This window comes from Callorhinus ursinus, unplaced genomic scaffold (assembly GCF_003265705.2).
Source record: "Callorhinus ursinus isolate GAN/ISIS: 27379988/994484 unplaced genomic scaffold, GSC_fseal_2.0 scaffold27, whole genome shotgun sequence".
Taxonomy (NCBI): Eukaryota; Metazoa; Chordata; class Mammalia; order Carnivora; family Otariidae; genus Callorhinus; species Callorhinus ursinus.
The window spans coordinates 9,365,490-9,504,689 of NW_027397089.1; the positions used below are offsets into that span (position 1 = coordinate 9,365,490).

The window sequence follows — 139,200 nt, forward strand, 5'->3', positions numbered from 1 at the left end:
ACACACACACACACACACACACACACACACACACACACACACACACACACACTGCTAATCATCATCATCATCATCTCTTAACAGAGGGGGACTAATACATAAACAAGACCCTTGAAGAAACATGGAATGGGATCCATAGTCTACGAGTTACTCCTCAATAATTATAAATTCATACCAGTGACAATGAACCTTCTCTTTAGGGAAAGGAACTTAACTTTTTCTATAAACATTTAAATAATGTTTTATAGCAGTGTTCCAGGTACCTGGATAGCATTTGATACCATTCACAAGGTACCTCCTCCATGACACTTGTCTGGCCTCTTAACCCAAACATTTTTCTTTTATATCCCTAACCACACTGAGTAATTATATATTACTGAGTAACTGTATGTTTCTTCCCTTAATTAGAACATGTTCTCTTAATTAGAACATATCTTTAAGGTAAATATTACTGTTTTATTTAACCTTATTTATTAATACATTTGTTTACTTAAAAGTCCTCTATTGATAGATATTGAGCTTGTTTCCAGTAGATCTTTGATGAATATGAATGAATAAAAAAACAATGTGGAGTCAGGAGGTCCTAGCTCTGACTCTATTGTGTGACTTTGAACAAGTCACAAGGACTCTTTGGCACCTACTTCCTCATCTATAAGACACTGGAGTAATTAAATTCTATTAACTTCATAATATTTTGAGAGGATGAGACAGTGCTTTTGAGTATTTTGCAAACCTAAAGGGACAGTTATACCATTGTAATATATCATTACCTTTACTGTTAACATATGTATATTTCCTTACCAAATTTAACATGGTTTTGTCCTCACTCATAGAGCCTTGGAGTGCAATATTCTCAGGAGCTGGACTTTGGCCTATGAGAAAAAGAGAACACACTAAATAGTTGCCTGAGCAGTAACAAGTAAGAAAGGAAGAAATAGTGAGGGTGGCAATATGAGCAGACTAGTAAGTGTCAAAGACCTTAACACGTGAGTCAAATTATATGTCAAAAAACTTTAAATGTGCCCATTGATTAAAAATCAGGACTAGAGCAGCTAAGTCTCCCAAGGAAGCTAGCCATATAAGATTTCTTAATAGAAATGAGTATCTGTATAAATGGCCTCCAAGTAATAGTTTTAAAATCTTTTCTAAGGCTGCTGCTTTTTTTTAAATCAAACACATTACTACTAAACTTACAGAAACAGGATGAAGGAAGAATGAACAATCAGCTTGACAAAGAGGTTTTTTTTAATTACAGTTGTAAGACTGATAACCAAGTTTGATGTCCTTTCAAAACATGGTATCTTTCTAAAAAAAAGTCATCAAACTAAGAAACAAAGGTACTTTTAATTTATGCCATTCCTCTTGGTAATTTCCCTTTATTTTTGTGTACTTTATTTGTACCGTAATGTACTTGATAATGATTTTCCTCTTTACATGGTCCATTGTCTTGAATTTAGTTCAGTGCAGGCATAAAGGTCAGCAGCTATAAATAGGTTTTGTTTCTTTTTAAGAAAAAATAATGTATTATGTTTTTAAAATTTATATGGAAATAAGAACAAAATGGTAACCACTTTCTTCAGAGATAAAATGTCTTTTCCCAATGAAAATTTTAATTTTTTTGTTAACTTTTAAGATAGATAATAGATTCATATGGCCCATAAATTTTAAAGTGTAAAATATTTTTTGGTAAAAATTTTCTCTCCCATACATGCCTATAAGAAATTTACTTTTCCTCCCCACAATGTTATTTAATTTTTGTCTAGCCTTCCAGAGATACATTATGCATACATAAAAACTTCTTCCTATCCTTTTTATTTTCCCACAAAATTTTATATGCAATACATAATGTTTTTATTTGGGGTTTTTTAAGAGACAATAATTCTTTGATATCTTTCTAAGAAAGTTTCCTTATATACATTTTATGGATGTATATTAGTATTCCATTACATGGAGATGCCAATATATATTATCTAGGCTTCTTTTGATAATTAACTTGTCTTCAATATTTTGTTATTATAGAAAATACTGTAGTAAAGAAACTTCTACAAGTCATGTGAGTACTTAGATCTATAGGATAAATTCCCAGAAACTAAATTGTTTTATCACAGGATATGTATATTTAACATTTTGGTGAATATTGGCAAATTTCCCTCTATATTAATTATAATAATTTACATTCCCTACAGAAATGTATGAGATTTCTTTTTTTCTCCTACAAGCTAACCAACAGAGTGTAATCAAAGTTTTGCATCTTTGTCTACACGACTGGTGAAAAATGATATCTTGGTGTAGTTCTAATTAAAATTTCTCTTACTCAGTCTGAGGTAAAGTATGAAGATATTCTTCCGTTAAAATAAAGAAAGGATTCCATTTCTACAATTTTACAACTCCTTTAGTTTAGCATCTATATCTCAACTTAACTGTCCAGTTTAAACAATAGAATGAATTTTCCTTGTTTTTTGGTGTTTTTTTTTTGTTTTTTTTTTTTGGTGGGAATGGGAGCCTATGCGCTTCCCATGAGTGTCAGCTGTAGTGATGTCTCACTGGGAATGGTTGAGAATAACTACCTTGTTTTCAGACTCAAGTAGCAAAAAAAGATGTAACGTATTATCTGTTAATTCTTTTGCCTCCTGAGTGGACCATCACGAATTGGTCCATCCTTTTAACCAAACAGATTCTAATTAGGATTCTGAGAATTATTTTTTTAAGAGAAAGCATGCACATGGGCACAAGCAGAAGGGCAGAATGGTGGAGGGAGTGGGGGAAAGGAGTGAGAGAATCTTAAGCAGGCTCCATGCTCAGGGCAGAACCTGATGGAGGGCTTGATCTCACAACCCTGAGATCATTTCCTGAGACAAAATCAAGAGCCAGATACTTAACCCACTGAGCCATTCAGGCACCCCAAGATTCTGAGAATTTCCTAAGCAGGTGATTCTACATCTATGCCACAGTTGAGACCCAGTTGTATCCAGTCAATCTTTGCCATTAGGAAATATTTAAGCCCTATTAAAATATATTGTAATTTTTGTTCTTTCTATAGAACTGGGGAAAAAATGGCAACATTATCATATATGAAGGCCATGATTACCTCTTGGACATTTTTTCCCCAGACTATATCTTCAAGCTTTTTTTAATAAAATAATATTACTGAACCATGAGGATAGTTGCTCCAGTAGCTTACAGGTTTGCTTACTGCTTTGGAATGGGAACTATATTTGAATACTTCAATAGCTTACCTGTGATCTTTATCATAGCAGAAGCTGAAATTGTATCTCCCTCTTTCTCACAGAGTGATTTACAGTCCAGGTCACCAGAAGCCATATTCAAAATTTCTGACCCAGAATCTATCAACAGGAAGAAACTAACAGCATGAACACTATGCAAAAAAAATTATTTGCCTATGTTCTTTTCATTTGCACTCACCTCAGCAGGCCACAGAAACCAAGCTTATAGTTATAATACTAATCCTCTATTTTTATATATTTTCCAAGTTCACTCACCACTTGAAGTTACAGTACTCTCTGTGGACAAAGTGTGTCCAGGAGATGACAGTGTGGAACATTCCCTGTCAAGAGAGTAGAGGAAATATTTTGGAGTGTCAGGTCCAAAGAGTTCCTTAAAAATTAACCAAATATACATTCAAATTCATATACACAAACAAGCAAGCAAACCTGGACTGTGGCAGGCTCTCAGAATACAAGCGGTCAACACCATTCTCCTAAAGAAAAAAAAAAAAGGAAAAACAAGTTCAACAATTTGACATTTTCCATTCCAGAGAGGTTGTTTTAAGCAAACATTTTCATACAATTTTAAATGAACCCATATTTACTTTGCTCTTTTAGAAAAGAGGATACGGGACTGGGATGCTGTAGGGTAGATTGATAAACATACTTTCTCCAAGTTGTACTTGCAAAAAAATCCAATTTTAAATATACTTACAAGTCCAATATTTGAGGAATACCTAATAAATTCTTGGGCAAAACAAATTCTAAACTTAAAGGGCAGATAGAGTTTCTTTCATGAACTTAAGTCAAGTTGCCTTTAAACAGAACATTCTATGTGGGCATAACACATTTCTATTTATGGAAATATTATTCAACCTAAAACTTTTGACCTGGTGATTTAAAAATGGTTTTCAATTGTCTAGCTAGACAAATAATACCTTTTAAACTTAATCCCATTCTCAAAGATCTGAGGGATTATATCTACATCAGCACCTATTGCTTGGTGCTCAAACAGACCTTAACAAAATTGTGGTCCTAGCCTGCCAGGGCAAGTGTTTGAAAGTTTTATTTGAACTTCTTAATCTTGATCAGAAGTTCCTAATTTAGGGGGAACTTTAGGACATTAGGGTTGATTAGCTCACTTACTCTCAAATAATGCAGTGGGAACATGGGTTACTCTTTAATGTTTTTCTAATACATATATTTTCATTAGTGTTTGGTTTACGTAGAAATTAAATTTAATATTGAAAACTGAAACCAATTGAACATATCAAGAACCTGCACAAACAATGAAAAGATGAAGACATTTACGTGTTCTATAATCAAGGAGAGAACTTATTAACAGCCACAGCCCAACAAAAGGTTTCAATGGAGGGACATTGTATATCGCACACAGTATTTAGAATCTACCCCAGACAATATTGACTATCGTCACAGAAAGGTATGGGTTTAGTAACAGTTTGCAGAATACATAGTTATACAATATAATGACAGCACTTAAAATGTACAGAAGCCCTTTTATATATCATCCCATTTAATTCTCTCAACAACTTTAGGAAGTGGATTTTAGCAAGAAAATATTTACTTATTTCAGGTAAAGAAAGTAAAGCCAGTGAATAAACTAATATCCCGGGAGTATTCTGAATAGTGGTGTCAGCCTTCAAACCCAGTTCGAACTAAATACAGTGTCCTCTCCACTGTAAACAGAACTGTCTCTGAGATACCCTAACCCAGGCTGTTGGTAAGGTACAGACTTCCCAATTATTGTCTTACAATAATTTAATAGATAATTTAAACATAAACGTTTAAAATGTTCATCTCAAATGTTTAGAAGAATTCACAAACTTGCAAAGCAAGAATTTATACCTAATCTTCCTACATATCAATGTCAGGCAATCTTCTCTGTTTTATTTTGCCTCTGCTTTAAATGCCTTTGGGTCAGACCATGTGTGCTTGAAGCCCGTCATGACATCAGCTTGATTTAATTCAACAACTTTCATCAAAGGCCCACTTTGTCCCAGGAGCAGTGACAGAAGCTGGAGACACACAAAACTACAGTCCTTGTCCCAGAGGAGTTTGTAGGCCAATCAGGAAGACGAATATATAAAACAAATAAAAAATTATAGGCAGCATTCCACAGAGGAAAGAAATATGCACAAAACAGAGTGGGGTAATATTTGAATTACATTTTGAAGAGAAATTGTAACATAACTTTCAGGTAAATGATGATAGCCCTATCATTAAAAGATTTAATAGAATGCATTAGTAATTATATGCTTATTTAACTATATTCCAATATATATGTAAGAAATGAAGCTATAAAAAAGGAAAATATTAAATATCCTTCAGTTTCATCAAGTATCATACTTCATAAAAGTCAACAAGGATTCATTCCTTAATAGGAATTTAAAAATCAGGCCCACTTAAGACTCCATAACATAAAATTTTGATTATATATGGCTTGAAATGACACTTATTACTGTATAACTAATACATATATAATAATAATATTGCACTAACTAAAAAGCTAATTTTGTCTGAAAAAGACTTTTTTTTAAAAAAGTCTCATTTAAAGTCAAAATAATACAGCAGAAATACAGTTTACCTCCATTATATTACAAATTAGTCTCATTTGCTGTAATGTTCTGTATAAACCCTTCTGTTCAATACCTTATATATGAAACATTTTAGTGAGAAGCTTTCTGATAAATATAAAATATTTATGGATTAAATAAGTAATAATTCTGTAATTTTGGAGAAATGTCATATTTTTAGTAGTCATACATTACTATATTGTTCTGGAACAGTTGCAAGGTAAGCAACTGGATATTACTTCCAATTCATTAGTCTTTATAAATCCCACTGATCAGAAAACACCCCAATATACAACATATCTCAATCCCAGATTTTCACAAATCTGACCTAACAGCATATTTCCCTTGTTACAAGTATAGCTAGACAAAAGAAGTTTTCTTTTTTCAAATTTAGAACTATAGTTAATGAAATTTTAAATATAACTCCTCAGGGTGTCTGTACATATGGAGTGGGGGTGGGAGATAACTCAGCAAAAATTTTCCACAATTGTGTTCTTTTTTTTCCCAGCATCAAAAGCCCAACTATTCAAACCAGAATCCTAGACCGGTAAAAAAGCCTAACCCCCACAGAGTTATAAAGACCTGGGCAGATCATGAAAAAGATAACCTGCTGGTTATATTTTAAAACCAAGCAAAGTTAAGAAATTGACTAAAAGCAAGAAAAAGAGAGTTCAGATGACAGACTTACTTACCTGTAGAAGATTGGCTCAAGTCAATGAGTCTAACACATGTTGATAGCACAGAGCAGGAAGAATATTCTTCCTGTCCAAGCCATTCAAATATCAACCTGCATAACATTGACATGAAAATCTGTGGTCCAGCCCATTTGTTTTTGATAGCGTCTACCGTAGGGTGGGGTTGCCAAGGTACTCATGGAACAAAATGAGACATATTCTCCCCTCAGCTGGGTTAGCAAACACGCCACACATGCACATGTGCATGCACACGCGCACATACACACATGCACACCACTGTTATTTCAACATTTAGGTAGAAAAAGTTAAAGAATAATAAGGTATAGCTTTTAAGATATTAGTAAGGGTAATTATTGGCTTAGATAATTTCCCAGGGTCACTTTATTTTTGCTCTATTAGATGAAATGTTTCTTCATCTGTAGATTTTATGAGCAGAAACCCTTCCACTATGCTACATTCACATTACCAATATAATTTTTGCTACCAGACCTATTGTAGATGATTGGTGCTACTGAAATAAATTAATAGGATTTTCTGAGAAAAAAAAACTGAAAAAAGTCCATATGGTCTTATTTCATTCTAACTTAAAAAAAAAAAATGCCCTTGACTCAGTGCCGGTTTCCATGTTCTAAAAAGAGAAAGAATGTAAAATTGAATGCCAAAAGATCACAACTACTGTAACCTAAACAAAAGTAAATTTCCTCACAAGTTTTTTTTCTTAATTTGTAACTAAAAGGACACCACACCCTCAGATCTACAGGACATACCCACCACTCTGAGGTTCATCTATAGTGCAGTTATCAGTCAACTTCTACATGTCCCAATTTTGCAAGTGTCAATGTTATTTATTCTCCAAGGTTATTAATGCTGCACCACACACAGCCTGAGAGAACAGGACAGACAATGGCCAGAAAATCTGAGATATTTCAAAATTGATTCTGTCCTTTGTCTCATAAATCACCTCCTCTTAGTGATAGTGTATCTTAGACAAAAACATGTAATAACATGAAGGACAGCTCAAAGGGATGGCAATACACTTAATTTTTTTTTCAACAGCCAGAGTAAAAACAGAGAAATTCATTTTCATATCTTCTGACTGTAACAAGGTATCTTTCTTCTTTTTTAAGTAGGCACCATGCCCAGTGTGGAGCCCAACATGGGGCTTGAACTCACCACCCTGAGATTAAGACCCTAGCTGAGGTCAAGAGTTGGACACCCAACCAATTGAGCCACCCAGGCACCCCCCCTTTTTTTTTTTAATTGATGTGTAGTTGACATGCAATATAGGTTTCAGGTATAAAAGACAGTGATTTGACAAGTCTACACACTACATAATGCTCATAACAAGGTATCCTCTGAGCTTCACACTGCTGATCATTCTGATTCTGGGGGACAGTCACAGCTGCTATTTTCAGAGTGTTTACTAGGAATCAGGAACTTTGCATATACTTTATAAAGTGTCTTGGTGGGGTCTGATCTGAGACTGAAAGGTAGAGAGAAGAATCAGTTTCATGGTCATAGAATTTTCACGAAGCTCCTTAATTCTTGGAGTATTTGGGGACACACCCAGGCACCTAAGCACATGTCCAGTTTGGCCCTTGGGCTGCTGTTCAGACTCCATGGTGGGAGCAGTGATTAAGGAGAAGAAGACAGATTGTCAGGAGAGACAGCTGGGCCCTGGAGAGGAACTGCCAAGAGTGAGGAAGAGTTGAGGAAGTCGGGCTAAACGGACCGCCAGGCCTAGCTCCTGAAGGAAGCCTCAGTGGTGGAGGCAGTGGGAGGCGGCTACTTAGGGACTACTGTGCCTCCCAGCCTGCTGGATTATTTATGTGCCTTGAAACTAACTGAGAGGGTAATTTTAACAATCCCATCACAAGCAGTCCACCCAACCACAGTAGGACCTCACACTGAAGTCCTGAGACAAGAAGGGACAGTCATCTCTTTACCACCCAGGGAGAGAAGATCACTAGGTGATCAGACACAGAGCTCCAAGGAGGTCAGCATGGAGGGCCTGTGGGCAGCAGGGATCATGAACAAAGACGACTGCAAAGACATGAGTGGTGAAACCAGCTTCTTTTCCCCCACAATCTCTGGGGAGGTTAGGTGTCCTTTCCTGGGACCCACTAGTTGGTGGGGCCTGAAGGACATTAGGAGATAGCAGTATATGCCCCTAGAGATTCTTGGAAATGTTGAGAAGGGACCCCATGGAGATGAAAGGTCTTCTTATTCAGCAGCAAGTGGTGAAACAGAATTAAGATTTGTCTTTTCTCTAAATATGACCAACTTGGTTTGTCTTCATGGATTGATTAGGCTAGAACTTAGCCATTGCAGATATGTAGATATGTATGTGCATACATGTATGTATTGTGTATTTGAAACTTCAAAAGAACCCTGAAAAGTTGTATCTGTTTCACGGGGGGACACAGGCAAAGTCAGAGAGGTTAGGCTTGTCCAAGTTTATACCACTAGCAAGTCACAGAGCCAGTCTTAAATTCAGGATTGCTTGATCCCAAAGTCTATGCTATGTGGCTAAAAATTCTAAGTCATTACTGGAAAGATTTTTAAATAAATACAAAAGTAACAGAACAGAATAAGTAACCTTTGTGTACCCATTCTGCAGATTCAGCTATTACCAACCTGTGGCCAATCTATTCCGTCACCCACTAAAAACACCCCTGCATTGTTTTGATGTAAATCCCAGATATCATAAACATTTCTTCCATAAATATCTCAGTCTGAATCTCTAAAAGACAAGGTTTGGAAATAATTAATATTCTTCTTTTCTCTCTACACTACAATATTCCAAATAAATAAATTTTCCGGGTCAATAAAGGAACTGTTTTCCCCAAGAATGTCCCAAACTGGGCCCCAAATTATTTTATTATGAGATGTTCTTCTTGAGACAATAATCTTATTAGAGTCCTTTGCTCACTCAGAAAGATCCTAAGAATACAGATGTTCACTTTTACCTCACCCTGTGCTTTCTGAAAAGGATGCTAGAATGCAGCTTCTTCTATGAATATGGGAGATGAATAAAAAAATAAATCCCAAGTTCTCAGGAATACCAGTCCAAAGAAAAGAGGCAGAAAGCAATAGAGCAAGGTTGTCAACTCAACAATTTCACTGAGTGCTCAGTCTTGATGTTTTAAATAGGCCCTGTAGGGAGTACAAGAATAAGTAAATAGGCATTTAATGAGTATTAATGGGCAGCTACCATACACCAAATTTGTGCAGAGTGCTAGATGCATGTTGGTTAATGGTCAAAGGCACTCTCTACCAAGCTTCTGATCTACTACAGAAATAAATATAAGACAACAAAGAATTACAATGCAACCAGAGCATACAGATGACAACAAGGAAGACAAAGAGTTACTGGGGTCTAAAAGAAGGGAGTGAACTCATTTTTTCCTGAGTGGGACAGTTGAGAAATGAGGAAACAGGCCTGAAAGACATGACTTTTCCATAGTTACACAGAGGTAGAAACAGGGAAAAACCTCACCTCTCAACTTCTAATTATTCTGATTTCTACCTCTAGTCTAGAAGGACAGGAAATGTTGACTGTAAACATTTCTTGCTACCACAAGAAAGGTTTTATGGAAGAGCTGGTTTTGAAATGGGCCTCAACAAATAGAATGTGAGAAATGGGGAAGTGCATGGTGTTCTGGGCAGAGAGAACAGTATAAGCAGGCTTTGGGGATATATTCCAATGATAAATGCTACTCGGTTTCACTGACATGCAGGGACAACCATAAGGCAGTGGGAAATGATGGAAAGGTAGGTTGTGACCAGATTAGAGAGGGGCTTGAAGACCAAATCAAGTTGCTTGTTATAAAGGCTCTCAAGGGTGACAAAAACCCTACAGTTTGAAGCCAAAGACTTAAAACACTATAATTTATGGGTCACTGGGGTAAATACAGATTAGGTTTTTTGTAATTTTTATCTCATATTTTATTCCAATTCCCTGCGCTTACTAATGAGAATGCTTAGAAAATGGTTTTCTAAGGAGAATTTCCTTTTTTTTTTTTTAAGATTTTATTTATTTATTTGACAGAGAGAGACAGCGAGAGAGGGAACACAAGCAGGGGGCGTGGGAGAGGGAGAAGCAGGCCTCCCGCTGAGCAGGGAGCCCGATGCGGGGCTCGATCCCAGGACCCTGGGAACATGACCTGAGCCGAAGGCAGATGCTTAACGACTGAGCCACCCAGGCGCCCCTAAGGAGAATTTTCTATTTGTTTAGAGATGGGTGTAGGGAGTCTGAGGGGTAGGAAGTGGGGATCTACTCAAGGAATAAGCATGAGAGAGTGAATCATTCAGTGAACAGGCTGAAGAGATTCTTCAGTGGAGCAGAAACCTGGAAAGGGAATGGTGAGAAGTGGTGATATCAGCCACCAAGTGCAGCCGACAGACTTGTTCCTGGGGACTCTAGAAGAAACGGTGCGGAAGACAGCATGATAAACTTCAGGGAGTGTGTCCATTTCCCCAGGGATGTTTGATAGGACTTTCTCTTATGGTCTGTTAGCTCCTGTTTCTCAGTGGTGTCAAGACCACAGACAAAATCTATCACATACCCTAATGATAGTGGATTAGGAGATCCTTTTAGATAGCACATTTCTTAGCCAAAAAACTACTTTCAAGGCAATTATGAGTAATTATTATGATTGAAAGGTCTACAATCAGTGTTCTAAGAGGGTCTGTGAGAAAAGCTTCTCCTTTGAAGTTAGACAAACCTGAATTTGAATCCCAGGTTTGCTAGTTACCAGTTGAGTGGTCTTGGATAAGTTATTTAACCTTGCTGAACTTCAGTTGTCTCATCTGCAAAAGCTGAGAATACCTACCACTCAGAGTTGTAGAGAAGATTAATAACACGGCACGTGGTAACGCTTTCCTACAAAGTACCTGGTACACAACTGATATTTGTTTCTTCCCCCTTGTTGGTGAAATCAGTGTCAGATAAAAGGGAAATTACTAATAACCAAACATTCTGTAAGCTTCCAAGTCCAACTTCCTTTATTAAATTTACAAGAACTGCTAAGTAATAGCAAAATAGATTCATTTCCTTTTTCTTTCCTTTTCTTAGCTACTCAATAGGATGGGTATTAAGGAACAGAAAAATGTCAGATACACACACTTAAAAGGAATAATAAGAATAATTCATATAACTCAGTGGTAAAAAGAACCACATTTTTTAAAATGGGTAAAGAGCTGGGTAGATACAGCTCCAGGGAAGATGTGCAAGTGGCCAATAAGTACACAAAAAGATGTTCAACATCATTTGTCACTAGAGAAATACATACCCAAACCATCAAAATTACTTCACATCTGCTAAGATGGCTATAATAGTAATAATAAAAAAAAAAACCAGACAAATGTTGACAAGGATGTAGAGAAATTGGAATCCTCATACATTACTTGTGGGAATGTAAAATGGAGTAATCACTTTGAAAATCTGTTTTGCAGGTTCTCAAAATGTTAGAGTTACCATATGATGTAGCAATTCCACTCCTAGGTGTATACCCCAAAGAATACTCATATGTGTATACAAAAACTTATACGCTAACATTCATAGTTACATCATTCACATAGCCAAAAAATGGAAATGACCCAAGTGCCCATCAACTGATGAGTGGATACACAGAATGTGATATATTCATACACTGGAATATTATTCAGTCATAAAAAGGAATGAAGTATGGGGATAACATGCTACAACATGGGTGAACCATGAAAACACTATACTAAGTGAAAGAAGCCAGTCACAAGAGGTTACATATTGTATTATTCCACTTATATGAGATATCCAGACTAGGCAAATGTATAAGAGACAGAAAGTAGATTAGTGATTGCCTAGGACTGAGGGTTTGGGGGTGGGAGGAATAGGGACAGACTGTTGATGGGCATGAGGTTTCTTTTTAGGATGGTCAAAATGTTTTAAGATCAATTTTGGTGATGGTTGTACAATTCTGTGAATTTATTTAAAAGCACTTAATTGAATCAATTGTTTAATATATGAACTATATCTCAATTAAGCAATGAAAGAAAAAGGAAGAATGATGGATTATTATATCCTAAAACAGAACTGTCTGCTTCATTTGATTGAGAAAATTATGGAGCTCAGGCTCTGGTTGTAGACTGAGGGAGGCACTTCATACAAACCTCCATAACCTGGGGAGTTCGTCTAAATGACATGTTATTCAGTGTTACTCTTTTTTGTTGTTGTTGTTCGGTAGAGAAGTCTCATTAGCACCTAACTGTAGCAAAGAACACTCTCTGGGCATTGTCCTACTTTGTGACTTTTTACAAAGTACCAGCACGTCAAAGGTTATCTAGGCTTGGCTTCAATTCTTAGAGAGACAATGAGACCTGAGACTTCTTAGAGTCATTGGTGAATTTTAAGTCCCAAACCAGCCTGCCTCTTTAACAAAATGTTCAGTATACTTCACCAAAATCTCCTTTTGGCTATATACCCTTGAGCTTATACTACAGAAGGGGTAGAAAGCCCCCAAATGACTGAATTTTAATTTCCTGCCATCAAAGGCTGACAGTTCTCACGCATCTGTGTTTTGTGGTGTAAGATTCATACTTGCTGTAAGAGCGCTCATAATACTTCAAAATATGTATACACCCAGAGAAGAGGACCAGGATACAGTAGTACTAAAATAAAGTTGAAATATAGTCAAATGCTCACTTCCATCCTTAGGTCATCATTCATCCTGATGCAACCTGAAAGATCTGTTCCTGGGTGGGGGCCAACTTTAGGGCCTGGGCACCTGACAATAGAAAGCAAAGTTCCTTACTACAGAGAGAAAGACCGAGAATTTCAGCAGATACCAAAATGTTTCCCTTCTCTATCCCAGCTTAACCAAATTTCTAATTAAGTTCATGGTTTTAGTAAGACATGAGGAAAAAGAGCTCCAACCTCCACCAGAGAGAGGTTGCAAACCATAGAGAATCTAGCCAAAAATGAAAATAAAGAATTTGCCATTCAAAATCTTGCTTCCTCACCCTTGATACAGAAAGGGAATTTCACTGGGGTGGATAGTGCTCACAAACTCCACTGACATTTTGAAACTTTTCCTAAGGAAGGTCAGTCTGTGTACTCAGAAAGGTGAGCACAGATGTGGGGACAGGGATTTGCAGAGGCTCATTAATCTTGAGGAAGAAGGAATAGAATATGATCAAAACCTCTCTGAGTAAGCTAACTTAGCAGTATATAGTATATTCCTAAAAGTTGGGAAACATTCAGGTAGCCTGATTTGTCTTTTACGTTTTAGAATGGACATTAGAGAATTCAAAGAACAAGAAAAGTCACTTCAGGAAAACTATAGAGGTATCTTTGTTTTAAAATTGCCAATTTTCAGAAAGTCAGAAGTTCTATCCTAAAGACGTTATGGTCTCAGGATACAAAAGTCTAACTGATTAGAAGTTCAGGCACTAAGAATAGGCCACCCATGAAGAACAGGGTAAGTATATTTTGCTCTTTTAACTTACTTGCGTCTTCTAGTCACATCCAAATCACCATCCTCTACTTTTCCATAGTTGGGCCTTTCACATGAAACCTGGATTCGTTTGGCTACACCTGAGGAAAGTGTGAGTTCCAGGCTTGGAATTGCTGTGAGACTCTCTAGATGCAAGGCATCTGCAGAACAGAAAAGAATAAAACCAGAAATTTGTTCCTGGTTTAAACTATATAATAAATATTTATTTATATTTATTCATATATATAATATATAAAAATTCTTATATATTTTTCTCATGTATATTATATAGTATTTATTATATATAAAAATAGATATCATACATATATAAATTTTTTCCCTTTTGAGAGGTTGGACCATTTCTGAAAAAGCAGAAGTCAGTTCAATTCTATTAACCCTGCGAAAGTGAAAATGCCATTTTTTTTTTTTAAGCAGAGTGGGGAGGGGGGCAGAAAATCCTTGCCTAAAAACAACTAGAGGGGTCAACAATCTGCAGCCAGAGGGTAAAATACATCCAGCTGCTTGTTTTTGTAAATAAAGTTTTACAGTAACAAAGACATACCCATTCATTCATTACTTGGCCACTTGTGTGATACTGAGTAATTGCTGCAGAAACCATACAGCCTGCAGAGGCTGAAGGACTTAACTGTCTGGCCCTTGACAGAAACAGCTTTACCAAACCCTGAAGGGAAGAGGGTTAGACATTGTGATGGGGACCCGTTAAAGAGACAAAGGAAATAGGGTAACGGATCATGTGTTTTGGAGGAAGCCATCTTGCTATGTGTTTTTCTGAGTATAGGAAGCAGCAGAGTTTAATAGAAGAAAACACAGGCATTGGAGTCAATCAGAAATTTTTAGTTCAAATCCTGGCTCTGCCACATACTAGTTGTGTGCTCTTGGACACATAACTAAACCACTCCGAGCCTTAGCTTACTTACATATGAAGTGACACACGACCTTAGGGAAATTACTAACTCCATATTTCTCTGTTTCCTTCTCTTCCTTATCTTGAAAATGCAAATTACATTAGCATCTACCTGGCAGGGATGTGGTGAGGATTAAATGAGGTAGTAGTGATGCTAAGAGCAGAGAACTGTGCCTGGTATATAGCAGGCATCTGCAGGCACTGTCGGGTTGTGGTTGTGTTATTATTACTGGGTTAGTGTGAGTAAAATCATCTCTATAAAGCTCTAAGCTATTGTTTGATACAAAATGGCCATTCAATTAGTAGTGGTAGTAGTTTTCCCTTCTCTAGTTGAAATGATCCACAGATCATTTTACTTGCTATTTATTTCTTCTTAACTTTATTTTGATAACCATCCCATGTCTTTTGTCATTTCAGAATCAGCCATTAACTTTTGCTTTCAACCACATCTCGGTTGTGATGAGAGATGTCACTACCATGAGCATTTCTTCTTAAAATAAAGCTCATTCTCCTTAGCCTGGCACTGAGTAATAGCCCACCATTTGACCCACAACCTGCTCCAAACTTACATTCTACTGTATCACAACCAAACTCCTCTTGTTTCCAAAATGACTTGTCCAGTTTTGATTCCTCTTCAAACACTTGAGGCTTTTGCATTCTTCTGTTTTTTTTTGGTTTTTGTTTTTATGTTTTTTTTTTTTTTTTGTCCTCCTCAGTTAAAATACTTTTTCCATGCTTTTTGCTACTCCAAATGCAACCCATCTTTCAAGGCCTGGTTCAACTCTCATTTCTTCTATAGAGCTTTCTTGGACTTCTCTGAGCCCATTCTAACCTCCCTGATAATCTGTGAGCTATTTTAGGATTTATTCTCTATTATACATAATATGGTGCTTTGTACAGAGTAGGTGCTCAAACATCAGTTGACTGACAGAATTCAGGGATAAATATCCAAACATTCAACAACTTTTCCTGTATAAATATAATTGTGATTAATTATTTTCCCTTTCAAAAAGAACCTTACCCTCAGCCATGCCTGATAGGGTGTAAGAGGGGGGCTATCCATGCTTACCCAGCAGAGGTGTATACCAGCATGTATGTTTGAAGGTCAGGAGCGTCTGATATATTCTTGCTTCTTGACCACTATATTGTTTACGGCAACACTGCTTCTGAACAGAAAATAAAATAGTATTAGCTACCTAAAGGGGTGTAACATAACATATTTCATCATCTATTCTCTTCATTTCCAAAGGTAGAAAGAATATCACTGGCATCAAGAAGAGTCAAGAAGAAAATAAATGATTCCATAATAAAGTAATAAAGCTTTCAACCTTTTGATCAAAAGCTATACCCTATGGGTAAAGTGTAATTCTCATTAAAAATCACAGTTCAATAATTTAACAGAATTATATCAATTCCCAATAATCGACACTGTCATATAAACAAAAGCCTTGAGGAAAAAGGTATGGATGAGAGGCAAGCTTAGTTAGACAATACTTCTTCATGATACCACAGTCAAATAATTTAACATATTGCCATATCGTAGGGTCTACCGGCATTGTATGCATGTGTGTGACAAAGAAAAAGACTAGGTAGGGATGCCTGGGTGGCTCAATTGGTTAAGCATCCAACTCTTGATTTCAGCTCAGGTCATGATCTCAGGGTCATGAAATCGAGCCCTGTGTTGGGCATAGAGTCTGCTTAGGATTCTCTCTCTCACTCTGCCCACCCTCCCCTCCCCCCGTCCCCTGCTTGCACACTCTCTCTCTCAAAAGAAAAAAAAAGTTAAAAAAAGAAAGTAGATATCCATTGTTTCATCTAATAATCTCTCAAAAGTGATCTGCTTAAAGTACTAAGACTACTAATACATACTGGACTTCACTTTCTCTTTTGACACAGTGGTGATTCACAACTGGCACTTAAATTGTTTCAAAAAGCTTAAACTTACCAGTTGATCTTGAAATGGTTGTTGAATTCCATCTGTGCCGGACGAGGGATCACAGTGAGGAAATTCCTCATCTAAACAGCTCTGTCATGAAAAAATGATGGAGCATGTTCAAAGGCAGAATGACGACAGAGTCAAGGATACAAAACATATTCCATTTAAGAGAAGATATTGTGCTACCTGAGGAGGGTAGTATTGGCCAATTCTGTCAAGTATTCTACTTAAGGGAACAGGTTTGTAATTGTAAAACTTTCATTGCATTTTTCCCCTTACTTGTTCTAGGAATGAAATTCAAAGATCAGGGACAGGAAATACAATGGCTTCGTCTTTGTAATCTTTAGGCAGAGGCCAAAGGAGGTTGCTGGAGACATGTCAGTGTAGTGAAAATGTTGCCTGTGAAAATTTCATAGCAATCAGATTGTGGCGTTAGTCCAAGAGGTAGATACATACCTATCACAGTTATAATAGAAAATTGTATTGGTGTTCCTGATAAGATTAAAGCATATTTAGATGTGGAGGTTTTTCCACTTCAATTTGTTGTAGGGGGCTTTTTAGGTACTCTGCCTGGCTTAATCTCCCACATGAAAATTTCTTTTTCTACTTAAACAGATGTGCCTGCATTATGCTCTGGAAACAGATACATGCAGACATCACCCTTCTTTCTTCCCTTCTCCAGTCCCTTCCCCCATGCCAACCTTACTGTTCCTTATGTTCCTCATTTATGAACAAAAAGGAAAAACTCACCAAGTATCAAAAGGGAAAGAAATACATTGAACTCTACCATGGATATATTGAGATATCCAGACAGGAAGGAGTTAAAAGTTTAATTCAAATAGGAGGGGCACCTGGGTGGCTCAGTTGGTTAAGTGTCTGTCTTCAGCTCAAGGATCAATCCCTGAGTCAGGCTCCCTGCTCCGTGGGGAGCCTGCTTCTCCCTCTCACTCTGCTGCTCCCCCTGCTTGTGCACGTGCTCTCTCTCTCCCTCTCTCAAATAAATAAAATCTTAAAAAAAATAGGAGAAAAAAGAGAGAGGAACCATCCCAGCCCATCCAACAGTACGCATTCAAGAGTTATCAGAAAACAGGTACCTAAGACTAAAACACTGGCCCTTTGCTAACAGATACAGTAAATTCTAAAATGCTTCCTCTTTAAAAGATGTTATTAGCCATTCACTAATGTGAGTTCCCCCTTCTTGTTTGGCTAAATGCTTTCGGTGCAGAAGAGAACAAAGTCCACCAGAGCATTTTCTTCTAAGTTGGTTAATTTTGTGATAAAAGTCATTATCTATTATAAATTAGCTTCAAATCCATATACAGATTGGACCTCTTCCCCACAGTAAACACATATCACAGGGTTTTTTGTTTTTGTTTTTGTTTTACCTGAAACGGCAAGCCATGGAGGCGTCCTTTAATTAACTTCTTTCTCAGTGACTCAGTTGGTGCTATAAAGAGAATTCATAACCAGCTTAATAGGACGATTTGTAACCCCCTTTTCCCTCAGTTCCTTTCATAAACTTTTAACAGCTTTAAATTTGGGGTCTGAGGAAAGGAGAGAGAAAGCAGTGACTTCTGAGAATGGCGTTCTCAACTCATGTCTTGTGGGAATAGAAGAGCAAAACAAAGGCTAGAGCAGCTAACCCATGATCACCCCTGGGCATTCAAAATTCCCCTTGACAGATGCAAGTGATGTCCTCTAGAAGTGAGTCACAGAATGATTCCACCTTAACTTAGGAATACACCTCAGAGGTCATTCAGTCCAACTGCCTAGGATGTGGAAATCCTCTCTCCCAGAAACCTCTGCGTGAGCTGTGAGTGATGGCAGCCCCTAGAATTGGAGCCCCGTGATCCCAGAATCCTATGGGTAGGTCTGAGATGATGAGAACACTTTGTCCAGAGGATTTCAATGATAACTGGTTAGTCATGCAGCTGGGATCAGACTCACAGGATAATGTTCAATTCAGTATACTTTTTCATGAAATTAAAAATGTTTGTCTTTCTACTTCACTGAAATCTGCCTCCCAGTAACTTCCAACTTCTCATCTCTGGAGTAACAGAAATGATGAAAAAAATACCTTTTTAACTCTTTGAGTTACACAGGTACACACTACTTATCTGACAATCCATACTCTTTAAAATATAGACAAGAACCAGAAAATAGGCCCAAATCTTTTGAACCAAAATAGATGTTGATATTCATGACCTTTATTCCTGTGGCAATCCCTCACACTTCCACTCGTCCAGTAGGCTCTGAATTTATACATAATTCTCACAAGCTCTGACTGCTTTCTCAGCCCACAGATGATTAAAAACAAAAGTTACATGAGGGTAGGAAGCTCTGCTAGATGGAGACATTGACATATTAATAGCTGCCACTTTTTTTTTTTTAATCACAACAGCAAGGAAAATTCACAGCAAATACTCCGTTGTCCAAAACACATATGAATCTGGAGCAACAGTTTTATATCTCAATAGCCTGAAGAAATTCTGAACCATTAAAATAATACTAATATATGTGAAAAGTACATAATCTAACAAAAAAATTTTTTCTAAGAAAAAAGTCTTGAAAATCTTCAATTACATCAAAAATTACTCATGTAAAATGCTATTTTGTAAGAATTTTTTGGAAAAATTCCTTATTTCACAACTAAGCTTGACATAGTGTTACTAGGCCCACTAGGAGGCAAATACTTTTTAAAAATTTCTAACATATTTAAGTAATTAATTTTTAATACTTAAAACTCTAGTAAAGATTCAATTTTAGAAAATTCTCTCTTTTAACGGTATTAAATAAATCCTTCTCCCGACCTACATCTAAGCAACAGCAACCAAACCTTTCAGAAGTGGCCAATATTATGTTTGTGAAGGCCGTGTATCTCCAAAACACTGTCTTTGGATTTCTGAATAGGCTTGTGTTTCAGAAGAAATAATGAGTTAGTATAAGACTATTTAAATTGCCCATCTGCTTTCCCACCAGGCAATCTTGAGTTTTAGGAATAGTCCATCTCAAAATATTTAAATTGTACACCTTATTTCAACAGATGTTTTGTGCAATGTGTAGCAACTATTTCCATATGTTCCATGAGGCAAAACACATTGCCTTATGACCCTAATTTGCATTCACCTTTGTATGCTTTTTTATGTGTTTGGAGTTGGACCTGCCATGTCTCTAGGACATTTAGATTTTACATGGAAGCAAATGAAACAATGGCCACTGTATCCCCTGCTGTTGCCATCTGTGATATAGGATGGGACCGGGTGTCTTGGATACATTGCCTTTGAAGGAAGCTGGGATAAAACAACATTCCAAATGACTATGCAATGAGACTCTCAGGCAAAGGCCCTGCCAATTAATTGGCTGTTGATAATTAAAACTATAGTATTAGAATGATAATGATGGTTGACATTTATGGAGGATGGATTTTTATAACACAATATATGTGTTATCTCATGTTCTATAAAACTGTGTATTAAAAAAAATCAAGTTTCATTGAAAACCACAGACCAGGAGAAAATAATTCACAACACATATATCTACCAAAGGACTGGTATCCAAAATATGTAAAGAAATCCTACAACCCAATAACAAAAGGACAAATGTCCTAATTTGAAAATGGGCAAAAGATATTTCACAAAGAAGGTATATAATAGCCAATCAGTACAACAAATGAAAATCACAAGATACCCAGAAGAGTGACAAAAGTGGAAAAGGTTGACACCACCAAGCATTGATGCTGTAGAGAAACTGGAACTCCCACACACTGCTGGTGGGAGTGTGAAATGTTACTGGCAGTTTCTTAAATGGTTACAGCTACACTATGACCTAACAACTCTGCTCGTAGATCTTTATCCTAGGTTAAGGAAAGACATATGTCTATACACAGACCTATACACAGATGTTCATAGCAGCTTGCTCCATAACAATCCCAAACATCTAAATAATTGAGATGTCCAATAATAGGAGAAAAGATAACCAAATTGTGGAACCATTCATACAAAGAAATATGACTCCATCATGAAAAAGGCATACCATGAATAAACACAACATATTAAGATAAATATTATGTTGAGGGAAAGAAGACAAAAACACCAAAGTACATATTTTATATCTCAATTCTAGGAGCTAAACTAACCCATTAGTGATAAAAATCAGATCAGAGGTTGATCCTTATAGTGGTGGAGGTGGGGGAGGGGCAGTGACTGGAAAGTAGCACAAGGGAACTTTCTGGGGTTACAGTTTTGTGTTTTGATGTGCATTTGGCAAACTGGTTAAACAAGACACTTAAGGAGGTGCCTGGGTGGCTCAGTCAGTTAAACGACTGCCTTCAGCCCAGGTCATGATCCCGGGGTCCTGGGAAAAAGCTCTGTGTCAGGCTCCCTACTCAGTGGGGAGCCTGCTTCTCCCTGTCCCCCTTCCCCGCTTTTGCTCTCTCTCTCTCTGTCAAATAAATAAATAATATCTTAAAAAAAAACTAATACACTTAAGATCTGAACATTTCATGATGTTAATTATGCATTAATAAAAAAACGTAAAAGTTACAAGAACAAAAATAACAGAGTTTATGAGATTAACATTAGGAAGAGACCACTAAAAATGTAAATGCAACATTATAACCAGAGCACTAACAAACACAATTATAAATAATTATAGTGCCTGGGAAGATAACTTGGATCACCGAGACGTCGTGCCTCTTAAAATGACCAAAGGCTGCCCCACAGGATAATAGGAAGAGATAACAAAAGCGTAGAGATGCTGGTGACATTTAAATGGTGCAGTGCTGGTGGGATGCTAAGAAAATGCAGATGAGAGCAGAACTCAGGCAGTGGGACTGCTGCAGTGAATGCAGGAGGGAGCACAGCCGGCCTCCAGCCAGAGCCCTGCAAGGCTGGGCCGCACTTCTCTGGGGGAGGTGGCCCAAGTGCAGACACTTGCAAAATAAAGCTAAAAGGGCTCCTGCTGTTTGTCAGCAGCCAAGCCAAACACTTTCTCCTTCCCCGCTGAAGGTTATGGTTCTATCCCTACCCACCCAGATCCCCTACCTAGGAAAATCACGAATGAAACGACACAACTTCCATCTGACATTCGCGTCATTACCCGTTGGCTAATGGTGAACAAGGTAACGCACACGGCAGAAACGTGCTCTAGCAGAACAGACTCTCCCAAGTATGACCAAGCACTAGCTATTGTTTTGCATTTGTTATTTATAAATTACATACTGCATTTTCTGGAAGGGGATACTGAGTACCCAGAGAGGTAAAGAGATTTGCCTAACTTTATCCAGTTTCGCTTTTGACTTAGAACATAGGTTTGTTTAAGGCCAAATATCATGCTCTTAGTCATTACGCTATATGGCCTCCTAGATTATTTCATCCATTTCTGCATACATTTGGGAAAACTTAGGCGCCCATCCCCATCGGAGCTGCTGAGCAAGCTCTATCTGATTTGGGGTTTTTCCCTTGGTCCTCAACCTAACACCTATCTTTAAGTGTCTCAATCATCTCAAGCCCCCTTTCGTGTCTCATTTCCCTCTTAGGTACTGACTGCTCGAGACACGTGGCTCTCATCTTGCATCCATCCTCAAAGCCATAAGGCTCTTATCTGTCCCCTACCCCATGCCCTCCGTGCTAAGGACAGCAAATCAGAAGACAGTTTCCAGTGGGTTCATCTAGGTGAAAGCCTTCTCTAAAGTTTATACAGCTACTATGTTCAAATAAGGAATTCTGATATACAGGAGCCGCTCAGGCTCTCTTGCCAAGGAAATATTTATAGTTTCTAAAGGTAATCAATTCCCTTATTATTGATTAAATCAGGGACTCAATGAAGATTTCATGTTAGAAGGGGCAAGAGGAGGATGAACAGCAAAGAGGTAATCGAGTCTCTATTAGATCAAGTGGTCTATGTCTCATTAGAGTCACTCTCATACGTTGGGTAAACACCCTAGATCTAAGAAGCCTTTTGTTTCCTTTTCAAAACAAACATCCATTTATACCTAGTATTGCCTTTGTTAACAAGATACTTGGATACATACATAAGTAAGAAGCAGAAGAAAGAAAATATGTAAGTAACCATTCAAGAACTTAGCAGTTCTAATGGCACATGTCACAGAAGCTGGCCATGTATACTTAGAACCTCATTCAGCAGTCCAGTCCTGGTGGCCATTGAAAACACGAACAATATTACTTCTTCAATATGAAGTTCAGGTTTTCTAATCAAATGTCATAAACAACTTCCTAGTTCCAGTTTAAGAACCCTGTCATTGACCTGAACAATTGGACACAATCACTGAATCCCCACCCAATTTGCAAAAGAACCATTCTCAGACATGACAAAAAGCCATTGCCTTAAGCACTTAATAAATGTATTAAGCTAACCAGAAAGTTTCAGAAGAACTAAATGGATTTGAATATTTTTGTTTTCTGACTCAGAATTCAAACGTCTGACTCAGAATTCAAACAGCATGTGGTGACAGTGGTAATGGTGGAATGTGCCAGGATGTGTTTATGTGATAACTGTCCTACCTCACTGACATTTATTCACAGTCTATCTGGAAAATCTGCTCCACAGAACATTTCAAAAATATGTGCCACCTAAATTTCCCTCTTGTTGCAAAGGTCGATTTTTAAGGGCATTGTTAGAAAAATCCTCATAAGCAAATGGTCTTCAGAGCAAAATCTTGATATGTATGCCTTCTACGGGCAGCAAAAGATACAAACAAGTAAAAGAACTCAAAAAGCTAGGCAGGTTGTGAGCAACTATATGCAGCCAAGAAAAAAAAAAATACACGCTTGCAACCCAGGGTGGCTTTCATCTTCTATTTTTAAGAATATTTGGACTAATGAAGTGAGAAGACAATAGCGAGTTCATTATATCAGGAATGTATATTTTGGGATAAGTTACAAAATTTGACTCTTCCAAGAAGGTACTAAAAGGAAATCAAAGGGGCAGGGGGGAGAGTTGTGGGAGGAGATAAATTCTTAGTTTTATAAAACTATGATGTATAATGTTGACTTAATCGAAGATAAATATAACTGAACCAAAAGATTAGTCCTCTAAGTACAGTGTCTAAAGCAAACATACCATAAACCAAATTTGGAACACCTTATTATTCATGTCTCAACATGAACACTTTTAATCACAATGGAACCTTTTCCAATGCTCTCTGAGCAATCATAAAACAACATATAGATTATGTAATTTAAAGACTTACACTGTCATACTTAAAATTATTGAAAATTAGCAAGTCCTACAAGGTTTAAAAAAATAATAATAAAATATTGAATAATTACTGTTACGTTAGAACTAGCCAAGTCCTTTAAACTTTTAAACAGCGTTCTCAGATAGCAGTAGAAAGGGTACAATAAATCCAAAACAAACCCAGGTCTGAAAATCTCCTTCTCTAGCTTAGCTTAAGTTGATAATTCATTTGTTACCCGAATCAATAATTTTGTCTAAAAAGAGCATCTAGGACAGCTAGAACAAGAAGCTGGCCAAACAAAAGCAATTCCTGATAAATGGTCAAATAAGCTTTATTTTTACCAAATTATGTTTCTAGAATAAAATTCGCTTCTGAATAATCTGACATCTGTCATTTGACAATTGCCTTTTCACCTAAATCCTTAGTAAACAGTTACTTTCAGGTAATACAGAAAAATGACAAATATTCTAATTTTTTAAAGCAAAATATATTTGTAAAGAGCACATTAAAATTTAAAAAGGATTTTCACATATTTAATATTTTGATGCACTGAATTCATAAGTATTTTGCCCACCCCTAAAATTACTATGTAAAAGAAAATAGAGAGGCAGGTCCTTTTCTACAATATAATGGGTACAAGCTAGCTAATAAAATCAGGGTAGAATAGGTAAGCCATTTGCAAGTTCAAATACCCCATGCATACAAGATTTTTTCCCCCTTCTTTACTTTTACAGATATTGAGAACTTTAATTTTTAAAGAAATAACAGTCATGGACAAATCCAGCTCATAACAACAACAACAACAACAAAAAAAAACACTGAAAGGGAAAGTTAGTCATTAAATCAGCCTACTTGGACACCAGGCAAGCCTCTCTGGAAGCCCACGATACTGCCTTCTGGAACCATTTTATTGTAATAAATGTGGGTATTAACACAGCAGCTGTCTCATCTACAAAAATGGGTGTAGTCCTTTTGCCCCACCTCCGAGTGGACTGAATTGGGACATAACACATATTTGCTACTCACTTTTCAATTTCCTCGTCTTCTGCTCAAGTGTCTGGCAAGTGTTCACCAACACGGTATTTACAGTCTGGAGATTCGGTTGTTCCGAGATTGCTTCCTCTAATTCATGCAGCAAAGACTTCTCTTTGTCGCCAGCTGAGTGGGCTGCCGGATCTCGATCCTCAACCTGGACACGTATGGTTAATACTGGATTTTAGCAGGGTGGCCAGGAAAGAAAGCAATTGAGCACTCACCAGTATTATGCACACGAAACTGAAAATGTGCTTTTCTTCTCAGGGAAGTGATAAGCCTCTAGTGAACTTCTGCAATTCTGTATTTGCATGGGCTTTGCATGGGCTTTACATGGGCTCCTGAGCTATTTCTACAGTGGTAAAAGTCCTGATATGTCAAGTTGCCTCTTTCTGCAAAGATGCCTCTTTCATCAGGAGGCTGTTGACACCACCTCCTTTACAACTCCCCTGTACTTCCTCCGCTCACTGCTGGTCGCCAGGGACTGAACTTCGCAGTTCCTCTTTGTTTTTTGTTTTTTTTTTCTTTTCTGTTCCTCCTCCGTTTTATACTTCATGGTTTCAAGGACATCTGAGGAAACTTCCCCTTGAATATAAAGTAGTCACAGGCTACCCTACCTGCTCCTCCCTGTCCTCCAGCCATTGGCTGGTTCTTTGGACCTTCTTCCTAACGACAGCTTCCTGGTTGACAGCATCTTCTTGCACTTGTTCAAGGGCTTCTCGTTGTTTCTGCCTGGAGTTAAAAAAAAAAAAAGTCCAAACCACAGGCTGTCAGTGATATTTCAGCTGAGAGTCACCCCTGGGAAGTTGTGACAAATTCAAACTTAATGCACTTCCTCAGAGATCAGAGGAAAAAGTGAAAGTATTTACATACATATAAATGCTTAACAAATAGAGAATTTTAATCAAAGCACTCATATTGATCAGTTGGTCTGATACGCTCACTTTAGAGATAAGGGCATTTGGTCTCCTATTTTACACTGGGATATTCAGTTTCCCACAAGCTACATTCATCGTAGTAATTAGCATCAGGCACCAATTGCTTAGAGGATGGCACAGTAATGAGGTCACTGTGACAGGTGCGGTATTTACACATCATAGCTTGCTGTTTCAGAAAAAGAAAGGAAAGGGAAGGATAAAAGAAAAAAAAAAGCAATAAGAGCTTTGGGTCATGACCATGGCCTTTTCTCTTTAAGAGTTGTCAATCATGCTAAATGGTGAGCACAAGAAGGGCTGCCCCCAAGCATGGACGGAACACTCCATGTTAGTATTTCTACCACAGCCTTGTCTTTCCTGAAAACTTGACCCCCCCCTTTCTTCCTCATTCCAAATCTCTTAGTGTTGTTATGTTACCTCTCTTTTGGATCCATTTCTAATCCTCCAAAATGTATTAAAATGCACCTGCTCTCAGCTGATGAGATTATTTAAACAATGCTAGGTATCAATATATCAGTGACTATCTGGAAACAGCTTGAAATGAATATTGATGATATCCTTAGCTCAAACGGATGATAAACTTTGGGAGCTTCAAAGCAAAGAGGAAGACATTGTCAGGTTTAGGCCTTTTGCATGCCTCTCAAACATTAACACAGTCAGAATCACATCGTATATTGGCATAAATCCAGCCCTAAGTACAAGAAGAACCGCACCAGAGACAAGGATCGTCGCACAGAATGCTTACCATCATGGTAAACTAGCAAACAAAACTCTGAACAAAAATAAAAACTACCTAAACAATCTACTGAGACTTGTTCAATACCTTATAGTCAGTTTCTTCTTGTTTTAAATTTTGGTAAGAACATTTAACATGAGGTCTATCCCCTTACACATTTTAAAGTGTATAATGTTGTTATCCGTAGGCACCATGTGGTACAGAAGATCCCTAGAACTTACTCGTCTTGCATAACTGAAACTTTATACCTATTAAATTGCAGCTCTCCATTTCCTCCTCCTCTAGTCCCTGGAAACCACCGTTCCTCTCTCTGCTTCTCTGAGTTTGACTATTCTAGATACCTCATAGAAGTGCTATCATGCCATAGTTGTCCTTCTGTAACTGGTTAATTTCACTTAGCATAATATCCTCAAGATTTTTCCGTGTTATCACATGCGACAAAATTTCCTTTTTAAGGCTGAATAATATTCCATTGCATATATATACACGATATTTTCTCTGTTCATTTACCACTGATCAAATGTAGGCTGTGCTATGTCTTGGCTATTGTGAATAATGCTGTAATAAACTTGGGTGTGTAAATATCTCTTCAAGATTTTGCTTTGAATTCTTTTGCACATATATCCAGAAGTGGAATTGCTGGATCATATGGTTGTTCCATTTTTAACTTTTTGAGGAAATTCCATACTGTTTCCCATAGCAGTTGCACTGTATTAAATTCCCATCAACAGTGTACAGAGTTTTAATTATTTCTCTACATCTTTGCCAACACTTGGTATCTTTTTTTTTTTTAAAGATTTTATTTGACAGAGAGAGACAGACAGCGAGAGAGGGAATACAAGCAGGGGGAGTGAGAGAGGGAGAAGCAGGCTTCCCGCAGAGCAGGAGGCCCCATGCGGGGCTCGATCCCAGGACCCCGGGATCATGACCTGAGCTGAAGGCAGACGCTTAACAACTGAGCCACCCAGGCGCCCCAACACTTGGTATCTTTTGGTGGTTATTTTTTCCCTTTGGTTTTTAATAATAGCCTTCCCTAACGGGTGTGATTCATTCATCATTGTGAATGACTCATTGTGGGTTTTATTTGCATTTCCCTGACGATGAGTGATGTTGAGCATCTTTTCATATACCTGTTGGTCAACTGTATGTCTTCTTTGGAAAAATATCTATTCAAGTCCTTTGCTATTTTTAAATTGGGTTATTTGGTTGTTACTCAGTTGTTGTAGTTCCTCATGTATTTTGAATATTAACCCCTTATTGGATATATGGTTTGCAAATATTTTCTTTCATTCCATTCTTTCATGTACCTGTTCTCTCTGTTAATTCCTTTGCTGTTCAAAAACTCTTAAGTCTGGTGTAGATGCACTTACCTAACTTTTCTTTCATTGTTTGTACTTTTGTGTCATAGCCAAGTCCACAGCCATGAAGAATTTCCCCCAAGTTTTCTTCTAGAGTTTCACAGTTTTAGGTCTTATATTTAAGTCTTTGATCCATTTTGAGTTGATTTTTGTATATGGTATATAACAAGGGTTCAACTTCATTCTTTTGCATGGGACTATCCAGCTTTTCCAACACCATTTGTTGAAAAGACTATCCTTTCTCCATTGTGTATTTTTGGCATTCTAGTCAAAGATCAGTTGGCCATTTATGCATGGGTTTATTTCTGGACACTCTATTCTGTTCCACTGTCCTTAGACCACTACCATACTGTTTTAATTAATATAGCTTTGTAATATATTTTGAAATAAGGAAGTGTGCTACCTCCAGCTTTGTGTTTCTTTCTCAAGATTGTTTTGGCTATTCAGGATTCTTTGTGGTTCCCCGTGAATATTAGAATTATTTCTTTTTCTATTACTATAAAAAAATGCCAGTAGGGTTTTGATCAGTATTGCACTGAATCTGTAGATGATTTTGGGTATCATGGACATTTTAACAATACTAAGTCTTCTAACCTATGAACACAGATGTCTTCACTTATTTGTATCTTCTTTAATTTCTTTCAGCAATGTTTTATAGTCTTCACCTCCTTAATTAAGTTCATTCCTATTTTACTCTTTTGAATGTTATTTTAAATCAGATTGTTTTTCCAACTTTCTTTTTGGATAGTTGTTAGTGTACAGAAATGCATCTGATTTTTGTATGTTAATTACATATCTGCAATTTTGCTGAATTTGTTTATTGGTTCTAACAACTTTTTGTGGAGTCTTTAGAGTTTTCTGTATATAAGATCACGTCATCTACAAATACAGATGATTTTACTTCTTCCTTTCCTTGCTTAATTGCTCTGGCTAGGACTTCTAGTACTATGTTGCTTAGAAGTGGTGAGAGTGGGCATGCTTGTCTTGGTTTTGATTTTAGAGGAAACACATTCAGTCTTTCATCACTGAGTATGATGTTAGCTGTGTGTTTTTCATAATGGCCTTTATTATGTTGAGGTAGTTTCTATTTCTAGTATTTTGAATATTTTTATCATGAAAAAGTGTTAAAGCTTGTCAAATGCTTTTCTTCATCAAGTCAGGTGATCATGTGATATTTATCTTTCATTCTGTTAATGCAGTATATCACATTAATTTGTGTATGCTGAACCATCCTTGCCTTGCAGGGATAAATCTCACATGGTATGATTTTTTCAATGCATGATTAAAGTTGGTTGCTAGTATTTTGTTGAGGATTTTTGCACCTATACTCATCAGGGATATTGACCTGTAGTTTTCTTTGCTTGTAGTATCTTTGGTTTCAGTGTCAGGATAGTACCGACCTCATAAAATGAATTTGGAAGTGGTCCCTCCTTTATGATTTTTTGAAAGTTTCAAAAGTCTTCAATAATCTCCTACTATTAATCTTCCTTAGATGTTTGGCAGAATTCATCAGTGAAACCACCTGGTCCTGATCTTTTCTTTGTTGGATTTTTGAATACTGCTTCAATCTCCTTACTATTTTTTGTTCTGTTCAGATTTTCTTTTTCTCACTAATTCAGTCTTGGTAGGTTGTATGTTCCTAAATATTTATCTATTTCTTCAAGATTACCCAATTGTTGGTGTATGACTGCTCACAGTGGTCTTTTATGACCCTCACCCCCAACCCTCTCACTGTAGCATCAGTTATAGTATTTCTTCTTTTGTTTCTTATCTTATCTGAATCTACTCTTTTTCTTAGCCTAGCTAAATGTTTGTCAATTATATCTTTAAAAAAATTCAGACTTTCAGGGAAGATGGCAGAAGAGGAGGATCCTAGGCTCACCTTGTCCCACAGGTACACTAGATAACACCCACATCAGTGTAAATAACCCAGAATAATGACCCAAAGACTGGCAGAATAGACTCTCCACAACTAAATGTAAAAGAAGAGACCACAATGAAGAGGGTAGCAAGGGTGGAGACATGGTCAGGAACCAGACTGACTCACAGTACTGTCTATGGGAAGGAGGGATGCCACTGACACAGAGAGCGGAAAGGAGCACACCCCACACCAGGCACCCCAGGCATCAAGGAGCCACACTGGGAAGATGAATCCCCATAACACTGGGCTTTGAAAACCACAGGGGCCTAATTTCACAAGTTTATAATCAGTGTAGCTTAACACCTTGAACTTTAAAAATGAGCAAGCTGAGCTCTGGGAGAGCTGGAGGGCAATAGGAAATTGAGTCCCCCACACTTAGAGAGACAGCACAACAAAGAGTCCCACTAAGATACAGAATAGAAATGGCAGTTTGAAAAAAAAAAAACCTGGGGCATAAGAGAAGGAGAGTTATTTACTCATCTCAGAGCAGGTGCTGGAGGGGCAGGGATCTTTGTAAGATTCTCCAAGAACAAAAGAGCTGGTGGGCACCATTTTCCTCTCCTACCCCTTACCCTAGTCTAGACACACAGGCACCTGCAGGAACAGCACAGAGCAAACACCCTCTGCCTAGTTTGATAACAGTGCACCCCAACCTGCATTCTCCTGCAGATGCTCTCCCTCCATCCTGGACTAGGCAGGAGTTTTCACACACCCTCCCACAGCAGACCAGCACAGAACTTGCTGGCAGTGCACCCCACCCCTCCATTCTCCCACAGACCTGTCCCCCAAAAATGTGCTTGGCAGGAGCCTATTCAAAGCAGTGCCACAAGCCTGGCTGTGTGCAAGCAGACCTGACAGGGGCCAACACTCTCCAAACTGACTCCTTCCCTGGGGAGAGGGAAAGATAACCACACACACCAGTCTGACTGTAGCCCTAGCAATGGACTGGGGGTAGATATCTGGTCTGACTGCAGTCCCTGCCCACCAACGAAAGCTTCTCATGTGACAACATAGGGAGAACACCCTGAAGTTTGGTGCTACTGCAGCTCTGGCAAAAGCATGGTCTGACAGAAATAAAGCCCAGGGTGTCCTCAGACTGGCCCATTAACAACACAGGAATCAAACTGTGCCCACAACAGGCAAGGGGAGCCACTGCAGATGACTGGACTGAAAGCAAATGTGGCTCAGCCACAACAGCAGTGTACACACAACACACATAGGAGACACCCCTGAAGGACCAGGTTTTGGTGAACAGGGAATATGGCACAAAAGAGCTCCATAGGACCTCTTCTTCATAAGGCCATTAATTTGAAGAGCAGGTGACATAGCTGACTTTCCTAACATATAGAAACAGACCACAGAGAGTTAGACAAAATGAGGAGAGAGAGGAATATGTCCCAAATGAAAGAACAAGTCAAAAATCACAGCAACGGGGCGCCTGAGTGGCTCAGTTGGTTGGGCGTCTGCCTTTGGCTCAGGTTGTGATCTCAGGGTCCTGGGATCGAGCCCTCCATGCTTCTCCCTCTGCCTCTGCTTCTCCCCCCACTAGTGCTCATGTGCATGCACACACACACTTTCTCTAATAAATAAAAAATTTTTAAAAATCACAGCAAGAGAGCTAAACAAAACAGAGATAAGTAATATGCCTATTAGAAAGCTTAAAGTAATGGTAATAAAGATATTAAATGGGCTGGAGAAAAGACGAGGATCTCAGTGAGACCCTCAACAAAGAGAGAGAAAACATAAAAAAGAACCAATCAGAGATGCACAACTCATAACTAAAATTTAAAATACAGTAGTGGAAGGAGCATGGATCAGTGACCTGGAGGACAGAGTAGTGGAAAGCAATCTAGCTGAACAGGAGAAACAAAATAAATAGCAATAAATTAAAACAGACTAAGGGAAATCAATGACATGATCAAGCATAACAACATTCATAGTATAGGGATCCCAGAAGGAAAAGAGAGAGCAAAGGGGGAAGAAATATGTATTTGAAGAAATAATAGCTGAAAACTTCCTGAATCTGGGGAAGAAAACACAAATCTAGATCCACAAGGCAAAGGAATTCCCAAACAAAATCAACCCAAGGAGATCCACACCAAGACACATAGTAATTAATGTGGCAAAAAGTAGTGATAAATAGAGAATTTTCAAAACAACAAAAGAAAACAGTTGCATACAAGGGAAACCCTATAAGGCTATCAGCTGATGTTTGAGCAGAAATTGTGTAGGCCAGAGGGTTTAGAATGATATTCAAAGTGCTGAAAGAAAAAAACTGCAACCAAGAATGCTCTATCCAGCAAAGCTATCACTCAGAGTAGAAGGAGAGATAAAGAGTTTCCCAGAAAAAAAAAAAAAAGTTAAAGGAATTTATCACCACTAAACCAGCCTTACAAGAAATGTTAAAGGGGACCCTTTGAGTGGAAAAGAATGACCATAAGCCGGGGTAAGAAAAGTAGGATGCACTAAAGTACTAAAATTAGGTATATCCATAAAAATCAGTCAAGGATTCACACACACACACACACACACACACACACACACACACACACACACGGTGTAAAGTATGACACCGTATACCTAAATTCTGGGGGGAGAGGAATAAAAATTTAGTACTTTTAGAATGGGTTCAAACTTAAGCAGCCATCAAGTTACTTTAGAATGCTATATGCAAAACACTATATAGATAAACCTGATGGGAACCACAAATCAAAAGCTGGTAATAGATATGCAAAAAAATAAAGTGAAAGGAATCCAAGTATATCACTAAAGAAAGCCAGCAAACCATGATAAAAGAGAGCAAGAGAAGAAAGGAACAGAGAAGAACTGTAAAAACAACCATAAAACAAGTAACAAAATGGCAATAAATATATAACTATCAATAATTACTTTGAATGTAAATGGAATAAGGCTCCAATCAAAAGATGTAGGGAGACAGAATGGATAGAAAATAGACCCATCTATATGTTGCCTATAGGGGACTCATTTCAGACCTAAAGACACATGCAGACTGAAAGTGAATGGATGGAAAAGCATTTATCATGCAAATGGAAGTAAAAGAAAACCAGAGGAGCAATACTTAGATCAGATAAAATGGACTTTATTTTTTTAAAGATTTTATTTATTTAAAAGAGAAAGAGAGAGCATGAACAGGGGGAAGGGCAGAGGGAGAGGGAGAAGCAGACTCCTGACTGAGCAGGGAGCCTGACACAGGACTCCCAGAACCCCTGGGATCATGACCTGAGCCAAAGGCAGTCACTTAACCAACTGAGCCACCCAGGCACCCCAGACAAAATGGACTTTAAAACAAAGACTGTAACACTATGTAATCATAAATGGAACAATTCAACAAGAAGATATAACAATTGTAAATATTTATGCACCCAACTTGGGAGCACCCAAATACATAAAGCAACTATTAACAAACATAAAGAAAATAATGGAAAACAATACAATAATAGTAAGAGACTTTAACATTTCACTTACATGAAAGGATAGGTCATCCAAACAGAAAACCAATAAGGAAAAATGGCTTTGAGTGACAATGGACCAGATGGATCTAACAGATATATTCAGAACATTCCAACCTAAAACAGTGGAATACACATTCAAGTGCACATAGAACATTCTCCAGAATAGGTCACATATTAGGCCACAAAACAAGTCTCAATAAATTTAAAAAAAACTGAAATCATACCAAGCATCTTTTCCGACCAAGCATTATGAAACTAGAAATCAACGATAAGAAAAAATCTGGAAAGAACACAAATACATGGAAGTTAAATAACATGAAATAAACAATGAGTGGGTCAACAAAGAGGATATAAAAAATATATGGAGACAAATGACAATGTAAACTAATGGTCCAAAATCTTTGGGATACAGCAAAAGCTGTTCTAAGAGAGAAGTGTATAGAATACAGACCTACCTCAAGGAGCAAGAAAAATCACAACTTCGCCATACACCTAAAGGAGCTAGAAAAAGAAAAACAAATCCCAAAACCAGTAGAATAAAGCAATAATAATGATTACAGCAAAAATAAATGAAATAGGAACTGAAAAAAAACAAAACAAAACAGAACAGATGGATGAAGCCAGGAGCTGGTTCCTTAGAAAGATCAACAAAATTGATAAGCCTTTAGCCAGACTCATCAAAAAGAGAGAAAGATGACTCAAACACATAACACAGAAATATAAAGGATTGTAAGAGAACATTATGAAAAATTATATGCTAACGAATTGGACAAACTGAAAGAAATGGGTAAATTCCTAGAAACATAAAACCTCCCAAAACTGAATCAGAAAGAAATAGAAAATTTTTTTAAATTTTATTTATTTATTTGACAGAGAGAGACACAGCAAGAGAGGGAACACAAGCAGGGGGAGTGGGAGAGGGAGAAACAGGCTTCCTGAAGAGCAGAGAGCCCTATGTGGGGCTCAATCCCAGGACCCTGGGATCATGACCTGAGCCAAAGGCAGACACTTAATGACTGAGCCACCCAGGCACCCCGAAATAGAAAATTTGAACATACCAGTTACCAGCAATGCAATGGCATCAATAATAATAATAATAATAATAATAATAATAATAATAAAACCTCCCAAGAAACAAAAGTTTCTCAGGATCAGATGGCTTCACAGGTGAATTTTACCAAACATTTAAAGAAGAGTTCATACTAGGTATTTATCTAAAGGATACAAAAATGCTGATTTGAAGGGGCACATGCACCCCAACGTTTATAGCATCACTATGAGCAATAGCCAAATTATGGAAAGAGGCCAAATGTCCATCAACTGATGAATGGATAAAGAAGATGTCGTATATATTTAAATGGAATATTACTCAGTGATCAAAAAGAATGAAATCTTGCCATTTGTAACAACATGGATGGAACTAGAGTGTATTTTGCTAAGTGAAATAAGTCAGTCAGAGAAAGACATATAAATGATTTCACCATATGTGGAATTTAAGAAACAAAACAGATGAACATAGGGGAAGGGAAGGAAAAATAAAATAAAAACAAAGAGAGAGGCAAAGCATAAGAGACTTAAATATAGAGAACAAACTGAGGGTTGCTGGAGGGGTGATAGGTTGGGGGGTTGGGCTAAGTGGGTGATGGGCATTCAGAAGGGCACTTGGGATGAGCACTGGGTGTTACATGTAAGTGATGAATCACTAAATTCTACTCCTGAAACCAACACTACACTATATGTTAACCAACTTAAATTTAAATTAAAAAAATAATAATAAAGTTGATACTTATCCTTCTCAAACTATTCCCAAAAAAATAAAGAGAAAGGAAAGCTTCTAAATTCATTCTATGTGGCCAGGATTACTCTGATACAAAAAAAAAAAAAAAAAAAGAAAGAAAGAAAGAAAGAAAGAAAGAAAGAAAGAAAGAAAAAGAAAGAAAGGACAAAACAAAAACAAAACAAAACCAGATAAAGGCACCACAAAAAACAAACAACAACAACAAAATAAAACTATAAGCCAATATCTCTGATGACCATAGATGCAAAAATCCTCAATAAAATACTCTCAAACCAAATGCCAACAATACATTCAAAAAGTCTTTCACCACTATCGAGTGAGATTTATTTCTGGGATGAAAGAATGATTCAGTATTCACCAATCAATCAACATGACACATGACATCAACAAGAGAAAGGATAAAAACTATGATCATTTCAATAGATGCAAAAAAAGCATTTGACAAAGTACAACATCTATTCATGACACAAACCCTCAACAAAGTCGATTTAGAGGGAACATATCTCAACATAATAAAGGCCATATATGAAAAACCCACAGCTAACATCATACTCAATTGGTGAAAAATAGATCTTTCCCCCTAAGATCAGGAATAAGTGAAGGATGTCCACTCTCACCACTTCTATTCAGCATAGTACTGGAAGTCCTAGCCATAGCAATCAAACAAGAAAAAGAAAGAAAGGGCATCCAAATTGATAAGGAAGAAAACTGTCACCATTTGCAGATGATATACTATATATATATTATAAAAAAACCTAGAGACTCCACCAAAAAACCATTAGAATAAACGAATTCAGTGAAGTTGCAGAATATAAAATCAACACACATAAATTGTGTTTCTATACACTAATAATGAAGTAGCAGAAAGAGAAATTAAGAAAACAATCTCATAATTGCACCAAATAATAATAAAATACCTAGGAATAAACATAACCAAGGAGGTGAAAGAACTGTACACTGAGAACTATAAAACGCTGTTGAAAGAAACTGAAGATAGCACAAACAAATGGAAAGATAGCCCATGCTCATGGACTGGGAGAACAAACACTGTTAAAATGCCCATACTACCCAAAGCAATCTACAGATTTAATGCAATCTCTATCAAAATACCAACAGCATTTTTCATAGAACTAGAACAAATAACCCTAAAATATGTTAAGAAACCACAAAAAACCCTGAACAAAGTAATCCTGAAAAAAAAACAACAACACCAAAATTGTGGTATCATAATCCCAGATTTTAACATATACCACAAAGCTGTAGTAATCAAAACAGTATGGTACCAGCACAAAAATAGACACATCAATAGAACAGAGAGCCCAGAAATAAACCCATGCTTATATGGTCAATTAATCTATGACAAAGGAGGCAAGAATATGCAATGGGGAAAACATTGTCTCTTCATCAAATGATGTTGGGGAATACTAGTGTTAGACAGCTATATGCAAAAGAATGAAACAATGGAGCCCCTGGGTGGCTCAGTCGGTCGTGACTGACTCTTGATTTCAGCTCAGGTCATGATCTCGGGGTTGTGGGAACGAGCCCCCCATCGGGTTCTGTGCTCAGCATGGAGTCTGCTTGTCCCTCTACCTCTGCTCTCCCTCCACTTGTACTCTATCTCATAAATAAATGAATTAGTTAATTAATTATAAAACCAGACCACTTTCTTACACTGCACAAAAATAAACTCAAAATGGATTAAAGACCTAAGTGTAAGACCTGAAACCATAAACATCCCAGAAAACAGCACAGGCAGTAATTTCTCTGGCATCAGCCACAGCAACATTTTTCTAGATCTGTCTCCTGAGGCAAGGGAAATAAAAGCAAAAATAAACTATTGGGAGTATAACAAAATAAAAACGTTCTGTACAGCAAAGGAAAAAAAATCAACAAAACTAAGACAAATTATGGAATAAAAGAGATCTGCAAATGACATATCCAATAAAGGGTTAGTATCCAAAATATATAAAGAACTTATACAACATCCCAAAACAAATAATCCAATTAAAAAATGGGCAGAAGACATGGACATCTCTCCAAAGACATACAGATGGCCAACAGATGCTGAAAAGATGCTCAACATCACTCATCATCAGAAAGATGCAAATCAAAACCACAATGAGATACCACTTCACACCTGTCAGAATGGTTAAAATAAAAAACACAAGAAACAAGAAGTGTTGGCAAGAATGTATAGAAAAAGGAACCCTTGTGCACAGAAAGCAGCCACTGTGGAAAACAGTATGGAGGTTCCTCAAAATGTTAAAAATACAATTACCATATGATCCAATAATTCCACTACTGGGTATTTACCCAAAGAATACAAGAATGCTAATTTGAAAAGATATATGCACCTGTGTTTATTGTAGCATTATTAACAATAGCCAAATTATGGAAGAACCCAAATGTCCACTGATTGATGAATGGATAAAGATGATGTGGTGTAGTGTGTGTGTGTGTGTGTGTGTGTGTGTGTGTGTGTGTGTGTGTGATGGAATATTACTCAGCCATAAAAAAGAATAAAATCTTGCCATTTGCAATTACATGGATGGATCTAGAGGTTGTAATGCTACATGACCTAAGTCCATCAGAGAAAGACAAACACCATATGATTTCACTTATATGTAGAATTTATGAAACAAAACAAATGAACAAAGGAAAAAGAGAAAAACACCCCCCCAAAAATGGCTCTTAAATATGGAGAACTGATGGTTCCCAGAGGTGGGTGGGGATGGGTGAAATAGGTAAAGGGGATAAGAATACATGTATCATGGTGAGTACTGAGTAATGGATAGAATTGTTGAATCACTATAGTGTACACCTAAAACTAACATTGTATGTTAATTATACCAGAATTAAAATTATAGTTAAGTTTTATAATGGTTAAATAACATAATAGTTAAATATAAATTACATTTTTTAATTTAAAAAACCAACTCCATTTTATTTTATTTTTTAAAGAGTTTTTCTATTCTCTATTTCTCCTAATCTTTATTATTTCCTTCCTTGTGCTAATTTTGAACTTAGTTTGTTCTTCTTTTTCCGGTTTCTTGAGCTATAACATTAAGTTGTTAATTAGAGATCTTCCTTCTTTAAATGTAGGCATTTGTCACTGTTAACTTCTCCCTCAGTATTGCTTTTGCTGCATGCCATAGGTTTTGATATGTTGTTCTTACTTTTGTCTCAAGATATTTTCTAATTTCCCTGTTAATTTCTTCTTTGTGGTTTTCAGCAGTGTATTAATTTCTAAATGTGAATTTTCCAGTTGTCCTTCTGCTATTGATTTCTAGTTCTATTCCATTGTGGTTTGAAAAGATACTTAGTATAATTTCCATCTTCTTAAATTTGTTTATACTTGTTTTGTGACCTAATGTGATCTATCCTGGAGAATGTTCCATGTGCACTTGAGAAGAATGTATATTCTGTAGCTAGAGGGTAGAATGTTTTGTATATGTCTGTTAGGTCCACCTGGTCAACAGTGTTGTTCCAGTGTATTATTTCCTTATTGATCTTATATCTCAATGTTCTATTATTGAAAGTGGTGTATTGAAGTCTCCTACTATTATTATATTGCTCTCTATTTCTTCCTTCTATTCTGTCAATTTATGCTTTATATATTTAAGTGCTCTGATATATATATATATAATTGTGATATCTTCCTAGTGAACTGATCCTTTTATTGCTGTATAGTGTCCTTCCTTTGTCTCTTGTGACAATTTTTGACTTGAAGTCTATTTTCTCTGATATAGGTATAGCCACCCTGGCTCTCTTTTGGTTAGTATTTGACTGGAACATCTTTCTTCATGCCTTCACTTTCAGCCTATGTGTGTCCTTAAATCTGAAGTGAGTCTCTTGTAGACAGCATATAGGTGGATCTTGTTTTTTAATCCATTGAGCCACTCTATGTCTTTTGATTAGAAAGTTTAATCTATTTACATTTAAAGTAATTGATACAGAGGGATTTACTATGGCCATTTTTTTATTGTTTTCTGTCTTGCTGTTCCTCTTTCCTCCCTTGTCTCCCTTTGTGTTTCCTTTTTCTTAATTTTTTGGACTCATTTTTCTTTTGTGTATCTTCTATAGGTATTTTCTTCATGTTTATCATGGGGCTTACATAAAACACAAGTCTATTTTAAGCTGATAATTTAACTTCAATCACATACAATAACTACACTTTCACTTCTCTCCTCCCACTACTTTTTTATTGAGGTCACAATTTACAACTTTGTATATTGTGTACCTTAACACGTTTTTGTCACTTTATATACTTACAATTTGCAAACTTTTATCCTAGAATTAAAATTGACCTATCACTGCTATAGTATAACAGTATTCTGTATTCGTCTATATAATATTTACCTTTACTAGCAAATTTTATACTTTAATATGTTTTCATACTGTTGTTTATGATCCTTTTGTTTCAACTTGAACTTCCTTTAGCAATTCTACTAAGGAGGTCTAGTGGTAGTGAACTCTTTCAGCTTTTGCTTATATGGGAAAGTCTATATCACCTTGATTTTTGAGGGACAGTTTGCTGAAAATTGTGCTCTTGGTTGGTATCTTTGAATGTATCATCCCACTTTCTCCTGACTTACAAGGTTTCCGCTGAGAAATCCACTGATAATCTCATGGTGCTTCCCTTGTACATCATAAAACTTCTCTTGCTGTTTTCAAAATTCTCTATTTTTGACTTCTGACAATTTAATTATTATGTGTCTCAATGTGGATTTCTTGGGTTCATTTTATTTGAGATCCATTGGATTTCCTGGATCTAGATGTCCTTCCCCAGCTTTTGGAAGTTTTGGGCCATATTTTTCTTTGCCTTTCTGCCCCTTTCTTTCTCTCTTCTCCTTCTGGGACTCTAATAATACATATAGTGGTCTACCTTATGATATCCCATACAGCCCTTAAGATTTCCTCACTCTCTGTCATTCCTTTTTCTTTTCACTTCTTTGACATCATTTCCAGAGACCTGTCTTCAAGTTCATTAATCTTTTCTTCTCCTTGATCTGGTCTGCTGTTAAACCTCTCTAATCAAATTTTTCAGTCCACTTATATTTTTCTGTTCTAAGATTTCTGTTGGGTATTCTTTTAATACTTTTGTCTTTTGTTGATATTCTCACTTTGGTTTTTTTTTTTTTTAAGATTTTATTGATTTATTTGAGAGAGAGAGTGCATGAGTGGGGAGGGGTAGACAGAGAGGGAGAAAGAATCTGAATCAGACTCCTTACTGAGCACAGAGCACGACACGGGGCTCAATCCCATGACCACGAGATCATGACCTGAGCCCAAATCAAGAATTGGATACTTAACTAAGCCACCAGGCACCCTGATAGTCTCCCTTTGTTTATTCATTGTTCTCCTAACCTCATTGAGCATCTTTAAGACGGTTATTTTGCATCCTCTTTGAGCTAAATAATTTATCTCTGATTCATTAGGGTCAGTTTTTAGAGATTTTGTTCCTTTGGATGGAACATATTTCTCCATTTTTCCTGACGCTTTTTGTTGGTATCAGCACATTCGAAAAAACAACCACTTCTCACAGTCTCCACAGCCTGGACTTATATAGGAGAAAACTTATACCAATCAGTCTGGGCAATGTTCTGGGGGCTCTCAAATCTTTGTGCTAGTTCAAATCACCATTTTTGTCCTGAGTAGGCCCTAAGTGTCTAGAGTATCATAGCAACATCATTGCTCTAAGATGGGTGTGACAGAAGACAGTCTTTTAGACAACCCCCAGAAAAGCTGGAATATTGAATGTGTGATCCTATTCTTTCCTTCCAGGGAAAAGCTAAGATCTGGGGTTTTTCATCTGCTTACTTTGTTCTGAGCCAAGGAGAAGGACTATGATGAGTTACTTGTATGCTGGTTCCACCTGCCATCATTGTTCTTAGTGTCCTCTTGATGTCTATAGTATGCCCAGTTCCATCTGCACTCTGAGACAGGCAAGACAAAGCCAGTATCTTGGGAAGTCCTCAGAAAAGTTGGAATGTGGACACATAGTCTGACTCTTTCATCCCCAGGGAAAATCTGGGAGATGGGGGATTCCCTCTGATCACAAGATCCTATGCCAGGGCAGGAATTACACTGACAGGGTATCTAGAACTTTCCTACCAGCACTGATGTGGCTGGTTTCACATCTACCCAGGGTGCAGGAGCCTTTCAACTAGTTTCTGGATTTCTCACAAAAGGAATATGTTTGTATATTGCTGAAGGAAGGCCCAGGGCTTCCTATTCCTTCTTGCTGACATCACCTCTTCTTTTTTTTAAGATATGAGTTTTATCAACTTTTCTCTTTTGTAGGAATAGTCTAAGCTCTCAAGACTGTCCCTTATCTTCCAAGGGAAAGCAAAAGGACTGTAAGGGACCAACAGAAATCCACATTTAATAATATTACAACTTTTAATCATATATATCACATATATATATTATTTGTACCTATAAGATAATAATGCACATTATGAATCATAACAGTCTTAATAACTTTTTTAAAATTATATAGTACCATTATTAAAAAGAAGAAGAAGATAGCAGGAGGGGAAGAATGAAGGGGAATAAGTCGGAGGGGGAGACGAACCATGAGAGACGATGGACTCTGAAAAACAAACTGAGGGTTCTAGAGGGGAGGGGGTGAGGGGATAGGTTAGCCTGGTGATGGGTATTAAAGAGGGCACATTCTGCGTGGAGCACTGGGTGTTATGCACAAACAATGAATCATGGAACACTACATCAAAAACTAATGATGTAATGTATGGTGATTAACATAACAATAAAAATTTTTAAAAAAATTATATAGTACCATTATTAAAGATATTCAACAGATTTTAAACCTTTGAAGAGTTTTCTTCCATAGAGACTTGCACTATCATGTTAAGAAATATAGTATTAGCTTTGAGTGTGTTTTTGAATTCAGTAACTATCCTTGCTAACATGTCCTCATGCTAGCTATCTTGATTTCTACATCTGCCTAGTCTGATTCTCCCTGAAACTTTGCCATCTAAATAGAACCCCATTTACCTAGTTTTGAGACCCAAAACCTGTAAGTCAAGGATGATTCTTTCTTGCATTTCCACATCCAATTCACTAGCATGTCAGATCTGACCCATCCTCAAAATACAGTTTGAATCCAACCATTTCATACCAACTGGCTCACATTGAGTCATGTCCTACCCCGTCACCTAGATTATTGAAATAGTTTTGGGGCACCTGGTTGGCTCAGTTGGTTAAGCATTTGCCTTTGGCTCAGATTGTGATCCCCTGGTCCTGGGATTGAGCCCTGCATCGAACAGGGCTCCCTGCTCAGTGGAGAGCCCGCTTCTCCCTCTGCCTACTGCTCCTCCCCTGCTTGTGCTCTTCTCTCTCTCTGACAAATAAATAAAATCTTAAAAAAAAATAGTTTCTAACTCAGTGGCTTTTTTTGACCATGACACAGCAAATATTTTATATTTCAACCAGGTACACACATACACATAGCTGAATTAATATTTTTATGAAATATTACTATATGAAATACACTGATATTTTATATTTATTTTTTAAAATGACTTATAATCTGATAAATTGGTTTCAAGATCTCTCATTGGTGATCGGTTATTGAAGAAACTCTTCTCACTGGTGTCACTGTTTTCACTTTCTCCCTCTATAGACAATGCTCTACCAGCAGCTAGAATAATCTTTCAAAATATGTCATATTACTTCCCTGTTTATAACCCTCTGATTGCTTCTCATCTACTTAGAATAAAATGCCAATCCCTAAGCATGAACTGCAACGCTGTGAACCTAACTCCTGCCTATATCTCTAACTTCATCTCCTACCATTGCCTAGCACTCACTCCATCCCAGCCATGCCACCCTCTTGCTGCTGCTCAAATATACCAAGCTGATTAAAACCTCACGGCCTTTGCACTAGCTAATTCCTCTGGCTAGAACCCTTCCCAGATCATCTTTTAGCTTACTCTCTCACTTCAGCAATTCCTTAAATTTATCAATCACAGACAGGCCTTTCCTGGCCATTCTTCCTAAAATTAGGGCTTCCTGCCCCATCATTCTTGGTCTTCTTATCCTCCTTTAATTTTTATATCACTTACCACTCCCTGTCATTATCTTATATAGTTATATGTTTATTTGTTTACTGTCTGTGTCTAACTAATAGATATTAGTTTCATGGACGCAGAGGTTTTGGTCTTATTTAATTTTTTAGCACCTAGAAAAAAAAACTGGCAAAAGCTAGCACTTGGGTGTTGCATAAATGATATTTTTTTTCTCACTGAGACCTTCAAGAGCAGTTTTTTCTTTCACTGCCTCTCCTTGACTCACTCAGTTCTTTCCATTCCTTAGCACTGGAGCCTATTTATCTTGCAACAGAATGAAAGCCTTCTCTTTCTCAGTAAACAGGCCCTAAAAGTTTACCTTTAATAAATATTTCCTACTTCATCTAAACATAGAATTCTTATTCTCATCCCCCCAAAATATATATATATTTTAAGTAGGCTCCACACCCAGCATGGAGTCCAACACAGGGCTTGAACTTATGACCCTGAGGTCAAGACCTGAAGTAAGATCAGGAGTGATCAAGAGTTGGACACTTAACCAACTGAGCCACCCAGGCACCCCACTCCATTTATATTCTTATTCATAGTTAAAACTGATAGCCAAATCATTTTGTCTGTAGCCACTAAATGGTTTTGTCTGTTTTAAATTATATCCAGAAGGCAGGGGCTTAACCATCCTTACAGTGATTAGTATCTTGCCCAATGCCAGGTTCCCAGAATATTTTTAATGAATATTTTATTCAGTTTTAACAAGCAGATGGTGGGGGATTATGAGTTGAAAGAACATAGGTTTTGAAGTTGCACACATCTAGGTCTGCTCCCAGCTATCACTTAATCCCTCTTGGGTAACCTTGGGTAAGTCACTGAACCTCTCTGGAGATAAAAGTATGTCAAATTTTTAGCACTACCTCCAACACAGTAAGCTCTCAACAAATTGCACCTACTGTTACTTAATTGGACTGCTTGTGTGTCTTGTAGAATAATACAGAAGATTCACTTACTCAGAAATGACTCTAATGCAGGCTTCTCTCCAAATAGTTCTTTGTTGCTAACTAGAAGAATTTCAGTGCTCCCTTTTGTGGAGATGGTATCCATGTAAGGAAGCTGCATATCCACTTAACCCACACCTTTACCACTATGGGGAAGTCTGGGTTCCCTGCTTCTTAGAGAAAGCAGATCATTTTCTTGAAATTTCCTTTTGGTATTAACCTCTCTTTGGTATCTAGTTTTCTTAGGGGAATAAAATAGTTTCTTCTGGCTACTTTCTTTAAGCAACTTTTGTCTCTACATTTTTTTAATGGTTTTTTTTTTATTTAATTTTTTACTTGAGAGAGAGGGTGAGCGAGAATAAGAGAACACAAGGAGGAGGAAGGGCAGAGGGAGAAGCAGACTCCCAGCTGAGCAGGGAGCCCAATGTGGGACTTGATCCTCGAACTCGATCCTGAGACTCCGGGATCATGACCTGAGCTGAAGGCAGATGCTTAATTGACTGAGCCACCCAGGTGCCCTGATTTTTTTGGTTTTTGTTTGTTTGTTTGTTTTTGTTTTTTACTTTACTCAAATTCAGTATACACCCATGTTCATTCACTCACTGAAAAAGCATTTCTTAAGGGAATGCTTAGTATGGTACTAGCAGCTATATAAATAGTGGTCAATAAAAGATAAAATAGCTGTCCTTGTTTAGTATGTGGTTTACAGAGTATACAGATTTCAAGAATTTCCCCACAGTCACAAGAATTAAGGTAGAGGAACAGTAAGATAGTATTATTTTACATTTAGAGTCCTCTATTCCCCGACTTCTTTTCCTTGAAATTTAATTGACTAGTCCTAGTGCCCAATGCAATACATTGTGTACTGAGGCAGGAAATGAAGCCCAATGGGATAGGAGTCAATAGACTCAGCAAATTCTTCCATTAATAAATCACTTCATACTTTCCGTTAATAACTCTTGGGTTTTGATCAATTCACTTTATATCCTTATGCCTCAGTTCTCTATAAAATTATAAGATTTTACTAAATGTTCTCTAAAGTCCTTTCTGGTTAAAAGAATTCTATACTCTGTAATTCCAACTGCCTTCTTTAGGGAAAATAACTCATTATACAGGGTTTCCACAAATTTTAAAGTTCACTATTTGCAATTTTGAACATATAAGTCAATTTCACACTATTTCAGAATTCAAAATTATCAGACAAAATGCCTTCTTTGAAAAAGTATCATCTGAAATCAATGTATACAACTTGAAAAAAGTAAACTGGATGCTATGGTACAATCACAAATGTGTCATGTATATAAAGCATGGGTTTCTTAAATATAAATGACCATCACCTGGAGAGAAATTCTTTTCTGAAATAAAAATATTCCAGCCTGAATCTCTTCAAAATCTCTATTAGTTTGACAAATTCTTTATCAAGAGATTCTTTGTGGTTTCCCAAGCCGTTTGGCATTAATATGCAAAGACTTAGTTTCTCTTCCATTATATATTTGAATTCCTACAAGAAAAGTCACAAAACAAACTCTACTATTCCAGTGTTAAATATAAATAAATGGTAGGCAATACAAAATGTTATGGTCATCCTATCTCAATAGTATTCATCGTTATTAAACCCGAAAATTCTAATTGAACAGATACCAATTCTCCATTGCCCAAAGATTGATTATTCTTTGAAATGATTATCTCAATTTAACAAGTACATATTGTATGCCTGTTATGTGCCTAAAATTGCGTTTTTTTTTAATATAAGTGGTCCCTGACCATTTATTTCATCAAACATCACAACTGCTTTAGAATAGGATGAGACAAGGAAATGCAATAAAAATCAATATTTGTTGATTAACATATGCAAAAGCAGTTTTTAAAAAAGTGCTTGTCAAAGGAGTTGAAATTAATATTCCAGAGTCTTCAGAGTTTGCTTCTTGCTTTAGCTTAACTTAGGAAGCTAATGGATATCAGAAAGTTGTTTGGCAGTCAAGAACTAGAGATAAGTAATTGATAAATTAAAGAAATTTCATCTTATATGCCTCCTTTATAACAAAACTGGAAATAGCTACCTAAGTTGTCATGTTCTGCCAATTTCTGGGATAATAAAATTGTCAGAATTTCAGGAATAACATTCCTTTGCACAATAATCATTCTATCAAATTTAGAGAATTTTAATAGGTCAAGGAAAAATCCAAGATTAGACTAGCAATTGTCACAGGATTCAAATAAAATACTTTTTTATTAAATCATTTTCTTTATTGTCTCTTTAACACATCACATGCCCTCACTCTCACTTTCCTCCTGACGTGCACATACACTTACCCTCACAGTCACACACTTATCCTCACCGTCACGCACAGTTGCTCTCACCCTCAAGTTCACGCACACTTATTCTCACCCTCACAGTCCCACACACTTACCTTCACCCTCACCTTCACATTCTTACTCTCACCCACATGCACACACTCACACACATCCGCAGACATACACTCCATACACATCAACAGACCGAGATAGCAGAAGACTATAATAAAGTCTTAGAAATGGTACTGCACATAATAAGTATTACCTGGGTTAAGAAAGCAGAAGAAAAACCAGGAAAATCACAAAATATAAAACACTTACAGTAAGCTTGTTCTCCCACTTTTCTTTCACAGTAATTTCTGGATCAGTTACCCACTGTAGCGAGCTATCCATGATGGTTTCATCTTCAGAAACTTCTTCATGCTGAAAAAGTTCCACATGTTCAACTAGGAATTCAGGTGAAAGGCATAGGCTATTATATAAGAAGTAATTTAGACCAAAGGTCTACTATATAGATAATTAAGACACCATACAGAATTCCTTCTCATTTAACGCCACCCCATGACTTTCCTTTATCCCAGGGTGTCGCCATGCCTAATGCCAACTCTTGTCAGGTGCTCCATATATGCTGAATATATACAGATAGAATTGTTTCTCAAAACAAAATGTACCCATTTTTATGCCCCTCTAAAATAGGAAACAAGCATTTTCATGGATTTTTTTTACTCATTAAACTAAATACTACCTATCATATGCTAGGCACTGTGAAAGGGACTGGAAATACCAACATGAATATGTTCTCTGCTTTCTCTAATCATCTTGTTTCCAGTCAAAAATCAAAATAGAGTAAGAGGTACTAGCTACTAGCCAGAAAGAAACTGTTTAATAGATACCATGTCTTTAGTCCTCTGATACTACAGATTAACCTATAGGAAAAATAAGCCCAAACAATTCATATCTAATGATCATGAGGTTGAACTGACTGAGCCAGAACTAGAAAATCAACCTCAAGAAGGTTTTAGAAAAATCTTTTTTCATAGTAGGAATAATTTGGGTCTCGACAAAACACAGATATGCCTGGACTCAGCAAAGAGGATGTAGATCAGTTATCTGCAGACGTTCCTAGCCAGTGAATCACCACAGTACATATGTTATACAATTCCAGCTTTTGAAGCATAGCTGTGAATTTCACTCCCTTTTGTTCAAATGTTCTCAGTAATAGCAGCATTTCTTGGTCCATCATTATATCCAGAGATGACAAGTTGATTAAACTGCACTGCCACCCAGTTTCATCGTTCTGAAACAATTATTAAAATGTCCACAACTCTGTCATTCTAATAAAGAACAGTATTTTTATTTTATGAAAATGATGCTCATGGGTCAATATAACTGTCCAATGGTTTACATTTTCTCTCTAGGATGACTTCAACTTAACATTTATTCATTCTTAAGGAAAAGCATTTATCCAATAGATAACATGTACATGTGGGTAATATAAACTGCTACGGTTCTCTTTTTATGAAAATAGGGGAAGGTAAAGAAATTCATAGGAAAAAAAAAAACTGTTGGGAGGGTGGTCAACAGATCCCACTGATAACAGACTAGTTTCTTTTGTCTCTCCCTCCCAATAATGTTTACCAAAGGATATTCTTACAGTTCTCTCAAAGCATCCATCTCTGACATATTTTAGATAAATGGCAACACCACATTTAACTTCCTTTTTGTTGTCTATTAGAAAACATTTATAGAGCTCTTATTTCTAGACTCCAATTAGAAGGCAAAGTTCCTAATCCGTTAATGGGATAAACCCCAGAGCCAGAACTTTGCCAGCGGCTTAACCCCTGCTGAGAAGTGTAGACCTTTACAGGCTGGTATCTTGACATCATGATGCTCTCAGAGGACTGCTGTGGCAGATTTGTCACCATTTCATTCAGTCTGGCAGTTTGGCTTGGTTTCAAAAACTCAGTCAGATGATGAGTATTTGAAACAGTATGTCAGGAAAGCATAGCCCTCAGCAGAATGGCCAAGGCTGCCCGAGACAGCTTTAGATGAATGCAGCATATGTTGCCCCTGCATCCTTGGCAGGAGAAATTCAAACAGCATTAGCCCCAAAGACATTCTTCCTCTCCTTTCAAGGTCACATCACAGCTGTCAAGAGGAGAACGTTCTGACATTTCTATTGTCCACAGACAGGGAGAGCCCCTCAAAATGGTGAAAAGAAAGCAGTTTGCTAATAAAGCTTTTCCTAAGATAACAAGCACAAACTGGAAAGCACAAAGGAGAGAAAACAGAGTATTGGGGGGAATCCCCAACATTTCATCCGCACGAAGGCTTTTGATTATTTCCTCCCATGCTGTAAAAAACTGATTCTACCTAACAAAGATTTAAGTAATAATTCATTTGCCTTTTAAAATTAACCAAAACACGAACATTCTAATTCTGTTCAGAATGTAATAATCAGTGCCGTTACACTGGGTTGCTACAATTACATTTTAGAGCAGAGAAGTTTCATGTTGTTTCTAAGCATCTTTATTTTTGGCAGATACATTTGCTTTGGGGGTTTAGGAAAATACTGAAAAATGGTTCATGGAGCTCTATTGTTACCTTTAGGACCCCAGGCTGGGGATCAGCACAGGTACTTTCTCCTAAAAAATATGAAGAATATAAAGATTTCTAAAGTCTGGATTCACTGAACACATGCTTCTTCAACCCTAGTCTTGAGCCTCACTATGGTTTTCAGCATAATTTGAAAAAGGTCCATTTTTTTTTCCAGGCTAAGAGACCTTAGACTTGGATTTTAAAAACAATCAACAGATTCCTCAAAATGTCACAGTCACTCTTCAGCAAGCTTGGGCCTTCATCTAATAGAAAACTATTGCATATGGTCTTATTGTTTCAAGCTTTCCGTTTGGGATTACTTACCTCTGCAGACTGAGCAAGAATGAGTTCACAATGTAAAGATTTTTCTTCTTCAGAGATGATTCTATTACACTCTCCACTAATATTCAACTGGATCCCATTTCTTGAAAAAACAAAAGCAATAGTCTAGTCTGGTTAGATGTGACTATGCTATAAGTCACCAAAATGCAGTTTATCTCTAAACACAGTAAGCCCTCATGTGTGCCAAGGATTGTATAAGGTACTCAGTGAGAGAGAGAGAAATAACAGATAGTCTTTATCCTCCAGGAGCTGCACAGATTAGTGACGGACTCTATGTGGTTGTAAACAGGTAGGTCATGCTTTTTTTTTTTTTTAAAGAACTGGAGCCAATAATTAAAAATTAGTAAATTTCACTGAAAATCTAGAATTCTGGCTTTTCTTTAAAAAATCAAAAGATGCAGCTGCACTGGGCCCATATATTCTTTCTAAGATTCATTTATTTGAGAGAGAGTGTGAGCGAGTGAGCATGCACAAGCAGGGGGAGGGGCAGAGGGAGAGGGGAAGAATCTCAAGTAGACTCCCTGCTGAGCTAGAACCCAGACCCCAAGATCATGACCTGATCAGAAATCAAGAGTCAGACACCCAACCAGCTGAACCACCCAGGTGCCCTGAGCCCATACACTCTTGATTAGTTGGCTTCATCTGGCTAATTCATTTTTCTCAGTTGTCACTCTCATAAGTATGTGGACTTACCCTAGTGGTCTTACTCACTTTTGGTATCTGTACTGCTCCTGTAGACTCCTGGATTAGCATATTTTGCATATTCAAAAACAAACTATTATAAGATGATATGTGTTAAGGAAGAAGTAAGAACAGCATGCTATGCATGCACTCAAAAGGACTGCTTAATTTCAAGGTAAGAGAAAAGCAAGGGAAAGTCACAGAAAACTTGAGAAGGAGCTCTATTGGAGAAAAGCAGAGAAAATATCACCTATACAAGTACAGACGAAAAGAATGTGGCATGTTCAAAGAATTATGTATAGCTCAAGCAGGCCAATAATAAAGGATGGAGGCACATGAGAGAAGGCTGGTGAGAAGTTGCTCTACTTACATGATAAGTTCCTGCTGCAAGTGCTGTAACTCATGAGTCAGTTTGTTTTTATCCCCTCGTAAATTCTGGAATCACATACAACATTAGGCTGTATGTGTTACTTTAATGGGTGATTTACATTTAAACAACCCCACCTTGCAAACTGTGAGATTATTGTGGTATACCTCTATAATGTTTCCATATTCTATGATGGTTGACTTAAGTTCTTCTATACTTAAATCTTTCTGAAAAGTAGAAGAGAGAATAGCAAATAAATGTAGGAGTCTACCAAAGGATATTTAGTAGAATGTCAATCAGAGCCACAGAACTGTCAATGCCCAAAGATGATAAGACCTTCTACCAATATTATTATTTGAAAACTGAGCCAGTCTGTGTTTATGATTAAAAACACACAAAAATATGGGACAGCAAGGCAGCTATACCTAACTTGTGCCATTAGGTTTTTATTTCCCTGGTTCAATGGAATCAAACTCTGAAAGGTAATCTTCAAGTTCAAGTCAAAATTATATTTATTATCATGGCATATTAAGGGAAAAAATAGTCTACCTGCAAATGACTGATGAATTATTAAGGCATCCATTTTTATCCAGTTCAAATGATATCTGTTAAAATCACAGTTTTGTACTGTAAGACCAGAGGGTATAGTCAATGTCTGACTTATAATTTTATCTCATGACTAGCTTCTCATAACCTGACAAATGGGAAGTGCTCAATCAATACCTTATGAATGTTGGGCATAAATGCAAAGTGGTGGGAAGACCAGAGTTATGGAGGAGGTGAGCAGCCACCACTACCATAATGTCACCATATGGAGACAACACCCACGATGAAGAAAGAAAGTCAATACAACATTCAGTAACCTCATCAATCAATGTCTACAATTCATATGACTCCTTGGAAACTTTATGACATTCAGAGAAAGGAAAAGAGAAAACACTGCTTTGTATTTACTTCCCTGTCTTGGAAAGCGGAAGTTTATTAACTTGGACTGTGTCCTTCCTATGTCTCTTAAAGCCACCATAACCAGCATCTCTGTAGCCAGAATCTTTTGTTATCACATAGGCAATGATCACAGGATATAAAGATAAAGAGAATGGTATCTACCTACTTATCTACCTATCAATCAAATCAATCACACTAGGTAGAAAATAATTTGGGAATACATTCTTCCTTTTCCCTAAAATAAATGACCACACACTCATTTGTGTTGTTATGATTTAAAACTACATCACCATACCTAGGCAGTAACTGGTAAATTGGCACACTAGTATTTATTACATAAATGGATGAATACTACCAAAATTTAGAGAGGATATGTTAAAACTTATTCCAGGTAGAGAGTCAGTATTCTTCACTCAGAAGAACATTTTTGTGAAGTATTCTAAAGGAAAGTCTTGAGACGGAATAGCAGGATCAGGTACTTTAATAGGGGTGAATTTATTCAAATGATCATATCCATTATGATTTAGGGAGAGTTAGCAAATCCCATGGGACTTCATGGGAAGGAATAGTACCAACCTTCTGCAAACTTGCATCTTTACTAAGCAAAGCGTTCTCACATGCATGTAACTGCATCTGAAAAGAGACAAATTTAGGGAAGGCAATTGCTTTGGTAAAAGATAATGCCGCCAAAATCATTCCAATAGGGAGACATGTTTCTCAAACCCCTTTAATGAGCATGTGTTTCTTACTTTATAAACAACTTTCACATCAGCCTCACAACAACCAGAGAGGCCAGGGTTGTTGCCCTCACTTTACTAGTGAGGAAATCAAAGCTCAGCACTATTAAGAGACTTTGCCCAATGTCCTAAACAGTAAGGGTCAGAACTGAGGATAGAATATGAATCTTCAGCTCTCGCCAAGTGCCCTTTCCACTATTTTACCCTTTATAAAGTAAGAGGACCAATTGAGTCGTAATTTTTTGGGTGAAAATGAAAGTCTAGATAGGACATGAACACAGAGTCCATGTGAACATATAAAAGACTCTTCCTCTTGGATAACAAGTACTGTAGAAACCCACAGATTATCTAGCAATGTAACCTAGACTTGCGAAAATCTGATTAGCTGGACTGCAAGAAAAAAAAAAGACTCTTCCTCTTTTAAAAACATAGTTTAAAATGTTCAAGATGTCTTTTAGCAAAACAAATATTAGAATGTATCAATTTATTCAAACCAAAAGCAAGCTTGTTGGCAAAAGTTTCTAAATATGATTAATAAATATATATATATATTAATTGAATCGAAAACCTAGAAAAATCATCAGCATAGTCAGAAGTAGAAATCACCATATAATCATATATATTTGATACCCCTTTATAGTTCTAAAGGTATTTTCACATAATCATCTCATTTGAGTTTCCACCAAGCTTTGGGATTAGGTAGGAAATATCACAAGCATTCAGCAGATGAGATCACTGAGACTTAAAGAGGTTAACTGCTTGTTTGAGGTCATAAAACTTTTAAGTAGAGAAGACAGGATTTGAACTCATGTCTTCTGACTCTTTCTACTACTAGTTTATGACAGTTGTGTTTTCCAAAAACAGTCATTCCTAGAATAAAATTAATTTGAATATCTAAACTATGAGCTAGATAGATATATATATGTCATAATATATGTATATGTATACACACACATATACAGAAGCTAGGTATCTGCTAGGAAACTTGAAAACTCCACATACAAACATGAAACTTAAGTATATCATTTCGCACATACACTACAACAAAAAATATTGCTCAAAGAAACTATTAGAGATGACAATAAGTATGACACAAATTCCTAAATTTATTAATATTCTTCAGTTTCCTAATAAGAATATACGGAATATACACTAAATATAGACTTTTAGATGCAATATAGTTAAAAAATCATTTTTGTAGCCCTATCATCCCTTAATTCAATCAAGGATAGATTTTTCCCAGCTCTCATTTTCTGCATTAAGAAAGTCTAACAGTTGAAATCTTTGCTGATTAAGGGATTTACAAAACCAGATACTCTTAAATTAGAAATTGCCACTATAATAAAAAATATAAATAGTAACAAGTGTTGGTAAGGATGTGCAGGGATCTGAGCCTTCATGAATAGCCAGTGGAAATGTAAAATGGTACCAGGAAAAAGTCTGGAAGTTCCTAAAAAGGTCAAACATAGGGGCACCTCGTGGCTCAGTCAGTTAAGCATCCGACTCTTGATTTTTGGCTCTGGTCATGGTCTCAGGGTTGTGGGATTGAGCCCTGTATCAGGCTCCGCATTGAGCGTGGAGCCTGCTTAGGATTCTCTCTCCATCTTCCTCTGCCCCCCACCCCACTCACACGTGCACACTCTCTCTCTCAAAAAAAAAAAAAAAGTCAAAAATAGACATATGACCCAGTAGTTGCACTCCTAAATATATACTTAAGAGAATATATAGATTGACACAAAACCATATATGCAAATGTTCATAGCAGCAGTATTCATAATAGTCAAAAAGTAGAAACAGCCCTAATGCTCATCAACAGATGAATGGATAAACAAAATGTGGTATATCAATACAATGGAGTATTATTCAATAATAAAAAGAAATAAGGTATTGATATATGCTATAACATGAATGAACCTTGAAAAACATTATGCTCAGTGAAAGAAACCAATCACAAAAGACCACATAGTGTATATAATTCCATTTATATGAAATGTCCAGAACAAGTAAATCTCTATTATAGAGACAAAAAGTCTCTATAGCGGTTGTCTAGAGTTGGTGGGGAATGGGAAGTGACTGCTAAGGGGATTTCTTTTGGGATGATAAAAATATTTTAAAATTGGATTTGATGATAGTTGCACAATTCTGTGAATATACACTAAGACCACTGACTTACATACTTTATGTGGATGAATTTAATGGCATGTGTGTTATATATCAGTAAAGCCATTACATTAAAAAGAGAGAGGAACTGTTTTATACACCGTAATTCAGACTTTTTGAGGAACACAAATTTCAAAATTTATAATCAAAGGATACTTTGTCAATGAGTCATATACACCTTCACAAAATAATATTGGTTTGACAAAAGAAAATATTTTACCAGTATTTGGGAAGTGCTTACTTGGTGTTCTGTCTCAGTTTTAGACAACTCCTCAATCTTCTTTTCCAATTTATATATATCCATAATGTTCTTAGTATTCTGATGTAAAAGAAGATAATATTCTTAAATTTAGACAAAAAAATAAAAGAACAAAGTTTTTTTTAGGAAGTGGTATTTTCATCATTAACATCACAATCCATTTTAAATTAAGGGACAAAACTTTAGACTTTATCCAAAAGTAACATGGTCCTTTTAACATGACCATCCAGGACTCTTGGGAGTCCCTTTATCTTCCATGGCCCCTTGGCCATGCACTCCCCAGTCACATCTTCATCTTCAGACTTGTCATTGCCAGCAAGTGTGACCCCTCCTTTATTTTAATTGCAAACATCTCACTCTTCAACCACCACTTCCTCTTTGCAGATTACTTCTTTGAGAGCCAACAAACCTTCAGTCCCCACTGAAGCCTGTATTAATCCCACCACCTTCTCATTATCCTTCCCCCTTCCTGTGAACTCAGTCCCCTCTTTACTCAGCTTAAATTCTCCCATGGTCAATCATCATAATACCTCTCTTCCACTTGCCCGCTATTCCCTTCCTTCTCCCCTATCTACTTCTTAGTAGCTGCTTAATTTCAGCTTGCCACCCACTCCATGACAGCATCCTTCCAGATAAACATTGTTAAAGAAAAATACAAACGAAGCAACAGGTCACACATTCAATTCATAATTTTTAACTTCAATATTGACTGGTGATCATATCATACAATCCTAATCCATTCATGTGGCCCCTGGCTTAAATTAGGGAACTGCAAATTACACCAACTTCCCCACCCCACCCCACCCCACCCCCACAGGTCAACTCCAGCTGACCACCTACCTGGTTTGGAAATAAAGTTTTATCAGAACACAACGGTGCCTATTTTTTTTTTCATATTGTCTATGGCCGCTTTCATATGACAATGGCAGAAGTGAGTGGTTACAACAAAGGCCTTTTAGCCAGGCAAGCCTAAAAATATTTACTATCAGATCCTTTACAAGAAAGTTTACCAACTCCTGGCCCATTTCATCCCTTCTCTCTCCTGGAATGTCAAATACTTCCTCCACCTTCCTCACTATCAGCTGATCACTTTGCTTTTATGTCACTGAGACATTAGAAACAATCAGAAGAGAACTTCTATATCACCAGAACATATAATAAATACGTTTGGATATGTTATAAAGCATTTGCTGATCTAACACTTCTCTCCAGCAGTCAGCCTCCATAAATTTATGCCTGTATGTTACAAGGACTTGTAATTGGTCTCCCAGTTCTTCTCTTGTCCCACTACAGTTAATTTTAAACCCAGCAGCCAGAGTTATCTTGTTAAAATAGAAATTAGATCATATTTCTCCTCTGCTCACAACTGTTCAACAGCCCCCATCTCAGTCAGTGGAAACAGCCAGAGTCCACACAATGCCGATATGAGATGCTGTGGGTCTGGCTCCCTGAAGCTCTCTGTACTTGTGCTTGTTACCTCTGCTCCAGCCACACTGGCCTTGCTGTCCCCCAAAAAGAGCTGGCAGGCTAAGCCTGAGGACTTACAGCTACAGTTTCCTCTGCCTAGAATGCTCCTTCACTGATAAACCTCCTTTCGTTTTGATCAAATGATTAACTTCATAGGGCTACTTTTCCTAACCATTCTAGTTTAAATTGCACTGTCTCGTAATTCTAGTTTTCTGCTTTTCTTTCCTCCATAGCACTAATCACCACCTAACATGCTAGGTCCTTGTGGGCTTTTCTACATAAGCTTGTATGATCAACACCTAGAATAGTGCCTCCTAGTTCACAAAGGTTTCCCAATAAGTATGTGTTGAATGAATGAATGAATGAATGAACGTAACTACCCAAGCTATTGTGCTGTTACTCTTCACAGTGCATCAGATTTTTACCCCCCAAAGGAATCTCATCTAGTAGTGACATTTATATGCTTTTACTAATGCAAATCAATAATTGCAATGCTCTCATGAGGAAGGGTTCCACATCTTCCTCCTTCTACCTCAGTTCTAAATTCAGTTCTGTACAATTCTTTGATGCTAGTCAATCATCTTAAATATGAGGAGAAAAATATCTTATACTGAGAGCTTAACTGTAAAGCACTAGTTTCATGAAAACCTGGCCTTGTTGCTATACCATGTCTAAATCTAATGTAGGGTTTCTTAACAATCTTTTAATTGTTCCTTTCCAGCCCACTATATAATTTCTTTAATGTCCGGTTGGCCCATATTTGAGATAACTCTTCATCACAGACTGTTTATCACAGCTTAATAAATACCCCTGATAAACTTATAAAAAGCCCAAATTAAAAAGCTATAAACTTAACATTCAAAAGGTACTTATAGAGAATTTTCCTCCAAAATATTAACTTACAAGTAGCTCTGTTATCTGTTGCTTCAATGCTTTAACTCTGTTGCTTAAAAACTTAAGGCATAGGACTATTTTTTTAGATATTTTACTAATATTTCCTAACACATATGAAGTACATTATGATTAACCAAATAGCTTCACATGCAATATCTTAATCTCCAAAGTTACTGTAGGGAATAGGTATTATTAACTCCAAAAAGATAAATGGTTTTTCCAAAGTCAGACTTTCAGACCCAGTGACTAGGTCTTTGATTCAAGACTTTTTCCAGCTAGTTCAGTGGAATAATGGAAAATTAATAATGTCTACCTTTTCCTTCTTGATTTGTATACTTTTTACATGGGTTAATTTCATTTTATCCTAAGTCTGAATTTCTTAAACCCCATTTCTTCCATGGATAATTACAAAGGTAATAATGTACTTCTGTTCAGACACGAAGGTCCTATCCACTCTTCCTCACTTGCATTTGACAAAGCAAACTGGTCTTCGTTCACAGGAGTCTGAATATTCACATGATTTCTGTTTAATCCAGGGTCAGAATTCATGCCTGTATGATTTCCATATGTTTTTCTCTACCTGTGTTTAATAATTTCGGCATACCTCTTCTTGGAGAATCCGAATCTTAAGAATCAGAGCCCGGTTTTCTGTCTCCTGATTCATTAAGAGAAAGGAATTAAAAAGTATTTAGAAGTTTTTGAAAATACCACTTATTTACCTCTAAGACTACTGACATTCTTTCTCTTTATCAACTTTAAACATGGTATTGACATATCACAAAGGAGCTTAGTCTGAAAATATTCTCAGTATGAAGCTAAGCCTTTGGCTTCTAGTTTCTTGGGATTTATAAGATATTGTCACTCTTCTCTTTGACTCAACCTGACAGGGAGGGAAAGAGGAAAAACAAAAAAGGAATAGCCCGGCTTCTTTCCCTGCAACATTCCCACTGTCCACTTATGACAGGTAGTATGAATTCATCTATTTAAATGGCACCTTGAAATCACAAAAAGTTCTAACTTTCTACTTGAAGCGGTGGATATTCTCAGATTCAATATTGCCAGAACATATGAATATCAAAAACTGTTTTATAATGAAGAGCCCAAAATTCAGAACCATGAGAAGAAAAAATATTCTAGGACAAGATAAATGCCAAAATGTTAGCAGCAAATCTTGTGGATAGGATAAGTTAAGGATTTTGTGGGATTTTATTTTTTCTTTGTTAATAGGCATTTCCTTTTTCTTTTTTTTTTTTGAGAGAGGGAGAGAGCATGTGTGTGTACACACACATCCTTGCAGGGGGAGGGGGAGGGGGGCAGAGGAGCAGAGGGAGAGGGAGAGAGAGAGTCCTAAGCATATGCTTCATGCTCAGTGCAGAGCCCAACCCGGGCTCAGTCCCACAACCCTGAGATCATGACCTGAGTTGAAATCAAGAGTCGGAGACTTAACTGGCTGAGTCACCCTGGGACCCCTGCATTTCCTCATTTTATAGAGTGAACAGGTATTACCTTTATAACATAGAAATAAAAGGGGAACCAGCTCAGGTTAAGATGTCACTGGTATGAGAATGAAAGAACACACACACCATGTAATTGGAATCTGAAGACCTGAGTTCAGTCGTAGCTCTGCGTTTATCAGATAATTGACTTTGAATAATCAAAACATTTCTGGACTTCACCTATAACTATTAATTTTTTTAATTGAAGAATATCAACTTCTGTTTTTACCTCACAGAATTTCTACGACCAATGAGGTAAAGTAGTAAAAATTCTTTTGAAATTGTAAAACACTATAAAATGCAAAAGGTTAGAATTGTGTATCTAGGATTCTGACCTTTTAACAATCGCAGCTAACAATATTGAGCCCAAATCATCAATTGTCCAAAAAGGACATTGATGATTTTACACGTATTAACTTATTTAACCCTTCTAGCCCTAGGGTAGGTAGTACAGTTATCTTCATTTTATACGTGAGGATGCTAAAGGCAAAAGAGTTTACATGGTTTGCCTAAAGTTACACAGTCGCCGGAGTCAGGCCTTGGATGTCAGCAGTCTGACTCACAAGAAAGGCTACTTGCTCGTTTCTCAGCATTTCCTCCACATACAAGTTCCTCTGTGGTCCCAAACTGAGTCTTTCCTGTACTGCATTCAGAGACTTGCAGAGTCACCTGACACTCAGTGAGTCTAGTCCCCACATTTGTGCCACTGAGGCAAGAGCTAAGCTAATCTGTGTTGGTTGTGGGAATGACATAGGCCTGGAGCCCAAGTCTCCTGATGGCTTACAGATCTAAAAAGGAATTAGTCTGAATGACTTTCATCTGACCCCACCATTGTCAGCAATGCTAGAATACTGCTGGAATATATCAGGATTTGCAAGATTATTACTAACGCTCTAGATAATAATTTAACATTCTCAATTTAGAAACTTGGTTTTCAATTTAGTTTAACTTAGTTTTTAATTAAAACTTAGCTTTAATTTAAAGCTTAGTCTAAATAATGTTTTGTTCTAAAATTTTCAAGCCTGTGTTTATTTAGTGTAAGGACTGATTTATGGGGCTTCTTAGTAATCTGTAAGTACTAAGATAATGGATTTTTTTAAACCTGAGAAAAAGGTGAAAATTTGATAGGGAATTTATTTTTTTAGAGAATTCAAGTGGTTTTTAGTATCAGGTATTTATGAATTCACCTATCAACTTCAGGAAGCATTCCAGAGATCTTCTAGATCTTCAGAAACCATTGTGAATATGACTGAGTTTTGTAAAGAATTTTAATCTTGGCTGAAAAGAAAAAGTCTATCCTATTTGCCTTTACTTTTCTAAGGTATTACCAATTCATTCATCAGCCTACTGGCTTCTGATTTTTTTTAAGATTTTATTTATTTATTTGTCAGAGAGAGAGATAGTGAGAGAGAGAGAGCACAAGCAGGGGGAGTGGGAGAGGGAGAGGGAGAAGCAGGCTCCCTGCTGAGCAAGGAGCCCGACGTGGAACTTGATCCCAGGATCCCGGGATCAGGACCTGGGCTGAAGGCAGATGCTTAACCAACTGAGCCACCCAGGCGTACCTGACTTCTGATTTTTTAAAAAGGTTTTTATTTATTTATTTGTCAGAGAGATAGAGAGAACACAAGCAGGGGGAGCAGCAGGCAGAGGGGAAGCAGGCTCCCCACCGAGCAGGGACTTGATCTCAGGACCCTGGTATCATGACCTGAGCCAAAGGCAGACGCTTAACTGACTGAGCCACCCAGGTGTCCCCCTGACTTCTGATTTTTGCCCAAATAAACCCTCTTGGATTTCAGTTATGTAAACTATATGCCAATTTCAAATTACTTGGCTGACTTACTAACTGTTTGTTCTGGGCTAAAATCATGGTCTTCTGCTCTTCAGAAGCATTCATACTAATTTTCAGTTCCTCCAGTTCTTCTTTTAACAGATTTGTTCTCATAATAGCTTGGTGGGCACTGTGGGGATGGGAGGGGGAGGCAATGAGCAAAACCTCAAATATAACCGTCAAAGATACAAAGTAAAGCCAGGGACTATTTTTGTACCCAAGCTGAAAACCACTAAAGGCTTAAGCCAGATGCCAACAATAGTAAAAATACACCCATGATCTTTCACAGTCCTTAGAAAAGGAAGAGATTTGGGGGGAGTGTGGTGGGGGGAAGAGAGATAGAAGGAAACAAACATTCTTGAGGATAAAAATTTGGAGTCTCCCTTTGAAATTCATCATTGGCTGAATTGCATGGTTCTTTCCTTCCACTAAGATATAATATTTAGTTAATGCAATTCTACAAGTATTTATTTATTTATTTATTTTAAAGATTTTGTTTATTTATTTGAGAGAGAGAGAATGAGAGAGAGCATGAGAAGGAAGAGGGTCAGAGACAGAAGCAGACTCCCTGCTGAGCAGGGAGCCCGATGCGGAACTCAATCCCGGGACTCCAGGATCATGACCTAAGCCGAAGGCAGTCGCTTAACCAAATGAGCCACCCAGGGGCCCCTCCACAAGTATTTATTGACTAATACCATGTTCTAGGAGCTGTATCCTGCAAAGAGGCCTATGATGGTGAACAAGAGACACAGTCCTTGCCCTTGTAGAGGTTACATACTAGTGAAGGAGAGGAACAACTAAACAAATAATTACAAATAGTGTCTATGTACTTTACATTAGAAGTTTATTATAGCATTGTTTACAATACCAAACAACCTAAATGTCCAACAACAAAAAAAAACGTATTAAATGAATTATGGTAATTCATATCATGGAATTGCTTATTTGTATTCCCACTGGATTATAAACTGTTTTCTGAGCAGGGTCTCAAAGAAGGTACCATTTTTTTCCTTGCTAAGGAAATTACACTGATCATTCAATAAATGTTCATGGAGCTCCAGCTCTGTACCAGGCATTATGTTAGGCCCTGAAGAAGACAAAAGTGAGTCCAAGCATGAGAACTCTACCTTCCTGGAGCTTACAGACCAGAAGGATAAACAGAGAAGGGTAAACAGACAATCATAATTATAATACAGTGTGATAAGAACCAAGATTAGAGTGAACCCAAGTTCTGTAGACACTGGGTAAAAGGCAGACAGCTCAGATAATGGGAGGGTAGGGGTGGGGGAAGAGAGAGAGCAAACAGTAGCCCATTGAGTGGCTGCAAGCAGTTAGATATTGTTGGAACCTAGAGTGGAAAACGGGAGTAGAGATCAGCAACAGAAACCCTGTCAGAAAGGACTCTGCAAATTGAATTTCATCCTGAAGGTGATAGGGATCAATGGAAGTGTTTAAAGCAGAGACATGATGTGGTCAGACTAGCATTCCTGCCCATGTGGCACTAGTTTTGGAAAGGCAGGGAGATGAATCAGGAGGCTGTTGTAGTGATCCGGGTGAAAGATGATGTTTAGTTGAACTAAGTAGTAGATTCCTCTAAGACATAGATTTTGTTTTTTTTAAGATTTTATTTATTTGAGAGAGAGCACAAGCAGCGGGAGTGGCAGGCAAAGGGAGAGGGAGAAGCAGATTCTCTGCTGAGCAGGGAGCCCAATGTGGGGCTCGAACCCAGGACCCTAAGATCATGACCTAAGCTGAAGGCAGACGCTAAACAGCCTGAGCCACCCAGGCACCTCTCAAGGCATAGACTTTTTTTTCTTTTTATTAAGGCATAGATTTTTAAGAGAAACTGAATTATTATATTTCAAATAAATAATAAATAAAACTATTGTGGAATGGAGAAAACTCAAGGTAAGCAGTTCTTTTTATTTATTTTATAGATTGGTTTGGAGGCTGGACTGGCTGGTCAAAATTTATGAGAGGAAGAATCCATGGTCAGAATGCTTTACTGTCTTTTCAAGTTAACTTAGAACTTTTCTGTTCAAAATTTTAGCACCTACAACATCTGTAACTGCAGACTTTGTGAGAACTTTGCTGCTTTTTTCCCCTGAAGTTTAGGCATCTCCTCACAACCCATTTTACCAGTACTTGATACTATGTGATATGTCCCCTAGGTCCTTTATCCCTTTTTATCTTAAGCTAAAGTCACAACTTTTCTTATCATCCATCATCCTTATCATGTACCCTGAAAGCACATTTTAAAACCTGGCTTATCAATGAATCTCTCATAATATAGTTGGCCCTTGAACAACATGGGTGTGAAGTGCACCAACCCTCCTAAAATATCTATGTGTAATTTCTGACTCGCCCCCAAACTTAACTACTAATGGCCTACTGTTGACTGGAAGCCTTATCAATAACATCAACAGCTGATTAACACATATTTTCTATGTTATATGTATTATATACTGTATTCTTGCAATAAAGTAAGCTGGAGAAAATAAAATATTAAGAAAATCATAAGGAAGAAAGCTCAGTCGGTTAAGCGGCTGCCTTCGGCTCAGGTCGTGATCCCAGGGTCCTGGGATTGAGCCCCGCATCGGGCTCCCTGCTCGGCAGGGAGCCTGCTTCTCCCTCTCCCTCTGCCTGCCTCTCTGCCTACTTGTTCTCGCTCTGTACCTCTCTGCCAAATAAATAAATAAAATCTTAAAAAAAGAAAAAATACACTTATAGTATTGTACTGTATTTATTGAAGAAAATTCATGTGTAAGTGGACCCGTGCAGATCAAATCTGTTATTCAAGGGTCAACTGTACTTAGCATGGGAATTTGCATAGAGTAAGAGTTCAGCTGAACCACAGAATGCTTTGGAGAGATCCACACTTGGTCAATAGGTATATTGGTCTTAAATAGGCAACACTGCTTTGAATGACAATAAAGAATATCATTGTTAGAAAAGCAATTAGCAAACTAGCAAAATATCATTGCTAGACAATGACATAAAGAATATCATTGCTAGAAAAGAACTGCCAAACATTGCTAGCAAAAATCTAAAATAGTACAGCTGCTTTGGAAACGATTTGGCCGTTCTTCAAGATTCTAACTATAAGTCACTACACAGCAATTTCACTTCTAGGTATATACCAAGGAGAACTAAGAGCCTATGTTCACACAGAAATTTGTATACCAACGTTCATACCAGGAGTATTTGTAATAGCCAAAAAGTGAAAATACCCCCAAATATCCATACTCTGAAGAATGGATAAACAAAACTGTATGTCCATACAATGGAATATTATTCAGCCACAAAAAGGAACAAAGTAGTTCCATATATGCTACATGGAACCTTGACAACATTATGCTAAGTAAAAGAAACCAGACACAAAGGTCACATGTTGTATGATTCCATTTATGTGAAATGGCCAGAACAGGTAAATCCATAGAGACAGAAAGTAGATTAGTGGTTGTGAGGGGCTGAGGGGAAGGGAAATAGGGAGTGACACTTAACAGCGATGGGTTTCCTTTCAGGAGTGATGAATTGCATCATGGTAATTGGCTGCACAACCTTGCAAATACAGTAAAAAACACTGAATTGTACACCTTAAAAGGGTAAAATTTTATGCCATGTGAATTATAACCCAATTTAAAAAACAGATTTTTTAAGAAGGGAAAGCTCCCAGCACACTGTCCCCTTCTCTATGGGTCACCTTTTTATCTGATGGCGTAACTCAGTACAATCCTCTGATAACTGGCAGTTAGCTTCTTCCAAGGTTTCTAATGCCGATTTAAACTTATTGTTTTCCTCCTCCAGTTTCTGCTTGTGAAAATGCAGGTCTGCTACATAGGTAATCAAATCAGAAATTTCTCTGTGGGTGAAAGAATGAATGAGAATCATCTTCAACATCTCCAATCCCTCCTGATCAAAATAAAGCATATATCACTGTGCGGGGCGCCTGGGTGGCTCAGTTGGTTAAGCGACTGCCTTCAGCTCAGGTCATGATCCCAGGGTCCTGGGATCGAGCCCCGCATCGGGCTCCCTGCTCGGCGGGGAGCCTGCTTCTCCCTCTCCCACTCTGCCTGCTTGTGTCCCCTCTCTCGCTGTCTCTCTCTCTCTCTCTCTCTATTAAATAAATAAAATCTTAAAAAAAAAGTGTTTAAAAAAAAAGCATATATCACTGTGCAACTTTCTACTTGATCCCTTTCAATCCTAGTAAGTGTAGTCCATTTATATAATAAATATTTATTCAAGCATTGTTACAGTAGCAGAGATTTTTCCAAAACTGCCAAATATTCAGCATCCGCCAGCTGTGAAGTCAGCTGCCACAGCTTTGTTAATTCTTTTCCACTTCGCTTCTAACACTTGCCTCGGCCTCCTATGAAGAGTTTCCATTTCTGCCCGGGTTATGAGGGCTCTGAAATAAACTAACACATTGTTACTCTTTCAGCCAAGCGATCTTGGCAGGTTTTAATAGGCCTTTAACTAGGAAACAATTCCTAGAGACTTATGTTTGCAGCCTGTAGCTCACAGTTTAGGATTCATCTTTCCTAATATTTTCTACAGCGTGTTAATGTGTTTGTCACCCTCGATCCTGACATTAGAGCTCAGGCCCTTTGAGAGTCTAGACGGCATGTTTCATGGAGTCCTAGGCCTTCTCCTCTCTGCCATTTTATCTCAGTGCTTAGCACAGCTTGGGCACATGGTTCCTACCACACGTTTCTGCAGGGGCAAACCTAAAGTGGCAAAGAGAACATAAGGGAGAGAGAGAATTGCCTCTTCTTGATGTTTAAAACTTACACACCTTTAGCAGAAAACAGCCTTTCTCATTCATATCTAAAAGTATCTATTAAAGAGGTGCTTTAAAAACAATCACCCAAAGAGCTGAAGGTCAATGTCATAATTTTACCTCAAATGGAACTTGTTTTCCATGGAAAGCACATGAAGTTAATGTAGGAGAAGGGTTTTATTAGTGAGGAAATGTTAGTTTATATAATGCGAGTCTTATATAAATCGTGCTCCTAGTGAAATTAGTTCTGATACAATTGGGATAGAATAGTCAAGAGTTAAATAAAAGATTGGTTAGCCACACACACACACAAACACACACACAAAGCTAAGTGGCTTTATCATAAGTAAAACAAGTAGACCTATGAAATAAATGAGAAAAAGAAATAAGAGGTACTTGAGAAAGCATTACAAGTAAGAATGCTTACAAGACTCCTTTAGACATATCTCCACCCAAAGCCTCGAAGCTCCATGACGTAGATTCTGTTTTATCTGTGGTCATCTTAACTGAAACACATACAAGAGTGTTTTATGAAAAATCCATTTCTCCAGACCACAAGAAAGTGGCAGAACAAACAGGAAGAAACACATGCATACTTGCTCTACTTGATTTTATGCTGTCCTGTTCAAAAACAGAATCCTCGGTGCCACCTGATCCACCACTCATTCTTTCCCTGCAACCAAACAAAACCCATGAGCTAGGACTCTTTGCCAGCCCAAAACTCAGCTACTTTTTCAGATGTGCTCTGTAACTTCTCTATTCAGGTATTTCTTTCTGAATTTTAAAACTATCTATTCATTCAGCAACTATTTGGAGTTCGACATTGTGCTTAGATAGGGTAACAGAAAAGAAACTTAAGGCATTACCTCTATCTCCCATTAACTTTTAATCTAACCTGAAAAAGAATATGTGCATGCAGAAGTAGGCAGGTAATGATGTGCAGTGCTTATGATTGCGGACAGGAGGTCTCAAGGGATTAGGAAGTCAACACATAGTTTGGCGTAATAAGTTTGCAGAGATAACAAGACTGTGGGATTTGAAAAATTGGGAAGGAAAAGGCATGAACAACGAATACTTTCATGGTGCTATCATTTTTCCTTTCTCATGGAAAACCAAGTTGAACCTAAATGAATTGTACTTTGAGCTTTTACTCCTGAAATTTGGGGAAAGCTCTATATAGTCCACTATCCAGAACACAAATTCTAGCTCTAACCCTCAAACATATTAAAGTTTCAACCATTTCCTTTTTAAGAGTCTCTATACTATGCTTTTAAGTTTTATTTAATCTTTCTAAATGCCAAATACTTAGACTATCTCTTTGGAACAGCTACAGAATTCTCTAGATCTGTACTAACATCTCATTGTGTTTCAATGTGCGACGTCTGTCAGAATAATTCACGCACCACTTCACTATTGATAGCTATATACCTAACACCATTTGAGTTTCTGTTCTTCTATTTTGTGCTTATACCTCCCACATTTTTCTTTACTTTTTTTATAAAAATTTTTTCTTTTGCTCTCACACCATCTTATAATAGATTTTTAATACTTTTATTATACAAACCTAAGTATTTTAGAAAAATGGGAAAATGCATAAGAAAAAAACAGAAAGATGAAACCATCATGGAAAGATAATCATTTTGGAATATATTCTTCCCAACTTTATGCATATTTTTCCTTAATATGGGTTTATAATACATATATGTATTTATGGTCATATTTGAAATAAATATATATGAATATTTCTCTTCTCAAATGTTTATCTAATTATAATTTTGAGTGACTAGGATTCTAGTGGATGGAAGTATTATAATTTATTAATCTGACCCTCTATTTTAAAATTTGTAAGTTGCTTATATTTATCACTGTCATAAACATACATATATGGTTGGTTATTCTTCTTGAAGTTACATGACTAGCCCAAATACATCACATATTTTTAAGGGTTTGATATATATTCCTAAATTGTTCTTGAAAAAACTATGCCAACTTGCACTACCAGCAACACTGTATGAAAGGAGGCTTATTTCTCCACCTGCCTTGACAACATGGGGTAGAGTTATTCTTTTAAAACTGATGGGCAAAACTGGTATGTTGTCTTTATTTGTATTCCTTTGATTACTAGCAAAATTAGATATTTTTATGAATTTATCTTGCTTTCATGATTAACTCGTTCTTGGCAAACAACATTTTGGTCATCTTAAGTCATCTAGACATCCTAACCCTACATGAAATCTAGCAAGTTTTGTCACTTTTTAGGCTTGCAGTGTTATTTAAGAAAATTCCTAGTATATATAAGCTGATAGCTGGAGATCGGTGGCTGATTAAAGCCAGAGAAATTAGGCTTCCTATGAAAGAAGGTAAAATTTCTCCAGGTTCCACACAGGCACACCTGACATCATGCATACTCTTCTCCTTTTTTTTTTTTTTTCTAATTCCACTTTTTTCCTTTTCCCTTTAGCTTCTCTTTATCCTAGGCTTTCAAATTATATTCACTGCCTAATTATCCCCACTGACCTCTAAAGGGCACTCACTCTGAGTTTAAATGCATTTGGAGATTTGCTGGTCATTATCAATAATTTGCTTCACTCCTATGTCAGCTCAATTTTTTGTGAGAACATAATAATATGTACTGCCCCTAATCACAATAAATGGATGTTATTAGGATTAACATAATTAATATAATACATTCTCAAAGTATGCTTATCACCCCTATGTGTACACATACACTCCTCAGCATCATTATCACTTGGAAATATGTTGGAAATGCAAATTATCAGGCTTCACCCCAGACCTGCTGAATCATGGTTGGGGGGCAACAATCAGGTATGATAAATAGTTCAGGTGATTCCAGTACATGCTAAAGTGTGAGGAGCACTGGATATATCTATAGTACTTCCATCAACACACACACACACACACACACACAGTGATTAGCATTAATTGTAGTCAGTTGTTAAAACAGAACCTGAATATGCATCCTGCTGGGACTATGATTACCATTTTTTTAAAAGATTTATTTATTTGAGAGAGAGAGAGAGAGAGAGAGAGAGAGCTCACGGGCTCGAGAACAGGGGGGAGGGGCAGAGGGAGAGGGGGAGGGAGTCTCAAGCAGACTCCGCACTGAGTACAGAGCTTGACACAGGGCTTGATCTCATAACCATGAGATCATGACCTGAGCTGAAACTAAGAGTCAGACACTCAACCGACTGTGCCACACAGGCACCCCAATGATTACCATTTGTTTCTACAGCAAGCCATCCATTCTTTCAGGATGGCACAAAAAATGTCCAGGTCCACATGTAGGTCTCCCTTTTCAGGATCAAGTATGTTCCATAGCTCCTCAAGTCCACTATCTTCAGAATTTTGACTACTTGCTTGTCTCAGGTAATCTATTATTTTGGCAACTCCAACTGAACCTTAGGAAGAAAGGCAAATTAATTTTGAAAGATGTATTTTTTTTTAATGAGAGAGAGAGAGAGAGAGTGAACACAAGCAAGAGTGGCAGGCAGGGGAGAAGCAGGCTCCCTGCTGAGCAAGGAGCCTGATGCGGGACTCAATCCCAGGACCTCAGGATCATGACCTGAGCCGAAGGCAGCTGCTTAACAGCTGAGCCACCCAGGCATCCCTTTTGAAAGATGTATTAAGATTACGTTTTAAAAGTGAAGAGTGAAGTGCTCAACTCTTTCAGGACCCTTGTGCTCTGGAATGTACCAGGTGTGTAGATTTGGGAAAATTTCTTAATCTGTTTAAGCCTCAGTTTTCTTATCTGTGAAATGGGGATGATAAAAACTACCATACACAGTTGTTGTGAGGTTTAAATATGCATGATATATATATATATACTCAATAATCACTTGTGAGAGTAATCAAAAGGCAACATTCTTTTTTGTATCTCCCATTCTTTCCTTAAAAAGCATTCAGTGAGGACACCTGGGTGGCTCTGTTGGTTGAGCAACTGCCTTCAGCTCAGGTCATGATCCTGGAGTCCCTGGATCGAGTCCCGCATCAGGCTCCCTGCTCGGCAGGGAATCTGCTTCTCCCTCTGACCCTCCCCCCTCTCATGTGCTCTCTCTCTCTCATTCTCTCTCTCTCAAATAAATCTTTTTTTTAAAAAAAAGCATTCAGTGAATACCAACAGCATCTTTCACATAACTAGAATAATCCTAAAACATGTATGGAACCACAAACAACCCCGAATAGTCAAAGCAATCTTGAAAAAGAACAAAGCTGAAGGCATCACAACCCTAGATTTTAAGTTATATTATAAGGCTGTAGTAATCAAAACAGTATGGTACTGGTACAAAAATAGACACATAGGTCAAAAAAACAGACTCCAGATCCCAGAAATAAACTTATGCTTATATGGTCAATTAATCTATGACAGAGGAGGCAAGAATATATAATGGAGAGAAGACAGTCTCTTCAGAAAATGCTGCTGGGAAAACTGGACAGCTACATGCAAAAGAATGAAACTAGACCACTTTCTTACACCACAAACAAAAACAAACTCAAAATGGATTAAGGGCCAAATTAGTGAGATATAAAACCGTAAAACTTGTAGGACATCTGGGGAAGATGGCAGAGTAGGAGGATCCCAAACTCACCCCATCCCATGGATACATCTATATAACACGCACATCAGTATGAACAATCCAGAAAATAGCCTGAACACTGGCAGAACAGACAGACTCTCCACAGCTAAATGTAGAAAAGAGGCCACATCAAAAAAGGTAGGAAGGGTAGAGACATGATTGGGAACCAAACTGACTCATGAGACTGTCCGCAGGAGGGAGGGACACCACAGGAACAGAAATAAGAGAGGAGCACACTCCACACCAGGCATCCCAGGCATGGGGGATCCCCATTGGGAAGATGGATCCCCATAACATTTGGCTTTGAAAACCAGAGGGGCTTAACTTTGCAAGTTCTTAAAATCAGTAGGGTTTAACACCTAGAACCTTAGAAAGCAGCAGGCATGGCTCTGGGAGAGCAGGAGGGCAACAGGAAATGGATTCCTGCCCTTAAAAGACAGCATAACAACACTGCTGAGATATAACAGAGAAGTGGCAATCTGAAAAACACCTGGAATATATGGGAAGATTTATTTACTAATTTTAGAACATGTGCAGGAGGGACAGGGACCATTGGGAGACTCCTCCAAGAAAAAAAGTGCTGGCAAGCACCAGCCTTTCCCCCTGCCCAGTCTAGATATATGGACACCTGCAGGAACCTGCAGTGTGAACTCTTTCCACCTAGCATGTTAACAGTGACCCTACCCCAGCTTTCTCCTGTGGACCCACTCAATCCAACATACCCTCAGAGGGAATCCATCCAAAGCAGTGCCCCGTGCCTGGCAGTGTGCAAGTATCCCAAGAGGACCAGCACCACTCCAAACTGACACCTGTCCCAGGGAGAGGGGAAGATAACCACATACATCAGTTTGACTATGGTCCCAAAAGTGGACAGGGGGCAGACATCTGGTCTGACTATAGGCCCCACCCACCAAAGAAAGCTTCTCAGGTGACAACACAGGAAGGGAGCCTTGCAGTTCTGTGTGACCACAGCTCTGGCGAACACCCAATCTGATCCAACTCAAGCCAAAGGTGGCTCCAGAGTAGCCCATTAACCACACAGGGACCAAATCCTGCCCAAACAGGCAAAGAGAACTATTGCAGATGACTGAACTGAAAGCAAATGTGGCTTAGCCACAACGGTAGGGTGCACACAAAACACATAGGAGACACTCCTGAAGTGTCAGGTCCTGGTGAACAGGAGACATTGTACTGCAGGGCACTACAGGACCTCCACTTCATTAGCCCACCTCTTTCAAGAGCAAGAGATGGAACTGAGTTTCCTAACACATAGAAACAAAGTTAGACATAATGAGGTGACAGAGGAATATGTCCCAAATGAAAGAAGAGCACAAAATCACAGCAAAAGAGCTAAATAAAACAGAGGTAAGTAATATGCCAGTTAGAGAATTTAAAGTAATGGTAATAAAGATACCCAATGGACTTGAGAAAAGAGTGGAGGATCTCAGTAAGACCCTCAACAAAGAGAAAGAAACATAAAAAAGAACCAATCAGAGGGGCGCCTGGGTGGTTCAGTTAAGTATTGGACTCTTGACCTCAGCTCAGTTCTTGATCTCAGGGCCATGAGTTCAAGCCTCCACTGGGTGTGGAGCCTACTTAAAAAAAAAAAAAAAAGAACCAACCAGAGATGAATAACTCAATACTTGGAATTTAAAATACACTACAGGGAATAAATAGTAGTCTTGAGGAAACAGAAGAATGGATCAGTGACCTGGAGAACAAAGTAGTGGAAAGAGATCTAGTTGAACAGGAGAAAGAAAAAAGACTAATAATGAGTACAGATTAAGGGAATTCAAAGACACCATCAAGTAATAATGTTGACATTAAAGGATCCCAGAAGGAAAAAAGAGAAAAAGGGAGGAAAATTTATTTGAAGAAATAGCAGCTGAAAACTTTCCAACCCTGGGGAAGGAAACACAAATCCAGACCCAGGAGGCACAGAGAGGGCACAAAACCAACCCAAGCAAGTCTACACCAAGACACATAGTAATTAAAATGGCAAAAAGCAGTGATAAAGAGAGAATTTTAAAAGCAGCAGGAGATGGGTACTTTGGTCGCTCAGTCAGGTAAGTGTCTGACTCTTGATTTCAGCTCGGATCATGATCTTGGGTGGGGAGTCCCTGGGACTGAGTCCTGTGTTGGCCACTGTGCTCAGCAGGGACTCTGCTGAAGATTCTCTCTCCCTCTGACCCTCCTCCTGTGCATGTTCTCTCTCTCTCTCTCTTTCTCTCACTCTCAAATAATAAATATTAAAAAAAAAAAAGCAGCAAGAGAAAGAAAACAGTTACATACAAGGGAAACCCCATGAAGCTCTCAACTGATGTTTGAGCAGAAACTAGGCAGGCCAGAGAAGAGTGGCATGATATATGTCCAAAGTGCCGAAAACAACAACAACAACAACAACAAACTGCAACCAAGCATACTCTATCCAGCAAGGCTATCACTCAGAACAGGAGAGGTAATGAGTTTCCCAAACAAAATTTAAAGGAATTCATGACCAATAACCAGCCTTACAAGAAATGTTAAAGGGGACTCTATGAGTAGAAAGACAAGCAGGAGTAAGAAAAGTAGGATGCGCAAAAGCACTACAATTAAGTATACCTATAAAAGTCAGTCAAGAAATTCACAAAAGTATGAAACTTTATAGCAAAAATACAGGTGGCAGAGGAGTAAAAACTTAGTGCTTTAAGATGGGGTTGAAACTTAAATGGCCAGCAATTTAATATAATGTGCTATATGCATAAGATGTTAGATATAAACCTAATGGTAATCACAAATCAAAAACCTGTAACAGATATGCAAAAAATAAAAAGAAATGAATCCAAGCATATAACCAAAGGAAACCAGCATGGAAAGAGCCCAAATGTCCATCGACCGACAAATGGATAAAGAAGATATGGTGTAAGACCTGTACCCCTGAAACAAATAATACATTATGTGTTAATTAAAAAAAAGAAGATATGGTGTATATATACACAATGGAATATTATTCAGTCATCAAAAAGAATGAAATCTTGTTATTTGCAATGACATGGATGGAGCTAGAGTGTGTTATGCTAAGTGAAATAAGCCAATCAGAGAAAGACAAATAAAATATGATTTCACTCATATGTGGAATTTAAGAAACAAAACAGATAAACATAGGGGAAGGGGGAAAAAAAGAAAGGGAAGCAAACCATAAGAGACTTAAATATATGGAACTGAGGATTGATGGAGGAGAGGCAGGCAAATAGGTGATGGGTATTAAGGAAGGCACTTGTGTTGAGCACTGGGTGTTGTATGTAAGTGATGAATTACTAAATTCTACTCTTGAAACCAATATTATATGTTAACTAAGTAGAATTTAAATAAAAATTTGGAAAAAATCACACACAGAAAACGATTTAAAGACCAAAAAAAGCCCAAAATAAAACAAATAAACAAACACAAATGTTAATCTCTTCCAGAGACACCCTCACAGACACATCCATAAATAAAGTTTGACTACTATTTGGACATCCCTTAGCCCAGTCAAGTTGACACATAAACTTAACCATCAAACTCTGTTGTAGCCATTAAGAAAACATTAAAAGTAGCCAATATTTGGGGGAGTCTTGTGCTTTCTATATCTGAGAAGAAATGCCCCTTTGTAGAATTCTTAAGGACATGTAGTAGGTAAGCTATGGGAGCGACCTTGAAAAGCTTACCAAACACTTCTTATCAGAAGGGTATAGATTTGTGTATATTAAGATTTGTACAGAATAAGATAAATGGGTAAATACTTCTTGAATGTCATAAGAGCCAAATATAGAATCCAATATTCTAAGCTTCCACTTTGATGAATTTCTATCCTTTCTGTCCCAATGTAGCATTTCTTTGAAGCACAAATTTTGATTCCTAAGATTCTATTCTATGCTATAAATCATAATGCATGTCCTTATGGAAAAATAAAAAAATTGTATGATATGGAAAAAAAAGGAAGAAAGAAAACCAGCAAACCATGAAAGAATAGAGCAAGAGAAGAAAGGAATAAAGAAGAACTACAAAAACAACTATAAAATGATGGACACTGGGGAGGGTATGTACTATGGTGAGTGCTGTGAATTGTGTGAGACTGTTGAATCACAGACCTGTACCTCTGAAACAAATAATACATTATATGTTAAAAAAAAAAAAAAAGAAGATAGTAGGAAGGGAAAAATGAAGGGGGGGAATCGGAGGGGGAGACGAACCATGAGAGACTATGGACTCTGAGAAACAAACTGAGGGTTCTAGAGGGGAGGGTGGTGGTGGGATGGGTTAGCCTGGTGATAGGTATTAAAGAGGGCATGTACTGAATGGAGCACTGGGTGTTGTACGCAATGAATCATGGAACACTACACCAAAAACTAATGATGTAATGTATAGTGATTAACATAACTATAAAACTATAAAACTATAAAACAAGCAACAAAATGGCAATAAGTACAAACTCATCAAATACTTTGAATGTAAATGGACTAAATGTTCCAATAAAAAAACTAGAGTGACAGATGGATAAACAAGCAAGAACCATTGACATGCTGCCTGCAAGACACTCATTTCAGACTTAAAGACACATGAGGATTGCAGGTGAAGGGATGGAAAAGCATTTGTCATGCATATGGAAATGAAATGAAAAGAAAGCTAGGGTAGCAATACTTAGACAAAATAGACTTTAAACCAAAGACTGTAACGAGAGACAAAGAAGGACACTTCTAATGATAAAGGGAGTAATACAAAAGATATACCCCATTTACATCAATGGATAGATCATCTAGACAGAACAACAACAATGAAACAGTGGCTTTGGAGGATACATTGGACCAGATGGATCTAACAGATATATTCAGACCATTCCATCCAGGGATGCATGGTGGCTCAATTTTGCTGATCTTTTCAAAGATGAAGGAAGGGAGGGAGGGGGGGAGGAGGAAGGGAGGAGAGAAAGAGGAGGAAGGAAGGAAGGAAATAGTGAGAGAGAAAGAAAGAAAGAGAAAGAGAGAAGAGGAGGAAGGAAGGAAGGAAAGAAGGAGAGAGTGAAAGAAAGGAAGGAAGGAAGGAAGGGAGGAAGGGAGGGAGGGAGGGAGGGAGGGAGGGAGGGAGGAAGAAAAGAAAAAAGAATCAACACAACAAAAATACAAAGGATTAGGATTATAAGAGAATATTATGAAAAATTGTATGCCAACAAATTGGACAAACTAGAAGAAATGGATAAATTCCTAGACACATACAACCCACAAAACTGAATCAGAAAGAAATAGAAAATTTGAACATACCAGTTACCAGCGATGCGACTGCATCTGTTAAAACAAAAAACAAACAAAAACCTGCTGACAAAAAAAGTTCAGAATCAGATGACCTCACAGGTGAATTCTAGCAAACATTTAAAGAAGAGTTAATAGCTATCCTACACCTTTCAAACTATTCCGAAAAAATAGGAGAGAAGGGAAAGCTTCCAAATTCATTCTATGCATCCAGGATTATTCTGACACCAAAAACAGATAAAGACACTGCAAAAAAAGAGAACTATCAACCAATATCTCCGATGACCATAGATGCAGAAATCCTCAACAAAATACTAGCAAACCAAATCCAAAACATTAAAAAAATCCTTCTTCATGATCAAGTGGGATTTACTCCTAGGCTGTAAGGGTGGTTCAATATTTGCAAATCAATCAATGTGATACATCACATCAACAAGAGAAAAGATAAAACCCATATGATCATTTCAGTAGAGCAGAAAAAGCATCTGACAAAGTACAACATCATTCATGATAAAAAAAAAAAAACTTCAACAAAGTAGGTTTAGAGGGAGCATACTTCAACATAATAAAGGTCAGATATGAAAAACCCAGTGCTAACATCTTACTTGAGAAAAACTGAGAGCTTTTCCCATAAGAGCAGGAACAAGGCAAGGATGTCCACTCTCACCACTTTTATTCAGCATAGTACTAGAAGTCCTGGCCATAGCAATCAGACAAGAAATAGAAATAAAAGGCATCCAAATTAGTAAGGAAGAAGTAAAACTTTCACTATTTGCAGATGACATGAGACTATGTATAGAAAACCCAAAGACCCCCCCAAAAAAAAAACTACTAGAACTGATGAATTCAGTGAAGTCACAGGATTCAAAATCAATATACAGAAATCCACTGCATTTCTGTATGCTAATAATGAAGTAGCAGAAAGAGAATTTAAGAAAACAATCCCACTTGGGGCCCCTGGGTGGCTCAGTCATTAAGTGTCTGCCTTCGGCTCAGGTCATGATCTCAGGGTCCTGGATCGAGCCCCACATGAGCCTCCCTGCTGCGCGGGAAGCCTGCTTCTCCCTCTCCGCCTGCTTGCGTTCTCTCTCTCGCTGTGTCTCTCTCTGTCAGATAAATAAAACTTTTAAAAAGAATTTTAAAAAGATTAAAAAAAAAGAAAGAAAACAATCCCACTTACAATTGCATGAATACCTAGGAATAAACTTAACCAAGTACATGAAAGACGGGTACTCTGAAAACTATAAAACACTGATGAAAGAAATTTAAGATGACACAAATGAATGGAAAGATATTCCATGCTCATGGATTGGGAGAACAAATATTGTTAAAGTGTACATACTACCCAAAGCAATCTATAGATTTAATGCAATCCTTATCAAAATACCAACAGCATTTCTCGTGAAATTAGAACATATAATCCTAAAATTTGTTTGGAACCACAAAAGACCTCAAATTGACAAAACTATCTTGAAAAAGAACAAAACTGGAGGTATGACAATCACAGATTTCAAGATATATTACAAACTGTAGTGATCAAAACAGTATGGTACTGGCACGAAAATAGCAAATAGATCAATAGAACAGAACAGAAAGCCTAAAAATAAACCCACACTTATATGGTCAATTGATCTTCAACAAAGGAGGCAAGAATATGCAATTGAAAAAAGACACTTTTCAACAAATGGTATTAGGAAAAGCTGGTATTGGACACCTACATGCAAATGAACGAAACTGGACCACTTATTTATACTATACACAAAAATAAACTCAAAATAGATTAAAGACATAAATATGACTCTCAAAATATTCAAAAAAAATAGAAATGGAAGGAAAACATCCAAACTCATTCTACAAGGCCAGCATTCCCGATTCCAAAAGCAAACAAAGACTCCACTAAAAAAAGGAATAGAGGCCAATATCCCTGATGAACATGAACTCAGAAATTCTCAACAAAATACTAGCAAATTGAATCTAACAGTCTCATTAAAAGAATCATTCACCACAATCAAGCAGGATTTACTCCTGGGTTGCAAGGGTAGTTCAATATTTGCAAAATCAATATGATACACATTAATAAAAGAAAAGATAAGAACCATATGATCATCTCAACAGATACAGAAAAACATTTGACAAAGTATAGCATCCATTTTTGAGAAAAAGTCTCAACAAAGTAGGGATAGAGGGAACATACCTCAACATCATAAAGGCCATATACAAAAAATGCAAAAAATAGTAGAGTGATACAACAGAAAGAGAAAACAAGGAATCAATCCCATTTACAACTACACCAAAACCCATAAGATACCTAGGAATAAACCTAACCAAAGAGGTAAAAGATTTGTACTTTGAGAACTATAGAACACTTATGAAACAAATTGAAGTTGACACAAATAAATGGAAAAACATCCCATGTTCATGGATTGGAAGAACAAATATTGTTAAAATGTCTATACTACCCAAAGCAATCTACATATTTAAGGTAATCCCTACCAAAATACCACCAGCACTTTTCATAGATCTAGAACAAACAACCCTAAAATTTGTATGGAACCACAAAAGACCCCAAATAGCCAAAGCAATCTTGAAAAAGAAAAGCAAAGCTGGAGGCATCACAATTCCAGACTTCAAGTTATATTACAGAGCTGTAGTGATCAAGACAGTACTGGCACAAAAAGACACATAAGTCAACGGAACAGAAAACCCAGAACTGGACCCACAACTATATGGTCAACTAATCTTTGACAAAGCAGGAAAGAATATTCAATGGGAAAAAGGCAGTCTATTCAACAAATGGTGTTGGGAAAACTGGGCAGGAACATGCAAAAGAATGAAACTAGACCACTTTCTTATACCATACACAAAAATAAATTCAAAATAGATGAAAGGCATAAATGTGAGACAGGAAACCATCAAAATCCTAGGAACATAGGCAGTAACCTCTTTGACATTGACCATAGCATCTTCTTACTAGACATGTCTCCTGAGGCAAGGGAAACAAAAGCAAAAATAAACTATTGGGACTACATCAAGATAAAAAGTTTTGTACAGTGAAGGAAACAATCAACAAAACTAAAAGGCAACCTTCGTAATGGGAGAAGATATCTGCAAATGACATATCTGATAAAGGGTTAGTATCCAAAATCTACAAAGAACTTATCAAACTCAACACCCCCAAAACAAATAATCCCATTATAAAATGGACAGAAGACATGAAAAAACATTTTTCCAAAGAAGACATCCAGATGGGCGCCTGGGTGGCTCAGTTGGTTAAGCGACTGCCTTCGGCTCAGGTCATGATCCTGGAGTCCCGGGATCGAGTCCCGCATCGGGCTCCCTGCTCAGCGGGGAGTCTGCTTCTCCCTCTGACCCTCTTCCCTCTCGTGCTCTCTATCTCTCATTCTCTCTCTCTCAAATAAATAAATAAAATCTTAAAAAAAAGAAGACATCCACATGGCCAACAGACACATGAAAAGATGCTCAATATCACTCATATTCACAAAACTACAATGAGATATCACCTCACACTTGTTAGAATGGCTAAAATTAATGACACAGGAAATAACAGATGTTGGTGAGGATATGGAGAAAGGGAAACCTTCTTACACTGTTGGTGGAAATGCAGACTTGTACAGCCACTCTGGAAAACAGTATGAAGGTTCCTCAAAAAGTTAAAAACAGAACTATTCTATGACCCAGCAATTGCACTACTAGGTATTTACCCAAAGGATACAAAAATACTGACTCAAAGGGATACATGTCTCTTGATGTTTATATAGCAGCATTATCAACAATAGCCAAATTATGGAAAGAACCCAAATGTCCATTAGGTGATGAATGGATAGACAATATGTGGTGTGTGTATACAAGAGCATGTGTACACACGTGCGCACGCACACGCTTGCACGCACACACACACACACTGGAATATTACTCTGGAATATTACTCGGCCATCAAAAAGAATGAAATCTTACCATTTGCAATGACATGGATAGAGCTAGAGAGTATTATGCTAAGTGAAATAAGCCCGTCAGAGAGAGACGTATGATTTCACTCATATGTGGAATTTAAGAAACAAAACAAATGAATATGGGGGGTGGGGGGAGAGAGAAGCAAACCATAAAATATACTCTTAACTACAGAGAACAAACTAAGGGTTGCTGGAGGGGAGGTAGGCAGAGGGATGGGTTAAATGGGTGATGGGCATTAAGGAGGGCACTTGTGAGGAGCACTGGGTGTTGTATATAAGTGATGAATCAATAAATTCTACACCTGAAATGAAACAAACAAAAAAACTGATTACAGAGAAATCTAAATTTCCAAAAGGAAGCAGTACAGATGAAATTTATTTCAATAAAAGAAACTAGAAATTGAAGACAAAATGGGAAAAGAAAAAAGAAATAAAAAAAGAAGAAAAAAGAGAAAGAAGGAAAGAAGAAAGAAAAAGAAAGAATGAGAAAGAGAAAGAAAGAGGAAGGAAAAATATCTATACAATGGAATTTAGAGCACAAGGGAGAGAAGAGACAGGACATTTACTGAAATGACATGTTCTTTTACTACTGGAATCACAGATCATAAGAATATTTTAAGTCATGCCTCTTGCCTTACATTTTTAGAAAAGACAGGGAAAAAAGAATTGTGTTGATCTACATTATTTGGTTGCATCATTGTATTTCATAAAATATGCTTGATTTGCTATAGGTCCCAATATGTGTTGATGATCCAAAAACATAATGTCAGTTTCTATTGTGTAAATAGCTGGATGATTGTAGGATCCTACGAATACTCACAAATATCATTTCTTTGTATAGCAGTCAATATTAAGAGATAATTCACAAAAATGTGAAGACTAAATTAAAGAATCAATAGCAGATGCTGTAAATTACTAGAGAAAATGAAAATAAACATAGGAATGAGTTTGCATTTAAAAAAAAAAGACCCAAATATGAAACCTGAAACCATAAAAATTCTAGAAAAGAACACAGGCAGTAATTTCTCTGACACAAGCTGTAGCAACATTTTTTTAGGTATGTCTCCTGAGGCAAAGGAAACAAAAGCTAAAATAAACTATTGGAATTACATTAAAATAAACAGCTTCTGCACAGTGAAGGAAAAAAATCAACAAAACTCAAAGGCAAACTTCAAGATGGGAGAAGATATTTGCAAATAACATATCTGATAAAGGGTTACTATCCAAATTATATAAAGAACTTATAAAACACCAGAAAAACCCCCCAAAAAACAAAGATCAAATAAGCCATTAAAAAATGGGCAGAAGACATACACAGATATTTCTTCAGAGAAGACATCCAGATGGCCAACAGATACATGAAAAGATGCTCAACATCACTCATATTCAGGGAAATGCAAATCAAGACCACAATGAGATATCACCTCACACCTGTCAGAATGACTAAAATAAAAAACACAAGAAACAACAAGTGTTGGCAAGAATGTGGAGAAAAAGGAACTCTCATGTACTGTTGGTGGGAATGCTAACTGGTGCAGCCACTCTGGAAAACAGTATGGTGGTTCCTCAAAAAGTTAAAAATAGAATTACCATATGCTTCAGCAATTCCACTACTGGGTATATACTCAAAGAATACAAAAACACTAATTTGAAAAGATATATGCACCCCTATATTTATTGCAGCATTATTTACAATAACCAAGATACAGAAGCAGCCCAAGTATCCACTGATTAATGAGTAGATAAAGATGTATTCATACACATCATAGGAATGAGTTTGCATTTTAAAATGCATTACATGTATTTAAAAATGCATTATATATCCATAATGGAATATTACTCAGCCATAAAAAAGGATGAGATCTTGCCATTTGTGACAACATGGAGGGTATTATGCCAAGTGAAATAAGTCAAACAGAGATAAATACCATATGATTTCACTTATATGTAGAATCTAAAACAACAAAAACAGTAAACAAACCAACAAAAAGCAGAAACTGACCCATAAATACAGAGAACATACTGATGGTTGCCAGAGGAGAAGGGGGGGGGGGGGGATGGCCAAAACAAGTGAAGAGGAGTGGTAGATACAGGCTCCCAGTTATAGAAAAAGTCATGGGGAGGGGCACCTGGGTGGCTCAGTCAGTTAAGCATCCAACTCTTGATCTTGACTCAGGTCATGATCTCAGGGTCATGAGATTGAGCCCTGTGTCGGGCTCTGTGCTCAGCTTGGAGTCTACTTGAGATTCTCTCCCTCTGCCTCTGCCCCTCCCCGGCTCACTCACTCTCTCTCCAAGTAAATAAATAAAATCTTAAAAAAAAGGAAAAGAAAAAGTCAGGATAAACTGCACAACATAGGGCATATAGTCAGCAGTATTGTAATAGTGTGGTACGGTGACAGAAGGTAGCTACACTTGGGGTGAGCACAGCATAACTATAGACTTGTTGAATCACTATATTGTACACCTGAAACTGATGTAACATTTTATGTCAACTATACTTCAAAAATAAAGTTAAAAATTAACTACTGCATATATTTTTCTCAGGGCACAAAAAAAGTGTTATTAGTTAAATATGAAAATGTGGGGAGAAAACAAAGGCATTCAGCATCTACCCTAGATGAAATTTCAGTCTCAAGTAAGTACTTCGAATCTTTTTTGGGTAAACTGATGTGGAGAGGCCATTCTTAGATACAGTCATTCCTACTATCACATTCAGAAAGTAAGTTCGTAATTGACACACCAATCTTATTTAAGCATAAGACTTGTCTTTTACTTCTAACTGAAGCCTGCCTTGAGATATATGCTCTGGGGACAGGGTGGATGCAGGGGTGAAGATTCTCCCTTCAAGGAGGTAAATATAGACTAACAAATGAATGAATAACTTTAAAGAGAGTACAGCTAGTCCCCAACTTACAGCGGTTTGATTTTCAACTTTACAGTGGTTGCAAAGTGATACACATTCAGTAGAAATCGTACTTCAAATTTTGATCTTTTCCCTGGCTAGTGATATGCAGTATGATACTCTTTCTTGATGCTAGACAGTAGCAGTAAGCCGCAGCTCCTAGTCAGCCATGCGATCACAAAGGTTAACAACAAATACATTTACAACCATTTTGTACCCATACAACCATTCTGTTTTTCACTTTTTGTACAATATTCATTACATGAGATATTCAATACTTTATTATAAAATAGGCTTTGTATTAAATGATTTTGCCCAACTGCAGGCTAATATAAGTGTTCTGAGCACTTAAGGTAGGCTAGACTAAGCTATGATGTTTGGTAGGTTAAATGTATTAAATGCATTTTTAATTTAGGGTATTTTCAATTTATAATGAATCTGTCAGGGTGTAACCCCATCATAAGTCGAGGAAGATCTGTATTAATTTAATGGCAAATGTCATTTGGCAGTGTTAGGAGGTACTGAGAAGGGAAAAAATACATTTAGAGAGATGGTTATTATTCCTTTTATTTATAGAATTGAAAAGAGAGCTGTGAAACCAACAAGAATATCTTCATCTTATTTTCCTCCCCAAAAAGTCTAAGCCCTCTATCACATACCTCAAACTGAAAATGTCTCCTGTCATGGATTTTTATGTGTCAACTTAACTGGGCCATGGGATGTCCAAATATTTGGTCAAGTGTTATTCTGGATATTTCTGTGAAGGTATTTTTAGATGAAATGAACATTTAAATTGGTAGACTAACTAATGCAGATTGTCCTTCCTAACGAGTGTGAGCCTGAGTAGAACAAAAACGTGGGCCCTCCTGTAAGTAAGAGAGAATTTTTTTTGCCTGGCTGCCTTTGTTTGAACTGGGACTTCAGCTTTCTTCCTGCTTTTGGACTCAGATGGAACCATCAGCTCTTCTTTGGTCTTGAGGCTGCCTCTAGACAGGAACTATGCCATATGCTTTCCCAGTTCTCATTGGGGAAGCTTTGGTTGGATTCAGACTGGAACTAAACCATTAGCTCCTTAGGTCTCTAGCTTCCTGACTTACAGACAGATCGTGGGACTTGCCTGCCTCCCTAATCATGTCAGCCAATTCCTTATAATAAATCTATGTATGTATGTATGTATGTATGTATCTATCTATCCATCTATCCATCCCTCTATCCACGCATACACACACACACACACAATTGGTTCTGTTTCTCTGAAGAATTCTGATCAATATCTACCTTCAGTGGAGCTTCCTTATTTCTTCAGGGAAATTGTTCCTTAAATCCTGCCCAAGCAGAGCAGCCTTCTGGAAATAAATAAGCACCATTCATCCTATGCTATAATTAAGGGTGCATGGAAATGTTTTGCTGCAAGAATATTCATTATGATGCTGTTTATAATAGAGAAAAAATATCCAGTTGAGACAGATTGGTTAAGTAAAATATGATATATTCCCAAAAAGGTATAGTATATGAAGAAAATTTGTGGACACAAATGAGCACTCAAAATTACTAAGTGAGTAAAAGCAGATTATAAAAACAAGTCTGGAAACATTCCCATGCACATTTGGGGAACATACTTTATGTATCTTAAGAATAAAAGAATGACCCAAAAAATCTTAAACCATTTTCAGCAATCTACTGTGGTAGTAAGGTACACAGAATCCAGGGTGTCCCTTTTGATCTCTGCCGCCTAATGTTTACACCCTTGTGTAGTTTCCTCCCCTTGAGTATGGGCAGGACCTATGTCTTGCGTCTAACCAATAGAACATTGCAAAGGTGATGGGATATACCTGTATGTGATTATATGATTAAGGTACATAAGATCACAACTCTTGACTTGGCTGGAGTCACTAATTCTCCTGCTGGCTTTGAAGAAGCAAGATGCCATGTTATGGGCTTCCTATGCTGAGAGGCCCAACTGTCAAGAAACTCAGGGACACCCCTAGCTGACAGCAAGAATCTGAAACCCTCAGTCCTATAACCACAAACAACTAAATTCTGCTTCCCAAAGCAGGTCAGTCCCCTGTTGAGCCACAGATAACACAGCTGCCCTGGCCAACACCTTGACTGCAACTTTGTGATTTCCTTAGCCAAGGATCCCACTAAGCTGTGCATGGACTCCTGGTCCACAGAAGGTATGGGGTAATAAATGTGTATTGTTCTAGGCCACCAAGTTTGTGGAAATTCAGCAACAGAAAAATAATACAAGTAGTTTGGGTATTATTAAAGTGTTGTGTATATATTGAAGAATAAAACAAATGAGCATTTATATTGGTGTCATTGAGGACCAGGATTTTCTATAGGTGAGAAAGGAAATAGAGATACAGAAGAGACAAGTAAAACCCCTATAATACTAAATTTGCATTGGATAAAGTTGCTGAACTTATAATGTATGTTATCTTCAAAAAATTTAAGTACTCCCTAGATCTGACTACTGAAAAGGCCCATAAATAACAACAACTCCTTGCCTCCAGATTGTAGCCTCTATTATTTCCCATGAAAAAGAGCCATGGATACTTGAAGAAATAGATGATTCCAAGGTTGGGGCAGGAAATGTATAAGACAAGCCTAGAGACTTTTATAATACCAGGGAAAATAAGCTATTAAAAACAACGAGGACATGTCGAAAGTATTAGTACCTGGGACATCTGGCTATTACCAGGAAGTAATTAAATGCTCAAAGAAAGATGGGAACATACCAAACAGATATAGAAGCCACCTTAAATAATATCCTGCTAGCCAACTCTGGGACAATTTGAGCTTCAAAATAAATAATGATAGTAATAGATTATAAACCACTGGATATAAGAAGAATCCAGAATTCATTGTGATATTAATTTATTAATTAGGAAGAAGGTAAAACCCTTACAGTAGATTGACAAGAAATATAGAAAGAATGATGGAGATAAAAAATATTTCTATTTGGCAACAATTATAGTAGTAATTGATTTAGGCAAGAAATACCAGTGGATGCCATGTTTCTAATCACAAATTCCAATGTGGAGATTTTTTTTCTCCCCCCCACACACATTCAAGCAATTCTTGGATACCAGCTGGGTGTCTTACAATTCAATTCAATTTGGACACTCTCTGCCTGGTGATGGTGTCAGATCCCATAAGACCCACCCCTACAACCTTCAGATGCCAATTCCAAGTCTAGGACATCACCTGTGTTTCTGACTGACCTGCTATAGATTGGGTGTTCCCATGAACCCCTCCTTTGGTTTGCTAGAGTGGCTCACAAAACTCAGGGAAACATTGTGCTCACTAGATCCACAGTTAATTATAGAAGGTTATAACTCAGGAACACCCAGATGGAAGAGATGCACAAGGCAAGGTGTGGGGAGGGGGCACAGAGCTTCTATGCCCTCTCCCCGGCACACCACTCTCTCCAAATCTTCACATGTTCAACAACTTGGATGTTCTCCAAACCATCTCCTTTTGGGTTTTTGTGGAGGCTTTATTATATAGGCAAGATTGTTTAAATCATTAAACTCAATATCCAGCCCCTCCCCCATCCTGAGGTCAGGGAAGAATAGCTTAAAGTTCCAACCTTCTAATCCTGCAGTTGTCTCCTCTAGCAACCAGCCCCCTGTCCTTAGGTGAGGCCCAAAAGTCACCTCATTAACATAACAAAAGACACCTTTATTGCTCTCATCATTTAAGAAATTCCTTATGTTTTAGGAGCTCAGGGCCAGAAATGGGACAAAGATCAAATATGTATTTCTTATTATAAAGCACAATAGCACAGATGCTAACACTAGTGAATGAAAATCTGATGAGGAATGGGAGATTTACATAGACTCAAAATATCTTCCCATAAATTATTTATTAATTACAAAGGAACAATAGTAACTTTGCAATGGGGAAATTTGGCAGACGCTACACCAATCAAGTGATCAAGTTTTAAAATCCTGATATATTGTACTGAGAAGAATACAACATCACTTCTGTAGTGTGCCTGTGAAAATGTATAACTTGAATACTCAAGAGAAAATACTGGACATTCTACAAAGTAACTAGCCTATATTCTTCAAAAATTTCAAGGTCATGAAAGACAAGGAAGTGAGAAACTCTCCAGATGTAAGAAAACTAAAGAGCTGTGACAACTAAATACAAGGTGTGAACTGAATTGGAACCTGGTCCAGAAAACAAAAAAGCTGTAAAGTATATGATTGGGACAACAACTGAGAATATTTGAACATCAAACTTTGAATTAAATCATAGTATTGCAATAATATTAAACATCCTGATCTTGATCACTGTTCCATATTCAGGCAAGCAAATGTCCTTGTTTATAGGAAATATGCACCAATGTACAGGGGTAAGAAGGCACAATATCCCCAACCTACTCTTGAGTGATCAGAAACACAATCAGGCTTTTATCTTGCTTCTCCTTCGGGAAAGAAGACCTAGGATAGCCAGGTAGGTGATGTAGCAGGAAGGAGTTTCTTTTCATCAGTTATTCCAGCTGAGAAATTAGGAAGGAATGATAGAATATCACCATTTGCACCACCTAATGAAAGAACAGAGGTAGGCCTTATTAAAAAGAAAACCACAGGCCCAAATTAGTGTCCCTTAGGCTAAGTCCCAAACCAGAGCTCAGTACGTAATCTAACTGCAGTTTCAATCCCCCAGAAATGTAGTTTCAACTGGTCAATGGGGAATTTTCTGATGGGTACCAACAAATCTGCTTCATGGGCCCTCTCTGTCCCTAAAGGAAGAATCCGCATGGTAAGACACCACCATCCTCCACCCCAATCCCTCCCAAATCCTTCCCACTATTCCCTCTAAGGGAAAGCCATTTTGCCTGGAAAAATCCTTTTCTTCTGCTAATAATGTTCTTGTTCCACTGTCCTTATAAAAACCTTCTATTTTGTACACCTCCGAATTCCTTCCTACTTGCTAGATGGGATGCTGCCTGATTCATAAATCATTTAATAAAGCCAATTAGACCTTCAAATTTACTCAGTTGAATTTTGTTTTTTAACAGATTTGGTGGCAGCAAAAGGATCCAAAGTGAACTTCCAGCAACATTTGGGGATGATGAGACACACAGCCATGGTACCCATGAACTCTTTGAGTTCTCTGTTTTTCTTGTCATTTCCAAGGGCTGTGGGTAAATTCCTCTCAGTTCTGAGCTCTGCTCTGTTGTATTTGAGCTCTCAATCTAATTGGCTTTCCTTTACAGGGCAGGTCAGCTTGTGGGGGCAGACAGTGATGTCCTAAGTTCAACTGACCTGGCATATTTGCCCAGAGCCCAGTGGAGCTGGTGGTTCTGCCCAGAGCCCAACTGAGCTGGCAGAAGGGTCTGCCTGGAACCAAGCCCTTAGCCTTTCAGACCACAATTCCCATAGTGGAAAACTTCAAGTTTCCACAGGAATTGGTGGTGCATACAGGGCCTTCTTGTGGCCAGGCTACAGTAACATCTCTAGGTTGCTACTGATACATTAAGGCGGACAGGTTTGTTTGCAGGGATCTTGGAGGCCAAAAAGCTGCAAAAGTTGGTAGGCATAGTTTGAGCATTTAAAGGCTGTTAGAGCACTAGTCACCTCAAGAAGAATCCCATGACAAGATAAGTTGGCCACAGAATGTGTTAGATTGACTTTAGGTCACCCACCAACTGCAAGGAAATTTCCATGCAACAAGGTACACTATAAAACATACACAAACCCCAACCCTGTGGCACATCCCTTTTAGGTATAGTCTGGCTCTGAGAAACCCACAGTCTTAGGTAATGGGATTTATTTATTTATTTTTTAAATATCCTTGCAGGTAGCTAATGGGATTCTTAAATGCTAAGAGTCATGCATGCCACCTTCTTACACACCTGCTTATTTTGTGTCTAAGAACTATAGTTCCAGAAATCTCAGTTATCTAGCAAAAACAGCAAAATCTCACTAAACTTGTTTTGTGTCCTGTGGAACTTGGCTTGGTAACTGTCAGGTTGGGGGCCTCAAAATAAGGCCAGACAGAAATGTGAGTTTCACTTCATTTGCAGGTAGATATGACTGAATAGAAGAAACGTGGGTTAACTCCATTTGCAGCTAGGGTCCTACCAAACTGCTCCCAGCCCTCAAGGGTATTACAACCTAGAAATACAATGGCCAGTATGGGGAACTGTTCTAATTAGGTAAGATCATTTAAGAAGTGCACTTGAAAGCAAGGGTTCCCAAATTAAACAGAATGGGATACCTGTTGTAACTGGCATGCAGAAGCCTCCAAAAAGTTTCAAAATTCCAAAGTAGTTCCACTGATTCATTACAAAAAGCTAATGAAAAAGAGACAATGTAGCTAAAATAAGACTATAAGACTGATGTAACTCCTAATGCTCCCCTCTATCCTTTGAGCATTCATTCTCGTTACCCTCTTTCTGAATTGTCTTTCCACGCTAAAGAGACTATTAAACAGGTACTTTTAAAAATAAGACCATCCAAGGGCACGTGGGTGGCTCAGCTGGTTAAGCGACTGCCTTCGGCCCAGGTCATGATCCCATGGTTCTGGGATCGAGCCCCGCATTGGGCTCCCTGCTCGGCAGGGAGCCTGCTTCTCCCTCTGCCACTCCTCCTGCTTGTGCTCTCTCCCTCTTTAGCTGTCAAATAAATAAAATCTTTAAAAATAAGACCATTCAGGACCACCAGAGATCCTCATCAGGCATCTTTCACTCCTTGGTCAAAGTCTGAACTAAGGGTCTTAGTTAAAGAATTTCCTAAACCCAGAGAGGATCCTCAAGAGTTTTGTAAATAGATTTGTTCCTCAGCCCAGTCTAAAGATGGAAATAAAAATTCACATCATTCTTTCCTTCCCAAATCCAGACCCATTGGTTATTGATCCTTTATCTCCTAGAATTAACTATTTCCTTCTTGCTTGTATCGTTTTAGGTCTTAAGGAGGTAGGAAAGCTGAAGGGATTCCATTTTAGAAAGTCTCCATCTCTGCTGTTTTTCTGCTAGGCCCTATTGACTCATGTTCCATATTTTGTCTCTGAACAAGCCAAAGAAGCTATCTTCCCACTTCAAGGGGTGATGAGGGATAGAAGCAGAAAAATGTTCGCGTTTAGCCCAGAAGGCTGACCTATAGCCTGCATCGTTCCAATAAGGATCCAATACGTGCTGGTTGCTACATTCTTAAAGGGTCTTATGACCACCTGTACTTCTCACTAATAGTTAATATCAAGCTCAATGATAAGCACCAGAGAAATCTTGCAAAAGTAGTTTTATGAGTAGAAACTGAAAGAAAACATTTATGATCTAATACTCCCTGCATGGCCCCTCTCCTTTGAGCACTAAGCATATAACCAACCACCAGCTTCATACAGTAAAAGTTCAGCTCTTTCTGCCCACTCAATGATCCTGCAACAGGCAGAGGACAGCAAGTTAATCACTGAGTTTTGTCCTAGGCCCCAAACACCTGATAACACATAAGAAAAGTCAGATCCTAAACATGTCCCAGGACATTAGCTTCAAACAAACCTCAGCTGGTGCTGGCATCAATACACTTATCTTCAGTAATTTATGGAATAACACCTCTTGTTCACCTGACGCTTGCCTTTGACTGTACCCTACCCTGGATTCCTGGAGGAACATGTACCTAGACTCTCCTAATACAAACACCTAACAATGATGAGACTCATTCTTCACTCCTTTCTGAGTCTCCCAGACACTCCGTCTGCTATTATCTGTCTGTCACACTATTCAAAAAACTCTGTTTCCACTTTCTCTGGCTCACATTTGATTTCTGTTCTGCGTGAAGCCAAGGAAGGGTCCTGGCTGGTCCATTGCAACCGCCCCCTGGGTTCTGGGACTCAGCCGGCCTGCCTCACTAAGAATGTGGCTTGGCTTTCTTTCTGCTTGGGGCATGCAGGTTGTCAGTTCTTTCATTGGCTATGTTTGGGAGTGACTCTAAATCTTGTAAGGATAGTAACTTTTACATACTCTAAAATTAACAATTTTGAGCTAAATTTTGTATCTTGATTTTATAAATTTGAGGTATATATTTCTAGTAGGGATCACTGATGACATGTAAGAAGTTCCAATGATTGGAGCTGGTAAACCAGTTGGTAAGCTCAAAAAAATTACTCAAGACACTGGTAAATTATGCAAAATAGGCATAAAAAATTATAAAGAAATAACCAACACCTAAATAGCCATCCTTACTCCCAGATCAGGTTGTATCCATCACATCACAGCTTTCATTCAGCTGTGCTGGGAGCAAGCCCTGCCGCCCATCTTGCAGACAGCTGGGCTAAGGGCTGGTCCTGCCCACCAGAGGACCAGTAGCAGTTCATGACCCAGTCATAAGAGGAATGCACACATAGGCCTCACAAGGGACACCTCTGGAACACCTGGTTTTGTGGGCTGGGGGGGGGGTTGCTACTGGGCCTCACAGGACATGTTCTACATAAGGCCACTCCTTTCAAGACTAGAAGACAGCTGACCTAATACATAGTAATGAATAGAGTCAGACAAAATGAAGGGACAGAGGACTATGAACCACATGAAAGAACAAGACAAACCCCCAGAAAAAGAGCTAAATGAAATGGAAATAAGCAATCTACCTCATAAAGAGTTCAAAGTAACAGTCATTAGATGCTTGCCAGACTTGATAAATTCAGTGAGAACCTTAACAAAGAGATAGAAAATATAAAAAAGAATCAGCCAGATCTGAAGAATATAAAAACTGATGTGAAAAATACAGTAGAGGGAATCAATAGCAGATTTGATGATGCAGGAGAATAGATCAGTGATCTGGAAGACAAAGTAGTGAAAAGCAACTAAGCTGAACAGAAAAAAGAACTTCAAAAAATGAGGACAGGTTAAGGAAGTTCTTGGAAAACATCAAGCATAACAACTTTCACATTATAGGGATCCCAGAAGCAGGAGAGAGAAGGGGGCAGAAAACAAATTAGAGGAAATAATAGCTGAACACTTCCCTGTCCTTAGGAAGGACACAGACATCCAGGTTCGGGAATCACAGAGAGCCCCAAACGAGATGAACCCAAGAAGACTGACAAGACACATAATAATTAAAATAGCAAAAATTAAAGATAAAATCTTAAAAGCTGCAAGAGGGGGAGTTAACAGGTACAAGGGACACCCCATAGGACTATCAGCTGATTTTTCAGCAGAAACACTGCAGGCCAAAGGAGAGTGGCACAATATAATCAAAGTGCTGAAAGGGGGGAAAAATACAACCAAGAATACTCTACATGGCAAGGTTATCATTCAGAATTGAAAGAGAGAGTTTCCAGACAAAAGTTAAAGGACTTCCTCACTACTAAGCCAGCCTTATAAGAAATGTTAAAGGGACTTAATTAAGTGAAAAAAGAGAAGTCATAACTAGATATAAGAAAATTATAAAAGGAAAAATTTCACTGGTAAAAGCAAACAGAGTAAAGATACTAGATCAATCACTTATAAAGCTAGTATAAAGGTTAAAAGACAAAAGTGGTAAAATCAATTACACCTCCAAAAATTAGTGAAGGGCTACCCAATATGACATCATATACATAAAATGTAGAGGGGGGAGTAAAACTGTGGTTCTTTTAAAATGTGTTTGAACTTCAGTGACCATCAACTTAACAGATGACTATATACGTAGATGTTATATATGAACCTCGTGGTAACCACAAGCCAAAAACCTGTAATAAATACATAAAAAATAAAGAGAAAGAAATCCAAGCACACTAAAGAAATTCTCTTCCCTGTGAGAAATGACTAAGAGAAGGAGAAAGGAACAGAGAATAGCTACAAAAACAGAAAATAATTAACACAATGGCAATAAGTACATACCTATCAATAATTACTTTAAATGTAAATAGATTAAATGCTCCAATCAAAAGACATAGGGTGACTAAGTAGATTAAAAAAAAACAAGACTCATCTATACGCTGTCTACAAGAGACCCTAAACTAAAATCATAAAGACTGAAAATGAAAGAATGGAAAAAGATATTTCATGCAAATGGAAAAAAAAAGCTGGGGTAGCAATACTTAGACAAAGTACACTTTAAAACACAGACTGAAACAAAAAAATGAAGGCCATTTACATAATTATAAAGGGATGAATCCAATAAGAGGATATAACAATTGTAAATACCTATGCACCCAACACAGGGCACCTAAATACAAAAAGCCAACTATTAACAGATATAAAGAAAGAAACTGAACAATAACAGTAGGGGACTTTAGCACCTCATGTACATCAACAGATAGATCATCCAGACAGAAAATTAATAAGGAAACAGTGGCTTTAAATGACACATTATATCAGATGGACTTAACAGATAGATACAGAATATTCCATTCAAAAACAACAAAGTACACATTCAAGTGCACATGGAATATTTTCCAAAACAGATTTCATTAGGCCATAAAATAAGTACCAGTAAATTTAAGAAGATCAAACATCTTTTTCAACCACAGTACTATGAAACTAGAAATCAATTACAAGAAAAAAACTGGAAAAAACCACAAAACACGTAGAGGCTAAACAACATGCTAGTATACAACCTAAGGGTCAATGAGGAAATCAAAGAAGAAATCAAGGAGTACGTGGAGACAAATGAAATTGGAAGCACAAAATCTTTGTTGGTTCAAAAATCTTTGGGACTTACAAAAACCGTTCTAAGATGGAAGTTGATAGCAATATAGGCCTACTTCAAGAACAAGAAAAACTTCAAATAAACAATCTAACTTTATATCTAAAGGAATTAGAAAAAGAAAAAACAAAGTCCAAAGTTAGTAGGAGAAAAGAAATAGAAGCAGAGGAAGAAGGAAAATAAATGAAATAGAAACTGAAAAAAAAAAAAAACCCCACAATAGGAAAGATCAATGAAACTAAGAGCTGGGTTCTTTGAAAAGATAAATGAAAACCAATAAACTTTTAGCCAGACTTATCAAAAAAGAAAAGAAAGGGGGGGGGTGCCTGGGTGGCTCAGTCATTAAGCGTCTGCCTTCAGCTCAGGTCATGGTCCCAGCGTCCTGAGATCAAGCCCACATCGGGCTCCCTGCTCAGCAGAAAGCCTGCTTCTCCCTCTCCCACTCCCTCTGCTTGTGTTCCCTCTCTCACTCTCTCTCTCTCTCCTGTCAAACAAATAAATAAAATCTTAAGAAAAAGAATCCAGGACTCAGATAACATCAGAAATGAAACAGAAGTTACAACCAATACCACAGAAATACAAAGGATTATGAGACTACTGCAAAATGTTGTATACCAACAAATTGGGCAACCTAGAAAAAATAGATAAATTCCTAGAAACATACAATCTCCCAAAACTGAATCAGGAAGAAATAGAAAATCTGAACAGAATACTTACTAGTATTGAAATTGAACCAGTAATCAAAAACTCCCAACAAACAAAAGTCCAGGAGCATATGGCTTCACAATTGAATTCTACCAAACATTTAAAGAAGAGTTAATACCTACTCTTCGCAAACTATTCCAAAGAATGTAAGAGAGCAGAAAGCTTCCAGTTCCTTCTATGAGGCCTGCATTACCCTAACACCAAAATCAGAAAGACACTACAAAAAAGGAAACTACAGACTAGTGTTTCTGATGAACATAGTTGCAAAAATCCGCAACAAAATACTAGCAAATTGAACTCAATAGTACATTAAGAGGATCATTCACTACAATCAAGTGGGATTTATTTCATGGATGCAAGGATGATTCTATATGCATCAATCAATCCATGTGATACATCATATTAACAAAATGAAGAAGAAAAACCATACGACTATCTCAATAGATGCAGGAAAAGCATTTGACAAAGTACATCGTTCATGATAAAAAAAGCCTCAACAAAGGAGGTTTAGAGGGAACATATCTCAACATAATAAAGGCCTTATATGAAGAACCCACAGCTAACATCATAGTCAATGGTGAAAAACTGAGAGCTTTTCCTCTAAGATCAGGAACAAGACAAGGATGTCCACTCTCACCACTTTTATTCAACACAGTACTGAAAGTCCTACCCACAGCCATCAGATAAGAAAAAGAAATAAAAGTCATCCAGATTGGTAAGGAAGAAGTAAAACTGTCACTATTTCCAGATGACATATTATATATAGAAAACACTAAAGACTACAGCAAAAACTCTTAGAAGTATAAATGAATTCAGTAAAGTCTCAAAATACAAAATCAATATACAGAAATCTGTTGCATTTCTATACACCAATAACAAACAGAAAGAGAAATTAAGAAAACAATCCAATTTACAAACGTATCAAAAAGAATAAAATAAAATAAATTTAGCCAAAAGAGGTGACATACCTGTAGTCTGAAAACTATAAGACATTGATGAAAGAAATTAAAAACAATACCAAAAAAAATGGAAAGATATACCATCCTCATGGATTATGAGTTACTATTGTTAAAATATCCATACTACCCAATGCAATCTATACATTTAGGGCAATCTCTATCAAAATACTACTACTTGTCAGGATAGCTAAATTTAACAACACAAGAAACAACAGGTGTTGATGAGGATGCAGAGAAAGGGGAACTTTCTTGCACTGTTGGTGGGAATGTCAACTGATGCCACTCCGGAGAACAGTATGGAGATTCTTCAAAATGTTAAAAATAGAACTATCCAATGACCCAGAAATTGCAGTACTAGGTATTTATTTACCCAAAGGATACAAAAAATACAGGTTTGAAGGGATACCTTCACCCCAATGTTTATGGCAGCATTATCAATAATAGCCAAACTATAGAGAGAGCCCAAATATCCAGCAACTGATGAATGGATAAAGAAGATGTGGTATGTGTACACACACACACACACAATGGAATATTATTCAGCCATCAAAAAGAATGAAATCTTGCCATTTGCAATGACATGGATGGAGCTAGGGTGTATTATGCTAAGTGAAATAAGTCAGTCAGAGAAAGTCAAATACCATATGAGCTCACGCATATGTGGAATTTAAGAAAGAAAACAGATGAACATATGGGAAGGGGAAAAGAAAAAAGGAGAGAGGGAAACAAGCTAAAAGAGATTCCTTAACTATAGAGACAAATTGAGGGTTGATGGAGGAAGGTGGGTAGCGGATGGATTAGATGGGTGATGGGTATTAAGGAGGGCACTTGTTTTGAGCACTGGGTGTTGTTTGTAATTGATGAATCACTGAACTCTACCCCAGAAACAAATAGCACTGTATGTTAACTACCTAAAATTAAAAAAAAAAATTTTCACAGAACTAGAACAACAAATACTAAAATTTATATGGGACCACAAAAGACCCCCAAATAGCCAATGCCATCTTGAAAAAGAAGAACAAAGCTGAAGACATCACAATCCCAGATTTCAAGTTATATTACAAAGCAGTAGTAATCAAAACAGTATGGTACTGGCACAAAAACGGACACATAGATCAATAGAACAGAATAGAAAGCCCAGAAATGAACCCACACTTATTGTCAATTAATCTATGACAAAGGAGATATGAACGTGTAGTAGGGAAAAGATAGTCTCTTCAATAAATAATACTGGGAAAACTGGACGACATGGAAAAGAATGGAACTAGACCACTCCTTACATCATACACAAAAATAAACTTAAAATGGATTAAATATCAAAATGTAAAGGATGAAACCATAAAACTCCTAAAAGAAAACACAAGCAGTAAACTCTTGAACAGTGACCTTAGCAATATTTTTCTGAATCTTTCTCTTCAGGACATGGAAACAAAAGGAAAAATAAAGTATTGGGACCATATCAAACTAAAAAGCTTTTGCTCAGCTTAGAAAACTGTCAATAAAATGAAACGGCAATACACTATCAATAAAATGAATGGGAGAATATATTTGCAAATGATATATCCAAGAAGAAGTTAATATCCAAGATATAGAAATAACAAGCAACTCCAAAAAACCAAATAACCCAATTAAATCGGGAGAGGAATTGAACAGACATTTTCCCAAAGATGACATACCAATGGTCAACAGACACATGAAAAGATGCTTGACATCACTAATCATTAGGGATATGCAAAACAAAACCACAGTGAGATATCACCTTACACCAGTCAGAATGAGCATCAAAAAGTCAAGAATAACAACTGTTGGTAAGGATATGGAGAAAAGGGAGCCCTTATGAACTATTGGTGGGATTATAAACTGGCACAGCTACCATGGAAAACAATATGGAGGTCCCTCAAAAAATTAAAAATGAAAATACTAGTAATTTCACTTCTGGGTGTTTATCCAAAGAAAACAAAAATATTAATTTGAAAAGATACATGCACTCCTATGTTTATTGCAACATTATTTACAATAGCCAAGATATGGAAGTGATCTAAATGTCTACTGATAAATGGATAAAGTGGTATATATACCCAATGGAATATTACTCAACCATAAAAAAGAATAAAATCTTGTCATTCAGGATAACATGGATAGACCTAGAGGGCATAATACTAAGTGCAATAAGTCAGACAGAGAAAGACACCATTTACTTTCACTTATGTGTGGAATCTAAAAAACAAAACAAACAAAAAGTAAATAGACTAAAATATACAGAGAACAAATTGGTGAATGCCAGAAGGGAGGTAGGTGACAGGATAGGTGAAGTGGATTAAGAGGTACAAACTTTCAGTTATAAAATAAATAAGTCATGGGTATTAAAGTACAGCACAGGGAATATAGTCAACAATACGTAATAACTTTGCACAGAGACAGACATTAACTACACTTATGGTGAGCATTTAATAAAGTACATAATTGAAATGGGTCAACTATACATCAGTTAAAAAATTTAAAAATAATTTTTAAAAATGAAAAATTCTTTAAGAGAGAAAAAGAAACATACTTAAAAAGGGAAAGATGGATGCTTCCATCCAAGTTTTAATCATGTGAATTGGTTTTTTTTTTTTAACTCAGGTATTCAGAAAGTGCTTATTCCTTTATTGGAAGAACTAACATTAAACGATTAATATTTACCAGCTCCATTTAGAGATAATTTTTTCGCCAGTGATTCCTGAGGAGTAAAACATTCAGAGTTTTTATGAGACGTTGAATCAAAGTCAAGTGTTGATGCACTAAAATTATTTTCACTACAACAGTTTTTCAAATCCTTGTTAAAGAAGTGCTCCCCTTTCCTGGTCTGTGATACCCGAGATGTGTAATTCTGAGAGCTCTGTGATCTTGGCCTTGAGAGGTTTTCAGAACTTGTGAGAGGAATAGGGTATGTTGCATTCTCGGGAGAGCTGAGGTGAGAAATGGATGGGATTCTTGGAGACATTATTTGAGGAGATATAATGATGGCATCGTCTTTCTCAATACTTGAGAAACAAGTGTTGGGTGAGGGAATAGGAGTGGTTGCCATGTTCTTCAGTACCTTTTCAAAATCTTTCTTGGTGTTAATCTGTGGGCTATCAAAACTGCTAGATTGATACTTGAGAATTTGTTGAACTGGATCTGAAATCTCTTTTCTCTTTTGGATGGCTCTGATTTTTCTACAAATGCTTTCCACTGGGTTATGCCGCTTGTCAGTGACCTTCCTCGCAGAAGCCATTGCTGACCTTCCTCCGATCATGCAGATGAAGTGGCTAAAGTGCAGGCAGAAGTAGACATTTTTTTTTAAGTTAGTATTGTCCTGACAATAATCTAACAACTCAATTTAGTCCTCAATCACGTGTGGAGGGATTAAGAGGTCTTTAAATGATTGGTTTAAACAACTTTCCGTGTGTTTAACTTTGGCACTTGAATTTCCTGAAAATAAACACAGCTAACACATATAAAATATTTGCCACATGCCAGGCATGGTACTACATCCTTTATATGTATCAACTCATTTCATTCTCAAAACAACCTTGTGAAGTAGACATTACTATTATCTCCATTTCCAGGCAAAGAGAAAATAAGAGACATACCCAAAGTCACCCCAGATAAGTGCTGGAGCCGGATTTGATCCCAGGCAGTCCTGCTCAAGAGGCTGACTCCTAACCATATTGCTTTTCATTTATAATAATATGTCACATATGATGGTGATGGTAAGGATGCTTACAGCTCCTATTTGAGTACTGTTCTAGTTCTCATCTAATGAGAACTTACTATATATGCCCTGTGGATATAAATCCAAAATTTTGCCTCAACTGGCAAAATTTAAATTAACCTAGGCAAAGAGTTATAATAGTTTGAATAGTTACAAATAGCTGGAGAGTTACAGAGTTTGAAAGTGATGATTTTTAGGACCTTAAGATTTCCATTCATAGATCTTTCTTAAAAAAATCCCCTCAGAGAAAATGAACAAAAGGTAGAGAAATTAAAAAAAAAAACTATAATTGGAAGGAGTATTTAGAAAGACTGGTATTTAGAAGGTACTCAAAAATCCTCAAAATCTGGCTTCATTTTACTCCAAGTTGACAACCACCAGCTCTAGCCAATGAAGTTCCCTCCAGCAGAATCCTTTACTAATTAGAGTCATGATCATCTCAACCTTTGTGTTGTCACTTGACAATACCCTCCTTTGCATATATTCAAGGGTTATTTTTCAACGCCAAGCCTAAAACACATTCCTCTATGGAAATTCTGGAATCAGTGTATACTCACTGGAGTCTATTCTTCCTGAACTCTCCTAGGCTTTATAATTGTACTGTATGTTTGTCATTTAATTAAATTTTGTCTTCCATCACTGGAAGACATTGTTTAAACTCTGTATGCATGTTGTTTCCTCAAAAACAATTTTAATTCTTGTATTCAAAAACCATGATGTGATTTTTTTCTAGATACACAATACATTATTGTTGGCATCATTGATAAGCCACAGTCATATGTAATACACACAATTACCAGGCTTGTAGATGTGTCCCCCAGCTCCCGTGAGTATTGACCCTCAACTCCTCACAGCCACCACCTTATCTGCAGAATTTGCCCTGGCCAAATGGGAGCTGTTCCTCGCTCCACTGGGAGGTTGGAAGTGATGTAGTGGGAATGACAGAAGAGAGTTCACCTGTGAACACATATGCTTTAAATCTATGGCTGACTGTGGCGAGGACACCGGAGGAGCCATCGAATTTCCTCATGTCAAGTAGAGTCTGTCAGTGTTCTCAATATGAAAGGGCTGTTTGTCCCTTCAAGAGCCAGAGAACAGAAGTGCAGGTTGGGCACAAGGCTAATAGAAGCCCTAAAACTGGAACCTCAAACTCTCAGATCCTGTCTACCCTCCTTGTTGAACTCTGTAGTGGGAGGCCATTCAAGCCACAGGGAAAGGCTTTGCCTTGTGGGCATTTGTGACTAATCCAGATTAATGTTCCTAGCATACAAGACATGCATTTCTATTTGTAGTATATAAGACATGCATTTCTATTTGTTTTTCCAAGGCAGTTTTCTCCTTTTACCATCTGCTTGCTAAACTCCCATGACTCACCTAAGTGACCTCCACTCCATGGTTTATGAACTAAACCTTAAAAAGAGTATACTTAAGACTCTGACTCTTCATGAACTAATGAATGTTCTCAAGATTAATTTGTTTTGCCTTTTCTAATATAAAGCAGAACGTCTGAGTTCAAAAGATGTGATGATAAGGATTTCAAAATTTGGGGCACCTCCTCCATATATGGCCTGGAAACATCTCCTGTCTGTCCCGTACAAACCTTTTTTAGTTTTAGATCTCAACAGAAAAGGTTAGCTGCAATCTGCCATAACACTTAAAAATACAAGTTGAACTTGTGCAATAACTATCTTTGAAAAAGTACTAACTGCAAATTAAAAACTGAAAGTTAATTATATTTGCAAGATCAGTTGCCTGGAGTCTCTTTTATTTTTTAAGATATTATTTATTTGAGAGAGAGAGCACACACGAGTGAGAGGCAGAGGCAAAGGCAGAAGCAGACTCCCTGCAGAGCAGGGAGCCTGATGCGGGGCTTGATCCCAGGACCCTGAGATCATGACCTGAGCCAAAGGCAGAGGCTTAACTGACTAAGCCACCCAGGCACCTTCAGAGTCTCTTTTAAATGGAATTTCCTCTTTATCTTAGTTGATTGAATATTTACAGTGTAAAGATGGTATACTTGTAGAAATCCCAAAGGGAAGAAGTTTTTTTATTTTTTAAGTTTATTATTTGTAGTCTCTACAACCAATGTGGGGCTCTAACTTACAACCCTGAGATCCAGAGTCACATGCTCCTCTGATTGAGCCAGTCAGGTGCCCCAGGAAATGCTTTTTGCTTTTAAATTCTCTGAACCTCAGTTGTACTCCATACTACTCATCCTTTTAGGCACTCAACCAATATTTATCAAGTACCTAGAAAGTGCTAATACCTCTGCTCCAGAGAGTATCTGCTCTCCTAAGACCTGTAGTCTGCAGGACATACAGATATGAACAAGTAAGCTACCGGGAATGCCACATCAAATCCAGGATGCCCAAGAAAATCTGAATTTCAGGGGCGCCTGGATGGCTCAGTGGGTTAAGCGTCTGCCTTCGGCTCAGGTCATGATCCCAGGGTCCTGGGATTGAGGCCCGCATGGAGCCCCACATTGGGCTCCCTGCTCAGCCAGGAGCCTGCTTCTCACTTCTCCCTCTGCCTGCCACTCCCCCTGCTTGTGCTCTCTCAAATAAATAAAATCTTAAAAAAAAAATCTGAATTTCAGATAAAGAACGGCTAATTTTTTAGTATAAGTACATCACAAAAGTTGCACAAGAAAAACATACTGAAAAATTGTTTATCTGAAATTCAAATTTCACTGAGCCGCTTCTATTTTTATTAGATAAATCTAGCAACCCTAAAGCCCAGAGATAACCATATAATTACACACTGGGAAAGAAAAGTGCCAGGGTCTCTGGGAGCTTATAATAGGGGGTTATCCTAGTTTGGGAGTGAGGATGGAAAAATTGAGGGGCCTCTATTATGTGTCATGCACTGTGCATAATGCTATATTGTTTGCTAAATCCATGGTTATAAACAGAACACTGGGACCACAAATCTGCTATAGGAATTTCCATTTAGATTCACATTAGCTGAATTTAAAATAATGTTAGAGATTATCCATACCAATTATTTCACTCATTTTATTTCTCATTGACTGAACTACACCTCATTGTTATTTCTAGAATCTGAGTCTCGTTATTGCCTGAATTGCTTTATTATATATAGTAAAATCTCGAGTCAACACTTTTTAACCATCTCCCTGATGATCCAAAGCAATGATTAAAAGCCTCCGAGGCCTGGCAACATCTATAAAACAATGTGATTTGGGGGTGGCTGTGTGGCTCAGTCAGTTAAGCGTTTGCCTTCGGCTTGGGTCATGATCTCAGGTCCCGGGATGGAGCCCTGAGTAGGGCTCCCTGCTCAGCAGGGAGTCTGCTTCCTCCTCTCCCTCTGCCCCTCCCCCCTACTTGTGCGCTCTCTCTCAAATGGATAAAATCTTAAAAAATAATGTGATTTGTTTCTTACCTAAAGTAATTTTACTCATTACGGATCTAATTTTCACCAGTGATGTAACTGCAGAGTTCAATATTAACCTCTAGGCATTTACACTCTGAGACTTACAGAAATCTCCTGCAGTTGTTCTGACTTCCTAAAGGAGTTAGAATAAATTCACTATTTATGTACAGTAGACAGTATTTCATATTCTTTAGGAATTGACAAACATAAGGACATAATTTGTATTTTTCAATATCCATATTCTTTAATCACTAAGAAATAGTTGAATTTCTTTGCAAAGATTTATACAAGATACAAAAGTAGTGTCCTTGAAAAAAGATTTTAGTGGTATTCAAAAGCTCTTTAAGAAAGTCTTCTGAATCAAACTCTAACTCAAAAGATTATGTTGACAATGTAATTATCTTTCCTTTAGCAACCATTTAAGTATTTTCTCCCTTTACTAACAATTATTTCTTGAATATTAAGCTTCCAAACTTTAGATCAGGTAGGCATATTTTAATAATCGTTCAATACTTAATTATGAAACTCAGGCAAATATTTCACCTGAGTCCCAGTTTTTGGAGATCTAATTAAGGCAAAACCCTTAAGTAAGTTATGTAAAATTTTTTTTTAAATATCTGTGTGTATATGTAGATAAACAAGAAATTCCTTTTGCCAAAAGAGCCCTTCACTAACAGATGCCAGTAAACTCTTCATGGAAACAGAAGAAGCATCTGTTCACTAAGATGTTCCCAGGAAAGTCATCTTTAGCAAGCCTAGTGCGAGGGCGGAGCATGGTTTTCGACAACCAGTAAATTTTATATTTGCCAAATTATACTGTTTTAAGTCTCTTTGTGACTAATATTTAGTGTAATAAAATAATAACACTTTTTTCTGTCCTAAGATAGGTGACAGCAGCTGTTAATCAAAATGATTTGCAAACCACAAGTCCCAGATTTAGTAAATTCTCAGCGAGTCTCATCTGCAAACCTGTCTGATTACTAATAAATGCAAGCTGGCATAGAATGGGACTCTCCCCTCCCACCATTCACTTAACCCTGTTATATTAAGCTCCTTGGCTGGGTCACACCAAACTTATGATAAACATCTCATACTGGAACAATTCCTGAAATAGCATAGTCACACATATGCTTCTGAAAACTCACTGTGCTCTTCTGTTTCAGTTCTTATTATATGAGGTCTGGTTTTCCTCTCAGAGACTGGGAGAAGACCTAAAATCTCTAACTGCAAGAATTCAGGTGGTTCCAAGTTCTTGGGGGGAATCTACAAAACCACATAACCTCTTTCCACTAACACACATGGCACATGACTCAGGCTGGAAATGACAATTCAGGACCTTAGGTATCCAAACGCCCCTTTGAAAACAATTCTAGGATTTGCCTGTGGTGAAAACATCTCTGGGGCTAATCTAGTTTTAGCGCCACAAGCGTATTGAGTTTGGGCCTGGGGGTGAGGAGAAGACAGAGGCTAGCCCTGGGATGGCTTTGCCTTGTTTAGAAGGGACTTTTTTTTTTTAGAAGGGACTTTCTTGACCTTAGATGACTAAAGGCCAGCATCCGCTTAAGTTTAGCTGTTTACTTGGGGGAAAACTCACCACCTTATTTTCACTTTACCAGCACTCCAAGAACCATCTTCTGAGAACAGACTAGAGACAAGACCCGCAGGATCAGATGATTGGGCGGAGCTGACTTCCGCCGGGGCGCTCTGGAGCGGGCAGAGAAACTACCTACAGCTGGAGAAAAGGGAAGCCAGTGATCAGCTGCACCTGCCGCTTGGGTCGCACCAAGGTCTTGGGGGGGGGGGGGGGGGGGGGGGGGGGTGAGGAAAGACAGAGGAGGAAGGAGGACCACTGCTTTGGATGTATCGATGCCATTTTGGTGTGCTCCCCACCACGGTAATAACAACAAAATGAACATAACCCAGAATATAATCTCTGTAATCAGGATGGAGGAAAAGTCACTTTTTAACTAAATTTCGTACGTTTCTGTTGGGCCAAGTGCTGTATGGTTTCTAAAAACACTAATATTAATCATGACATCTCTTAAGGGACTGTCTCTGGTTTGGCAGACACAGTATGTCGACTACACAAAGTGCAATAATTAAGCAAAGAAGTGCACGGGCGGTACATTAAACTCCGTGGAAGGTCGGGACAGGGGGAGGACAGTGTGAGTTGAGAGGTGTTTTTTAAGTAGGTAAGACATAAACTGGGCTTTAAATAATACACTATTTGGGGAAGGTAGGGGCTTGGACAAACCTGTGAGGTCGGGAGACCTGGCAGCACTGGGTAAACAGAACCGTGAGGTAGGTGGGAGGTTGCAGAATAGTGAAAAAAAATGTTTAAGTCTACATAGGGAAGATACAGGCAGATTCAGACATGAGGGACCTTTTTTTTGTAATGCCACTTCCCATCCAAGAAATACTATGCAGGGGGAGGACAGACATCTTAGAAACAAAACAAACAAGCAAACCAGCTTCTGGGTTCCACACATACAAGAAACATCGTAACTGGAACATTTTGTTCTCAAGCTGCCAGTGTTGCTTACGGCCCCCTGGGCTTCTCTAGCCAGACCCCTCCTTCCCTAATCACATGCTTCACAGCCTTTAGCACTGGTGATTTCCTACTTCTATTTTCTCTCTTCCTCGCCCAGCCTGGGGTGCTCTGAAAATATTTTTGGAATATCTAGATTTTTATATTTGCTCCTATTCCTGTGGGTCATCATTTCTGTCCCCAAAGGAGAGCGAGGGGAAGTGTAGTAGTTCAGAGTTGGAGCTCTGGATTCAGATAACCTGAGTTCAAATCCCAGCTCAGCCCAATTAGTTTTGTGACCTCTGACAAATTATTTAACTCTGTGTTTCAGATTCTTTATCTGCAAAATCAATATTATGAATGACCTCCAGGGCTTGCTGCAGGGATGAGATGAGACAGCACATGTAGGATGCACTTTCTGAAACTCCTTTAATTTATTCAGATAGTAAATGTACTCTTAAAGCACAAGAGTGCCCAGAAAGAACCAATTAACCCATTCCTCTCATTGATGTGCTGTTTAATTTCCCAGGAAGTTAACTATCATAACATCTGTGCTTGTGATCTTATCAACCCGCAGATACCGAAACCAGTAAGACCCAGAGAGAGTTCCCTGATAGTCATAAAGGAAGCTAGTGGTGGAGCCAAAAATAATATTAAAATTCTGAATCCACTAGACCATATCACCTGTCTGGCAAATTGTACTCTTACTTCCTGCTCCCTAGGAGCGTATTACACTTGATGTTTCTCAAAGTAGTGAAAGGAAAAGCCTGCACAATAAACTGCAACGGATGTGTAATGAATTAAATGAACATATTATTCCATTATTTATTTGTTGTTTGCCTCATAGGATCCTAACAGAATGTGCTCCTACTGTGCTCTCTGCCCGTGGACAGCACAAGCCCCAAAGCAGCCAGAAACGTGCCTTCTCCCCCCAAACAGCTTCTCCCACCCCAAACACATGCTTTGTGAACACAGGAGAGAGTATAAAGGGATAAAATGCAGACTCAGCAAAAACAAAACAAAAAACAAGACGGGGCTTTGGGTTTTTCGATATACTGGAGAGTTGATAACAGCATGGTGTTTACCTGCCAAGTCATTTCCCCTTAAGGCATGTTGACCCTGACGTTGCCAGACCTGAAAGTAACTGCTTGTCTTGTATCCAAGAACCACTGAGGGACACTGCAAGGAAATGCAATCTTATGTAAGTAGGTGAGAAAAAAAAAAGAAAAAATGTATTTACATGAAACAATATCCCTTTCTAACTGTCTTTAATGTGGCTAGACATTAGCAGCTCAATCTCTGAGATTAACTCTGGTTGATCCAAGGGACACACTGTCCAACCAAAAGTAGATCGAAAGGGATGGAAGGAAGGGGGCACTATTAGAAGAAAGGAAAGAAGGAAGGAAAGAAAACTAGATAGTGGAATCCTCCTTCAGTATAGCCAAACATAACATACATTTTATTTTTCAAAGCCCACTCTATGTAAAATGTACTATTTCTTATAATGTATTCTGAAATGCTCTTATATTCTAGGTGCCATCATCTTTAAATTTCTTTTAATTAAACTTCAATAAACAAAAGCAATGTCTTCAGGAAGCCAACTTTCATAAAGACACTATCCCAGAAAGAAAAGGATTGGAAAGTAAGTGATCTATGGGTCCCATTCTGAAGTGAACGTTTTGAAAGAAAATTTGGCAATTCCTTTTTGGAGGGAAGTGGAAATAAAGCAAGGCCCTGAAGATACCACCAAGATACATATTAGCTGAATGAAAATCATCCGTTGCCTTTCCAGATCTATCCAGACGTAGAGCAGGAGTAACAATCCTCGCTTGGCTCTGTACCTCTGCCTTCCCGTGGCTCTTGCTGGGGATGGTAATGGCTTCCTAAAGCCATCATGCCAACACCAGGGGGTGCTCCCTTCTTCCTACTGTTTCTCTTAACCCTGCCCACACCTTCATGAGTGAAATTCTTTTCAGCCTCCCCTTTAAAAAAAATGTGCCATCTGTTTCCTAAGGGACCTTGACTGATATACACTAAAGGATAATTTTGGTTGTCATGTAAATTTCCATAGCCCAAAATGGTTGCCATCCACATTACACAAAAGGCATAATACCTCTCTCGTTTTTTTCTTTTTTAAGATGTTATTTATTTGAGAGAGAGTGCACGAGCTGGTGGGGGGGCGGGGAGGCAGAGGGAGGAGAAGGACAAGCAGACTCTGCTGTGCAGGGAGCCAGATGCAGGACGATCCCAGGACCCTAAGATCATGACCTGAACCGAAGTCGAAAGCTTAACTGACTGAGCCACCCAGGTGTCCCCATAATACCTCTCCTAAAATATTTTGGTTTTATTTTTAAACTCTGTGCCTTTTCTTTTGTTTAGCCTTTACTTTTGGTTGTGTACATACAGATAATTCAAAGAAGGAGATTTGACTAAAAGGAAAAAGAAAACTTCACCAACCTTCTTTTGAAAATTTTAATAGCTATTGCCAAATCGGTTTCCATAGAGATTATATCAGTTTATCATCTTGCCAACAATCTGTGAGCCTGCTTTGTTCCATGCACCCTCACAATGTGTTGATCTTTGCCAATCTGATAGGTGAAATATGGCATCACGCCATTTTAATTTGCATTTCTCTCTTCATGAATATGGTTTCATGTGTTTAAAGCCATTTGTATTTCTATGCTCTGTTTGTTTGTATTCTTTGGCCACTTTTCAATAGGGGCTTGATTTTATCAACTTAGAAAAGCTCTTTATATATTAAGAAATTTATTTCTTTTTAATATTCATTAGCAATTCATTTGTACAACTGTCATTTCTATTTCTGGTTTATGCTATTTTTGCCATGCAGAGTTGTTGTTGTTGTTTTTTTAAATACAGTCAAATTTCAACCTTTTCTGTGTGAATTCTGAGTTTGTGTTAGCCTTAGGAAGTCTTTCCTGACTCCAAAATCACACAAAAGAATTTCCCATTTTTTTTCTAGTACTTTCATGACTGACTACATTTAGAATTTATTTTGGTATGTAGGCAAATAGGACTTTACCTTCATTACTTTTCAAAGGGCTACCCAGTTTTTCCAGGAATTTAACCTACAGATATATTTGCACATATTTACAAATGTAAATATAAAACTTTATTTATTATTGTTTTGTTTGGAAAGGCAAAATATTGAAAACAATCTTCACCCTTCAAAAGGGTACTGGTTATATAAATCACAATTCATTCACACATTAGAATAAAATACAGCTGTTTAAAAGAAAAAGCTTTTAAAAGTACTAATATGGAATCCCAAAATTATGTGGTCAAGTTATAAATTGATCCTAAGATAAAGAACAGTACTTACATCATTTCTGATTAAAAATATACAGTACAAACACAAAGCGAAACACACATACACATAAATACAGGAGAAACTAGAGACAATGATAACCCTGGGAAGGAAAACTGGCAGTTCAAGGAAGGGGTAGAAGAGAGATTTAATTATTTCTGTATATTTTTGTATCATATCTATGTACAATATCATCGTTTTAAATAAATACAAAAAGAATAAAACAGTAGATTTTTAAAACTCAAATCGTTATTTTTGGGTGGTTGATCCATTACCATATAATGTAGATTTGTAAGATAATGTCATTTAGTGTTGAAACCTGATTTTAAAGTCAGTAAAACTCTTTTTTTTTTCTTTTAAGATTTTATTCATTTATTCATGACAGACAGAGAGAGAGAAGCAGAGGGAGAAGCAGGCTCCCAAGGAGCAGGGAGCCCGATGCAGGACTCGATCCCAGGACCCTGGGATCATGACCTGAGCTGAAGGCTCAGGTTAAGACACTTAACCATCTGAGCCACCCAGGCGCCCGGTAAAACTCTTTTTAAACATATATATGAAAGTGTGGATCGGTAGCACCCTCTGCTGGTAATGAGTTGAAATTCAAGACCCAGAAATCATTACTAAACCTACCTAAGGTTTCTCGTGCTCTATTTTGTGATTATTATCGACTGCTCAAAGAGTGTATCATAAGAATGATAATATTTTATATCACAATTTTTAGCAATCACTGTGGGAATTTGCTAAGGTTAAAAAAATCACACACTTTTGTAGTAGTCCATAATTCTAATGTTTTGTTATCTGAGTGCAGAACTCCACTTTTCATGTGGAAATATTAATAAAATAATAACTGTTTTTAACAATTTGTATAAAAGTGAGCATTATTGTATATGTTTGTCTTGTCAGTCTACATATTTTGCTCAGTTCTCAGCATTATAATTAATTCATTTGACAGATACTGAAGACTTTGTGTGTGTCAGGCATGTCTTAGTGCTGAGGACACACAGTGAACAAAACAGACAAACTTCTTGCTCTCATAGAACTTACTTCCTACCAAAGGAGACATAAAGTTAACATAATTGACAAAAATATACAGTATGTTACACTCTGATAAATTCTGAACAAAGAAAAATAAAGGGAATGTGAAGAATGAGTTTGGAGGAAGGCTTGCAATTGTAGATGGTGAGCCAGGGAAGAGCTCACCAGAAGGTTAACTTGAATAAAAACCTGAAGGAAGTGAAGGAACTAGTCAGAGGAAATGCATCCAGGCAGAAGGACAAGTGCAAATGTCCTGAGGTATAAATTTGCCAGGCATGTTTGAGAAACAGCAAAGAGGCCAGTGTGGCTAGAGTGAAAAGAATAGAAAAGAATAGTAGGAAATGAGGTCAGAGCATTAATGGAAGAGACAGATTATGTAGGGCCTTAAGGTTATAGAAGGACATTGACTTTTATTCTGAGTGAGATGGGAAGCCATTGGAAGGATTTTAAGGAGAGGAGATATGTGCTCTGAATAAATGTGTAAAACTGTAAAGGGTCAAGGGTAGAAACAGTGAGATTAATTAGATGTTTGTAGCAATAATCCAGGAGGAGAAATGATAATAAGGAATCAGAGGAAGGCTCGAGTTTCTAAGATGGAGGAGGAGTAGGAGACCTTAGTTTCGTCTGGTCCCAGGAATTCAGCTAGATAGCTATCAAATCATTCTGAATACCATCAACTCAACCAGACATCTAAGAAAAGAATTGCTGTAATTCTACAAATAGAAAAGCAACCACTTTCTGCAATGTAGGAGATGCGGAGAAGCAAATCCAAGGTGATATATTGGAACATAAACCTCGGGGGAAAGGGAGCCTCCGGAAGCTGGCTACCTGAAAGTGATAAAGCAGTGGAGTACAAATCGGATCTTTTAGAAGTCTGCTCCAGTGAGAGACATCCCTGCCTGAAAGGTACTCAGGTGGCGAAGTGAGTTGGAATCCCAGATGGGACAGTGTGGTCTCACAGGAAGTGAGACCCCAGGGTTACAGGAAGACTGGGGGTGCCTAAGTGCAGCAGAGTTTCTAGGCATCAGAGTGAGGGAAGCCAGCTGCGATCAATAAGCCCAGGAGCGGGTTCTCAGCTCAGGGTTGCCATATACCCTTCATTGGGGCTTGGTCAGGCAACTGTTCTCCGAGCCGGGGCCCAACAAGTGGCAGAACTAGCTAGACACCCCTTGCTCCCCGAGGAGGAGTGGTGCAGGTGCTTACCACAGGAGTCTGCAGGGTTTGGAGACTCAAAGCGGGGCCCTTGCCTAAGATAGAAACACTGGGTCACAGGCTGGGTGAGCACACAGTGCGGACAGAAATCAGGGAGACAGGAGTGATTGACTGCTTTTCCCTGATGGAGCACTGAGGAGTGGGGGGCGGAGCATGAGCTTTCCACTCCAGGGACAGAGATTGGGAGGCTGCCATTTTCATTCTCATCCTCTAAAGTGTGCAGAAAGCCTTCAGGGAACAAAAGCCACATAGAGCAATCCTGAGCCACTAGAACCCAGCCCCCTACCAAGGGCAGTGCAGTTCCACCTGGGGCAAAGACACAAGAGAATCAGCACTAACAGTCCCCTCCCCCAGATCAGCAAGAACAGTGGGAGCTACGACCAAGTTTACCCGTCACACAGAACTGCAAAACTCCAGCACTAAGGGAAAATAGTGTATAGAATTAATGATTTTTTTCTCATAATTCTTTAGTCTTTCAATTTTAATTTTTTTCTCTCTCCTTTTCAACCAATTTCTTATTTTGTCAACTCTTCTTCTTAAGTCTTTTTAAAATTTTCATCTTTACAGTTACATTCTATCCTTTCATTGTACTTAATTTTATTTTTATATATATATATAAGTTTTTCTTTCTTTACAAATTTAGGATGCAGTTTCTTCTAACAGACAAAAATACGCCCAGAATCTAGTGTATTGCTCTGTTCTCTTCACCTGTCTGATTATATTCTCTATTTTTTAAAGTGTTTTTTAATTTTCATCTTTAAATTACATTCTATCCTTTCATTGTGTTCAATTTTATAAGTTATATAAGTTTTTCTTTCTTTACAATTCTGGGATCCAGTTTTCTAATAAACATCAAAGTACACAGAGGATCCAGTGTATTGCTCTGTTCTGTTCACCTGTCTGATTATATTCTCTCTCTCTCTTTTTTTTAATTTTTTTTTTCAGTTTCAGGTCACTTCTGATTTGTTTAGTGTATATTTCTCTGGGGCTATTGTTGCCATTTTAGTATTTTGTTCTCTCCTTCATCTCTTCTTCTCTGGAAAGAATGACAAGATGGAAAAACTCACCTCAACAAAGAGAACAAGAGGCAGTACTGACTGCCAGGGACCTAATCAGTATGGACATAAGTAAGATGTCAAAACTAGAGTTCAGAATAACAATAATAAAGATACTAGCTGGACTTGAAAAAAGCACCGAAGACACTAGAGAATCCCTTTCTAGAGAAATAAAAGAACTAAAATCCAATCAAGTCAACATAAAAAAGGCTAATAATGAGATACAATAAAAAAAAATGGAGGCTCTTGTAGTGCCTGGGTGGCTCAGTTGGTTAAGCGACTGCCTTCAGCTCAGGTCATGATCCCGGAGTCCTAGGATCGAGTCCCACATCAGGCTCCTGGATCAGCAGGGAGCCTGCTTCTCCCTCTGACCCTCTCGCCTCTCATGCTGTTTCTCTCTCTCTCTCTCTCTAATAAATAAATTAAATAAATAAATAAATAAATAAATAAATAAATAAAATCTTTTAAAAATGGAGTCTCTAACCACTAGGAAAAATGAGGCCGAAGAGAAAATTAGTGATATAGAAGACCAAATGATGGAGAATAAAGAAGCTGAGAGATAACTAGTGGATCATGAAGAGAGAATTCAAGAGATAAGTGATACCATAAGGTGAAACAATATCAGAATAATTGGGATCCCAGAAGACAATGAAAGAGAGAGGGGGGGCAGAAGTTATATTGAAGCAAAGTATAGCACAGAACTTCCCTAATCTGGGGAAGGAAACAGGCCTTTACGTCCAGGAGGCGCAAAGAAACTCCCTCAAAAAAAAAAAAAAATAGGTCAACACTTTGACATATAATAGTGAAGCTTGCAAATCTCAGATACAAGAAAATCCTGAAAGCAGCTTGAGATAAGAGGTCCATAACCCATAAGGATAGAAACATTAGACTGGCAGCAGACCTATCATCAGAGACCTGGCAGGCCATAAAGGATTGGCGTGATATATTCGGGGTGCCAAATGAGAAAAATTTGCAGCCAAGTATACTTTATCCAGCAAGGTTGTCATTCAAAATAGGAGAGATAAAAAGCTACCAGGACAAACAAAAACTAAAACAATTTGTGATCACTAAACCAGCTCAGCAAGAAATATTAAAAGGGCTCCTTTAAGCAAAGAAAGAGCCCAAAAGAAACACAGACCAGAAAGGAACAGAAACAGTGACTTTATAGGTAATACAGTGTCACTAAAATCATATCTTTTGATAGTTACTCTGAATGTAAATGGACTAAATGCCCCAATCAAAAGACACAGGGTATAAGATTGGATAAAAAAAGCAAGACCCATTGATATGCTGTCTGTAAGACACTCATTTTATTTCATTTTTATTTTTTAAATTATTTTTTAAACATTATATTTATTTATTTGTCAGAGAGAGACAGAGCACAAGCAGGAGGAGTGGCAGGCAGAGGGAGAAGCGGGCTCCCAACTGAGCAAGAAGCCTGACTCAGGACTTGATCTCAGGACCCCAGGATCATGACCTGAGCCAAAGGCAGATGCTTAACTGACTGAGCCACCCACAAAACTCATTTTAGACCCAAAGACACCTCTCGATTGAAAGCGAGTGGGTGGAAAACCATTTACCATGAAAATGGTAAATGACATCAAAAGAAAGCTGGGGTAGCAATCCTTATATCAGAAAAATTAGATTTTAAACCAAAGACTATAGTAAGAGATGAGGAAGGACACTATGTCATAATTAAAGGATCTATCCAGCAAGTAGATCTAACAATTGTAAATATTTATGCCCTAACACAGGAGCAGCCAATTATATAAACCAATTAATAACAAAATTAAAGAAACACATTGATAATAATACAATAATAGTAGGGGACTTTAACACCCGACTCACTGCAATGGACAGATCATCTAAGCAAAAGATCAATAAGGAAACAAGGGCTTTGAATGACACACTGGGCCAGATGGACTTCACAGATATATTCAGAGCATTCCATCCTAAAGCAACAGAATACACATTCTTCTTAAGTGCAGATGGAAAATTCTCCAGAATAGATCACATACTGGTTCATGTATCAGGTCTCATCTGGTACCAAAATATTGGGATCATTCCCTGCATATTTTCAAACCACAATGCTTTGAAACTTGAATTCAATCACAAGAGGAAATCTGGAAAGAACTCAAATACATGGAGGCTAAAGAGCATCCTACTAAAGTATGAATGGATCAACCAGGAAATTAAAAAAGAATTTTAAGAAAATCATGGAAACAAATGAAAATGAAAACACAACTGTTCAAAACATTTGGGATGCAGCAAAAGTGGTCCTAAGAGGGAAATATAGCAATACAAGCCTTTCTCAAGAAACAAGAAAGGTTTCAAATACACAACCTAACCTTAAACTTAAAGGAGCTGGAGAAAGAACAGCGAATAAAACCTAAACCCAGCAGAAGAGAATTAATAAAGATTAGAGCAGAAATCAATGAAACAGAAACCAAAAGAACAGTAGAACAGATCAATGAAACTAGGAGCTCGTTCTCTGAAAAACATTAAAAAGATCAATAACCCCCTGCCCAGACTTATCAAAAAGAAAAGAGACAAGACTCAAATAAATAAAATCATGAATGAAAGAGGAGAGATCACAACCAACACCAAAGAAATGCGAACAATTATAAGAACATGTTATGAGCAACTATATGCCAACAAATTAGGCAACCTGGAAGAAATGGATGCATTCTCAGAGACATATAAACTACCAAAAACGAACCAGGAAAAAAATAGAAAACCTGAACAGACCTACAACCAGCAAGGAAATTGAAGCAGTAATCAAAAATCTTCCAACAAACAAGAGTCCAGGGCTGATGGCTTCCCTGGGGAATCCTACCAAACATTTAAAGAAGCATTAATACCTATTCTTCTGAAGCTGTTTAAAAAAATAGAAATGGAAGGAAAACTTCTAAACTCTTTCTATGAGGCCAGCATTACCTTGATCTCAAAACCAGACAAAGACCCCACCAAAAAGGAGAATTACAGACCAGTAGTATCCCTGATGAACATGGATACAAAAATTCTCACCAAGATACTAGCCAATAGGATCCAACAGTACATTAAAAGGATTATTCACCATGACCAAGTGGGATTTATTCCTGGGCTGCAAGGGTGCTTCAACATCCACAAATCAATCAATGTGATACACTACATTAATAAAAGAAAGAACAAGAACCATATGAGCCTCTCAATAGATGCAGAAAAGCATTTGACAAAGTACAGCAACGTTATTGATTAAAACTCTACACAGTGTAGGGTTAGAGGGAACATACCTCAATATCATAAAAGCCAAATACGAAAAGCCCATAGCCAATATCATTCTGAATAGGGAAACACTAAGAGCTTTTTTCCTAAAGTTAGGAACATGGCAGGGATGTCCACTAACACCACTGCTGTTCACCATAGTACTGGAAGTACTAGCCTCAGCAATCAGACAACAAAAAGAAATAAAAGGCATCTGAATTGGCAAAGAAGAAGTCAAACTCTCACTCTTGGCAGATGACATGGTATTCTATGTGGAAAACACAAAAGACTCTGTCCCAAAATTGCTAGAACTCATATAAGAATTCAACAAAGTGGCAGGATATAAAATCAATGCACAGAAATCAGTTGTATTTCTATACACTAGCAATGAGACAGGAGAAAGGGAAATTAGGAGTTGATTGCATTTACAATTGCACCAAAAACCATAAGATACCTAAAAATAAAACCTAACCAAAGAGGCAAAGAATCTGTACTCAGAAAACTATAGAACACCCATGAAAGAAATTGAGGAAGACACAAAGAAATGGAAAAACGTTCCATGCTCATGGATTGGAAGAACAAATATTGTGAAGATGTTAATTCTACCTAGAGCAATCTACACATTGAATGCAGTCCCAATCAAAATACCATCCACTTTTTTCAAAGAAATGGAACAAATAATCCTAAAATTTGTATGGAACCAGAAAAGACCCCAAATAGCCAGAGGAATGTTGAAAAAGAAAAGCAAGGCTGGTGGCATCACAATTTCGGACTTCGAGCTCTATTACAAAGCTGTAATCATCAAAACACTATGGTACTGGCACAAAAACAGATGCATAGATCAATGGAACAGAATAGAGAGCCCAGAAATGGACCCTCAACTCTATGGTCAACTAATCTTCAACGAAGCAGGAAAGAATATCCGATGGAAAAAAAGACAGTCTCTTCAACAAAGGGTGTTGGAAAAAGTGGATAGCCACATGCGAAAGAATGAAACTGGACCAATTTCTTACACCATACACAAAAATAGACTCAAAATGGATGAAAAACCTAATTGTGAGACAGGATTCCATGAAAATCCTAGAGGAGAACACAGGCAGCAACCTCTTCAACCTCAGCCACAACAACTTCTTGCTAGACACGTCTCTAAAGACAAGGGAAACAAAGGCAAAAATGAACTTTTGGGACTTCATCAAGATAAAAAGCTTTTTTAAAAAATTTTCTATTGCTATGTTAATCACCATACATCACATCATTATTTTTTGAAGATAAAAAGCTTTTGCACAGCAAAGGAAATAGTCGAAAAAACCAAAAGACAACCAACAGAATGGGAGAAGATATTTGCAAATGACGTATCAGATAAAGGGCTAGTATCCAAGATCTATAAAGAACTTATCAAATTCAACATCCAAAGAACAAATAATCCAATCAAGAAATGGGCAGAAGACTTGCACAGACATTTCTCCAAAGAAGACATCCAAATGGCCAACAGACATGAGAAAGGGCTTAACATTGCTCGGCATCAGGGAAATCCAAATCAAAACGTCAATGAGATACCACCTCACACTGGTCAGAATCGCTAAAATTAACAAGTCAGGAAATGAGAGATGTTGGCAAGGATGTGGAGAAAGGGGAACCCTCCTACACTGTTAGTGGGAATGCAAGCTAGTGCAGGCACTCTGGAAAACAGTATGAAGTTTGCTTAAAAAGTTGAAAATAGATCTATCCTATGACCCAGCAATTGCACTACTAGGAATTTACCCCAAAGATACAAATGTAATGATCTGAAGGGGCACCTGCACCCCAATGTTTATAGCAGCAATGTCCACAATAGCCAAACTATGGAAAGAGCCCATCAACAGATGAATGAATAGAGAAGAGGTGGTGTATATATACAATGGAATATTACTCAGCCATCAAAAAATGAAATCTTGCCATTTGCAATGACATGGATGGAACTAGAGGGTATTATGCTAAGCAAAATAAGTTAATCAGAGAAAGACAATCATCATATGATCTCACTGATATGTGGAATTTAAGAAACAAAACAGAGGATCATATGGGAAGGTGGGGGAAATAAAACAAGATAAAATCAGAGATGGGGACAAACCATAAGAGACTCTTAATCATAGGAAACAAACTGAGGATTGCTGGAGGGGAGGAGGGTAGAGGGATGGGCGAACTGGGTAACGGGCATTAAGGAGGGCATGTGAAATAATGAGCACTGGGTATTATATAAGACAGAAGAATCACTGAACTCCACCTCTGAAACTAATAATACACTCTATGTTAATTAATTGAATTTAAATAAAAAAACTAAACACAAACAAAAAAATTGTTGAATAAATAATCTGTGGAAAAAAAGAAATCATAGATAGATGATAGATAGATAGATAGATAGATAGATAGATAGATAGATAGATAGATAATAGATAGGGTTATGTACTGCTAAAAGAGACAGGATATGCTGGCCAGCCCAGAACTACTGTGGGGTACAAGAGTATCAGAAGAGTGAAGAATGACTTCAAGATTTTGGACTGAGCAACAGGAGAAGTGTAGCTGTCATTAATTGAGATGATTTAGAGGGAGGAAGGAATCTCAGAAGCTCACTTTCAGAATGTGGAGTTTGAGATGTTACTAAATATTCAATTGGGGGTTGTCAAATAGGTGGTGGATGTATGGTCTGATTCTGGGGAGAGGTTCAGCTTAGAGGTATAAATGTGGGAGTCCTCAGCATAAACGTGGCATGGAAAGCTGCAGGACCTATTGAGATCAGCCAGGCAGTGAAGGTAAGTAGAAAGGAGAAGTCCAAGGCCTGGGCCTCACTGCATGTCAACTTTCAACAGCCTGGGTGATGAGATGAGGTGGAGCCAACAAAAGAGACTGGAAAGGAGCACCAGAAAGGTAGAAGGCAGAGAACGGAAAATCCAGCGAGTGTGGTGTCCTGGAAGTCAAGTAGGGAAAGGATTTCAAGGAAGAGAAATGACTAGGAAATGACCTTCAATTAGCAATAAGGAAGGAAAATATTGGTGACTTGACAAGAGAAATTTCATTATAATGTGTTCCAAAATAAATGGCAGGAGAGAAATTAGAGCATCTGAGTATGGACATTGCTTTTTTCTTTTTCTTTTTTTTTAAGATTTTATTTATTTGAAAGAGAGAGAGCCCAAGCAGGGGGAGGGGCAGAGGGAGCGGGAGAAGCAGGCTCCCTGCTGGGCAGGGAGCCCCATGTGGGGCTTGATTCCAGGACCCTGAAATCATGACCTGAGCCGAAGGCAGACACTTAACTGACTGAGCCACCCAGGTGCTCCTGGACACTGCTTTTTAAGCATTTGCTGTGACTTCTATACAACATCGTGCCTATAGTTAAGGAGGTGGCGCTGTGCACCTTAAAATACAGGAGGCTACCCTTGCCTGTGCCCACCCTACCCAGCGGTTCTCACTCGCATGTACCCAGTGAGATGCACTATGCACAGAGACAGACAGAGCAGGCACAGGCAGAGCGTTGGTGGCCAGCCTGGGACTGGGGCTGCTGTTTCTAACTCTGCTCCTACCCATGCTGATTTCTTCAAACCAAACAATTGTTGTAACACTTTCAAGGAACTCCTCCCAGAATACCTCAACTGCCCCAAATCTGGCTAATGCCACCACCATGGCAACTGGGAGTGCTCTGCAGGCATCAGCCAGTCTCTCTGTGATCCCCATCTTCCTTCTACATCTCTACTGTCAAGAGACTTGGGCCAAGAAACATCTACACTTCCCTGTCTTCTAAACCCAATCCAAATGGCGGCTAGACATCCACTGTGACAGGGGAAAAACAGGTCTTCATTGAATCTGCTAATTCCATACCTTCTTTTATTGACAAAGAAAATGCTGAGGATCCCAAATTTGATTGGTTTGAAGAATATGTGAAGGGTGTATTGTCTAGGTGATGTCTATTAAATCTACTGGAGTTTCATGTATAAGATGAAGAGACAAATTCCAAAATTAGTTAAGAGATGATTTCTTTAAATGTGGCTTAAGAAGTATGGACATGTAAAATTCTACCTTGAAAATGAGAATAGATTTTATCTTACCTAGATATAAAGGATGGGATGTGATCCAGTTTTCATTTGGCTCATTAAATCTTTAAGGCCATGAAATAGGCAATACAAAAAGCTTCCATGATTCTATTTATATGTACATTAGAAGGAATTTCCAGATGTTGCTGTAAATCCTCAATGCATTGTTTCAGCAGTCCTAATTTAATGCATATGTACTCCAGATAAAGTTTTATATTGTTAAGCTATCACCGTCTCTTGGGAGCGGAACTCTTTCTTCTGAGACTTTGGATTTGACATTGGATTTGATTTTTTATATAGTAACTGACATGTTCCAGGGCAATGATGGATTGGAATCTACCTCAGATTGAAGTATAGTGAGTACATTTTGCTTATATACTGATCACTTATTCCTGTTCAATGAGAGTGCCAGATTCATTTAGCTAAACTGATTCCAAAGAGTCGAAGTACATTGACCTCAAGTAATTCCAAAATGCTTTTTATTTATGCATATGTTGAAAAAAATTATCTGTTGTGAAGGTAAAATTGACAAATCTTGAAATTAAAAAGGCAAAATATATGCAGGAACCAAACCATAAATCAAGTATTTGGGAAGTAAAGACTGGAAGAAGCTTGCTTACATTAAATTCCAAAAACTTTTATGCTCTTTCTGTAAACATATGTATTTTTTAACTCTGAATCAGAATAGCCACATTTGGAACACTTTCTGCTAGTCAATATTTTTATATAGAACTAGGTCCTGAGTCTAAGTGGGCTTGATTCCGGTAAGTAAATCTTTTCACAACTGCCTCGATGCACAGAAAGTTTTTTTAAAAACCGACACTGTAAGGACTTTTGTTTGCATGGTCACTCACTAATGCTTAGATGTTCCAATATCTTAATATGGCCATAGTAGTCTTGATACCTGAAGTCATTTTTTCCCCATCTTTAGGAACCTACACCAAAACAACCATGTCCAACAGATGTCAAGCTACTGTCTGTGTGAATGAACATTCTGTTTTGTTTCACACCTGAATGCTATACGTCTATTTTGGATTATATATTGTGTTTGTGTATTTATGCTTTGATTCATAGTAACTTCTCACGTTATAGAATTGATTTGCATTGAACATAAACTGTAAATAAAAAGAAATGTCTGGAAGAGAAAAAAAAATACAGGAGGGTAGACCTCATGTTAAGTATTCTGATGACCCCCCCAAAAAAGAGGGGCACCTGGGTGGCTTAGTCGGTTAATGTCTGCTTTCTGCTCAGGTCATGATTCTGGGGTCTGGGGATCGAGCCCTGCATTGGGCTCCCTCCTCAGCGTGGAATCTGCTTCTCTCTCTCCGTCTGCTCCTTCCCCCTGTTCATGCTCTCTCTCTCTCTCTCATGCTCCCTCTCTCAAGTAAATAAATAAAATCTTTTAAAAAAAAAGAAAAAATTAAAGAAAAGGGACATAAGGAAACTTTTGGAGGTAATATATATGCTTATTATATTGATTATGGTGGTGGTATCACAGGTATATTCTCATATAACTCATCCAATTGTATACATTAAATATGTAAAGTGTTTGTATATTCACTATATAGCAATAAAATGGCAAAAAATAAAAGAAAAAAGAAAAATAAAAGAATTTGCTGTAAAAGGAAGAAAAGAAATGGATAACACCAGTATGAGAAGTGGAGTCAAGGGAGTTTGGGGTTTAGCTGTTTTTTACAGGGGAGAGAAATAACAGCACATCTGCACGTTTATGGGAATGATCCAATCAAGAAGGGAAATTATGAGGCCACAGAAGAGAGAGCTGGGAATGGTAGACCTGTCCTTGAGCATGTGTCACCCCTGACACATGAGACCTAGGCCCTGTGGGCTCAGGCTTCGCCGGCTGCAGAGGCAGCCCATCCACAGGCCAAGGGAAGGCACCACGGATGGGCACAGAGACAGATAGGTAGGTACAGGCGAGAGATGGTGAATATTCTCTTCTGATTGCTTCAATGATCTCAGCAAAGCCAAAGAGGAAGGAGTGTTGGAAGTTTGAGGAGAGTGGAGAAAGTATGAAATAACCTAGGAGAAAGAGTGAGAGACTGCATTCAGGAAGCACGGTGTGGTTGCTGGACAGCAGGAGACAGTACGAAGATCTGTGGTCCCCAGTTTCACGTGAGTCTGGCTAGTGTGGTTGTGTGTTGTTGAGTTGCCTGGGGGCTGGCATAGAATAGGTGGAGTGTTGGAGTTAACTAGGGTTGTGATTTATCTAACGAGTACCACATGAGATGTGAGAAAGAGCAGAGTTGAGAGTATATATAAAACAGTGACCCAACAATGAACATGAGATTTAACTAGGATAGGCATGAGGGACAATACAGCAGGAGTAGGATCAGTGGGTAGAAAGAAGGTCCAGGTAGGGTCAGAGAATGGTGAAGCTGGGGTACCGGAAGGGGTGAGCTCGGAAGTTAGAAGATGACGCTCAAGTATAGAATCCAGAATCTGAGATATGTTAGGCTGCGGTGATTGGTAATGACAAGGCCACGGGTATGGCCATGGCAGTGAGGGACTGTGGGTAGAGGGCTCTAGTAACTATGTAAGCCCAAAGTTTATTTTATTTTTCCAAGAGGAGGGCTCAGATGGCATTTAGTGACTGAGCTATGTGACTTAGGTGCTCTGGGTATATATCTGCCTTGCATATCCTTCCAAAAAAAAGCCCTTTTGAGTGGTTCATGTTTCCAAATTATACACTAGAAAACCAAAGAGAACACATGCAAGTACTTTTTAAATGGAAGAGGTATTTCATTCCTCCCAAATGTGCAATCATGAATACTTGAACTAGAGCCCTATTTAGTTTGCAAGGCAAACATGTTTTTATTTTTCCTGCCTGGCAGGTAAGAATTAGTGTTAGGGTTGTGTTACATAAATATTGCATTCACTTTCTTGTTTTTATGTTATACAAAATGGAATCACTTATTCACCATGACTTTTCCCCCATAAAACTACTCACGAAGTAACTAGCACACAGAGCTGAATAATAAATCAAACACTCTAAGTAAAACCTGGGTATTCTCCGCTCTCCTAAATCAACAGACTTGGCTTTGACATGTTATAGGAAAAATAAAGCTTCTCAGACAAGAGCTTCTACTCTTGAAAATCAGTAAGCAGGTGTGAAACTGTTACGAAGGTAGAATGATCCTGACCACTATAATATATATCAGCACTGCGTAGGTCCTAAGAGGGAGACATCATTACTTACATCTTTATTAAACTTCTTTCCTCCATTTGTTTATCCATGGTCTACAATACCTTGTTGGGACAAAACTGGGCTAAATTTCCTGACACTCAACAAGGCTTTTTTTTTTTTTTTTAATCAGCAATAACCACAGGGTGCTGAGCTTTATTCTTTTCACCAACCAGGTCAGAAGGTGCTCACAGGGCACACATGGGATTTCTTGGCGTTCTCTGCAGGGACAAGATGAGCCTGAAGTGTGTCTGAAGCCCTGTGGAGTCCCCAAGGCCCCTGCTCCCTTCATGTTACCCTAAATGCCAAACACAGATGCATAGAAGGTGTGTGAAAAAGGAAGAAAAAGAAAACAAAATAGTCTGTGACTTTCATTGTGAAAAATCACAGTAATATATTTTGTTTTATCTTGGAGGGAGCCTCTTTGGGTCAATCTGTTGATGAATTCATTGCTTCTGAGTGCATCAGTTGGGATGGAAGTGTTCATTTATTTGAACAGACAGCCTCCCAAAGAAACACTGTTGACCCTATCTATCATATCTCTGACTTGGGCTTTCTTCCTCTCTTGAAAAATGCCCCTCCTGACAAAATAGGCCGATTTCCCCAGAGTCTGCTAGTTGCTTTTAGTGGGAGTGGGGTGGGTTATTTCATTCCTGTGGATTATGCTTAATAAGGTCAAATTTAGCCTTTCGTGAGGATTTTCAACTTCTCGTCTTGCTCATGTTCCCTCCACCCTGCCCATCAGGGCCCTCTGACTGCACTTGGCTCACTTTTCCTGCCATAATTAAACCACAAGACCTGCAATGCAGCACAGTCCTAAAGAGGATGGGCTCAATACCTGGATTGCCGGGGGGTGGGAGGTGGGGTGCTTCTCAAAACTCTGCCTCTTGGACAAGTGACTTAACCTCTCTATGGCACTTTCCTTACCTGAGAATTGTCCATAAACAACAGTATGAGTAACCAGTAAAATACATACACGACTGCCTAGCACCTAGCGGGCATTCTGAGAGTTAGCTATTTTATTGCCAAAAATATATCAGACATGGGTAGTTGTGGCGGTCAGCGTCCCCCAGGGTGAGCAATCCAAGAGAAAGAGAAGACTCTCACACACACATTCTGAGAGGAAGAGAGAGAGAGGCCAAAAATAGTATTGGTCTTTTAAACCTAATTTTGGAGATGACATTCCATCTCTGCCATGCTCTATTCCTTGTCATCAAGTCACTAAATCGAACGCACACTTAGGCTAAGAGATTACACAAAGGCAGGAACCACCGGGGATGGCCTACCATACCACAGATTGTGAACTGATTTAGAAAGTGTCCCTAAAGTATTTTGCTTCTACATATAGAGAGAGAATATTATTCTTATCAATGAGAACCAGTTTCTAACATCTACCATCTTGATACCATACAAACATGAGTTTTGCCAATAAAAGCCCGTATTTAACATCCAATAAGCTAATTGGCCAAGACCCGGTTGATGGAGGAGAGAGGCTAGCAGAGAACCTGGCTTTTTCCAGACAGTGCTGATGACCATTGTGAAATACCTGTGAAACAGCATGTCAACTGATCACCCCTGGAGATACAGTTTAAACAAATTGGCATGTACATAATAATATGCTGACCACACTGAAGTTGTATTTTGTTTTGTTTTGGTTTGGTTTTTTAGAGGGGGGAGGGGCAGAGGGAGAGAAAGAGAGAGAATCCCAAGTAGGCTCCACACCCAGCATGGAGCCCAACATGGGGCTCGATTTCACATGGTGAGATCATGACCTGAGCCGAAATCAAAAGTCAGATGCTTAACTGACTGAGCCACCCAGGCACCCTACACTGAAGTTTTTTAAAGTAAATTATAGACTTTATAACACCTTCCTGTAAGATTTTCTGTAAGCCCTACTAAAGGCCTACATCCACGAAAACCCCTAATTTTAAAAAATATGGCTATAAATAAAAGCATAAAGGAAACAATAAAAAGTAAATGGTAGAACTTACATATTTTTCTAACTTACATGAGTCTCAAAATGGAAAATCCAGACAAGTGGAATGTCTGTGTTGAATCTCACTGCACAGTACCTCAAAGCTGAGAAAGTATTTTGTTGACTTAATAAAGCTCCTTTGGCAGTTCAAACAGCTGTGGTAGCATTTCTGCTTCAGAGAGTTCTGAGGAGTTGGTCTTCCATCAGTTCTCAAATACAACTGAGGAAAAGGGGGACATCCAAAACTGATACAATGGGAGTAGCGTGAAAATAATCTTGAAGTTTAAAAACAAAGCTTTTAAGTAAATAAAAGCATATTATACATGCTATAATCTCAAATATATGGAGAGAAAAGCCTGAGTAATAAAATTTTACCTTTCTTCAATTTTTATTATTTCTGAAACAAAACTAAAATTGGTAGTTTTACCAATTGCTGTTTTACCAATTGCTGAGGCAAAGAGAGGTTAAGCGACTTGCCCAGGGTCACACAGCTGATAAGTAGCATATGGGATTTGAAACCAGGCAGTCTAGCTCCAGTGTCAGCCCTTTTAGCCTCCATCCTCTGCTGCCAAGGAAGAGAGTAACAGAAGGAAGTGAAATAAGGGAATTCTACATGGAAGAGGTGGCCTTTAAACTAAATATTTCCACAAGAATAAAATCCTGTGTAAGAGAGCAATTTCTTTTTTCCAAAATGGTGTGAAAATGTCTGCATCAACAGAAGTCCCACATCATTAGTATTTTCCACTAATGTCACAACTGAGAGGGTTTATGGGAAATTTGGAAAATCAGTGAAGAGCAAGATAACAGATTACAGCAATTTACCATTATGGTTCTAGACATTATCTTCTCCTGGAAGGCAGTCCCAAGGTCTTAATCGATACAAATTCCTATTTGTATTCTCAGTTTCAGGAGATAAGAACAACTTTCATATTATGTACACATCTGTGTCAGAAAGTAAGTACCCAGATTTTTCTGATACCAAGCAACCTTTTTATAATCAAATTCAGCACTGTCAAATAGAACTTTCTGTGATGTTGAAAATATTCAGCATTTTTGCTCTATTCAATATAGTCGCCACCAGCCACATGTGGTTATGGGACACTTGAAATTGACTGAAGAACTGAAATTTTTATCTTATTTTAATTAACTTAAATTTAAACAGCCACACATGGCTGCATAGATAGTAATATGAATTCAAATTCTCCCAAAACTTCTGGTGTGGCCCCAGAGGATGAGAGGTATATAGACTGGTCAGTTGAGTTCTCAAGAATTGTAGCTTTGTGGACTAATGTAACAGGCAGCATTTGCTTTGAAACTGGACGTGGCTTGCCATAGCAATTTCCTCAAGTTCAGAAAATATAAAGTTGGAAGATAACTGAATTCCAACTTCCAAGCTTTCTAGAGTGAATTTTAACTGCCCTTTGACATTGAAAGTCCAACATGGAAAAGCTCTATGCAGGGGCGCCTGGGTGGCTCAGTTGATTAAGCACCCGACTCTTGATTTTGGCTCAGGTCCTGATCTCAGGTTCCTAAGATCGAGCCCCAGGTCAGGCTCTGCACTCAGTGGGTTGTCTGCTTGAGATTCTCACCCTCCCTCTCCCTTTGCCCCTCCTTGTTCTCTCTCTCTCTCTCTCAAGTGAATAATTTTTTTTTTTTTTTTTTAAGAAAAAGCTCTATTTAGGGACACCCAAGTGGCTCCGTTGGTCAAGCAACTGCTTTCGGCTCGGGTCATGATCCCAGGGTCCTGGGATTGAGTCCTGCATCAGGCTCCCTGCTCAGCGGAGAGTCTACTTTTTCCTCTCCCTCTGCCCCTCCTCCCTGCTTGTGCTCTCTCTCTCAAATAAATGAATAAAATCTTTAAAAAAGCTCTATTTAAAGCATGTGTATGTGTGTGTACATGCATGCACACATGTAGTTTAATAAACAATTTTTTGAAATTCAATATCCATGTAAGTAGAGGACAAGTTGTACCATAATTTTGAACTTTGGAGTTTGGAAGAGGTGTTCACTAATGGGAAAAATGCATCATTTAAATGCAATCACACTTAGTTCTGAGTGTTATCAGTCCACACCCCAGGATCAGTCTACATCTGAAGCTGTCCTACTCATGTTGATATCACATACAGGTGTAAGCATTAGGCTCCACTGTGCTTTGCTGAAGAGTCATGTCTATGCATTTACATATGGAAACACTGATTATTTTATTATAAATTATTTTCCCTTTAGCTTTCCTTTATCATGTGTGTGTCTTTAAATTATGTGTGTAGGTAGGTCATCTTATCTATGGATTTTATTTTAGGATCGTAAAGGGAGCATTATCAAATATTTGCAATAAAAAGGATACTTAGGGTTTCCAGTCTTGAGAGCTTTTGCCCTGGCATGTGCTGGCCTGCTGCTGGCTTTGCTGGTCCTCATGTCAATACTCCAAGCATGTTGTCATCCTTGGAAACCCTCACTTCCAAGTAGGCACCACTTCCTTAGGAGTTTTCATCCACACAGAGCTGTTGGTTAGTTTAGACCCTCTGTTTCTGCTCAGGGTACAGGCTCTTGGGATGCGTGGGCATTTTCTAATAATATATATATTCCCCACTACCCCCTAAATTTTCTTAAGGACATCCTGTAGCCAGAAGAGATCATAAATTTCATTGTCCACATTTGATTTGATTATTTATAATCAAATCAGTCGAAGATTCACCTGAGGTGACAATGTTTAATTTTTAAAAACATATTCCTAAAGCTCATGTATTCTTTGAGCTCAAAGTATGATAAACACTGGTCTGTGTTTGACTGTTAATAAGAGAGACCTATGAAACTGAGACCAGATAAATCTATGAGGAAAAATAACTATGACTTGATTTTTGTTTATTATATCCCAATCAATATTCACGTCATTTTAAACTATTTTTCTTTCTTCCTTTCTTTTCTTCCTTTCTTCCTTCCTTCTTTCCATCCTTCTTTCTCTTTATTTCCTCTTCTTTTCTTCTTCTCCTTCTCCTTCTTCTTCTTCTTTTTCTTCTTCTTCCTCCCACTCCCCCTCTTCTTCTTCTCCTTCTTCTTCCTGTTATTATTTTGGTCTATGTCAGAATGGATATTTTCCTTCTTTTCTTTCCCAGAGTCCAGTTTGTATTGAACTTTGCCATTGTGGTTCTGCATTCCATCTTTCACTGGCTACAAAATACTTCAGTCTCTACTATACTTCTTTGAATCAGCTCTACTCTCATGTTGGCTCCCTCATTCATGAATTAAGTAAGTTTTTTGATTCATGGTTATTCTCTATGTGTGTGGGAGTCATGTTATTAGCTTTTGCAATCTATGCTTGGAAAGTTCGGAAGGTCACTGAGATGTCCAAGTGGAGTCACTTGGTGGGACTAACTAAACTGCCTTAGAATTGCACCACATGGGCTGCTTAAGCCTAGTCATGTGTCAGTGGAATTTCCTTCTGCTGACTCTCCTCCTCTGCTTCCTTTTCTTTTCGTTCTGTGTATTTGTTTTTCTTTCTTTTCTTGGCCAAATCTGTTAAAATGTCCACATCTTGTCTAACTCGCATTTGGGGACATTTCTCCTTTCATTACTGGGTCCAGGAACTAGTGGGTAAAGGACAATTGTATGCTGGAAAATGTTTGACAATTGGTTCTTTGAGGTGGCATAGGGGCTGATTTTCCAGTGTCTACTGATTTCTACAGTATAAATACTTCCAATATGGCCAATGATAAGCTAGCAACGTGTTGTCAATGAATGCAAAGTTAGGAAGAGCTAAACACAATCTTGTAAGCCAGTGCAGCCAGCTGCAGCACAAAGTGGTCATATTCCTGAGTGTATTCCTGAGTCCTTAGAAAATAGTGGTTGGGCCACATTCTCTTCTACAATATGGTCCAGGAAGTAGTGCATAATGGACTTCGAGCACCCTGTGTATATGTGAGTCTATGACTTACATGGCTGATGATTTACTCCTCATTACTGGCAGTAATTATTATAATAACTGAGAGTCTGGTTTTATCACTTGCTCCCTTGGTAATCTCCCTCATGAAGATGAGGATCAATTTTCTGTGGGGTGAAATGTGACAGACAGAGAATATGGTCTGTTAGCCTGTTTTGTTTCTCTGTTCATCTATTTATGAGCACAAATTGATAAGAAAGTATTTTACACCCACTGAGAAGGAGAACAGCTCTTTGAGATCTGACCAGGGAGTTTTGTGTTTCTGTGTTGGCTGTTGACCTGCACCTGTGAATGAGAACTGAAAGTACAAATTCTCTGATGCCTGTGTGTCTATCACTGAGAAGTCTTTATACCTCTTTTTGATGAAAGGTGAAATATTAATAAATTAGATTATAAAGCATTGATAAATTAGATTATAATGTCCTTAAAAATGGGATCTGGAGCAATTCCTTAAAAGATTCAATCTGCCAAAACTCAATTTGAAGAAATAATGTTGATATTAATAGGCCTATATCTGTTGAAAAACTGAATAAATAATTAATAACCTTCCAAAACAGAAAACTACAGGTCCAGATGGGTTCACTGGTAAATTCTAAAAACATTTAAGGAATAAATTATACTAATTCTTTACAATCTCTTTTGGAAGATAGAAACAGAGGGAGTACATCCTAACTCATAGTATAAGGCCAGAATTACCCTACTACCAAAACCAAAGACATTACAAGAAAACTGCAGACCAATATTTCTTATGAAATAGATGCAAAAATCCTCCAAAAATATTAGCAAATCAAATCCAAAAAAAAAAACATAAAAATAATTATATACCACAACCAAGTGGTATTTATCCCAGGTATGCCAGGCTGGTACAGTATTTGAAGATCAATTGATATAATCCATCTTATCAATAGACAAAACAAGAAAAACCATATGATCATGTCAATAGATGCGTGAAAAATATTTGACAAAATCCAATACCCATAATAATAATAATAATAATAATAATAAAAACCTGTCAGGAAAGTAGGAATAGAGGGGGAACTTTCTTACCTTGATAAAGACCATCCTACAGATAATATTATACTTTTTTTTTCAGATAATATTATACTTAATGGTGAGAAACTTAAAGACTTCTCACCAAAATCAGGTACAAAGCAAGGATGTTGTCTCTCACTATTCCTTTTCAACATTATACTGGAAGACCTTGATAATACAGTTAAGAAAATAAAATAAAAGGTATACACATTGAGAAAGAAGACAAAATCATCTTTGTTCATAGATGACATGATCCTCTATGTAGAAAATCCAAAAGCGTCTGAAACTAAGTGATTATAGCAAGGTTTTAGGATACAAGGTTAATATTAAAAAGTCAACTGCTTTGAACCAACTTATACCAGCAATGAGCAAGTAGAATTTGAAATTTAAAAACATAATGCCATTTATATTAGCAACCCAAAATGAAGTACTAAGGTATAAAATTAACAAAATATATACAAGATCTACATAAGGAAAACTACAAAACTCCGATGAATAAAATCAAAGAATTAAAAACAGTTGTCCCCTCTTATCCACAGGGAACACATTCCAAGACCCCCCAGTGGATGTCTCAGACCACAGACAGAACCAAACCCTACAAAGACTACGTTTTTTTTACTATACATACATATGTATGATAAAGCTGAATTTATAAATTAGGCAGAGTAAAAGATTAACAATAACTAAACATAAAATAGAATAATTATAACAATATGCTGTAATTAAAGTTATGTGAATGTACACTCTCTCAAAATATCTTATTGTACTGTACTCACCCTTCTTGTGATTATGTCAGATGATAACATGCATACGTGATGAGATACATAAGATGAATACATGGCATTGTGATGTAGCATTAGGCCACTATTAACCTTGTTTTATTTTTTTAAACATTTTTTAAAATTATGTTCTATTAGCCAGCAGATAGTATATCATTAGTTTTCGATGTCATTAAACTTGTTTTAATCAAAATTTTAGAGATGTAGTAGCCCTGGGAGATGAGAAAGTCTAGTTCAGTTGTGAAAAAGGGCAGTATGCATACAGTGGCTCAGGCACCTATTAAAATGCAAATGTTGCAGCCTTACCCCTTCACTTCCCTCCTAGCAGTTCTTATTCAGTAGATCTGGGATGCAGCCTGTGGTGAGCATCTTTAAAAGGAGTCAAGGGTATAACTATGTACATGAATGGCTTACTTGGAGTAAAAATAAAGATTATCTAGATCCTAGGGTGTTAGTCCTCATTTGAGGACCTATGGAAATGACAAGATTTTAGAAGGAGAGAAACCTGTGAACCATATAAGGAGGTCTTCAGTTGTTTTGAAATAGAGGGTCTGAGCAAGTGGTAAATGATAGTGTGGAGAAGCCATATAGGAGAGTGACTTGGACCTAACTCGATGTGCCTAAGCAAGATCTTCAGAACTACCAGTAAATTGGTTTGGCTAAAGTAGAGAATATTTGGGCAGTGGTAATTTAGTGAAAAGTGCTTTAGGTTATAGAAAAACATCCTATAGAATAATAACAAAACAAAACAAACATTAGATGGGAGAAATTGAAGGACATAATAATAGCTAATGTTTACTGAACATTTGTTATGTGCCAGTCACATTCTAATTACTTTACGTGTATTAACTCTTTTGGTCCTCATGAAAGCTGTAGGGTTTTTAATCTCCATTTTATAGGTAAAGAAAATAAGGTCAAGACAGTTTAATATATCCAGATGTCACACAGACACCAGTTAAGATGTTAATGTCCAGCCGGGAGATGATGAGGGTTTGAAGTAAAGCATTCTAATGAGTGTTAAGAGCAAAAGACAAATTTGAGAAACAGTAAAGAGAAAAAATTATAGAAATTATAAATGATTAAATTGGTGGAGAGTGAAGGAAAGATAGGATCTGAAGTTGACCAGCAATTGTTTGGGCTACTAGTTAAAGAGTACTGAAAGAGGAGCCTACCAAGCATGCAACATATGGTAGGCCTGTGTGTATGTGTATTTGTTGAGAAAAGGATTTGAGAGTAAATAAAAGTTAATTATACATAGGATAAAAATTTCCTACTGAGGTGGAGATGCTTCTGGATCAAACACATGGGAATGTACATAGGAAATATGAGTGAAGAGTTCTTGAAGCAAGTGGCACTGCAGTATAGGTGTTATTGAAGCCAAGGAATGCTTTCAATGATAGTAATAAAATACCTGACCAACAGTGACAAGACAATAAAGACACTGAATCGTATCATAAAACAGAAGTTTTGAAGGTGGGCAATTCCGGATTTGGCAAGGTGGCTTGATGGCCCAGGCTCCCTCTCTGCTTTGCCATCTTCAATATATCGGTTTTTGATCTTGGGTTTGTCACTCATGGTTGCAGGATGGCTGTTGGCAGATCCCTGAAACATACATCTATAAACAAAATTTAAAAGTGGGGGAGGGGATGGCACCAGCATGTTCTCCTTGCCTGACTTTTTTGTTGTTTTCTGATCAGAAAGTACAATCCTTCTTAGAAGCACTTAGATACTTCCCCTTAGGTCTTATTGATTAGAACTTGATTCCTTGCTCCTCCCTAGCTCAAGAGAGTGTGGGAAAACAGGTATATTGAAAAGTAAAATGAGATTGTCATTGCTGCTTTAGATTAATAATCATTCATCCCCCAGGACTAAGCATATTCTATGCCCCCACCCTAGGAAAAAAAAAATCAGGGTTTTGTTAGAAGAAGAAAGCACAGGGAGGATGGTCTGGGTACTTAAACAACAGTATCGGTCAAAGAGTAGATGAACTCACCCACGGACACCATTTAAAATCAATGGGAAAAAAGTTGAGGACAGAGGATGAAGTCCTGAGGGAGAGTAATATCTAAAGAGTAATTAAGAGGTAAAAGAGAACAGGATGAGATCACAAAGGCATAATCTGAAAATGTCCACTCTCAGTTGAGAACCTCAGGTCTCTATAGCACGTCTTCAGAAAAGCCTGTAAGAGGACAAGCAGTAATTGAAATGGATCTTGAAGACTGGATATCACTGAGGCAAGCAAGCCGGGGAAAAAGAAATTCCAAGTAGTGTTATGTAAAAGCAACATGGAAGATTTCCTGTGTGCTTAGGTACACAGCATGCACTCTAGTCTGGCTCATGTGAAAGCATTTGAGTATAAGCTACATTCTTTTGAGTAGGGGGAAAATCTGATCAGAACTGAGGGCTAAGAAGATTACTGGCCATCTGTGTGTTGGGTGGATTGGGGTGAGGAGAGATTAAAGACTGTTGGAGAGGGATAACAGTAATTCAGGGGGAAGGCATGACAAAATGACTGAAGTAGGGCAATGAGAGTGCGGACAGAACAGGAAGACTAGGAGACCTTGTGGAGATAGAATTGGGAAGTCTTGGTGATAGTTGGATGTGGGAGGCTCATATCTTTCCCTCCTACTTTAAATGCTATTCATGAAGACATGAACTGTATTAAAGTTTGGAGCCTGGGTGACTGGGAGGATGTTGATGGCATCAGCAGAAAGAAGGAAGACAATAGGATGAGCAGGCTTCAGAGGGAAGAGTATGCGCTCGAATTTGGACCAGTTGGGCTTGAAGTAACAGTGATGAACCAGATATGGGCCTTTGGAAATAAAGTTCTGGAGATCAGGAAAAAGATTAGAATTAGAGGCATAGTTTTGTAAATTATCAGACTAGAAATGACAGTTGAAATCACCTAGGGACAGAGTATAAAGCAAGGAAATTTAAGGTCAGATACAGGTGGGATCAGATACAGGTGATCACTATCACTATCACTATCACATGCCTACATCTAGAAGGCATGAGAAAAAGAGTTGGGATTATAATTAAGGAAAAAGGACCTGCCAGAGAGACTGGAGAATGTTCAGAATAGCACAGTATCATGGAAAGGAAGGGTTTCGAGGGGAGAGTGGCCAGCTTTATGAGTCAGTTTGGGAGGTGTCCTGAAAGACTATAGAAAACTAGTGGGAAGATTTACAACATCCTTTCAACACAGATGGGAATTAACTTCTTTTTAAAAGAATCTGGAAGAGGCGTGCCTGCTGACTCAGTTAGTAGAGGAAGCAACTCTCAACCTTGGGGTTGTAAGTTTGGGTCCCACGTTGGGTGTAGGGATTATTTAAAAATAAAAATCTTAAAAAAAACAACCTGGAGGAAAGATTCCATAAATTCTCCTCAGATTTTTTCTTTTTTTAAAAAAATTTTTTAATGTTAAGTAAACTCAATGCTACACGTGGGGCTTGAATTTATGACGGCAAGATCAAGAGTGACATACTCCACTAGGCACTCTAGATTTTTTTCTTGGTTAATAAGTGATGTGTTTTTAATATTCTAGAATATCGTTTGTTGTGCCTTCATTTCCTTTACTTATTACTCACAGAAAATGAACAGCTGGTACTTGTTCTATGGTGACTGAGGTTGAAGGATTTGTAGGAGATGTGTGGGGCATACAAAGGAAGCCTCTAATGTTGGGCACTGTACATGTATTAACTCGTGTCTCTCTTATAACATACTTCCAAATTAGCTACTCCTTTCCTTACATTAGTGATTAAAAAAAAAGAAACTCAATCTGAGTTTCAGAGAGATTAAATAACTTGCTAAAGTTTGTACGTTACAAATCAGTGCAACTGGGGATACAAATTCAGATCTGGATCTAAAGCCAGTGCTTTTCCCTAATCTATGTCATTTGTTTGAAGATCATTTATTAATTTTTTTAAAGATTTTTATTTATTTATTTGACAGAGAGAGACACAGCAAGAGAGGGAACACAAGCAGGGGGAGCAGGAGAGGGAGAAGCAGGCTTCCCGCGGAGCAGGGAGCCTGATGCAGGTCTCGATCCCAGGACGCTGGGATCATGACCTGAGCCGAAGGCAGATGCCTAATGACTGAGCCACCCAGGTGCCCCTGAAGATCATTTATTAAATAGATCCTTGGTCTTCTCTTAACTTAGTTTGGAGATTGCTGTAGGATTAGGCTTGAGTCTGATTTGTTCTTTAAGGGATCTAAACAAAGAATCAAATTAAAAACAAAGTGTGAAAGAATTGTGAAAACACTAATCTTTTTTTCCTCCTCAGCCAGAAATAGTTTACCCAAAGATTGTTAAGTTACTTAGTGGCAGTTAACTTAGTGGAACTTACTACTTCATCCATGGTCATTGGGAAGTATTTGGGTATTTACCCTCTCCCTCCTTGGCTACCACCCCTCCTGGGATCATCAAACTTGATTTTCTCCCACTTTTGGTGGGGTAGCCAATTCTCTCTGATATAGTGAGTCTAATTTTACATGGGGATTAGGTTCTAGAAGAAGTACAATAGGCTAAAAATAAGTCAAATGGGTCCAAAACATCCTGGAAAACTCTACATTTCCCATAAAATACAGTATAAATGATTTTTGAATATTGAACTTGGAGTGTGTATGTGTACATATGTGTACATATATTTCATATGTATATGAAATATAAAAAAATAAAACTTTGTAGTATTTTTCATTTGAGAAATAAAGAGAAGAATGATTTTGTCCTCCACAATTTGTAGAGTAGAATTTTAGAGTAGACTTCCCCCTACTCTTTCTGACAGAAAGCATCATTGCCTTCCGCTAATTCTCTTTCCCAAGTCTGAGGAACTGAGAAAATTTGTGTTTCCCTTCCTCTAGATAAGATTTAGTAGGATTCAGAAGAGAAATTCTGCAAGTAGTTGTTATACAATTTTCATAATGATTACAACAGACTTTGTTCATAACAGTGATGACAAATGGAGCTGAGCTCTCTGCGGCTCTGAAGTCAATCATAAAGTTAGTGTCTCTGGGGACTGTTAGAAATTCTGTCTTCCTCAAGTGCAGTCACAGGCACTGCCTACTGGTAAAGATATGGAATACATCAAGTTTTGAGAATTCAGCTGCCTTTAATATCTTTTAACTGTGACTTTCTTGAAGTGTAGTGCTGTTAGCACGGTAACAATCTTGGTGGATGATGACCTTCTTCATTGGAAAAAAAGCATTTTTGGTGTCTAGGAGGGAGGCTTTGGGAGAGTTTACATGTAACAGTGAGGGAGACCTGTGGGACCCTCCTCTCAACACTGGAGGGAAAAGGGAGGGCAGGCACAGCCAGACTGTTCTCATATTCCTCTGCGGATGTTAATTCCCTAATTCCTCTTTCACTTTTAGCTTCTCTTAAAGCTCTTTTTACCCCTTTTCTCCCTCTGTTGCTAATACTGAGTAAGGGACAGGCAGGGCTAGGTAGGGAGAGATAGGTAGGGGGCTATGTGATCAGGCTCACAAAAATCCCAGAAATGCTGAGGCCTAATGAAACCAGAGATAAGGGAACATAACCAGACCACCTGGTTTGTCTTAAACATCAGAGACAAGATATTCGAAGGAGAAGTAATCATGGTGCTATCAGTGGTAACATCAAGAAGATTTAAGTTCCCCGGTCAGTTTTCTATAAAAGACTGACCATAAAAGCCCTCTGTGGCAACCCACTTGGGACCCCGCTCCCTCTAGAGAGCGTTCTTTCTGTTCTCCCCTTCACTTAATAAACTACCACTTCACCCTTTTGTTTCTGTGAAATTCATTCCTCGACTCCGCAAGACAAGAACCCCGCAACATTCCTGGTGCATTGACCGGGAAAATCATCCCACTTCATCCATCAGAGGATAAGTAACATGGACTCTGTCTTTATGTTCTGAGAGACTTATCTTCCCTGCTTTGCCCTCTTCTCTTATAAAACACAGGCACCTGTCGGCCATGAAGAGCAACTAGCATGGCCCCTGGTCTTAAAGACTCTAGTAACAGGCTTCTGGGAACTACTCAGTCAATCCCCCTTCCTTGAGGGAAGGGAATGTTGGTCCCATCCTAACCAGCTCACTTATCCTCTAATTTCATACTTTTTTTTTCTCAAATGGCTTCTCCTTTTCTCTGGGAACTTTACGTTTGTACTAGGGCCTCGTCTACTGATAGGTCATCAAGTACATAGGAGAAAGGATGCTCGGGCAGTTTACTGTCAAAAATAAACCAAACACTTAATTGGGCTTTTGCTTACAGAGCCTTGGGTGCAAACACAATGAATGAGGGTTCCATATGAGAACTCTGAAGATGCACATGACAGAATTCTCCCTAACTAATTTCAGGCCTCATCTGGGGAGTGCACATAAGGACTGGTCATCCAGTGCTCTGAGCCTGCCCCTGGACATCATAAATGACCATGAGGTTTCTGAGACACATAAAAGGATGGGGACCAGCCCTGGAGGTCACAGCCCAGGGAAGCCTCCTCCACAAGCAGTACATACCTGCCCACAAATTCCTAGATAACAGTTTGCACCCTTGACTATGGTTGAACTACCTAAAAGATTATATTTCATTCAGTTCTAGTCCAGACGAGGGGGAGGGTCGGGTGCAGGTCAGAGTGGCTATTCCTGCCGGCCAGACTTTCTGGCGTCCTAGGGTGCTAGGCCACTCTCTCACTTTAGGGCAAGTCACCAAGGGACGCCTTGGCTAAGGGACAAAGAGCTGATATGCAGGGATGCCTTCATAGTCAAGTCTCTATAACAGGTGCAGGGTAGTACCGGAATCGTGAGATGGGAAATAAGCTATCCTTCGCGGGGACTCCTCTGGACTATGTACTGCAAAATTGGGTAATTTCCCCTTGTAAAATTTTTCTAGTGTCTTCCATGGGTTAAAAATGGCAGGTTCTTCAAGGCAAGGTAAAATAAGGCGTGACCTTTGCTGCATGACTTCCAAGGCACGGTCTCTTCTTCAGTTCCCAAGGACTCTCCCTTTGGGATGCATTTTAACCCACTGGAAACAATTTGGATTGCAAAGTTTAGGAAAGGACTAAGCTCTGGTAACACTACATGGCCTCAGTGGGATCCATCAGTTAGATCTCTTCTGCAGAAAACAGGGCTTTACATCAGGACCCTGGCCTAAGAGCCTCTTGCACAATGTGTTTGCCCAAACATGTCTGGCTAGTAAATGTCCTCCTGACATATTGGCTGATAATTATCCAAATAGGCCTCCTCAGAATAAACCCAGGTTGCTGGAGGAAACACAGGCCCTCCCTAACAAAGGGGACGCTGACTCTCTCTTCCTCACTGTTCCTCCTAATAGATTTGGGGGCTTCTCCCTCATTCATTTCTTGGGTTAATGGCTATAATTGGAGACAACTGTCTCTGGTTAGTCTACCTTAGGATGGGGACTTTACAGAATATTCCCAAGCAGCTGCCGAAATTCCCTTTGTTTTGGGGAAATTCCCTGTTTTCTCCAGCTGGACATGGACTGCCTAATTCCACTTGTTGGTGGAAAAACAAACCAACAAAAATCTTCGTCTGCTCATTTGTCTGAGCTGACAGGCTCACTCTGTGATGCAGCAGCACTCTGCCTCTTTGGCCTCCCCCTCCTCCTATTTCTGCACCACCTTGGATGCAGCCTGCATACACCGCCCTTCAGATTTCCCCACCAGGGTCTCAGGTAAAAATTAACAATGGGGAACAAACTGACTTTTAACAGAGGATCCAGGTCGAATATAGTTTGGTATCTAAACTAACTTAAGTTTATTGGTTTAATTAAGATGATATGTCTTTAAAGTTATCAGTATTAAATATGAAACTTTTATTCTACCAAGATTTACTGAAGGTCAAATAAACTCATGTTGTCTCTGTTGCTGTTTGTTAGCAGAAAGATTAGCAAAATTGTCTGTCCCAAAGTTTTCATAGGTAATTGTTAAGATAGCTTTCAAAGTCTTTGGTAACCTGAAACTTTAAAGGTTTGCTTGGATGATAAGTGGGATTAAATTCACTGGACATCTATGTCTTTTCCAAATAAAATAAAGTGCTAAAGCACTGATTACTGGATGTAGGTTTGTGCTTTTGACTTACTATTGCAAAGAAACTAAGGATATTTGGGTCTGTTGGTAAACATGCTTTGTGCTCAACCAGTTGTAAATTTGCTGTCTAAAGAGTTTTGGTGTAACAGTTCACAATTGGTTACTACTTAGTTTTCACTGAACACTAAGGTTTCTAAGAGTTAAAATTCTGCTAAATGGAATTAAGGCTGATGGAAATAAGGGAAACAACTCTGTATGTAGAAAAGTAGGAGATGTGTAAGAAAAGTATAAGGAATGGGAATGCATTTTTATTGAAGGTAAAAGAAGATAATTTAATCCTAAATGAGAGCGGTTGTTTGGAAAGAAATGGCTTGGGACAAAACCTGAATGCAAAGGAAAGTTGTAGAAGGTTTGTGAAGGGAGTCTTGGGAAAGGAATTTTAGGTGTGGTCAGGACGGACGAAGATTGAAGTAAATGGATTTTAAAAGTGCATTGCTATAAGATTGGAAGTCTTCTTTTGGTTAAAAGACAAAGTTTTCTTTAATTGTTGGTCTGTTCTTGATACGGAAATGTAAACAAAGTTGTTTTTCTCTTTTCTTTGTCCAGAAAAACCAGTTTCTATATTTTGACTTTATCAGGTCTTTAATGATCCCTAATCCTATTTAGACATGTGCTTTAAAACTTTCTAAGGTGTTGGGGTGCCTGGGTGGCTCAGTCGGTTGAGTGTTTGCCTTTGGCTCAGGTCATGTGTTACAGAATTTCTTTTCCTTTAGTGCCAGCCATTCTTGGTCATACTGCTTTGAAAAATGAGGAGGCAGACCAGACGAAGAGTGGTGGGCAGCAAAGCAAAGTTTACTGATGATAGACATTAAGGAGGGCACGAGATGTGGTGAGCACTGTGTATTATATAAGCCTGATGAATCACTGACCTCTACCTCAGAAACCAATAATACATTATATGTTAATTAATTGAATTTAAATATAAAAAATTGGAAAAAAAGAATTTACAAAAAAAAAACAAAACAAAGTTTATTGAGTGATGGTAAAGTTTATTGAGTCCAAGTACAAAGCTCCCAAAGAAGGAGGAGACCTGAGGGGGTTGCTGATTTCACATTTAAATCTAGGGTTTTTATGGGCTCTTTGGCATGGGCTGCTTTAATCTGATTAACCCCCATGTGCCTGTCACCCAATCAGGTTTTTGTCCATTCACATGGGAAAGGGTGGAGGGCTCCTTCCAGGGTGGTGTAAAATCCCTATAAGGATGGTTTCCTCTTGGGGGGGTGGGGTGTGCTTGTCTCTGCCTGCCTTTTTTCAGATTGGCATTCATCACTAGGACTGAGCTACCTCAGGCTCCCTGCTCAGTGGAGAGTTGGCTTCTCCCTCTCCGACTGCATCTCCCCACCATGTGCATGCACGCCCATGAGCGCATACGCTCTCTCTCAAACAAATAAAATCTTAAAAAAAAAAGTTTTCTAAAGTTTTAACAAACTTCTCCAAGATTTAAATCATAAATCAATTCTTGTTGACTGATTAGGCTTGTTTATTTGGTATGTTGCCTTCTGGTATAAGGTCATCATCACTCGATATTCTGATTACTGAAGTGTTTTGTGTCATGGAAATAACTGCATTTCCTTGTCAATTAAATCACAATGACCTCTGATATCAGATCATTAACAAAGTCCACTTCTGAATTAGTAACATGGTACTAAATGAACTAAAAAGATGATTATAGTTTTGTGACTCTTGTTTGAAACATTACTGGTTCTTTAATGTTTGCTCTTCCAGATTAAGGAAACTTTCTCTTAAGATATCTGTGACTTATAGAAATCTGATAAAGTATTCATTTGTGAACAAATTCAAGCATTTAACTGTTCTCTGTGCCTGAACCATCTGAAATTCAAAAGGTATTCTTTCTTCCATGGCAATCATAGTCATTTACATAAGTTCAATAAGAATCTATTCTCCTTATAAAAGGATACCATTGTAAACATTGGTTATTTTACCAAGTCTTTGACTGGAATGTTATATTTGAGAGAGACATGGATAGAATCAGATATGATCAAACACCTTTAAGGAACTAAGGTTTACTTTATGAAACATGGAACCATAAAGCCTCTTGGAAGTGTTGGCCTAATCCCTTGCTTACAGAGTTCCCAGTAGTCTTACCAGGTGAGTAAAGAATGTCACTTCCTGGCAGGTGCAGGAACATCAAGGTATATTGGGGACCAGGGGCGGAGCAAGATGGCGGAGGAGTAGGAGACCTGGATTTCGTCTGGTCTCGGAATTCAGCTGAATATGGATCAAACCATTCTGAACACCTATGAACTCAACAGGAGATCAAAGAAGAGAGTAGCAGCAACTCTCTGAACAGAGAAGCGACCACTTACTGGAAGGTAGGACGTGCGGAGAAGTGAATCCGAGGCCATATTCGGGAGGATAGA

General features: G+C 37.9%; 2 protein-coding genes and 1 long non-coding RNA gene across 7 annotated transcripts in view; 1 reads left to right on the forward strand and 2 right to left on the reverse strand.

Moving 5' to 3' along the window:
• Nucleotides 1-25,261, reverse strand: part of IRAG2 (inositol 1,4,5-triphosphate receptor associated 2) — a 59,930-nt gene extending 34,669 nt beyond the window's left edge. The window contains exons 1-10 of one of the 5 annotated variants that reach the window (XM_025879699.2): nt 25,074-25,261; nt 18,235-18,296; nt 16,859-16,939; nt 15,983-16,079; nt 14,002-14,149; nt 13,199-13,280; nt 3,672-3,718; nt 3,501-3,565; nt 3,237-3,344; nt 802-872 (exon numbers count right to left, since the gene is read on the reverse strand). In XM_025879699.2, the coding sequence (XP_025735484.1) occupies nt 802-872; nt 3,237-3,344; nt 3,501-3,565; nt 3,672-3,718; nt 13,199-13,222 (315 nt within the window). In that variant the 5' untranslated portion in view covers nt 13,223-13,280; nt 14,002-14,149; nt 15,983-16,079; ... (1 more) ...; nt 18,235-18,296; nt 25,074-25,261. Of the gene's footprint in view, nt 1-801; nt 873-3,236; nt 3,345-3,500; nt 3,566-3,671; nt 3,719-13,198; nt 13,281-14,001; nt 14,150-15,982; nt 16,080-16,858; nt 16,940-18,234; nt 18,297-24,899; nt 24,954-25,073 lie in introns of those variants that run through there. The other 4 variants (XM_025879697.2, XM_025879696.2, XM_025879698.2 and 1 more) reach the window with 4 other exon arrangements.
• Nucleotides 25,262-57,704: 32,443 nt separating this feature from the next.
• Nucleotides 57,705-102,972, reverse strand: LOC112830021 (inositol 1,4,5-triphosphate receptor associated 2). The gene is made up of 5 exons (XM_073877842.1): nt 102,948-102,972; nt 65,786-65,862; nt 65,617-65,695; nt 64,113-64,271; nt 57,705-57,740 (listed from the first exon to the last, which is right to left on the reverse strand). The coding sequence occupies exons 2-5, from the start codon at nt 65,853-65,855 to the stop codon at nt 57,719-57,721; spliced, it is 330 nt and encodes a 109-aa protein (XP_073733943.1). The 5' UTR covers nt 65,856-65,862; nt 102,948-102,972; the 3' UTR covers nt 57,705-57,718.
• LOC141370156 (uncharacterized) lies at nt 85,615-89,656 on the forward strand. Its single transcript, XR_012373971.1, has 4 exons — nt 85,615-86,085; nt 86,267-86,390; nt 86,959-87,029; nt 88,847-89,656. It is a non-coding gene; the product is annotated as an uncharacterized lncRNA (long non-coding RNA).
• Nucleotides 102,973-139,200: the final 36,228 nt, after the last annotated feature.

Coding starts and splice junctions, on each gene's coding strand:
- LOC112830021 (XM_073877842.1), bottom strand. CDS start 65,855: ATGAGTGGTGGATCAGGTGGCACCGAGGATTCTGTTTTTGAACAGGAC. Junction 64,272..65,616: donor GATATGTCTAAAGGAGTCTT/GTAAGCATTCTT, acceptor TTTCACCCACAG/AGAAATTTCTGATTTGATTA. Junction 57,741..64,112: donor TTACGCCATCAGATAAAAAG/GTGACCCATAGA, acceptor TTAATGAATCAG/GAGACAGAAAACCGGGCTCT.